The sequence below is a fragment of the Plectropomus leopardus genome, chromosome 17 (assembly GCF_008729295.1).
Source record: "Plectropomus leopardus isolate mb chromosome 17, YSFRI_Pleo_2.0, whole genome shotgun sequence".
Taxonomy (NCBI): domain Eukaryota; kingdom Metazoa; phylum Chordata; class Actinopteri; order Perciformes; family Serranidae; genus Plectropomus; species Plectropomus leopardus.
In genome coordinates, this window is record NC_056479.1 from 23335317 (window position 1) to 23439421 (window position 104105).

The window sequence follows — 104105 nt, forward strand, 5'->3', positions numbered from 1 at the left end:
GAGCGTTGAATCATTTATCAAGCACCATTTTTTTTGCCGGCTAACAGTGAGCAGAGGTACTCATCTGAAGCGTTTCGGGGAGAAACAGCGTCTTTAATCATGAGTAAACATCTTAATCATTTACCACACAGGATGTGCGCTTTGGCACGGGGCCATTTGCTGCTTACGGGACGTCATCTGTGACGGGAGTCTATGCAAAAGAAGCACAGTAAATCTCACAGAGATGTTTTCTAATTTCATAAATGTTCCAGATGAACGCAGAGGTACGCGGCGCTATGCTGGAAAAGCCTGAGACAGAAATTATGATCATGTAAAGATTTACACTCATGGACAGATCATGAGGCAATGGGCCCCTGGGGACAGACACCCCACCATCTCCTCTACATAGACTTTCTGTACATTTTTATTGCTGTTTTTTGTGTGCATTTTTGTAGTTGTCAGCATCTTGTTGTGGCTTTGTGAATCTTTGAGGTATTTTTGGTCATTTTGTGTCTCTTTGTAGTCACTCTGCATGTCTTTGTTGTAGTTTTGTGGCTCTTTAAAGGTCAATTTGTGTCTCTTTTGATCATTTTGTGTGTCTTTGTAGCTCCATTACATCTTTTTGTAGTCTTTTTGTCAGTCTTTGAAGTCATTTTGTATCTCTTCAAGGTATATTTTTGTCTTTTTTTCACTTTGTAGTTGTTTCGTGTCTTTTTGAGTCAATTTGGTGTCTTTTGGCTGTTTTGTATTTCTTTGTAGTCGTTATGTCTCATTGTAGCTCCTTTAGATGCCTTAATTGTCATTTTGGGTATCTTTAAAGGTTAATGTGCATCTCTTTGAGGTATATTTGTGTCTTTTTAGGTTCTTTTGTTTCTCCTCAAAGATGTTTTGTATCTCTTTGTCATTGTTAAAGGAGTTTTTTTTTAAAAATTAGTCCATTATTGAGAGAGACTGCTAAAGCAGACAAACTTGTACACACACTGCATTCTACTCTACTATTGTAGGAACATTACGGTTGCTGGCATGGAAAGAGCCAGTACTTTAAAGCTAAGGATCTATCTGTCCAACATAAAGAAATAGAGGACAGGCCACCGCCAGTCCTCTCATTCAGTGTTTGCCAGCAAATGTGAAAGCCAAAACACATGGCATTTTGCCTTGCTGTATTTGTTTTTCTAGGCATTTGCACAATTTTTGAGCTTCCTCTTGGATGCGTGCTGCTTACTGTCTGGCACCTGATTGCCACCTTTGTAAAGTCCCGACCTCAACTGTACACTGCTACTGGCTACGGCCACACACACAAATACTGTATGTCCCAAGTGTAGCAAGAAGAAGATAAGAAAATACAGTCAGTGAGCAGATTCTCTGCAAATAAATACATCACCTCACACCTCTAGTTGCCCATAAATGATGACTGAGAGGGATTACTTTTGAGTCTATACATTGTTTTTCAGGAAAATCCTGTATAGTATACTTCATCGACTACTCCCTCACCTTTCAAGTTTCAGGGACAAACTACAAGTTTTAATGCTTGAACAGCAGTTTCTTAACTCAGTCTCTCTCTGATCTGATTCAGAGCTCTCAGCTCTCTCACCTCCTGCATCAATCCATAGTTCACTGAATAACTCATAAGAACATGCAGCATGCTGGCTGTAAAACTGCACGACACCTTTGATCTCTCCAAAAAATTTTACATCAAGGTCCTAACAACATTGATCCAAGATAACATGTTTTTCTACGATCCCCTTTTGAGACCTCATGCCTTTTACTGTATATCCTTGGTATGGCGTTTGTAGAGGATCACTTTGAAGTTGCCCGGAGAAGCCCTAATAAAAACCGTCATATACACATGGCGCTTTTTCCTTTTCTGCCTTCTCTCTCACACTTGAGTCTCTCCAGACTTTTCTAAAAACCAGCCCCCGGCTTCTAATCCCTCTGCCTTGATTCTTATTCCTACTTTTCAATTATTTGTCTTCTCATCTATGTCCTCTTCCCCTCTTTTTCTCTGCAAAAAGCCCTTTTCCACATCTCTCCTCATCCGCCCACACCGTCTCAATCACTTCTATTACAGCTTGACAGTCCACTCAGACAACAGGGTCACAGGGAGGATGGACTGTCTATAAGGATGAGGATGTCTCTCTCTCTCATCCCTCTCCCTTCACTCTCTCAGCCTCCCTTATTTGTCAGGACTGAAGGTATGCAGTCACTGAGCCTCTCAGATCTACCTAAAATCTGCACCACAGACAGCCAGCCCCTCTCTTCTGTCAAAACCTGCCACACATGACTGTGGAGGATTGGTTCTTATATGTCTAGTGTGCTACACTCTCAGCTCTATAGATTCGGTAATGGAGTGGCCTTTGCAATTGTACAGAGGCTGACAGTGAGACAGCTGTGACAGATGCAGTCTGGGTGTCTGTTGCTGGAGCTGCCAGCTGGCAGTGGGAACCACGAATGAGGATGGCTCAGTAACAGAGAATGAATGTGGAGTAGCCTCTTGACTTTTCATTGTGCTCCACACTGCCACTCAGGACATGCATTATTGAGGAAATACATACAGATAGGTCTACTGTGAAATGTGTCCATTCACTGTAAGAGGGTGGAATATCATGCAGAATGAGGGACTGCCTGGAGGCCATAACTCTGTCAGGAGGAGGCTGGAGATGGAACAAATGTCAAGCTGAAGACGTGTGAAAAAGGATTTCCCAGGACTCTTAACTTTGAGTCTCCTCTGACTTCAGGACAAAATTGAATTTAAGTGGAATGACCACAAAATATTCACACAAAAAGGCACTACCACCTGCTTTCTAGCCAAACTGTGCTACTGCTGCAATTTAAAGGAGTTGGATGGATGGATGGATGGATGGATGGATGCACAGAAAGACAGATAGATAGAGGAAGAGCGAGAGTTACGACACTTGTTTAAAAGCACCCAGTGTACCGACACTGACACAGCACCTCTCTTTATCTTCTTACAACAACCTAGCCGGCCACAAACGTTATTTGACATTGATATTTTGTTGATTTTAGGTTTTGACATCTGGCAACCAGAGAATTTGCCATTGCAGCTGCTGCTGAGTGTGAGCAAATTTTGAGAAAAGGGGCCCACAATCATCACATATATTGGCACATTTTGCAATGACTACTACAAAACCCCTTAAACCTCCCATAAAGACATTATAAAGTGCACTACCACTGCCCCCAAAAACCCTGCTAAGTAGCTATCGTATTACAGCTGGATACCCAATCAGCCAGCTACTTGTAACTTTCATACACACAATGTTAAGCGCAAATGTGGCAATGAGACGGGGCCTCTTTGGGCTTCTTTGCCTGGGGCCCCATGTGAATACTTTGGATGACAACACGTTGCCGTATCAGATGCCGAGGGGCGAATCCAAGAGTCTGTTTGTGATAACAGGTTGACTAAAACATAAAATTGCCTGTCACACAGTTAAACAATGAGCTGAAACTTTCTATGACGCTCTGTAAAGCCGAGGAAAGCTTCTGCATGTTTATGACTACAAGCGCCCCCTCTCACATTATCACTTTGTTTTGTCATTTGATCTAGTTTTATAATGAAAATATAGATAATAATAGTGTAACTTAGGAGGAAAAACCTCCATAGTATTTAAATAATGATGCCTCTTGCTGCAGAGTTTGCATTAATGATGTGATTTCTAGCAAACTTTACATGAAACAGCTCTTAACAGCATCCATGGGAGTTGCTGCAGATCAAATTCTAATGAGTACATTGTGTATCAGGTGTGTGTGTATAGTGGTTCTTCTCAGAGGGTGTGAAGCTGAAAAATCAACACGGACCTTTGCGATTCGATTTATTTGCTCTGTTTGCACTGCCCCCTCACACCTACCTGTGATGCCTGTGGTTCATTTGAAATGAAGCAGACTTCGCTGTGGTAGACAGCAGAGCCTTATCATACAGCAGCAGAGCTCTCTGTAAGTGCTGAGCGGTAACTGTTACCTCAGGTGCTACATACACATCCAGTCCTGCAAAAAACAGGCACTAAGACCTCCGGCAAGTTTCCATATCACTTATTCATGTTGTTAAGTGCAATCGAAATGTAACTTTGATCACAGTCAAACATGCTGAATGCAAAATGCACAAAAGAAGTGAAACAAATTAAATTTTCAAACCAGCCAATTAATCTGCATAATGAGCGAGAATCCAATTAGAAGAAAGTGTTTTCAGGGAACAAAGTGATATGAAAACAAGAGTAATCAGTTGTCTTTAACAGCTGTTGAACTTTACGTTCTAGTTTTCATTCATATGATGAAGGAGGAGGAGAGAAAAAGAAATTAAAGTGGCAGAAAGATAGATGATCATTTTTTTCCCATAATTTTTGAGCTATCATCTGAATCTGACTGAACAGCTTTTAGGGCTGGGCAGTTTAAGTAATTTCTATATTTGAGCACTCTCATTAAATCATTATAGACCACTTGGGTACATGTAAAGAAAACGTATTTAGGAACAGGAACGAAAACTGGCATACAATGGAAACCCGTGCAATTTGAAATTTAATTATTGAACAACCAAAAAACAGCTTCAGTGTGCAAAGGCGTTTACTCTAACGGCCTGAAGTCTAAACGAGTGCTCGTGTAGGCCTACGCAGGTCCTCATGCCCATCTTTAACAGCCTTTTTATCAACCTGCTGGAACTCCATCATTATAACTAATAAAACTACAACACATATTTGTAATATCCATCCTGGATACACATCTGTAACCCGGTGCACAATAGTTTACATAAAATGGTCTCAAATTGAGTAATATTTCCTCCACTCTACAGTTCTTTGGTCATAACAGGCGCACTCCATTAAATGTCAGTTTTTCAGGCACCTGTTATTACGGAGAAAGCATCTGCATACAGTGTGCACACACACAAAGAGCAGGGCACAGAGTCATTGTGTGTGATGCATTTATCTTTGGGGGAGGCAGCAGCGGTCTCCGCTCTGTCACCCATACTAAAGAGCCGAAGAGACGTGAGCGAGCGCGAGAGAGAATTGATTAGAAAGGAGTATCAAATACACGGCACTTGTGTAAAAGGAAGGTAATTGGTCACAAAGAAGGTTTCAGCGTCTAAAAAAAAAAATAAAAAAAAAAAAATAATGAAATGATATTCATCTCGAGGAGATGAGATGAGGATTGAGTTTTGAAGAGAGTGAAAGAAGAGCCTGGAGGAAAATGAGAAACGCTAGAAGAAAAAACTAGAAGGAGCACAGAGGGCACTAGTGAGGAGCTGAGTGTGAGGCAGGCGGGATGAAGACGCCCGCTGTGTGTGGAAAAAAGTGATTAATCCTGGTCTATGTGACCTCTCGCTTAAAAAAAAGGCCTGCCATGCCATGAATCATAGTGTGTCATGTCTAATTCACTATTGGAGAAAAGCTTTCACGGTGTTGTGAAAGCTTTTCTGCTGCAGCACTGAAACGGTCATCACATGCCTAGTACAAGGTCAAAACATTATTTGTATCAGAGTCCATTCATGTGTGTGATTGTGACAAAGCCCTTGTTGTGTATTTGTGGAAATAGTTATTCTGTTTGTGTTAAAGAATAATTCTTCTCTGTTACACTCTGCAGCTGGTTTTCTATATTTCTATAAACTAGCGTTATGCTAACAGAAGTTATTGCTGAGATCTGTAAATTTGGGAGAATATCTACAACAGTCTTTTAACTGATACAAAAAAATTAATGTATTTTCTTAAGGAGGTAAAAGCTAAAAAGAGAGCATGTGTGGTGCTGCACTTTACTGTGTTTGCACGCAACAACTGCAAATATGTGAGTTGCTCTAATCTCTGAGGGATGTTCACAACCAACTCTTTTAAATAATTCTACAGATTATTCAGATTCTGTTATAGTTAAGAAAAAGATCATGTTTTGGCTTCAAAACAACCACTTTAACTGCTGGAATAATTATTATATTAATAACTGCTGGAAATGCAGCGACAAAAGCAACTGGTGTTGGTTATTGCTCTAGAGCAATGGTCTGCAAACTGGCAACCACCATATCGACCGCACCCTCAACCTCTTCATGACAGAGTCAGCTCATGTAATTACAGTTGTGTCACTTTAGAAACATTGATATGAAATAAACAAATGTAGTGTATCAGTGGTTTGCAGAAACATAAGATGCGAACATTCTTCTGGCAACTGGGCTGTATTCTTCCCATGACTCTCTCAAATTATTTCTGTAATACTGTTTTTCAGACAGAAGAGATTTTCCACAGGAAGAGCAATAAAAGGCTTCCACAATGAACTTCTCTTCTGCCTCGCTTCACCGTGTTACCTGAAATAGTTGCCGCTGAGCTTTCTGGCACTCAGTCTCTGTCTGTGGATGAAATCAACAGGTAGGACAAAAAACCTGCCATAGGAGCGCATTTTATCTGCATGATGTAAGACCATCATTGTGAGGTTTCTGCAGCATTTAGGTTCCTCACTGGTGCATTTCTTTCTTGCAAGGAAATTAATGAAAGTGGTGATAAACCGCAACAGAGGTAAGCTTTTTTTCTCAGTGAAAAAAGAGAAATACCTAACTGTGGATACAGAATTGTGGGTTTAACTCTGAAAAAACCCAGCACCTTTTCAGAAAACGCTGAAGTGGTATATTTATATTCTTTTTTCTTTACGTCTCAGAGGTTTTTGTTTAACACCTGAATTCACACCATGAAAGCCGTGAAAGATTCAAAGCCTCCCTGACTACTGCTACCACACACACACATATATCCTTTCTCCTTTGGTGTTTGAGCGAAAGTTCAATATTAGTTCAGAGATTATGAATTGGAGAGGAGAAATGGTATTGTGAAATGGTCCATACTATCAGTCAAAGAGACACCATCATTAAATGAAAACCGGCAAATTCCAACTCCGTCTTGTGAGGATGTCTCATTAAAATCCTCTTATCTTAGTGGAGGGTTTCGGCTTCAGTGGAGCAGCAGAGGCACGATAATGACTTTAGTTACGTTGCATTGTTTCTGTGTGTATTATAATGTCCATCTGTAAAGGTGATTTAAAATTCAACTTCATACACAAACAAAACCAAAAGCAGGGGGAGAAATGGATTACAATAGTAACATGCCTGAAAAGCTCCAGTCATAAAATGTAACCGTATACCTTTAGGAAAATAAAATTACACAGATTAGAAGACTAAAGTGATGTAGGTTAGGTTCAGGGTTGGAAATTAACTTTTTTGTCGACTTGCTACTGTGGCCAGTCAATTCCAAAATCTACCAGCCACTAAATAGATTACCATTGTTTTTTGGCTGCTGAGTGCAGCAAATCTAGGAGCCACTTTTACCAGCATTACCATATTTTATCAGCATTTGGCTGCTGGCTGGTGCTAATTTCCAACCCTGGTTAGCTTTGGGAAAGAAAAGTCATGCAGGTTAGATTTAGGAAAGTAAAATTACGTAGGTTAGCTTTATAAAAGTAAAGTTACGTAGGTTAGCTTTAGGAAAACATGTTTTAGGAAAAACATGGTGACAAAATACCTTAACTCGAAGTTCACTAGCTTTTTGCAGGACATGAACACTGGTCTCCTGGGGAAAGACAAGAAAGATAAGATATTAAGTGTAATTTGCACAGAAATTCATCTTGCATCCACATGCTATAAATGATAAACAGAATGACATAAAAACAGAACAAATAAAAAACATCTGTATGGTTGCCCTCCAGCATTTGTTTGACTAATCCACCACCCCAACCTGCCACCATTGACTTTCTATCTTTGCACAACTCCCTCTTTACTTAGGTCAGCGCTCAGGTCACGTGATTGCAGCCTTCTCTACTTCGTGGGTTATAAGCAAGCATTATTTTTTGCACAAACATATATATGGAGCAGTGTGCTTTCACTATGTGGTGCACAATGACTGATGGGGGCCATGCTGAGGTTTGAAATGAGTCCTATTGTACTCTATGGTACTAAATCTATAGGCCTTTTTCCAGCAGTCTTTAGTCATTAGACCCTGCTGCATTTTCTTGTAAGCCTCAGGTGATGTTCTCTTTTTTTTTTTTTTTTACCAGCCTAGGTTCACATATTTCCAAGTCTACCTTTATACAGAACTCTCATTCTCATTCATGCATTGACACAGTTTTTGGTTGCTGTGATCATCCCTCTTCGTCAAACTAGCCGTGAGGAGATTTCTTTCTACTGTAAGAGATGGGGAACAAAATCCACAGTCCTACTCTGTGCAGAAATATATTCTAAATGTCGGCTAAGGCTGATATGAGGCTTCAGCAGTCTTACTGTGATAAATCAAACAGGTATCTTGCAAAAGTAGTAATTTTTTAGTACAGAATTTCCTCTTTGTGTTACAGTCCCTGTGCAGCAGCTCAGCCAGAAAACGCTGTCTGGGGAAACATTTAGGAGGAAACGCTGTACTGAAAAGACTAAAATTGGAAGATGTCCTTCTCATTTATCTAACTTAGACTGCTAATGCCTCGTATGAGCTGCAGCTCAAGTTCAGAATTAATTTGCGCAGGATTAGGATTCTGTTCCTGATCACTTACAGCAGAATTATATTAAGAATGGATCTCTCCATATCCAGCGCAGGCAAGAGGAACAATAACAGTAACCAAAAACTGTTCCAAATTTACATATGGACATACGAGTATTATTTCAAGGTATGCATGACAGATATGTGAAGCTATACTTTAAACACTGTTCCCCTGTCTCTCTGCCAAACATAATACAGAAACTCAGACATGAGTGATGAACCAAAATAATATCTGTGTGTTAACAAACATAAGTCCCCGTACTGTAATCTTTTCCTATAGATGACAGCTATATGCACTATTTTTCAAGCCATTTCAGATAACAGAACACCTAAAACATTATACATAATTTGAGAAAAACATGATAGTTGCTAATTGGAAAAAAATCATCATATAGAGCCAACATCCTTTGTATAGGGTCCCGTTTACACCTGTTTTTAACATGTACCTTGGGTGACCCGATCACAGGGACAGCGCTTAATACAAGTGTAAAAAACCCACAAAGACACACTATAATCTGATCACTCAAACCGCATTTGACCACTTATCTTTTGTACATTATTGCATTCTGACTACATCATCAATGCAGGATGTGGTGGTTGTTTTGTTGACAGAGTGCTAATGCTAACTTACCCCTGTTATGACGAGTTGGATGAAGTGTTGCATGATCGTCCATTGTTTGACATCATTGAAGATGTGTTGAATTATGCTGCCGGTGATAAAGGGATCCCATGACTATGGAAAACCCAGAATAGTTAGGAATTACACAATCTCATTTTCCAGACCTGGAAAAGTCATGGAGTTAGTGAAAATCACTTAAAGTTGTGGAAAAGTCAGGGAATATTATTGTGTCTAATGAAATTAATTGTTTCAGTAATCTTCTGTGGATGCAAACAGTTTGCAAACAATGGGCTGTAGAAAAGTCATATTTGTGCAAAATCAGGTAATGTTACTGTACCTTGTCAGTTGACATGGTTCTTTGGCCTCTCATGTCTTTGCCAGCTCCACATCCCTCAGACTGTCTACAAATGCACGTTATCTCTGAGGGGGAGGAGTAACAGCACTATGTGTTTTACGACAGTGGTGTTGCACTCAGAGACTTTCGGTGGATGCCAACGCACACAGAACCGAATTGCTACATTATGTGGTTTTGTATCGTAGATTGTATATAAAGATGGACAATATTAAAGTTCCCTCAAAGTGAAGCCTCAACATCTAGATTGCCCCCTGGTGTCTGTCTGCAGTATAGGTTATAAAGCCCGCCCCTCAATGTTAGTAAATGGAACATAGACCAAACTAAAGACCTCCAGTTCACGCCAAATTAAATTTTTCCCAAAGATGGTCTCTGTCACTGAAGTTAGCTCTCATTGCTTGGGATTGGTTGGACGGTTGTTTTGGTGGGACCTCCTCCACCTTTGCTACTGTGCAGTCACCAGCGCAAGATGGCAACGCCCGTATCTCGGATATTTCAGCATCAAGTGGGGGGCACCTTGTCCATCTTCATATACAGTCTATGCTTTAAACCCATGCCATGAAAATCTGGGCAGCTTTAATTGCAAATCAAGGATCCTCGAGAATGATTAGTAAATGTGGTCCTCGGTAGTCTGAGTTAATTATCATTATGCCAAAAGGAGAACTTTTGGGGAAAAGCATAGTAGTGTTTAAAAACCTGAAGGATTTGTGGCTTTTGAGAAAACATTTGGTGCTGCAGGCTCAGAAACCATCCCTCGCTTCGCCTCTGGTAATGCTGCAGCTCATCTCTGTACACAAGGTCCATGTCTGCCTCCGTAAATCTCAGGACTGGTTCTGCTGTTAAAGAAAGTATGTTAGAAAAGACAACACAACATAGTTTTCTAAGGGTTGGAGAAAAACAGCACTGAGGAGTAATGTCATATGAACAATTATTTGCTTCACTTTGAGCAATGGCCAAGCCAAAAATATCCAAAACATTGGTGCAGGAATCTGCATACTTGATGAACACAAACACTTTTGTCACCTTGTATCCGAAGACTGCTTTATAAACAAATGAGTCTGCGCCCGCAGCCCTGTTAGCACATAAATCACGATCTGAAAGAAGTAATTAGGATATTTCCCCAAATGTTGCTTTGTGAAATTGACCATAAAAGATTAATGATGTCTTATAATTTACAAAGAATCTTCTAATTTAAAAGAAAATGAATTATAATAATTTCCACCCATATCCTATTATAAATTATGGCAACAACTTTTCCCCCTGTATTTTATTAAACAACACTTATGTACAAATATATTCATTACAGGACATGTAAAATAGTACATCTTAACATGGTGTAAATGGCTTTGGGTGCATCTAGTACAAATATCGAAACTCCACTATGATACTGTAGATTTTCACACAACACTGAGTAAACACACTTGTGAATTTCAAGCATTTGCAATAATTTTTTTTTTTTAATCAAAGCTTCCCTTTTGATTGCTCATGATTTTACTTCACTAATCTAACTGATCCATCAAATGACACAGTTCATCATGACTGTTGTAAAGACTGTGGTCCTAATGCAGCCATGTAAACCTTTTAAATAAGGCTTCAGACCCACCAGATTCAAAGTACAATCATGCAGTTCCCTGAGAGGTAATACCGTCTTACAATTTTGGCAGCCAGTTCCTGGTCAGAGGTAAAGGAGTAAAGTTTGTTTATTACAGTATTTCTCCTTTTTTTAAGAGATCTCAGGATCTCACCAAGAGTTAGAAAAGAGTCTCCATCCATAGATCCTCCTCTGGTCATAGGCAGTCTCTGCACAGTGCCACCTGGCCGTTACGAAAGTCCCTGCAGGGGCAAAGGCGCTGGTATTTGGCACTGGAGCCGGCGCAGCTGAACAGCAGCGGGTCCTGCTGCAGGCTGCATTCAGCATGCTCCACTGAGAAGGCAGGGAAGAGGTGGTTCATCTCAGACTCCAGTCCGTCACACTGGAAGTCCAGACTGGGAACAAAGACAGAGGAGAAGAAAGAGGGCACAAATTAGCCTTTTTTTCTCAAGCTGAAAGGGCATTTCAATCAGGAGAGATGGGTGAATGAAAAAAGATGATCGTTTAATACAGATTACAGGTGTGCAGATTAACTGATGATATGTAATGATTAAGAAAGAAAGACATTTAGACTCTAGAGGGAGATTTAATAATCGAGGGCCGTCTGCCCTGAGCAGCAGAGAGATAAATCCCCCCGTGGAGTCCAGACACTGGTGGTGATCATGGCTGACGACTCTGCTGAGGATGATGAATCTGGGTGATGATGGAGAGGTGGAGGGCGCACAACAGCAGCACGAACGTACTATAGGCAGAAAAAGAATAACATTTAAAATATGCTAACAATGAAGGTGTGTTGCCGTGCCACCGGATAAACATAATCAGCAAACAGAACAGCTGATATCCCATTTAACAGCCCCAGACAATGACAGCAGCAAATGATAAGTGAGCGTGCATGCAAGGGGAGACTGGCAGATGGTATGAGAAATAAATTACTTTACAGTCTTCCTGATTTAACTTTCACGAGAGCTTCATTAATTATCATTCCACAAATACAACACAGTAATATATTTTATATTAATCTTAGCAGCGGTGCCAGGAGGTGTTAATGATTATTCCAAACATACACAGTGACACGGTGAGCTAAAGTCTTCTTCAGTTCTTTGTGCTGCAGCATCATTTTGAAACTCAAAATGCAGATGAGGCATTGTTTTGATGAGCTCTTTGAGACACATTGTTTCCTATTCAAAAAGGTCCTGACAAGGCGTTATACATTTCACAGAGTCATCAGTAGTGTGGATGATGTATTGGGCGCAAACATTTCATTTTGTATTCAAAGAGGGTTAATGTACTGCATACTGCAATCATGGATAGAAAGCTGACATCCAGCGATCTGTGACACGTTTTTCACGTCATTGAAAACAATTATTGTTAAAAATATGAAAAACAGCAAGTGTTTTATCTGCACATTTAACTAATTTTTCCTCTAAAGCTGTGGTTGTTATAATTCAGTGTTATTTTTGTGTCAGCTAGAGCAAATGAAAAGATTTTGGGTCAAACTGCACCATCATTTAACAAATCATCCCAGTGAGGAAACATCTTACGCGTTGAAGGCCTCCTTAATGTTGATGAAACGGTACAAGGCAGGTTCGCAGATGAGTCCTGCACTCTGGCATGCCTTCACACATGACTGGCCCTCCAGCGAAGCCAACAGCCGGAGCGCGCTGAGCGGTGGCCAGGATGTGTAGGAGCTGGCGTTGGCGGCCCAGGTTAGGAAGCTGGAGTTAGGCAGGAGGATGAAAGGACTGGGAGGGCTGCTGAGCCAAGACGAGTTTACTGGAGGAAATGGAGCTTCAGGGGAACAAAAGTCCTGCAGGTGCAAAGATAAAGTGACCCAGATCAGTAATATGTTCAGCAATATATTGCAAACACTTTGACCTGTCAGGTGGAATAAACTCGACACCACTACAGAGCAGTGACAAATTATACATTCAGCTCTGCAACACATACATCCGGACAGCTGATAGAGGATATAATAAAAGAACTGTTAGGATACAAAGGTGCTTATCAGAGCTGACAAGTCCTCGTCAATCTTCCAGGAAATGATATGAATGCAGTTATGCCACCCTATAACAAATGAGGTTTGGAGGCAGAATTAGGCTGTGGCAAGAGCCCTGATTAGATTCCCCCTCCAGCTGGGCCTATTCATAAGACCCAGGTAATAACATTTCTCTGACATGTCCCACTGGCCTCCAGACCCGTTTATTAAACAGGCTCAGAGTGCTCGCAGGCAATAACAAGGCTTCCAATCTCTCCATCTCTGCTGCACTTCCACTCCTAAACACGGACATCTCTGACTGACACACAGCCACACACAGCTCATCATGAATGTAAGGAGGTATGTAAAGGGGCGAGGTTAAGAGACAGAGATGGATAGCAGGGGTTTATGGATATGTTACAATTTATAATTACATATCTTTTATTCACTGAGTTTCTTTCCATCTGTGCATGTATTTGTATGTGGGGCTTGTGAGAAATTTCCTAGGATTCTTATTTTTGTAATCATGTAATCCATTTTTGAAGAGGTTCTTCCAAAACAAAATTATTATTATTATTAATAAATAAAGTCAAAATTACAATAAAATGACTATAAAGAGACACAATTCAGCTACAAGGAGACATGAACAACCACAAGGAGACACACAATAACTACAAAAATGGACAAAACAACCATGAAGAGACAGAGACACAAAACAACCACAAGAGACACAAAATGACTACAAGAATGGGCAAAACAGTCTTTAAGAGACACAAAATGAATACAAAGGGACACAAAACAATCACAATGACATGCAAAACAACCACAAGAAGATACAAAATTACCAAATAAAGACACAAAATGACCTTAATAAGACACAAAATTACCTCAAAGGGACTTAAATGACTAAAAAAAGAAACCAAACACCCATAAGGAGACACAAAATGATTACAAAGAGACACCAAACCACAAAAAGTCGGCTAACAGCAAGTCTTTTTGTCTTGCTTCTATGTAGGAGAGGTGATGGGGCCTTTTGCATATATGTGTCCACGGTCCCACTGTCTCATAATCTGCTCACGAAACAAACCTGGGTCTGATTTTTGTAGATTTCAGAATGTCTACAGGTGTTACACCCTTAAATTTAACTCTTTTGAAGATGATTTCAAGAATATTTTTAAATTTATGACAGATAAAAGATAAAAAGATAATATTGGTTCAGGGGTAGGTTTTAAGATTTGTAACATCGCAAATGTGAAATTTTATGCAGAAGAATTTTACTCAGTTTGACGAAAATAAATTAAAAGATGGATACATGAAATTATATCAAATCTAAGACTTTTTAATTACTTTTTTTTTTACTCCACAGCTCAACTGTTGCGATCTGGACGAGCAAAACATGCATAACCACACATGTCACAGGGACATTCAGCCTTGTCATGTACTGTACATATTATGTGCTTAATTAGGCAAGAACATGTAGGCGAGTCATTAACTAAACTGTCTGTTTTATTTATACATGAGACCTTGTTACGTCCTTATGTAACCACTTGCTGTAGTTGTGCACAATTTTTCTTATCTTATTTGCAGCTCATTTTATTGGTGTTTTTAGAGTAAATGATACAGTTGAATGGGGAGAGGTATTTTAATTACAAGTTTTCAGAGGACATTGAGAAATAAAATAGAAGAAAACAGGCATAAGAACAAACAAAACCAATCATTATGCAGGTGAATTATCGTGCGCACATGAGCAATACTTTATTTTATTGGCAATACGTTCAAGTGTAGACGTGCACAATTTTTCAGTGGAATGGATGACTATAATGGATGTTTTGGACAGTTCAGGAACCCTGAACCTAAAGCAGCTAAATGGAATTCAGCCATCATTAATCTTATGATTCACACCTGTACTTTTCCTGCTGTGACATGTCAAAATGACTTTGGTAAAATAGGCCGATACTAATGAACATCCATTTCATAAATCAAGCTTTTATATCGGCTATTAGCATTTATCCCATTTCACTGGAGCCACCATTTATTGTTGGTCTGTCGTATACTGGACAGTGGTGACAACTTGAGAAGGTTTCATGTTCATCCATTCAGGTATCTCAGATCTATGTTGTCGATAAATCTCCTGCTGCGAGGGACAGCTGGTCATTCTTATTCTGGACCACCACATGCCGATCGATGAACCCACAATCTATTTTAAAGCTGGAGTACGCGGCTTAATTCTGGCTTCATTGGGCAAATTTCCCATTATAAGCTTTGGGCATATTTTAATTCATTTAGACAACTAGAAAACTAGACATCTGCACCTCTTCGCTCTGTTTTAATGTTTTAAAAAACTTATCTTGTGACAGGAAACTTTGGCCAATCACAAGTCATTTTAAGGAGAAGGTATTCTTATTGGCTGTTCTGCAAACGCAGATGCCCGCCTCCTCCATGTTATTAAATGGGACATAGGCCAAACTAAAAAGTACACGCCAAATTTTTCCCAGAGATGGTTTCTGTACTTTAAGGTAGTTTTTTTTCCACACAGATGTTTGTTCAAGTGATTGTTTTTCTGATAAGTTCAGTTTTAATTCTACAAAAAGGGGATTTTCAGAAATTATTGATAGCGGTGTATGCCAAGGTTAAATTCCCTTCAAAAACACTGGAAAATGGCAATGAGAAAATTGCAAGAAATTGGTAAAAGGTGACAAGAAAACAACCAAGAAACAAACCATGAACAACAACAAGAAAATAAATGCATAGAAATTGTCAGAGACAAATGTTAGAAAATATTTAAAAAATATATTTTTTAAATGTCCAGAAACTATATTTATGATTATCAGAATTCAAATATTCAAACTATGTTACCAAATGTATGTTTTTTCTTTTTTTTTAGCACTTTTTAAAAAGTAATTTACTTGTTTGTATTTGACTTTACTGTTCTTGATCATTTTTAGGTAGTGTTCTAGTAATTTTCTACTAGTTTCTTCTCAATTTTAAACCTTTTTCTTGGCAAACTCCTCCTCGCAATCTTACCATGTTTTCAAAGAAATCAAGGCAATTTGCTCAGGTTTAAAAGGGTTAATAACCACTATACTCTGCTTGGTTACCATCTACAAAGAAAACACACATCTTGGTCTGTTTCCTCTCTAAATGTGTGCGTGTGTGTGTGTGTGTGTGTGTGTGTGTGTGTGTGTGTGAGACCTCCGCCAGCATTAAATGAGAATCTGCCTTCACACAATCACACAGTGTTTACAGGAGAAGAGACTGAGCTGCCATAAGAGTACATTGTGTAAGGGTCAGAGTGGAGCTCTGCCAGCGGCTGGAGGTGAGAGTCGAAGTTATTGTGGGAGAAAACAAGAACGATAGAGGTTCAGCCAGACGGTAGAAAAACAAGTGTAAGAGCTGTGAGTGGCTCGGGAAGTTTGGAAACGGTGGAAGAGGAGGCTGAGAAAAGTGGAAGAAAAGAGAGGGAGGAGAGTCTGATTGGGAGTCTGACAATGTACAAGCCAGGCGGGCAGTCACAGTTTCAGTCAGTCACGGCACGCTGAGTGTGTGTGAGTGTGTGTGTGTGTGTGTGTGTGTGTGTGTGTGTGTGTTTGACAGCCTGGGAAGAGATGGTGTCAGCAGAGGCTAACACATTTCTTTAACCTGCCACTGCTAGAAACTATACAAACCATCACAACATGACGGATGTATCAGGGGGCAACAACATCCATTAACAGACAGTAAAGAAATGTGTGTGTATGCGTATAAATGGGCGTGTTTTGGGGCGTTTTGCTTTGGTTGTACTCCTCTCTAAGTACTCACTGTGGATTTCAGTAAAACGCACAATAACATCATGTCTTGATTACTGATGAATCCCCATTTTGATGTGTGTAAAAGGTTAGATAACAAGTCCATTTTTATGTATGAGCGTTGCTTTTCTCTTCCATCAATGTCCTCCAGGACCATCATTGAAGAAAAATTAATCACCGTGTTAGTCTATTAAGCTTGCAGCTGCAGCCTGCAAAGAATTTAATAGCTGACCAAGGCAGTGCAGCCGAGTAATAAATATTGTGGCTAAGCAACAAAGAAATCCCAGAAAAGGAACTTAGATGGGAAATAATAAAGGAATAACTTCAATTTATTAGTTGGGTTTAATGGTCATTTGTGAGCTTTAAAGAGAAGAAACCTTGAGCAGACTTTAAAAATCCAACTACTATTTTAGTTATTAAAGGGGCAGTTCACCCCAAATAAAAAACACATGACCCAGTTATTCAAAATAATTGGCAGACCTTGTTGTGAGCAGTTTCATGTTGGAACTATTTTCCCTCTACCCAACTACACCCACCAACCGTATCACTGCATAAAAGGAAACATGCGTCCACTCATGGACGAGAGGCTTGCTAGTGAGTTTTTCAAACTTAATTTTTTGCCGCTTTGTGCTCCACATGCCAAGTGCCATCCAGTTCCATTATATTGGAGAGAAGGCAGGCATCCCTATGGCCGATATCTCCAACACTCTGCAACTCACACTAAAACAAGATAGACTGATAAACAGCACGACAGGTAAGAGGTAAAAATGCATTTCTGATTTTGGTTTGAACTGCCCCTTTGAGCTAGTAACAGTCATTTACCCGTTTGACATTTCTTAAAACCAGAAGCTGGTAATAAATGCTTTCATCACCACACATTTGACCAAAAAATGCAACCGTCCAAGTAAACAGCAGGACAAAAGATTAAAACAATTGCAGAGGCTGAATACTGACTGGTTTAGATGGTGGGTAACTGCTCCAAGAGATGGACACGCGATAAACGACTAAAAACACTTCCTAAACAGTTGGCAAAGTGAGACGGCTTCTTTTTTTTGTTTACTAATTTTCAGGTTATACTCTTGTACTTTTTCCTAATGTCTGGCTAATTTTGAGATAATTTTCTTTCATAGCTCACTACCTTGCAAAACCATGTTTTGGAAAGAAATCAAGCAAATTTGCTCAGGTTTAGAGGGCTCATCTACACTCTTTGTATCAATGGTTACAATGTTATTTCATAACATTATGTATTAATCAAGCTGTATTAGATTCTGTAACAAATTACTGCTGGTCTTTCATCAACACAGGCTACTTTAGGTCATCGCGTCCTGCAAGAGCTACGGTAGTTGATCTTGTTTCTATTTATATGTTGTATTCACACCACAAAACTGTTACCGACCTAATCTGCTGGGAGGCAACATGTGCACCCACAAATAACTCCTGTCACATCATTATGACCTCACCCAGCATGCCCACCTGGTTCTGTATGTAGGCGTGAACTCTCTCAAGCATCCCCTCGCAGGTGTACTCATAGGGCAGGAACGGCTCCACCTGCAAACACAGATGTGCACACAGATGAAAAAACAACGGGGGAGTGTGTGTGCGTGCGTGTGTGTGTGTGTGTGTCCGCAGAAACCAAGCCATTGTAATTACAGGAAGCGAGCATCTGATGGTTAATCAAAGCTGACATATTCATTAGCGTAATTGTGAGAGGCTTATATCATGCCACAAGCCACACATGAAAATCAATGACCTCATGCATCACAGGTGACAGCTCTGAAAATTGATTTCATTATTTTTAGTGACGACTACATCAATATGTCAAACAATGGATTACAGTGACAGCGGACCACAGGTCAGCCAGCACCGAGAAGGGTTAAGGTTTTTGTACGTTCTGGGTCCTTTGGGTGCTGTTATCAGTGTCGCTGTTAAGGCCTGTCACTCAGTGTCTGACTCTCTGATTGCTGGAAAGTGACTCAAATTTACTCAGAGGACACGGATCAATAGCTTATTCTCTTCTTTTTTTAGTGTTTCAAGCTAACAGTGTTGATGCAGAAATTGCTACAGTTTGATGTCTTTGGAGATAAAGTTTATATTGCTGTAATTAGTGCATTTTTAAACCTATTGTATTTTTGATGATTTCAATAATTATGGGATATATCGGGACACATTGTCAGAGCAGAATGTAAATGTGCAGTGAAGATCTCCCACGGTAGCTAAAGTAAGATCTCAATGTTTACCATCAGCCCACTAAAGCACTCAGGCTTTTAAATTGATAAATGGTTCCTTTTAGTGTTGTGTTCCTTTTAGCACTCTCGTATTACTTTATTTCATCTGAGTTTAATGAAATGTATCTGGCACTTCATCAGATATTCTGCAATGCAATTTGCCTTTTGGGCATCTTTATATAATAGAATCTGAACGAGAGAGAGAGAGAGAGAGAAAAAAGCCTCATAGAGGGTGATTTGAATTCAGAAGCGGAAAACATTTTTTAAAATGACTGTGCAATTTATATGCCCTAAACTGATTGCATTGCTTGGCCACAAAATATGTGAGCAACAGTCATTATTTCATGCCATCATCGATGACGATAACATCAAACGTCCTCTGCGTCCCTGAGGTGAGTTATGCCGGCAGCAGCCGTGTCCTGGAACAGGCACACAAACGCAGCTGGTGGGAAAGATCGGGCAGGTGTCGCAGACATTTTAGTGCTTCTTTATCAGCTGCCTATTTCCTCATTTCCATCATGCACTGTTGCCATGGTGCCATTAAAATGCGAGGCAACAGTGTGTCAGACAGGCAGGCAGCTCCTGAGTTCACTGAAGGAAGAAACTATCCGACATCAACAACATGAGCAGCAGCACTGCAAACAAACCTTATCCAAAATTGTGTGGAGTAACCACATCGTGGGATAAGCTCTAAATATGCGTACGTAAACTAGGATGCATTCTCATTAAAAACTGCATTGCATAAACTGGACCTCTATTATCCAGATACAGAATAAAATACAGGAGCAGTTTGACATTTTTTGGGAAATTTGCTTGCTTGGTGTCTTACAAAGAGTTAAATTAGGAAATGATGCCTCTTTCATATTTGTACGGTCAGTATGAAGCTACGCCAGTAGATGGTTAGCTTAGCTTAGCATAAAAACTGCAAGCAAAGGGAAACAGCTAACCCTAAACCTATCTGGACAATGCACAGACGAGCAGTATGTAAGAATGTCCAAATCAGCTGGAAAAGACACGAAACAGACTGCCAGCTCCCTAGTATAAACTTTGTGTAATGTTTGAGGCCATGTGTGAATAGAGCAGGCAAATGCAAAGAAAATTCACAGTGGGCATGTTGATGACATTTCTATCATGCAACCAAAGTACAAAACTGGAAGAATCAGGCTGCCAGGAAGTGCGATCGAGATTGAAAAGCTACACCTTTTGGGGAGCTAACATGTTGTCCATCTTTATATGCTCTTATGTTTTAACCACGATAACAAATGACAGATGGTATGGATTTTGTTTTTAACTGCGCCTGAATTAAATTCAGATGTGCGTATTCAGCATGCTCATCACGATCACTGAAAATAAAGCTGCACTTACTTTAATTTAATCTTTTAACTGTGAACTGAAACTTGCCCATTAAGCCTCTGTGATTAGTATGGGTTTTCCTTTCCCAAAGAATCTCTTTTTAAGTATTTACCAGCGCCACAACTGGTACTTCATTTTGCCTCTATCAGCAGGAAACACAAGGTCTATTTAACGCATCTGGCAGGTAGAGGCACACATGCATCTTGGCACTGCAAGAGGTTTGGCTGTGGCTCGGTGTTGCTCTGGTGACAGATTGAGCACAGCGTGATTGATTAATATGATCTGCCGCGGACAATGCTTTCTGCTTGTGGGGCTGGCCTCTGGAAGGCTGCCATGTAGACCCAGGTGTGGGCACAGTTTACCTACTGAGCCGCTCAATATCTCAAGCAATTAGCAGCGCGGAGAGCGGAGAGGGAGCCAGCTAAGCATTTTGCTGTAATGCAGGACGCTGTGATTAAGAGCTCTATTAAAGGCTGAGGGCTTCAGAAGTGGGTCAAAGCAGACGATAAAGCGTGCAGGAGCAAACTCTTATCATCATCATCATCATTATGCAGCAGCGTAAAGCGCAATGTGAAAGACTATAATATTAGAAGACCATTATTTTGTTGAATGAGTAGTGCTGAGTTTGGATGGCAAACACCATTAAATCAACATACATTGATCCTCATAATCTCGCGGATGGTCGCATCAAACTCTTCAGAGTTATTATAGTCGATGGTGATGACATGCGGCCTGCCGATATACTGCTCTGCATACGGATGCTGAGAGGACACCTGAGGGAGGAAGAGATGAGATATATTTACCATCACAATGCACAACAATTGAAGTCTGTGCACTCAGTGCATATTTATTTGCTGTTATATCATCACAAGTGCGCCCACCTTCCTGGAAGTTGGCTTCCCTCTGAAGAAGTCATGATTGAGTGAGCTGTGAGGGGGATTAAACTTTGGTTGCAGGAAGATGCAGCCATTGGCTATGGCCTCCAAAGGAGCGGGACCTTCGTACGGGAAGCCAAATCCAATGAACAGCTTGACAGGAAAATAAAAAGGAGGAGGAGAGCACGAGTCATTACTCTGAACTGCTCATATCCAGGTCAACAGTTGTATAAGACTTAAAGGTCCAGTGTGAAACTGCCTCATTCAGTATTTTTATTGGTCAAAATCATCCAGTTTTGGAGAGGTGGAGAACTCTGCGGATAATTCGGCTCACAGTAAAAACCTCCTGAATGTCTGGATCAGAACAAAGGTGAGCACACGTTAGCAGGTGCTAGTCTAGCAGCCCGTCTCCAACATGGCAAACAGCATAATAGAAACTTTGACTTGTAACGTGGAATTGTTTTTTTCTGTGTTTTCACTGGTTTAAATCACTGGATTCATTTATTTTGGGGGAGAAGAGACCCCTGCAGATAATTCGGCTCCTGGTATAAAAAATGAACAATTAACACTCAAGGATTTTTTTTACCGGGAGAAGTTTCAGATGGTTCAATCTACAATCCACACTGCTAGATGCAACTAAATCCACATAAATTTTACACACGTCTTTACCCTACAAATAAATAAATAAATGAAAAAAAACACTTTGTGTATGAAAATATCTGAGCATTTTGTAAAATCACGAAAGGCTCAGTGATGTTCCCACCTTGGCCTTTCTGAGGAGCTGCTGCAGCTCCTGCTGAGGCAGCAGACCGTGGTTCTTGACAAAGGCGGGCACCTCTGGAGGACGCTGCGTCTCATAGTACACTGTCCCGTGGATCTCCATGTGGCGATGCAGGATAGCCAGGAACTTCTCCTTTCCCTTTGAGACATACAGGTGCAAAATTAGTTAAAGGGAACTTCAGTATTTTTCAACCTGGACCCTATTCCACAATGTTTTGGTGTCAAAGTGACTAATGGGTACAATTTTTGAAAAGGGTCTTGTACTGAGTGAGAGTGCCTGCAGCTGCAGCAGCGAAAAATACTGCAATGAAATCCCGATGGGCAACTGTGCACTGTCAATTTACGTACACTACAAGTGTTTGTTGTGTTGACTACAGACAGTGTAGCTGGCTGCGTGAGCAGCATGCATCAATTGCAAAACCTTTTTGATTTCCACAGTTATAGTTTTTAGTCACTTGGACACAAAAACATGGAAAAATAGGGTCATGGTTGAAAAATACAGACGTTTCCCTTTAAAGCATATCATATTCCTATTGATTAGTTATATCCAGTGAATACTAACTTTATGTACAGCACAAATTGCCGTAGAGTTCCTGTTGACATATCCAGTAATAACTGACCTGCAGTTTTTCAGCACATTATTTATTATCTTTGTGGAGATGTAAGTTGTCTTTTGTTGCTTTGAAAACTCACATATAGTGCGGCTCTCGATATCAGCTGACAAATGTTGCCAATACTAATTTAATCAAACATGAGCCATCTCTGAAGCAGCATTTGCCATTTGATTCAGTTCAAAGTTAAAGTCTGTTTTTTATGAAGTGATTGCCTTAACATGAAGCCAGCTGTCTCAAGACAGAATATCTGATTCCAGCTACGCTTTTATTTGCTGTTTCTTGTTTAAATAAACTTATTTCACACACTGCAGTTTCCCCTGCAGCACCATGACCAGTTGGATTAACTAAATAGACTCATCAGTATTACACACCACCACTCTTAAAAGGGCACAGGAGAAAAGTCCAAAGGTGTTTGGGAGGGGACGAGTATCACTCCAGCCTAAAGTAAAGTATTGGTTAATGGAAATGAGGCAGATCTAATGAGCTGAGTCTGCTCTTGTTAACACTAACATCCTCATCTTATCTGCTAACTATCCAGTACCTGTGAAGTTATGAAGAACTTCAATCAATGTATATCCTCTGTGTTGCTCTGTGGAGACAATTTGCTTGAATCACTTTACTGACGTGAAACTGAATTAGTTTATCTCTGAAAGTGTTTCTGGGGGAAGGTAATGAATTATTCACTCATGCGATGTCTTCAAGGCATAAATCATTTTTCATCTTGGGCCATGTTAATGTCTTCGAGCAACACACAGATGAAATCACAACTTTCTTCTACTTGAAGAAATATTCCTCCTAAAATCATTTGGATTGACATTCTTGGATTGATGTGGGATACAGTGAAATACAACTGGGGACCTATTTTGCTTTCCTGTGTTATATATGTATATAATCTCCTCTTTTTCCAACGTTTTTCCAGCTTTGACTACAAGATGGTGTCTCCAGGCATGCTACTGTAAATATTTACATTAAGTAGCCTTAGCCCGTTCTCACTCCAATTCCCAAATTCTGACGCTTTGTCAGATCTCGACGTCAGACCCCGACGCAAAGAAGCCCCTTATGTGACAGTGTGACATGCACAGGGCTCGTTACTTTTATAGACAGCAGGCAACAACCCAACTCGTCAAATACTGCCACTTTGTCAGTGGATGTCAGCATCAGACACGAATGCGCCAACGCACCTTTCAACTTGGAATGATGCCAAGTGGCCGGCAGCAGTTCGTAACACAGTCAGCTGCAGGAAAGTTGTGTTGGGAGGGCGGGAGTGGTGTTGGATGAGTCAAACAATCTCTGGACCCTAACCCGGGAGCCCGCCGTGTACTTCCTGTGTGCATTTTAGGCTGAACCATGATGTCTGTTTCTAGACCTAACCACGCGCGTTTGTTACCTAAACTGAGGAAAGTGAGGAAGTGTTTAACCTAACTTGTAAGTTTATTTTGAAAAAGTGTAAAAACAGTGTAAGTGTATTTAGAAAACACAATGCATGTAACAATCTTAAATTGACACACCCTCCGGGAACATGTAAAACAGATCCAGGAGTAGACCTACTGCATCGTATTGACAGTGCATGCACTCACATACTGGCGTCTGCCCAGCCCCACCGGTCACCTGTGTCCATCCTACAATCTCCCCTCCCCCTTCTGTACCAGCTCCACAGGTGGATGTTTTATTTACAAATTATACTGGAAATGGCTGATTCATATGAATAATAGTACTATAACTAAGTCATTCGCCGTTTTTGGGACGGGTGTTTAACGAGACAAGCACTAAAATGTGGCATTTTAGACAGAGACTGAATACAATTGTCCCAGCACAGACAGTATGAGGAAAATAAAGTTTTGTTTTGTTTTTTTTAACATTGATGCATGTAGATATGATGTAGAAGCAACCTTAAGTATGAATCTGAACATGAGCAAAATAGGTCATTTTTAAATATATTTTAAATTTTAACATGCTCCTTTTTGCACTGTTACAAAGGAAGTTTATATTCTATTAACAGACCTTCTACATATTTTAAGTCAACGGAAACGTCTGTTATTTTTTAATCTGATTTCCGAATGTTCAAAGGTTCAGCTCTGACATATGAAATCATGCCAACACAACTGAAATGGAAGATACAGGACTTTTTTTTTTTGGTATTCGTAGAATCGATAATGCCAACGAAAAGCAGGTGTACTTACTTGAAGCTGTGTGAATCCCATCAATGATGCATCATGGGAGGATGGATACAGAACAATGCAGTGTGAGAACAGAAGTACGAAGTGGGGGGAAGTGGAGCAGAGAAAGGCAGGTGTATAGAGAAAAAGAGAGAATATGACATGAAGGATTAGTCATTTTTTCTCTCATAGGACCGTACAGATCCCAAATCTCTCATGTGAACCTCAAAACCTCAAAAGGAGGAGGAAGAGACTCTCAACGAGAGGGGATTCATTGTCTGGAGAGACCGCAGCACTACCGGCTTTTACGCTGCAATCTGTCAGATGCACAAATGTTACATCGCAGCTCAAGTTGTTCTCAGAAACAGGGAATGTAATGTCAGTGTAGGAACAAAGCTGCAGTCAGTGAAGTGAACCAAACCTTGTGGGAGGCTGCAGCACACTTCAAAGTTACAGTCGGAACGAGAACCCTCGCCAGCAGCTCGAAGGGAGAATTTACTCTAAACAAAAACAATTGTTCATCTACCATCACACTTCAGGCCAGATTCCTGGAGGAGTAACGTGTTTGGAGAAAATGTAACATCTAGTGGGTGTTTCACAGTACACGTTAAGGAGGTTTGATAAGTACGTGATACTTAAAATTTCTCCAAACTTTACATTTTTCCTGATTTAATTTGATTCATAAAAAGTCCTGAATGCAACATTTATAACATTAAATCTGTGTGTTTGAGTCACTTGTCATGTGTAGGGGTGTAATGACTCTCCTACATCGAGGGTTTTCTCTGTGGGCCTCCCCTCAGACATAACCGGGACCACTGTGGAGCTTTGGAGGCGTATAAAGAATTATAATGATACCATATGAGCTAGCCTCAGTTCTATTTTTAGCCTGTATTTGTTTACATTTTAGCAAATTGAGAGATTTAAAAGTATGCTGAATCACATCCCATTGCTACAAGAAAATGTTGTTATTGTATGTTTCACCATGGATGCATTGCATCTGTGTATCTTCGCATCATACATATATTTCCAAAGTGACGTAATTCAGTTTACATCTTTGTTAAGCTGACTTTGTCATCAGGAGGTGGAGGGGATAGTGTGACCCCTAGACTAGAAACCTTCCAAGCTGCAGAAAACTGAGACCAACAAATGACAAAACAGGTGTTTTTTTTAGAGAGTCATTAGTGAATTTTAAGCAGGTTCTTAGCCACCACATGTGGCTGTTTTTTAGTGACCCGTCACTGTAGTTCCACTGGGGATAATGGTATAAAAAGCTAATGTTTTTATGGAGACATTGCTGTGTTTTCAGTCAGCATAGTGCCACAAAAAGCGCTTGTTTTTACTGAAAAATTGCAGCGTTTTCTGCTGTAATAGTTACATGATAAACCTTATTTTTGGTTTTCTAACCAACCCATCACTACATTTCCTGCTGGACTAATGCCACGAATAGCAGTTGTTGTTTACCGTGACATTACTGCATTTCCTTCAGGGAAAGTGCCATGAAAAACATTTTTCTGAAATATTACAACAATTTCTGCCTAGATAGAGCCAAGAATAGCAGTAGTTTTTTCACTAAGACATTGCTACGCTTCTTGCTGAGATAGTACCATGACAAGTGCATTGCTGCATTTCCAGCCAGGATAGCGCCAGAAAAAGAGACATTTCTGCATCTCCTGCCCCAGTAGTGCCAAGAATAGCGCTTGTTTTTATGGAGACATGTCTGCATTTTCTGTCAGGATAGTACAATGAATAGTGTTTGTTTTTTTATTGAGACATTGCTGCATTTCCTCATGGGACAGTGCGTCCAAACACACTTGTTTCAACATATATGCTGCATAATAATTACATAAATGTTGCAAGTTGTCCATGGTTTGCAGATACACAAAATGACAACGTTAATTGTGGCGATTGGGTTGCGAATTAGCTATTAGTAATGTCTTTTTTTAATGTAAGGATCGATATGCAAAAACCTGGACGACTTTGATCCTAAAAGAAAAATGTAAAAATGTTATTGCTGAGCATTTTCTGAATGCACAATAATTTCTCAATGGAGGCTTATATGTGATGGACGATGAATAATGGCATCATCTGGAGGTGTAAGTCACACTGTATCTAAAAATACATGTATAATGCGTGCATGTTCAGACTTGGCCTGACATTATGAAATTCACCTCATGTAGTATCTCTGCTTTGTAGGGAATAATACAATATCACACATGCACATGGCATCTTGAAAAAGGAATGGGACACGCTATCTCTTAAAAACCTTTTATGACTCATTTCAGAGGCTCAGCCTGTTCCAGTGAAACATGGTGAGAGGACATCTTCACAAGAGTCATTAGAGTCACTTGAAACCATTTATGAGGTAGTACGAAGCCTCTCATGTGAGTTGTGAAATGTCCTGTTGCTCATTTTTATTTATGATCTGCCTGTTTGCACCCACAGTTACACAAAGTGGTATCAAACAGGATCATGTAGGGTTGATCTATTAAAGCCACATAGAGTAAGTGATATAAGTTCTTAAACTGCAAAAAAGCATTAAAGATCAGAGGTTCTCCGGTTGGAGTCTTAAAAGCTAACCTCTCTGTCTACTTATCTCAGAAATTAACTACAAATGTTTACTGAATTTATTGACAGTTTTTGTAGGGGTAATTGTGTGATACTGACCTTCCACATGCTGGCTTCTTTGCCGTACACAACTGCCATATTGTTAACCTTGTTCCGCTGAATGTTCAGTCGCTCCGTCTCATTCAACTCCTCCGCCACAAAACCCATAAAAGAGTTATCTGGAGTGTGGGCTGTCAAGGACAAACAAAGCAATTGGCAGCACAATGTTACAAGTCCAATTTCATGTCTCAAAAAATGTGATTAAAGTAAAAGGAGATGCTGTGGAGATTCGGACTGCTGTGCACGTAGACAAAACGCAACAAAAATAGAACGTGAGGATTCTGTAAAGCTGGAATTCAAAGTTTTATGACGAGTTATTATTGCATTTATTTGTTTGGCAGTGCTAACGTCATAAGTTAAACAAACAATATTGTGTATTTGCATTCAATTTTTTTTTTATCTATCTATCTATCTAAATCACCTGACTGGTTGACTTTTATTGCATGCCAACAAAAATGTCGAACAATTTCAATTTCGTCACATTTGCTATAATTTTAACCTTCAAAGTGTTTTTGATTGCAGCTTTAATGTGCCACAGCTTACAACTTTCAGGACACAAAACAACACTGAGTGGTTGCTTACACAAAGGAAATCTACAACAGCAGGGAGATGTCAAGTGGGAAGCAGAGAGAAATAGTATTTTAGTCAATTTTCAAACCTTAGATGAAAGCTGACATCTTTCACGGTGTCAGGCTTTGTGATAACTGCAAGTATTTTGGAACTGCTGAATTAATTGGAGACTACACAAACAGTTTTTTCCATCACCAGTTTCACCAAATGTGCTGTTAATGCTTGTGGTTTTCTCTCTCTGTGTGTGTGTGTATGTGTGTGTGTGTGTGTGTGTGTGTGTGTGTGTGCGTGTGTGTGTGTGGCTGGTGGTGCTCGGTTGCAGCAGGTGGCTTTAGGCATCTGTTGGGGCACAGCTGCTCTGAACGGGTTCTCTGACCTGTTTGTGGCCCAAAGCCTTGCCTGTTACGGTCTGAAGACTTTATAAACTCACACAAGCTGCTCGCACTCTCAGTCACATAAACACAGACAAACACAAATCAAACACTTCATGTTTTTGATTTCGTCTGTAAGAGTTTATGCGGAGCATTTCCCATAAGCAGATGTGCTAACTCAGTAAGTAACTGTGTTAGATAAATTATAGTCTCACATAGCCAGACCTTTCTCCACAGCACTGTGTTGAGAGAAAAGTCTGGAATAACCATATTAGCATTCTGCTCTGGGGGAAAAAACTCTTTGAATTGTTTTTGTTTCTCTGAACCAATCACAGTCATCCTAGGTGGCGATAAGCCCAGGATACAGCGATGCTGCCCTCGCAAGATAGTGTCGGGGGAACACACACAGTAGCCCTTTTTACACAGAGATTGTGCTTTATCCCGCAACAAAATCCTTTCTTCATGCTATATTTTTACACAGAACCAAAAAACTGCTTCATCATGCCGCTCCAATGAGTGATTTTAAACAGCGTGCCAGCACTGTGAAAATAAAAGACGCCCAACATAAAATGTCTCAACTTTAGATATCGTTTGACTGGAGATGTTTTAAAAGATGTGGCGAATCAACTCTAACTGACCACGTCAAAAAACAGAGAGAACATTATACTTGAGAGTCCTGTAAGTTTCGGCTTTCCAAGGTGCGTTCACGAGTTGTTTTATTTGTTGTAGGTCTCTTCAACAATTTACCAAAACAATAAAGCAAGCATGCCTTATTCCACAATCAAAATCTTCGTACAAATTGCCATTTTCAGCATGTAGGTTGTTAGCTCGGAGGTTGTTGTTGTTTTAGGGGATATTTAAAATGTTTACATGCAGACAGCAAAAGATCACAGTTCAAATCTGGTGTATCAGAATAGAGAAATGAAAGTCCACATACGGAACATGGTCATGTACTGCTGGCCGTGGAGGTTCCAGTAGCCCCAGTTGGTTCTGTAGCCGTGCAGAGTGGCGTACTCCTCGTGGTTGTAAGCAGGCTCCGTGCCGAAGGTGTCAATCACTCGGATGTGGCACCTGGGACGAAATAAGAAACAGGCTGAGCTAAAATTAGATCAAAGTTGTCTCCTGCTTTCAAATAATACAGTCTCCAGTTGATTGAGTGAAACAAAAAGTGAAAAAAAAGGAAAAATTCTAACCATCTTTGTTTATTCCACCTAATGTAGCACATATATGCAGAGTCTGTCAACAACATGATGGAGAATTCTCATTTTGAGCTGTGAGGATTCATCCCAGAGCTATAACTGTCTTGTTGTGAGAGAGTTTGTAAAGCTGTCAGTGGTGATGGATATCCATGTCCCCTGCCAGTCCCCCCTCACTGAGCGGGGCTTACACGGACCTCAAGGTGAGACGTCTGAGACTTAAATCACAGCCTTGTTTCACAGCCACCACAGGGCCCTCTGCTGGGACAGATCACCACGCAACCTGGACAAATCTCACAGGAACACTATGACCAAAACTATTCCCTGAAATGCATTTTAAGGAGATGTTAAACTCTTTTGCCGTGAGAAATACTCTTTATATTGACTGGAAAATGTTTAAAATTCTCTCTGATAACGTGAAGGCAACTATTTAACAGGGAATAGATTACACCCCTCATCCACACTCAAATCTGTTGTCTTCTCAGATCAAACTCAAACAGAAAAACCAGGGTGGAACAGAGGAGACGTAATCTGCTGGAGAGAAGAAGAAAATTACATTGCGCTTTATCAGCAGTGAATTTTCACTCTGGTACGTCCAAAAAATCAATTGATGTAATCCAATCTGAGATTCATCAATGCCTCGCATCTCTAATCAGTGTCGGGGCGGGAGGGTAAATTAAAGTATCGGCCTTTCTCTCTGTGACAGCTGAGGAGCGGTGGTCGATCAGCTGACCTTGGACTGAGGTCTTCACTCCCGCCCTGGATTATTACCTTCAAAACCTAGCACAATCAGGATGAATCATTGTGAAGAGTTTTTCTTAAAAATAATTATCTTCAACATTTTCATTCAAATAAATGTCTGTTATGTCACTGTCTTTCTATGAAGGAACACAATGGTGACTGACCCTTTGGCCCACTGATATAACTATTGTTCAAGGTTTATGCAGTTACTCGATGCTTTAATTTAATGCTTTTTTTTAATACTTTCTAAATATAACATTTTTCAAGGAAAATTTAAAATGCAAATAATCCTCTTCTAATTCAAGCATTGCAGGTAATATAAAGGTAAGTACTATACATGTTGTCCTGCACAAAAGGTAGGTTTTATGCAGGAATACGGTCAGAGTAAATTCAATTAATGTCCATTTTGCGAAGCATTAAGTAAAAAACATTGTTGGTAAGTTACCAGTACATTCAGTGAGTTACGTGATTAAATTAAAAAATTAAAATAAATGTAATTCTCATTAGTGACAGTTACTGAGAAAAAAATGTATTCCAGTTACTAACCAATATGGTGATTACAAAAAGTTTGGATGAAGAATATAATCATTCTGTTGCTTTGCATTTTTTCACTTTACAAGAATGCCAGGTGTAAAACCAAAATCTGTGACCCATTAGATTCTGTGACACAGTATCCAGTACCCAGTTTCTGAGTAATAAAACAGTCAGGAGCAGCCACAGTGAGCTGTTGAATGAAGGCTGCACACCTCCAAGTTGGCGAGGTAACTAACTCCTTTCTGTGTCCTGCTGCCTGCAGACTCATGCAGAGTAAAGCCAGATCAGAGTTACTCACAGAATGATAGAAAATACCAATTATTGCCCAGCTTCTTTATATCAAAACAACAATTTGTTTTGCTGCTCCTAGAGCTCTGTGGCCTGTAGTGTTAAACCGCATTTTCTGATAACACCAGTCACTACAGGTGTCGCCAAACAGACCGGGACTAAAATCCTTGAGATTGCCACAAATGTACCATTTCATTCTCCTCTCGTGCATTCAGAGTAAAATTAGACAAATAAAAACAGACTACAATACAGCTACGTAATGTAATCTAATAACTGTTTCACACTGCTATAACTTGTTTTATTTTTAGTCCTTTTCTTGTACAGAAAAATATTTTCTTCCCTGAGTTGCATTAAATGTGTTTGTTTTTCCTTGTTTGGATAAAGAATAGAGGATTTGTTTCTACACTGTGACTGCTTCAGTGCTGCCCAGCTGGAACAAAAAAGACCAAAAAAAAAAAAAAAAGGAATTTTACAGCTAGAAAACAGCTTGGCTCTGAACTGTTTGTTTGAGCATTTACAAATACATGGGCTGGTTTTATTTTAGCACATAACCATGCACATGTGTTTAGGGATGCTCATTCATTTTAGGCAGACAGACGACTCCAACTTTCCTACAGTATGTGATGCATTTAAAGAGCAGCGTTTGTGGGGAAGGTGGCAACTTGATTGATCACTGTGTAAAGAGGAGGCTAAATTGGATCCCCCCCTAAAGGGAGATTTTTTGCTGATGCTCAGTGAAGTTACTGGCTCTGTGTACCAGCCTGTTACAGCGGCCAGTCAATAAGCCAATAGTGAAGTATTTCATCAGAAAGGCAATTACTGGTAACAAAAATGGATGCAACAAACAAACAAACACCGCACTTAGAGCTTACTGACACAAAGAAAGAAAGAGAGAGAGCAAAAGACTGACTTGTGCTTCCGCAGTGACAGACCCATGTGCTGCTTCATTTGCTGCAAGCCGTGATAGTCGGTGTAGATGAGGTCGAAGGGCAAAGGTCCTGTCAGAGGGCAGCTTCCTCTTCCTGGAGGGACCCCCAAAAACCTGTAAACAGTTGCGACTTTAGTGCTGAACTGAGCAAAACAGTGTGCATACTGAAAAACCCAAAACAAACATTTCAATCTTGAAGGAGACACGAAGCACACAAAACTAAGGGGGGTTGTTTCCTGAGAAAATATGAAGAATTTTACAGTATTGACAGATAATTCAATCAATCAGACTTTATTTGTATAGCACTTTTCATACAGATGAACTAGAACAGAAAGTGCTTTATACGTATTATCTGAGACACGCAGCATTCCCCATAAAAGAGCTGTAAAACAATACAAATCAGACCATAACAACTGATCAGGTGACTTTTCATGGCTGCGCTGTTCAGTTTCTCCCATTTCTCTGCAGCCTTGACTTTGGTCAGGAGTGACAGGGGAATGAAAGAGCCCAGTTTCGTTGTGAAGCATGCCAGTGTTCTCAGCGAGACGGCTGAGCCATTCAACCAAACAATACAGAATTCAACGCCACCAGTCAGCGATGTCTCACAATGGGGAGTTGCCCCACTTCGACTGCACAACTTGTTCAGTCTCACACCTGAAAACACACATATTATCTGAGACATACAGCATGTTCGTTTAACCACACCTCTTTGACAGAAGCGGAGGGATGGTTGCTTTCAAGCGCTATTTCTGCTGAATCCGCCTTTGTAAGGATGCCATCCCAGCACTTACTGCATAAATATTGGCCTCCAGTGTACCACAATAGTGACTTTTTCATTGTATTTCTTCTCTCTTGCATTGATAGCTTTCTCATCAAAGGTTTTTTTTTTTTTTTTTTTTTTTTTTTTTTTTTAGCAATTTTAGTGGCACAATTATGGATGACAATGTCAATAGTCAGTTGGTCGATACATCACTTTGGTCCAGACTAAAATGTCTAAACTACTATGTGATTGCCACTACATTTAGTGCAGACATTCATGGTCCAGTAATAATGAGCAGATGTTAGCAGGCCAAACCACTAAACTAACACAGTGAACATGGTAAACAGTACACCCATTTCAAGGAGTGCAACGTTCATTGTTTTTCATTAATATAGCAGCACACCACTATTTGTAAAAATAAAGTTATGGTGAAGTAATGGTGTCCTAAACAGAGAATGAATTCATGCTACTACTGTTTGCGTTGTAATCCGAGCTTCTCTGTCCTTTGTTGTGGCAGACGGTCCAGCAACCTGTGTATGTTAGCGCATGTGGGACCCTGTGACCCTTTTTATAAAGAGAACCGAATGCAATGTTAGAGGTGAAAAACTGCTCACTGTTGCAAGAAGCCTGAAAAGTTTGACCTCCATGTGTAAAATCACACAGGTCTTTCGCATTGTGGTTCCCACTATGTGAACTACAGACTTTCGCCGGCCACGCAGCTAACATTCGCTTTAGCTTAACCCTTTGAAACCGGGATAGACATCAGTATTCTTGTGCTGCGTTCGGGCAGAAGAAGTTAGCAAAAGGTGACAATTACCTGAAAATTTGCTTTATAAAAGGAAGAGAGAGAGAGTTTTAAGAAAATAAACCAAAAATAAGTGGGGAAAATATCCATAGAACAACAATTATTATTTTAAATTCATACAGTATTTCAAATAATGCTGTTAATGTTTTTCTTTTTCTTTTAAATTTATTTTCAGTTCATTTCATTGTTTGTTTATATATATATATATATGTGTGTGTGTGTGTGTGTGTATATATATATATGTATGTATGTATGTGTATATATATATATATATATATATATATATATATAATTTTTTTTTTTTTTTACTTCAGGTAATTCCCTTATACGTTTTTGCTAATTTCTTGCAAATTTTGGTGTAAATTCTCTTTAAGTTGTTCCGAAATCAAGCCAGGTTTTTCTCAGGTTTTTAAAGAGTTAATTCTAACTGCATAGGGATAAAATAATTTAATTGTGTTGCTCTTTTAGACTTCAAAAATGTTATGGGACTAAATCCTGATGGTGAAACCAGTCATTTTGCAGAAGTTCTAATGCTCAAAAAAATGTATCCACTGATTTACAGATGCCCTTCAAAAATATAATTCTATGGGAAAAAGTATTTTTTGGGCCCCATGAAGTCTCATGAAGACCCAGAAGGTGGCCGCCACCTTCTGGGTCTTGGTGTGGCCCGCTAGCTGGCTCATCTCTGCCTCTCTGCACTGCGCTCATACAACGGTTAAGCTGGTATCCGAAAAAATTTGACAAAGCCTATTTGATGGTTACAAAACATCACAAATTGACACATATTAGAGTGACGTATTGCCAACATCTACAGAAAATAAATCTGCCGTCATGTTACATAGCATGGAAGGTTATCGGCTGAAGATAAACGTAAAAATTTCATAACACACACACACACAACAAACTTCCATGACTTTTCCAAAACTTTCAAGAATTTTACCACTTCTATTACTTTTTCAGGCCTGGAAAACAAGATTGTGTAATTCCACGACTTCTCTAATTTTGGCTTCTTTAAAATGTGAGGCATTGTATTGTTGGCTTGTTAGCAGAAAGAAGTGTACATACTTTAGTTTGTACACTTTTTGATACAGATTGTGGACACTCAACTAAAGTGGCAGAGAGTATATGTAGTGCACTGTATAATTAATAGGGAGTGATTTGGGGCACAGCCATTGATTACAAGGCTGGTGTGGTAATTAATCTAGTTTTAGTATCTTTTTGATATTATTTTCTATGCAGGGCTCATGTGTGACTGACAGTAATATTCTCGCACAGTTATTATATAATTAATATTTGTGAGATTGCGAGTCAGTGTTGTATTGAAATAATTTGCCCTTGTTACTTACTGCTCCAGGCAGTGAACCAGACGGGCTTGATCAGTCATGATAAAGCATCTGCTGCCTGGAAAAATAAGGCATAAATAAAAACCAGATGAGAGCAGTAACAAAAGAGCCTTATGTTACCAAAAGCAGGAAAGACAGCAGATATAAATTTGTTGTCGGTTATGACAAAGTACAGCGCAGCTTCAGAGCGCACTGCTTTCAGTTGGGATCAAGGTAGCACTTTGTTTGAGAAAAAAATGCAATCAAGTGTGTCTGTTTTCATTACAACAGAAAGTGTTGCTTTGTCAGACTTTAGCAGTTCTAAAGAGCCACGCCACAGAACAAAAACAGTCCAGCTGAACAAGAGTAAGTGGATGTGCAGATCTGTACATATCGGGTACTAAATGCAGTTTACTGGCTGTCAGGAAAATGTGACATGAGGCCGTTTTAAAAACGCTTTTATAAATACAATAATGCAGCTCCGTGGGACTACCACACACACAAAAACATACACTTACACAACTATATTTGTGGGGACATTATATGCAGCAATGAGGAGCAGGGGAGAATTAAGACATCGTACCTATGGACCAAACCTATGGGGGTGCGGGGCTTGCTTTAATCTCCAATATGTGCTGTATTTCAAGCTATTTGCAGAGTTCCTGCAGCTTAGGTAAAGGTAGATTTAAGACTTTTTAGGACTTTTTAAACACCAACTGGAATTTAAGTTTAAGACCAATTTACAAATAACCAAAATTGAAGAAAGGCAATTTATTTTTGCCCGAAAGTTTATTGTAACATAAAACACGACTTTAGTCAGTTAGATCATCAAGTTCATCAAGTTAGATCATCTACATCAAATGTTAAAAACATGACCCTTTTAGAGTGGAAGACAATGAAAATATTATATTATCATAAAAGTATCTATTTGGTTTACCAGCAGGAGTGGAAAATACCTGGCATTTCTGTGCAAATTTGTGTTTCTCAATCGGCATGTAAGATTCCACTGCTTGGATTTCCATTATGACGGCTTTAAATAAAAAAATTTATCAAATAATCTAAAAAATGGTGCCAATTATTTTGAGATTTGGGAAAAACATGATAGTCACCAAGGAAAGAAATCATCTTTTAGAGCCTATGTCCCATTTTGTATCTAATTGTTTTCCAACTGTCTTCATCCTTCTAAAACACAACAAATGTTGAGGATGACTAATTTTCACTTCTTCCACTCCCAGCTGACAAATCTGCTACATTTGAATCAATGCCATACAAATCTGGGCTGCTCTAATTACAAATCAAGGATCCCCAACAAAAGTAAATGTGGTCTTCAATACTCTGATGTGAGTCATGGGCAAACAGAAGAACATGTACTGACTTACTTTAGAGTTCTCTTGAAAACAGAATAATAGAATAAACAACATGGACTTGTAACACACATATGCAGTGGTGGTTCTTGTTGCAGCCACCTAGGTTAAAGCTCTGAATCTCTGCTTGAGAATCGATTGAACCTGATCCTCGGACTTGAATCAGGTCTGGTTCTTGTCAATTTACCAGTGTTGTTTTTTTGTTTTTATTTTTGAATATTTTTTTTTAAAATGACTCTGGCAGTTCTGGTGCATAAATGGCAGGATTTTTAATGGACTGAATTGAGAGGAAAAGAGATAAACAGGAGGGTAGAGCGGACTGCGACTGCGAGAGGGAAAGAGACGGACCAACGGAGCAACATAGTGGAGAACTGGGGGAGAAAGATAGAGCACGAGAGAAAGAGGAGGGCGGGGTGGTGACAGTGTTTGCTTCTGCCTCCCCAGTGGTGCGGGAGATGTGCGTAACATCACCACAGACTACTGTGCACAGGGGAAAGTTGTCTAATTCCGGCACTTCACATGCACACACCCCACCTCCCCACCACCCACTGACACATACCCTTTTAGCCAACTGCCATGAACAAAAACACACACCTTTACACTCTACCTCCATGCAAAATTTCAGCCTCCTAGGGTGAAAACTGTGGCCCCAAAAGTGTTGGGAAATTTTTGAGTACCAAGCAACCAACTTACAGAGACAGACGTCAAACAGACATACTGAGTTATGGAGCTGTTGGTCCAGTCTTCGGTATCAGATCTTAAAGTCAAAAGCCACTTTGCACGTCTGCATGAAATACCACTCAACGGCATCAGCAGAGAACGCAGACGGACAGAACAGTTCACAGCACTGGTATACGTGCGACGGCCCCCTCCGCAGCAGCACGGGTCGCTTAAGACCGCAGCTGGACAGAACCTGTCGCGTCCACATGATACGCCGCTGAATGGCGTCAGGTTGAAACGCTACTTTAACGACGTATAGGGCTGGTGGGAGAGGTGGTGGATGGATCCAACTAACCGCTGCAATTCATGCGGGAGTCTGGTGTTCGCTTTGTGTCTGAATGTTTTTTTTCACACATGATGCAGCACATCATGTACACATGGAAATCCACTGACAAAGTGGCAATATGTGACAGCTGTGGATGAGAGCATGCTGGTTGTTCGCAGCAAAAGACCTAAAAATTTCCCATGCCTTTGACAGAAAAATGTATCAAACGTGAAAAGCCATAGTTTCCAGCTAAATTTCCAGCTACATCTACTGTAGCTTTCTCATGTAATGTTTAACTGATATGAATAGATACCACAACCTATTTACTCGCAACAGAAAACAGAAAACAGACTGATGACAACTGAAAGATTAATATTTCATACTCGGAAAATTTAAACTTTCTGTGAGGGCACTGTCAAGGTTTCTGTTTGAGCATTATAAAGAAAAGCAAACCAATAGCGATGAAAACATCTTTGAAGAGGATAGAGATGATTAAACCTGCATATGAAGCAATGGAGAAAGGACTGTTCACTCACTTTCTGTCGGAAAATGTGAAAGCTTTTAGTGTTGTCAAAACTGCATCCACTTCATGGAAGTTTTTGCAGCGCTAGTCACAGACACATGACCTTATACTCCCCCTTCCTCTCGCTACCTGGGTCAGAAACACATCCTGCACAACCCAGAGTCAACACACACACGCACGCACGCACGCACGCGCACACGCACGCACGCACACACACACACACACACACACACACACACACACACACCTGCCAGACAGGAGCCTATCGATCTTTCTGTGGACAGTTAACATATTCAGTCAGCGCTGCTGCCTTGTGGAAACAGGCCGGTTCCCCTACAGCAGATGGGATAATGAGCAAGAGCGTGTCAGTCGACGGTGCTTTAAGCTGCAGTTTCATCAGTCAAAGGTACACAGCCTGGCAATTCACTGCTGACATAAACAAAAGTGCTCTTCACTTGAGCTGTACTTGTGTGATCTATAGTGTGTGTGTGCAGTGTGCCGCCAGGTGATACAATACAGTCCTGCTGCCAGGTTAGATCATAATACAGGCAACTGTTTTATATAGATTATAGATTAAGACCTTTACAGAACGCAAAAAGGAGATAAGCGAACAGATGATGAGTCAAAAGACAGTGTATAAATATATAAGTATAAAAACATGGACACTATTACATAATGTAAGATCAGGGAAAATAAAAATAAAGATTCAAGTATTTTATGTAATCTCATATCTTACACCTTTCTCTCTCACTTACTTTCTCAAATGTTCTTAAAATGACAATGCAAACATGCTGATGTTAAGCAGAGGGCTGTATCACGAAGCAGGATCAGCGTCTTAAGTGGGCTTTATTGAGTCTAAAGCCAGATTTTTTTTTTGTCTCACAAAAGTGGCTGTTATTTTTTTTTTAATTAAGGCTGACGAGTTTCTGTCTTTGCCCCTGCCTTTTATTAAATCAAATATTAATTAATTTTAGCTTGTTTCGTTTATCTTATCCCTAGCTCTGTAATTCAGTTTTTAATAGCATTTAAATATCCTTCTATTATATGTTTCTTTTGCACTATGTCTCTTAGGTCAAGCACTTTGAAAAAAGCGCTATATAAATAAACTTACCTTGCCTATATCGCATTTCAAACTTATGCCTTCTGGCAGCGTAAAAAACTTATGCCGGTGCCTTTTTGGGTTGGTGTCTGATATTGTCATCACTGACCAAGCTGTGGTGTTTGATGAATCAGGAATAAAAATGTGCAAAGTTGTGGACCAACGGACCAGCATTGCAATCCAAAGACCGCTAGCATGGCTAAAAACACTAAAATTAATGTTCGCACATCAAACTGAAATAACTTCTACACAAACAGTTCATACTCCCATGCTATGATGAGTTATGTGATATATTCAAATATAGGATATATCCCTAAGGCCCACCCTCAAACGCCATGAGCCAATCACAGTTTGTGCAGCTACTCGATCTACTTGGACATCCTGCTCATAGACCTCCATAGGAAAGCATCAGAAATTTAGATTTTCCTGCAGTTTTACTTAAATTTCTGCAGTAATAACTTAAAAAAACGATGTACATGAAGTAATTGCAATCAAGATACAAGATAGTATATATAACCTTGCACATTATGTCAGCAACATCTTGTATAACCTCACTTTGCAGCAACTCTGAAGGTAACGTTACATTATGCTATGGCCAACTTCAGATTCATAACGTGAGCTCATCATGTCATCTGTTCAACTTAGTCTTAGTATTTTTTGTTCTTTGACAACCAAACAATAGTATTAATACACCCAGTACTTGCCAGTACTGGGTGTATATAGCATAAATGAGTGTGTGTGTGTGTGTGTGTGTGTGTGTGTGTGTGTTTAAGTTTAAATTATGGCCTGTATGGCCTCTCATAGTTTAATGCTGACGGGCATTAATGTGAGAGCAGATGTATTACAGTGACTGAGAGCAGAATCGTACGTGACTCCGCTCCTCACAGATCCACTGAAGCCGCTGCTGCTCAGAGGTTTAATTGGATATATGCAAATCCAGACAAACTTTAGGGAAGAGTAAAGGGATTAAAGTGCATTAAGGAGCCAGGAGTGTGGAAATGGGACTACGCACACACACTGTTTAACACACATACACACACACCAATACAGTACAAAATGCACACACAACCAGGCACAAACAACTCTATCCCTCGTTCTGTCTTTATCTCCTTCACATTTGCACACAGACACGAGATTAAAGGATAAGGCTGGCATTATTTTATCTTTTTTATCATTATCAACAAATCCCATGAAAAGACCACAACCAACAATGAATGTGTCGCATTAACAAGTTCTGTCTGTGTAGCCAGAATCTGATACAGCCTCTGTGATTTACAGCTCCTTTGTCATCCAAAAAACTGTTAAAAAGACATAAAAGAGCCATACCAGTGCATAATGGGGATATTGTGCTTTACTGTGATGAACATCGTAAATGAAGTTTATTTCTCTGCGCTGCGTTAACACGTCCATGAGCATGCTCTTTGATGTGTACGACAGACAGCTGCTCCTCAAATATTGTAAATGCAATTACAGAGCAGACTCATAATAAATCACACTGGCTGGTCCATTGTAATAAAGGATTATGTCACTGTGTACAACTTTATGTTTCTAAATGTGTTTTTAACAGGTTTTATATGACGGTGGCGTTGGCACACAGGCAGAAGGTATTTCGGGCTCCGGCTACACAGACAGTAATTCTGAGTAGAATAAATTCATCTTTTATATTTCATCCAATTAGAGAATGAAAGTAATCTCTGCACAAAGCCCAGAGGAAAAGAAATGTTCGTATTGTACTTTTCTGCAAACCACAAATATGTGGAAACAACGGTTCAAAACCATCAATCAACACCGACTTTTGGTGACCTTTTCAGCATTTCTACCAATGTTTGTCCACAGAACTTCGGTGTTTTAAGTGAAACTTTGCAGCATTTTGAACACACCAGACCTGAGTGTTTCTTACATGCATATCATAGCATTTGAGCCACCAAGCCTCTGTGTTTTTGTCATAACATCGTGGTGTTTCCAAGCTGTGTTGAGGCACCGAACCTGTTTCTTACTGAAGTTCAGTTGCATTTCCCAGCTGTGTTTGAACCTCCAAACCCAGGTGTTTTTTTACACATACATCATGACGTTTTCTAGCAGCGTTTGAGCTATGGAACTTGGCTGTATTTCACTGACTCATTCCTGCTTTTTTCAGCGATTTTAATACACAAAACCTTATCTCTTCCTAACCACAAACAAGTGTTTTTTGTGCCCAAACCTAACCACACCTTCACCACAGGGCTGTTAAAAGCATTCAGTTTGCATGTTCTGCCCATGTCAGCATACGCTCTCCGGCTTCTCCCCACAGTCCAAAAACATGCAGGTTAAAACAGTTTGAACGAGAGACTGAATACGAGAGAAGAAACCACTGAAACGTTTTCAGAGACCTCTGTTCCTGCTGCTCTTTGCCTGTTCTCTGGCCTGTCTGTGACGTCACACGGACACACCAAAGCCGACAGACTCGCGTGATGCAGCTGTGAGTTCACTGGTAGTGGGAATGCAGTATTTAGCAGGTTTACCCGTGCTTAAAAAAAACTGTGTGCACACGCTAATTGTGTTGGGAAAGGGGTATGTGTTAGCCCTGTGATAGTCTGGCCACCAGACCAGGGTGGACCCCGCCTCTCACCTAATATCAGCTGGGAGAGGCTCCATCTCCCTCACAGTCCTGAATAGGATAAGCAGTTACAGGTGATAGATGGATGGATGAAAGTTTTAACATATCTGCTACAAGACAATATACAAATGTAATATATATCTGTGGTTTTAAGAAACGTTGATTGGGTTACTATTAAAAAAAAAAAGAATGTGTTTTAATGGCCTGCTCAGACTTTAGAGGGGAGAACAAGTTGTGAAAGCACTGCAAAAGAGAAAGACAGCGAGATGAAGAAAAACGGTGCAAGACTTGCACAAATTTCCTGACAATGCTTGACAACCACCATCGGGCACTATTTCTGTGTTTCACAGCTGGCCATTGGCACCATAGCAACTCCTCAGTTTGGGGGAAAGGGAGAGAGCCAGAGAGACAAAAGAGTGTTAGACAGTCCACAGTCACACCGCATTGCTTCTTAAAGGAAGGGTGCATACGTCCAGCAGTGAGGGGAATTGGCTGTGGCAGATTTCCAGGTGCATATGAGGAGGCTGAGGCTGGAGGCGAGGGGTTTACAGGCAGCTGCAGGGCGGCTGGAGGGAGAGCTCGCAGTGTGAAGGGAATGACATGGGCAGAGAGGAGAGCCGATGTGCCACTGTGTGTGAAAGCCGGCCTGCTAGAGGGAACAGAGGCTGGCATGCTAATCGACCACTTGATACTGCAGGATAACAAGAGGAGCAAAAAACTCAGATGTTGATGCTGTTGTGATCAGATACAGCTGATGTGCCACTTTGATGTTCAGAGTCTGGCTCAGATTTCATGTTGAAACAGCTTTTAAAAACCATCTCGGTGCACAAGCATCCTTCTTACTTTGTGTTGAGCATCTAAAGAGCTACGAGGGCTCATTATTTTCAGCTCTAATTGAAAAAGAAAAACTGGAAATATATGACTTTATCGGGAAAAAATATCAATAATCCAAACATCTGGGTGTTGTCTGATTTCAAACTTGTTCTGTTTTTCTCATTAGGGGGGACTGAGGTGCTAAATCAGCAGCTCATTTGTGTTCTCTGTGCATTTTTCTCTTCAGTTTCTACTCTGGAAGCAGTTTTAGAGCTGTCAACCTCACAAAAGCACTTCATTTTCTTACACTGAGATAAACAGAGTACTTGTACTGCAGAAGTGTAATAATTTTGGGTGTGTAGTGGAATCTGTGGAAAAACTGGTTTAAACCTCGGCGGTCATTAAAAAAAAATCTGTAAAAATCATGAGGTTTCTTTTATCAGTTATTAATGGCTGATGTGGAGGTGTCCGCAAAGACTTACACCATGGTCCCTTACTGAAGAAGTGAAAAGGGAGAATATTCATTTATATTTTGATGCTTTTGCATTTTGCTTTTAAAGTTTTTCTACAAGCCATAGCTTGGGTTCCCTGGTAACACCTAAGGGTTTACCTAATATCTGTCGTCCCATAAGGTTCTTATGCAACTGAAATGTTATTCACTGCTCCAGTAAATAGGACGAACCTCAGATATGACGTAGCGACAACAGATATCTCTAGTCGGCTCAGTTCATAGAGCCCTTTGTCTCAGCTATTTGCCAGTTTTTTTAACAACAGGACGAGCTAGCTATCCAGCCATGCATTGTCCCCAAATCAATATCGAGATTTTCAAAAACAAATGAATTGTTGGCCACAGTCTGAAGTAGTGAGTTGAACAGCGAGCGGGATCTGAAATGACTGCTTAAGTTCAGAGGGGCAGCGTGGTGCCTGCAGCGTGTGCTGTCTCCACCCTGTGGTGTACAGAGGATGAGGAACTGAAGGCCGACACTCAGTGTGATAAATAAATTGTAAACAGAAGCTTTGACTGTGTCCCTTACTCATATTAGATATAGGATGATAATATCTAGGCAGCACATTATTTCAGTCTGTTTCACCTGAACTACTAGGTAGGTTTCCATTATCAGTTTAAACAGACACTGGGCAGCGAATCAGAATTGGGTATTCACCCAGACCATGGAATTATCCAGATTGTTTTGAGTTGCGGAGGGTTGGAGATATCGGCCGTAGAGATGTCTGCATTCTCTCCAATATAATGAAACTAAATGGAGAAAAAAAATAAATCTAAAACTCATCAGCAATGTCTTTTTCCAAAAGTCATGACCCTGTTACTCAAGGTAATCCACAGACCTTGTTGTGAGCAGTTTCATGTAGGAACTATTTTCTTTCCACAGAACTACAAACACCAACCACATCACTGTGCAGAAGCAAGTGTGCATCTACTCATGAATGAGAGGCTCCTGCTCGTGACAGAGTGAAGCGTAGCATTAATGGCATCTTCTTCGGCTAAACTGTAACGTTAACTTGCTCATTGGTGCTCAACAAGTTAGCAGTAGATGCACGCGTCTTTCTGTGATACGTTTTTTTGGTTTTTATTGGCAATTTGAGCGCCACAATTCGAGTGCCATCTTTTTTTATTATATTGGAGAGAAGGCAGACATCTCTATGGCCAATATCTCCAACACCCAGCAACTCCCACTTAAACAATCCAGATTGGTAATACAAGTAAGAGGAAAAAAATGTGGTTTGGGATTTTGTGGTGAACTGTCCCTTTAAGAGTAACATACTTAGAAACAGTGACCATAGTTGTATTTTAGGCTACCTAATGCTCCCATGATCAAAATTAAGGAATCACACACTGTTATCCCAAAACTCTGTCAACTCTGTTCTGAAGACTCTTACGACGTTATTTTTCCAATGGCCTACACTGGCTATTTTTATTAGTGCTGCTTTCGTTTCATCTCAAAGCACGGAAACAAAAGCACATCAATCAGACGGCTGCAGGGTGAGAGAGCATCAGCACTTATGGAAAGGCACAACCTGAGACTGGCAGCATAATAAGGCTCTTTGTAGGAGCTTTGAGTAAAAAGACAGCTTTGATTTCAAGTTTTATACACCTCAGAAGGCCCTGCACATGGCTGTCATTACTTCCACCGCTCAGCCAGCTGCATTACAGACAAAATTGACCCAGAGTTTGAAAGTTGTTGAATAATTTTTTAAGGTTACTGATCACACAATTCAGGCACGTCTGTGTGTTTGCAAGGAGAAACAAGGTGAAATTACCTGGTGACTGTGTTAATGTGCTCTGTCAAGTGAAACCCACTCGACATAATTGGTATATAACCACCATTGTTGTGCACAGCAGCACTCCGATCATGTTAAACCAGAGCCTGAGATACAATAATATGTAAGAACAGTAAAGATAGGTCAGCATGAGTAAGAAAGAGAAGGTAGAGAGTGTGAGAACCATCTCTGGATCAAAACTACTAGATTGCAGTGTGTGCATATATTACTTCTCCACTCTCCTGACAGATATCGCAAAACCTGACAGGCTGCAGCTTCCTCTGCCCTCCATATTCTCACCCTCCCCCTGTTTTCTCACTGCACCCCTTCCCACCCCCACCCCACCCCACCCCCATCCACTGCTCCTCAGGTGTTGTAACGCCATGCTCTGTCGCTGGCTAATTACCCGTGTCGCTCTGGGAGGGGATGAGATTCCCAAGCGGAAGTGACAGCTGTCTTTGCTGCTCTGCGAAAATGCCATAGGGCGGCTAGAGCCCTCCCCTGAGCGTGCGACAAGTGCCGAGTCTGACAGGAGCGATGCCACATCCACCGCTATTAAAGTAAACCCAGGACTGTATTTCTTCTCCTGTTCTTCTACGACTCTACATGATTCTTTCCTGTCTTCATAACTGAACTTCCTTTCAACAAACTTGAGTATTCAAGTCTATTCTGCTACTATTTTTCCATTTGTGAATAATGCTATCAGTTTAAAACAGTACACAGAGGATTAATGAATGAGAAATGATATTACATGAAGTGGTTATACTTTAAAATGTGTAAGTTTCAACCATAGACTGTATGTGAAGATGGACGACGCGTCCCCACTTACCCCTGCTCTGCTTATGTGAAGCTAAAATATCCTGGATATCCTGGCCCATGTCCCATTCACTAACATGGAGGGGCGGGCTTTATGACCTAAAGTCAGCCAGACACCAGGGGGCCATCGAGGTTGAAAAGCTACACTTCGGGGGAACTGTCATGTTGTCCATCTTTATATACAGTCTGTGGTTTCAACATATATTCGATTTTAAAGTGAGATGCACTTACTTTGACCACAAATTGCTGGCTTGCAGACCTTTGTTCAAACAACATATTGTACTTCCACATATTTGTATGGCAGCCACCACAGACAAAAATGCAAATGCAGGCAAACCTCACATGAAACTGTAAATATAGGCAGTGCTGATCTAATATAAACCAAGATTATCTTACTGTATTGCCTATTGCTTGCCTATGATGTCTTCAGTAACATATTTTAGCTTATCATTTTACTATAATTTAAGAATGTTTGTTACCAGCCTGTCACCATAAAGTTGCCACAGGAAAACAGCCAAGTTCACATAACACCGCTCACCAGTGAGAGCATTTATTGGGACACAGTGCATTATGGTAGTTGTAAGTTTTCTACCTCTTGAGCAAAATCACATATCCCAGTCCTTTTTCTATCATAAATCTGCTCAGGTGGCACCAATGTCAAAAGTATGTGTGTCTGTCTGCTGCACAGACAGTCCAGTTTTGTGAAAAGATCATCTTTCCAGCAGTGAAATACTTAAGATAGTTCACTCAAAACCACAATGTCAACTTTGCGGTGAAGAAAAGTCAGGGGGAAATACATCGTCTGGTAACCTTGAATGTCTGCACACAATTTAATGACTTCCATCCAAAAAATGTTGACATATTTCAGTGTGGATACTAACTGACCGTCACTGACATCGAAATAGAGTATAATATTAGAACAAAAGGCAGAGCTGATTCTACGATAAAAAATCTTGCTCTACCAGCAGCGACAGGAGAGTTAGCTCATCATCATTCATCATCATTCATCAAGAAGACATGTTTTACTGCTTTTGGATAAGATCTGAATGATTTACATGGACAGTTAGGCCAATGCATTTTGATTTCATCTGTCTTTTTGAGAAAACACTTGATAAACCCTTTTTGAGAGAAGTACTGCTTAACAGAAGTCAGTGTTGCAAAAGGCTGATGTAAAAGAATTAAATACAGCTATATAATAATTATAATAACATTAACTGAACAATTACAACTACAGTGCTCCCAGTAGTGTGTGAGTAGAGCATCCCCTGAGAACATTTTGCAGTGTGTGGAAAGAGAAAAGACTGGTACGTCTTTGTTCCTCAGTGGAGCATCTGCAGGATCTTGTGGAGAAAAGACTCTGGCTGCATGTGGGGGGGGTGTGAGCATAACTGATTTGTCTGAGCAGTACAGCAAAGGGAAGATGACGCCAGCCAAAGTGACTACTCACTAAAGCCACCAGAGAGCGCGGACGTTGCCAATTAGAGGTAATTATGTAATGCAAACCAACAGCTTGACTCCCACTGAAACTAAGCTCCCGATGTGGCTAATCTGTCTGTCGGCAAAAAACGCTAAACATATCAACAATTCTGTCCACGTTAAGAATCCACAGCAAGCCATTCAGTGATATTAAGCTCCTTTCCGAAGCCGGGGTGGGAAAGTGAAGAGCAGAAAGTGTAAATAGATACAAGCCTGAGGAAATCTGTGGAAGCACAACTCACATAACGATCTGTCAATTTGATAGCATGTGGGAGAGTAAGGGATGGAGAAATGTTGTATTTTCAATTCATTATTAGTCACAGAATGAGGGGGGGTTTAAGGATGTTCAGCATCTGCCATTAGCTGGCCAATTTAAGACAGCCATAAAAAGAGTGGGATGTGTAAACTGGGTTGTGTTTCGTGGGGAGAGGGAATACGGTTTGAGTCTGATAAATCCACTTGGCTTCAATTTTCGGCCCTCCATTATGTTTCCTCTAAGGCTGAACATTTAATTTCCTGATGAATAGAGACCGATATCAGCCCTAATGGAACGGCACTGCACACTTATATGAATGTACATATAACCATAAAATCTCTGCTGTGGCATAAAGACTCACTGCGCGCGCACACACACACACGCACGCGCACGCACGCACGCACACACGCACACACACGCACACACACACACACACACACACACACACACACACACACACACACACAGAGCTATATCCATCTTCTGGACAGCATTAGCCCCAGCCTTGGCCGTTGCGTCTTTGCGAGTCTTCTCTTTTAAAACATTTCTGTTGGTATATTCCCAATGGAGACAGACAGCAGTGATTCAATACACCGTGACACCAATTAGTGGGGTAAATAATGGCAAGGCAAGCAGAAGCATTCCCACTGCGGCATCTTCCCCACCTCACTGATCTCCCTAGCCTGTTCTTATCAAAGCAGCTTTTCTTCACAGCCTGAAATTTAAGATCAAAGGGCAGCTCTAACTCATCAATGCCCTCACCTCCTCTCTACAGCAATGGATACAGTGCTCAATAACAAGCGTGCGCATTACCATCAGCTCCTGTCTGGCTTCACACCACCCACTGGCAGAAAAGAATCGACAGCAAATCTCGTCTTGTACACAGTTATTTTCCTGAGCAGCCAGCGTGAAGCTGGAGAGATCACCCCACCAAGGAAATGTCCAAAGCAGGACTGGACCCGTCTGTGCTCCTCTCACTGCACCTTCACAATCAATAGTATAGTATATTTTTAGATGAAACCATATGTCTGGTATAAGCTCTCGTGTTTGTGATGACGAGCGACAAGCACATTATCGCTCTGTAGTCAGTGAGCTGCAGCAGGAAGATGCACAAACTGTAGAGATGCTGTCAAGCCCCTTAGGCTGAGACGGCACTCTGCAGGAAGGAGAGATAGCTTATCTGTGTGTGGCCAAAGGTGATCGAAAACAGTGTGTGGGCAGCGGCAACGCGATAAAGCTGCTGATCACTTGCAGTAGAATCGACAACGAGGCATTTTCATTCAACAAACAAGAAGCTAAAAAAGGAATAAAACATAAAGCAACAGATGATTCCTGCACTGATGCCCCCAAAGAATCTCACATTAAATTTGGATGAGAGGCACAAAGCTGAGTGCTGTGCACTGACTGCAGCGTTTCTGCCTGCAGCTTGAGAAAATAACAGGATCAGAGAGTCAGATCTACACTTACCCGTGCAGCTCCTTGAGAGAAACCGAGATCTTGAGGTTGTGTCCCAGCACAAAGAGCGCTGTAAGGATGTCAGCCCATTGCACCATCTCACCCAGAGGACCCCCCTTTAGCACTTTGGGACTGAAGACGTCCCCAGACTCCTCCGTCAGAAAACCCACATGAACTAAAATCTGGAATACAAAAAGAAGAAAAGTCAGAGTTTTGTTAATGCAGTGTGTGCATTTTTGTCAAATCATTCCTGCACTGTTATTGTAGAGAACAAGTCATTATTCCCATCTTTTATTTTATTGTTACATGCAGACAATCTGCAGTCCTGCGTGGTGAATAATTGAGACTTTTGAGAGCAGTTTTCACAAATGCTTCAAAAGTATCGCCATATGAATAAATTCAGATATTAGGCTCGGATCGGCAGTGTCAAATTTTTAAGAATAATTGAGCATCTAATCAAAGTGAGAAGCCAGAGTGACAGCACAGGCACACCAACGCAACTCCTAAGAAGTACAATCAGCTGTGCAGAGTTGGAATGAAAATTGACCTGCTGCGGGCTAATTAATATGCCGAACAATACATGAGCGGTCTAATTGCTGATGGGGAAGGATGGAATTTCCAGTCTGTTAAATATGTAATGAAATTAGATTTTTTTAACAGATGATAGCATTTAATTTTTTGTTTCTTTCAATTACTTTTGTCTTGAAAAAATGTTTCAATTTTATTATTCTACTAAACCAAACTTTGTCTCTTCACCTCTTATAGTAAATGCAAACATAATGTCTTTCGACACCTGCTTTGACAGATACACCAGTTGTCACATAGCCTTCAGTCTTAAAACTGGCAAAAAGAGAAGGCAGCTATGTTTTCAAATTTCCCCTGAACTATCCCCAAAGAGTTAGTTTCTGAGTAGGGCTGCAGATCCATGTTGCATGTCATATCAATTAGGCCTGCTTTAAAGAGATGTTGGCTGGTCCAGGACTTATCTGACTTAGTTAAATTGGTTTTCCAATGGGTGTTTTCCAGACTAAAATCTGAGGTAGGCTTAAATTTGGAAAGGCAAAAAACAGAAGCAGACTGTCAGTCAGATTGTGAAATGGTCCACTTGACTGATTGGTGAGACCCAGCTGAGGGCAGAGTTCCTGTATACCAGACAGTTACAGAGGATAGCCAGCTCCATGTCTAATGATGACTCACATCCTGCGCATGGGGAATTTCAGCCTCTACCCTCTGGTCAAAGGGTTACAGTCCCAAGGTGTAAAACAACAACGCCGCAGGAATAGTTTTATTACAGCTGCAATTGTTTATTTGAATAAGTCCTTGCAACATTTGCATATATGTATTTATTTATTTAGTGTCATATTGCAATTTTTGACCTTATCCCATTCTTCTGTTGATAGCAAAGCACAAAGCATCTGAGCACTCTTGTCATGGATGCCTCTTCTTTTTTAATGCAAAACAAATCTACCTATGGGAACCAGAGTTCATACAGCTTTAGGCGAGTTTGATTTTAAGACTTTTCAAGACTTTTTAAATGCCACTTGTAATGAAATTTAGGACCAATTTTACAACAATCAAAATGGACATCAATTGCTTCAGGACAATTTCGCCCAAATGGTTCATGTAACCATGAACCATGACTTTTATGGTGACATTTTGTAAGATGAATTGGGCAGATTACATATAATTAAAATGATAATAATAATAATAATAATAATAATAATAAAATAATATTACCAATATAATAATAATAATAATAATAATAATAATAAAATATATTACCAGTTATTTTGAAATTTTACAATGCAACATCAGGAAAAAACTGGAGAAAAGCATTTCTTAAGACTTTTGAAAGACTTCTTTAAGACATTTTGATACCAATTAAAGCCTTATTTATTGATTAATTAATTCAATGCCATCTATGCCTGTAAGGTACAAATAAAGTAACCTGAACCTGAACCACAAATGGGACAATAATTAGCTGGCTAACCACCCCACAGTTCCTCCACTTTGCTCTCTTCCTGGAGGATTCTCCACCATTGAATTAGGCTTTCACCAAAGAGCATGTAGTGCATCTGTATCTGTATTTGCATAAGTCTATTTTTCACAGTGACCACTTGAATGAAAATATTCTCTAATAGTTAAGGGATTTTTGCCCAATGATGCCGAAATAAAACTGCCTACCCCAGCTTTATTTCTCATTACTAAAATGGCTCAATACCATTTTTTTCCACTTCTGATACTGATACCTATTGAGCGCAAAATTCCATCTCCTACTCTGCTGACACAGTGGATTTCCTCATGTGTGAGCCACAAAGCTGTTTAGCCTGCAGCTCTGCACACATGTATGTCAGATACAAAACTCCCCAACCGGAACAACCAAGCCAAATGTGGTCAGGCAGAAATCACCATTTGGTGAAGGAGGGGAAGGGAATTCATAGAGCAAAGAGTGAGAGACGACTCCTGAAGGTTTAGAGACCAAATAAAATCACATTTAGTCATCCGTTTTTGCAGGTGTTTGACTGACAGCAGCTGGCAGGCTGCAAACAAATCTTGTGTTGAAGTCTGTTTCCCCCTTGAATAGTGTCTAACACCTGTTAAAATTTTCCCCACATCGGCACCAGCAGGGGAACCAGAGGCAAAGTAAACAAACTTTCAATGCAGCTTAAGAGCCATAGGCAGACAGTATGTTGTTAGAGGAGGTAGAGTAAGGACACATCTAAATGAACAAAAAGTGACATTTGCAGCATGTTTACTGTACATGACGTCTGCAGTGCACTTTTCCCCGATGAATGTTTGTTCGTCATCATGGTCAAGCCATTGTGCTTCACAAAGACACACTGATGATTCATAACTCAATCACATGGATACCAAGTGAGGAGTTTTAAAGGGTAAAGTAGGGGATGAATATAGGCTGTTTACTCAAACCCCAAAAGAGCAGAGCACACTAAGAACAGCAGGATGGAAGAGGAAGCAGAAAAAACCAGAAATGTTGGCCAAAGTCGGTCCATAAAACATCACACTTCTCTGTCTGTTTCTGTTTTCTTAACAGTACTCAGTGTTTCAGCGACGGGAGCCAAGCCTGCTGGTTAATGGACAGTAACTGTTACTGTCAAACACATCATTACAATAAACAAAGCCCAAAAAGCAGGCAATTTTGGAAGAGTGAATTGTCATTAACAGAGCAGGCTTTGATTTATCCAACTGAAAAACTGGCCGATGAAAGAAACTGATGAAAAACAATAAGAACACACACACACACACACACAGACAGACAGACAGACACACACAAACACACACAGCTGAATGCCAGGATACTGTCAGCTCGTTTACAAAAAGCAAAACACTACAAATTAATGTCTTTCATTCCTCGTGTTTCATTTAAGCTTTTGGAGAATCGAGCCGCCTCTCAGCTACAGAGGGATTTGTTGTGAGCTGTCCGCATGTTCTAAATGAAACGATTTAGAGACAACAAGATTTACAGCCCCTCAGCCTCTTCATTATGAGAGGCAAACCTATAATGACACAGTGCTTTGTTAGTAATATGACACTCCTTACAGACATGCGTGTGTCACCGATGTCAGAGATGAATGGGGCTTCAGGCAAAAGAAACTTGAAATGTCCCGGGTAAGGTTGTCTTCAAGTTTTTATATTGAATCATTTCACGTGTGTACATTTTCTCCCTGCAGTGCTGTTTGTCAGCAGGTCAGTAAGCGGGACAGTGTCCTGGAGTTTCTCTCTTTGTTTACAGAGACCACATGAGAGAAATAATCAGACAAATAAAATAAAACGCACCCTCTGCGGATGCACCTGTCATACATTCAGGTGTGCAGAGATTCTCTTCAGCTTGTATGCGGTAACAAAATCACCAGACTCACTTGAGAAAAACACCAAACGGCCGAGTTGCTGATGCTTTACCGGCGTATCGATCAGCTGTGAGAATGTTCAAATAAAGTGTAAACTTAAACGGATACTGATTTTTTTAGGTGGCTAAAATAGCCACAACAGTGCGTCGCTTAACCTGCATGCCGGTGATGCTGGACTGTAATTTATTTTTCAGAGGAGACTGGTGGCTGGGATTGTGACTTTACTATTTAAAATAAATATAAAATACTAACTTTCCTGGAGACCAGTAAACTGAACTTGATGTGTAAATTGGGTAGAGTGTCCCTTTAATTGACGATGGAAATACTGTTTATCTCATGAATATGAGTACTGCATATTCTCTGCTTTATACTGCATATACAGTACTTTCCACATATGTTCAACAGATGTGAAGGTCTTTTTATCTTTCAAGTAACTGTATGCTGTCATTTGCTGCTCACCTATTGCATGGATATGAAAATAGTGTTGCTACGAGTTGTGTGTGCCAAGATTTTCCTGTGTTAGTCATATGCTCATCAGTGTAAATGTACCCAGGATGTCAAGCAGCGATAAGGAACCTTATGTTGTAAATGCAGAGCAGATAAAGTAGAGAAAAGCTGCACATATTGTAGGGGGTTTATTTCAGACTATTTCATACTTCTTTTTTGTTTCTGTGGGTCTCAGACAAAGTGAAGTGATTGATTGGCTGAGAGTTTAACACTGGGTTATTTTTACCACTATATTCAGGGCCAAAAAAACTGAGTAGCTCAAAGCAAAGGAAAACTGCTGGCACCCCACTAGCAGCAAGACGAGAACATTTCAGCACCAAACAAATCGTCATGTGTCATCAACACATCAAACAGCCACAAAAAGGCAAAAAATAACTCTGCAATCAAGGGATGAAAGAGTAGCAGTTTGAAACACTGAGTGTGGGAAGTTCTGCACAATATAGTGTTATTTCAAGTAACATAAATCTTAGATTAATTTAGTGTATTTGACAAGAGTTCAAATACAGCAGTAAAAAACAGAATTAGCGCCTTGTGGTTGGATGTCTCCACGAACCAGTCAGGCTGCAGTCAGTTTACATCCATGTCTGTCCAGACTCATACGTATGTTGCCATGACAGACGACAGTGCTTCAAATATTGATGTTGCTGCAAAGAGGCTAAAAATTCTAAAATGTGGATGTGTCACACAATCAGCACATTTTCAACATAGACTCCAAAGATTAGTATCTCCAATTCAGTATCTGACCAAATGTCCCCCTTATGTTCCTGAGATATGACGCTGAATGATGGCCAGTGTTTTTGCAGAACATTACGAGGGCACAGAGAAGTTGACTTTTGTCCTTTTTGATATGAAATGCTGTTACTTCATCATTTTATCCTATTGGACATTTGTATGAAATTTGTCATGATCATTACATTAATTCTTAAGTAAAAACATGTTTTGTGAGGTCACAAAGTTCATTTAAGGCCTTCTTCATACATCTGGTTACGAGAATGAGACAGACCTAAGGTCACACTGACCTTAACCCTTGACAACCAAATTCTATGATTTTACTTGAGTCATCCACTTGGACATTGATAAACTGATTAGATTTTGGCGTTCAAAGGTGGAGGTCACTGTGACCTTAAGTCCGTCTCATGTATGGACGGACAACTGTAAAACATAATGCCACAACGGTCATGGCTGTCGCCGGTGCAGAGGCACAAAAAAGTGGAAGACTTATTTCCCTCTTGGTCCCTATGTTCTATCAAATCTTCACTTTGCAACAAGACGGAGAGAGACATACAACAACCAGAATGGAAAACATTCGACCACAACGTCCCACATCCCAACGCAGCAACCCAACCACAGATATATATGCCAATAAAAACCATCAACAGTGCACATATGTACATTCTCTTTCTTAAGAAAGGTGAATGCATGTGAGAATGTGTTTCAGTGTACAAAACGACCTTATGTTGGGATGCTATCAAGCAGCCTCTGTTTGACCATTTTCTTAAAGGCTTGTGGGTTCTTAATCTCCTTTATTGCGGGAGGCAGTTGGTTCCACTCCATTGCACTGGCACAAATAAAGAAAAGTTTGCCCATCATGATTTTAAACCTAGAAAGGGTAAAGTTAGCCACTCTAGCTCTGGTATTGTGATTGTGGACTTCTTCTAAGTTCTTAAAATAACTGTTGGGGTCTCTGCCACTATGATCCTGTGGACTATATTAACTTGGATATGTCATGCTCTATCCTCAACTGGCTCTGTTTCAAGGCTTTATGAAGACCCATGTTAGTGACAGACATTGATTATTTACAGTATGTTTCCACTGTAACACTTTTTCTGGGTTAATTCCTGACAAGTAATTGTATCTTGTAAAGGGTTTTCCTCCTAAGCCGGGAGGGATTTAATGTCATTTCATCAGACGTCAGCTGGCAGCTATCTTTGACACATCCCTGGAAACATCCCTGTAAATGTCAGTGATGAAAGTGCACTAAAGCCAATCGATTCCTGCAAGCAGTAACTCTGCATCATTATCTACGTATAACTCAACACTCTGCGATTCGCACAGAGAGGAGCTGAAGATAAAAGATGTTAGTCCAACAAACTAACAGCTGTTCTGGTAACGTAGCAGCTTAGCACGTGGGCATTAAAGGACAGTCTGCTTTCTGATGTTTGATCCAAAACATACTGTGCTAAGAGGTTTTTTTTTTCTTCTTTAAAGCCTAAACAGATTGATTCACATCAAATTACGGAGCTGAGAAATATGTTTCCAGAGTTACAGAAAAAAAACAAAATCTGTTGAGACTGAGAAAAGCACTTTTTTTTTACTGGCTCGTCATCTGCAGTCTGTTTGCAACAGCAATGCTTTGAAAAGATGAAACCACAACATAGACTTGTTCTCTCATCCTACACTTTCATCCTCCAGTGTGTGCAGAAGCATATCCGTGTGAGCCTCATATTCACCCTTTTCTGCTCTCTCCAGTGGTTGCGGAGCTTGTCATCCAGCCGTCGAGCAGCGGAGGCCCACTGTGCTGCCATTCTGCGTATGCGTCTCTTCATGAAGCTCAGTGATTCCTTCCCCGTGCCCACCTGCTCCAGCAGAGTCCCAATGTCGGACTGGAAAACAGCCTGGATGACAGGAGCAAAGAATAAATAAATAAATAAAAATCACTGATAAACATCACAAGTGCAAAGAACTTTTGATGTTTTCATAAGTCAGTGTCTCATTTCTTTATTTGGATCTTGTCCAGAAGTTGTACAACAGAAAATACTGAAGAACATTCTGGTATTAACATTTAAAACTCGACCTGAGGGAGAAAAGGTGAGATACTAAAAACCTTTATTACACTGTTCTCTACAAGTGGAACTCTTTTTATTAGAGGAGACAGTACAGAGCACAGAAAGCCTGTCACACAGTGCTGCTAGAAAGTTTATGAACCCTTAAGAATTTTCTCTATTTCTTCATAAAAATGATCTCAAATATAATCAGATCTTCATCTAGGTCATAAAAGTGCATGAAGACTACGCAGGTTTTTTTTTCACTTTTTAAAGAGCAAAGGTATCAAATATTACCTTTGTTGAGAAAAAAATGTGAGAACTATGGATATGGCTGGTTAACTGTTAATCGGTTAACTGCCAGGAATATTTTTGACTGATCAAGCATGTCAGTCTTTTTGCGACTCACATTGCTCATTAAGCAACAACCGACGCCATGAGTTGAGATGCCGTTGCTGTTAAAACATTGTGCCCACCATCGGACTCCCACCAAGTCGCCCCAGTGACTATGTGGCTCAATTCTGAGCCACACAATTTGATCATTTTACAGGTTTTAAAACATCTTGCCAAGGACTAAAACTGAAAATTAGCCAGCTGGCTAACACTGTCACATTTACAGGAATGTTGATTAATGTGTGTTGTCCATATAAATAAAACAAATCAGGGCTGTCAAACAGTTAATTTTTTCAAAGAAGAATTTCAATGTTTAATTTAGATAAATCACATTTTTTAATGCTGAGTTTTTAATTAAATTATTTTGCATTACAAAACAGTTATGAATCCCATATTGACAGGGTAAAGCCATTCTTGCCAGATTGTCTTAACTAGGAAGCAATTTACAGCAAAAAACTGCATTGGACAAGCATAAAGTGGGCATGTCTGCAAAGGAAAGACTCATGAGACTTTGTCCTTGCCATCGGGAGCTGTGACACGTGAAGTAAAGCGGTTGTCTACCAAGTCTTGGCCACCAGTGTATAAATGTGTGAATGGTGCCTTTCTTGTAAAGCACTTTGAGTGGTTGCTAAGACGTTAAATGTGCTGTATAAATGCAGTCCATTTACCATCCTAAAATACACACCGTTTTTGTTCAGTGTTTGTCTGATGGTAGACTAATTTGCCAATGAAAGAAAGGTCTGTGGATACTTGATGTTACCCTTTAGTTTTTGAGAATGCCCTGAGTAGTACACGCCTCACTCAAAAGTGATTTTAGTCGAAGGAGGTTAACAATGGTATTGACTTTCTCCCATCAGTACACTATGTCCCTGATAGTGAGTGGATTGATGAAGGTCAAAATCATTGGAAATGTTTTTTTGACAATTTCTTTGTCAAAGCTCCACCGAAATCTCCTCTGATTGAGGCCTGGCACAAAGAACAGACTTTGATAGTACAGACTCAGGTTTATATTCTTTCAACAGGACTAGTCAGACTCATCCCTGATTGTCATTCCAGTAATTCAAACATCTGACTCCAATGACCCCTTTTAGTCAACTGGTACTCCCAGAGATTCACATACTTTTTACAACAAAAACATAATTTTTGCTAAAAACCTGAAATACTGCCTGGGGTTTGTATGACTCAGCTAACCAGTCACACTGCACTTACATTTTACATCTATGTCTGTGAAAACACTGAATACCTCACACACATCATCTGCCTGGCAGCACAGAAGATCTATACAATCAGCAGATTCTCAAGGTGGACACCCAAGATTAGTTTGACCAATTCAGTATCTGACTACATGTCTACCATTACGTTTGTGTGTTATAGCATTGATTAATGCGTAGAGGTAAATGTCATCACTTCATTATCATATCCTAGTAGAAATTGTGTGTGAAATTTTGTCTTAATTAAGGAATGAATTCTAGTGTTGTGGCAAAAACATGTTAAGGGAGGTCACAGTGACCTTGACCTGTAACCTTTGACCACCAAATTCTAATTGGTTCAACATTACGCCAGAGCGAACGTTTGTGCCAAATTTGTAGAAATACCCTCGAGGTGCTCTTGAGTTATCGCATTCAGGACGATAACTCACGGAGGTACACACGGCCACAGTGAACCTGACCTTTGATAACCAAAATCTAATAGGTTTATCATTAAGTCCAAGTAGACGTCTGTGCCAAATTTGAAGAAATTCACCCATGGAGTTCTTAAGATAATCATGTCCATATACACATACAGACAACCCAAAAACATAATGGTTCCAGCTTTGGCTGTCGATGGTGCAATGGTATTTAAATAAATAAAAAAACATATTTTTTACAATTAATTTTTAAATGGGTCCTATTGATCTAGTTGTTGGACTTGAATAAAACTAGATCATATTTTGGGTGACATTTTTATAGATGTAGAGAAAATGTGAAAGCATTTACAAACTCTCTGGCAACACTGTATCTTGTTATCTGCTGTGCCCTGGGCGAGGTCTCTCACATAGGTTGCCTGAAGGATTTCTTCGATCATCCTCATAAATAGACTACTCTCATTTTACATCTCCTCCTCTGCCCACTATAATCACTGCATCACAGTGCAATACCAGCATGAGAGTATTAATCAATCAAGTACCCGCACTGCACAGAGGAGTTAGAAATATATAGAAGAGAGAACTGGTGCACATAAACACAGACTGCCTGTCTCTCTCAAACACTGTAAAAGAAAGTGCGCCTCTCTTAAAGACAAAAATCAATATGCAAAGGTGTACTGTATTCTCACAATGCAGGTGAATTATTGCTCTCAAGAGCAACTTGTGTGCGGCACAGCAAAATGCAGAATACCCAAGGGAAGCCTTGGGATTAGTCTCAGTGAATACAGGCAGGCAATTAGAGCAGAAGGTAGACTGCAGAATGAATTCACATCAGGGCCCGGCTGCGCATTACTCTGGGGAGGAAGGCGGAGTGGGGATAGGGATGGAGGGGTGGAGGGGAGCAATTGGTGGGATAGACCTTGAGGAGTGGCTGTAAGCACAATGCATCATGTGTTGATGCTGAAAATAAAAACCAAATGATGCAGAAAGGCACACAGCAAATGACAACTGGGAATGACAGGCTGCACCCTGTGAGAGACGGCGCAGAGTATTCAGGTTCTCCCAGGAGCTATTGCTCAAAAATGAAGAGATAAATGCTCTGCCTGAACTTGGGAAATCAGTTAAAGGCACTCAGTGTCAAGCTACCAAATCTACAGTAGCAGTATTTTAACGGCACCTTGATGTACATCATTTGTCATTCTCAATTCTTTCCTCAGTATTCACATTTACGCCAGATTCCCTGTCACTCCTAAATGATTGACACCTTTGTGGGCATGTGAAGAGTGAAGACTACCACCTGTCTGCTCAAATGGCTCTGCAGTCGTCAGCTGGCTCTTTTCACTTGCAGCTGAAATTTTAACACAGAGTTTCATACTTCTTCTCTTCACACTAAACAGATGTGAGACTAACTGGCAGTCTCTTGTGCAGAGAGGAGAACATGCCACCTCGTTGTTTCCCACTTGAGAAGCGGGCTACTGTGACCATGACTGCTTGTGCATTCAGGGAAGTGAAGTCTCTGCAGTTATTATTATACCTCATTGTCAAACGGTAGCCCTGTGCTCTGTAATTTTTTCCCCCTTTGGCTAACTGTGTCAGTGTGGAATTCATATGGAAATGTTGTGTTACCTGTCTCTTGGGTGGAGGCTTTAAGGTCGGTGTAGCAGTCTGGTTCCTCCAGACCAGTGGAGGGCAAAACCACTCCACCTCACTCAGGTAGACGAGGAAGGAGCAATCAGAGCCGTCCACACCATAAAAGGCATAGCAAGGGTCTGAGGTCCAACGAGCACGCATCCACTGAAAGACAAAGACCCAAACTGTTGTCTCTTAAAAATGTATGTATTGTCGAGTATTGTTGTGGAAAAATGATTTAATATGAAAGTGTTGAATGTCACAGCGTGTAATAAAAGAAATTTTATGAATGTATCCATCTGTTCTGTAAGTTTTTAGTTTGTCTTTTTCAATGTACGTGCTGTAACAAAAGCTTCTCAGATCAGATTTATGTTGTCGTTAAATTCAGAAATTCAAGGAATATCAACTGAGGCTCATCAAGTTATTTTTCAATTATTCATTAAAATTAAGATTGAATACAAGTTTTCAAGAATTCTCACTCCAGACATTTGGTCAGTTGCCCTGCAGTTGAAATATGACACTCTAGGTACCCCTCCCACTTTAGTTTTTGATGCTCAGAGGTCAATTTACACTTGAGAGCCACTGACCAAGTGTTGTTATTTGACGAACTGGGGGTTAGACCAGGTTAGTATTCTTAGAGTACTGGTTAGCTATCAGTAAACCATTACATTTGACCAAAGGCTGGTTTAAAATGCTTCCCTTATGCTCTCTCATCATCTTGAACCTGAGTGGGCACTCTGCTGTCACTCATTTACGCTCACATTTTTAACTTTAACTTTAATGTGAGGCTTCTGGTCCTTTTTTGTGAGGTACATGCACAGAAAAAAACGGCCATCTGCTTTAGAAATAAGATTATTCGGGTTAAGTTGACTACATGAACCTCTGATACTTTGTGGTCAAGTACTGCAGATGATTGACAAAGTCTCTGTGGCTTCCCACACACAGGGGGAGTCATCAAAACAGTGTGACAAGGTCATCGTGCTTGGTAAAAATGATAAAAGATGTTAGAGAGGGGGCAGATTTTGTTTGAAACTTCTGGGTCAGCTAATTTTCCAACATACACTGCAAAGAGTTGTCCAGGGGAATGAAGCACACAGGATACTTAAATAGTGAAAAAGGCTGAACCAATATGAAGCTGGATGGCTTTCAAGAGGTGGCAGAGAACTACAGGAACATCCGAAACTATGAAGACATACTAATGCAGGGGCCTGTGCATGCCACATAACCTGGAACAGTCTCAAAACTGTACGTATTAAATGTGTATTCATATGTGTGTGGACCTGACTGGCATATTTATGGAGGCCTACTTCATGCATAAACATGATTGTGATACTATAAATAAACAATGCTGTACCGTGTACATACGTTTTTTTCCATACATTTTGCTGTGTTTATTTGTATGTGTGAAGAAACCACTTACAACTAGATATTGACCAGAGGGTGCACATTTTTCACACATGTGCTAATAGAAAGAAGCACACTTTAGACATGCTGTATTGTTTATGCTTGTTTGCACACACTGCACTTCTCTGCGGTTACTGCTCCTCTTGGCTGTGATTTATAGAATGTAGTATATATTGTCACAATGTATGCAATGTGTTTATAAAAGCATCTTTTGCTTTATTACATTCTATATTTTGTTGTTCTTTGTCACTTATACAACACAGTTCTCCACAAGGAGCCTTTATCCATCCTCGCATCTTATTACACAAAATTTATGTTGCACCAAGGTGAGTCACCAAGAGAGGACAATGGGTTATTCGCTCTCTGTGTGATATTGTTTGGGCTTAAGTGAGATATGAAGACTTACATCCATCTTGCTGGGACAGTCCGGATAACGGGGATCTTTAGGAATCTCACACTGTCCTAATGTTCCATCCCTGACTGGAGAAAAAGAAAAACGCAGGGTATTTATCAAAGCCTGTACACACACACACACGCTCCGACAAAAGACCACACTCATCAGATACGGGCACAAATCAGCAGAAAAGCTGCATTGGTGTTTTTTTTAGGCAGCGCAAAGACACAAAAGTCAAACACAAAGAGGAAGGTGATGAAAAACATGCTGGCAAGTAAACTTAACATAACTGCAGTGCTTTTACATCTTTATTTGATAAAATCAAAGGATCTGTTTTATATTTCTGTTGACCTTCATTTAATTATCTGGGAATACTGTTGATATATCAGATTTAAATGGGCACTTTCATGCTTTTCCATATTTTGTGTTCTATATATTGATAGATGTAGCCAAGGTTTCGGATAATGAAGTAAGTGTATGTAGAAGTAATCGCTGTGAAAAAAACCTCAAGTTTCCTACCAGGAAGGGAGTGGGCTAAAAGATGTTATGGCAGGGCCCTCAACACTTTTGATGAGTGTTACTCAACACTCGCGCGTCATTTTCAATGCATGCTTCAGCAAATAGTTTCAAGTCTTCTCCATGGTAACTAGAGACCCCCTGCGTTTGTTTTTTACAGTCCTGGTCCATTTCGGTGGCATTTAGTGGACAGCTGTTTAAATCACACAAATATGCCACTGTGTATGTGTTTTTAACTGTATAATCATTGATTAATCAGCTACCAGTCTTTCTGAGTGCGTCAGACTCCACTCACTTGCTGTAGTGGGCTGGGAAATAAACCAATGGATATTGATTGTCTTTTGAAAAGCCTGGAATGAAGAGTCTGGTTTTGTTTGCACATTTTTATTTAGTAAGTCATTGGTGCCAATACTAAATTAAAATGGATGGAATAAATCAGTTAAAAGACTGAACTTTGTGCAAAGAAATGTAGAAGCTCTCTAAGGCCGCTCTCACCCTTTAAGGCACGTAATGGTTTAGTCTGCCCCTGCACAAGACTGCTCTACACCAAGTGACTGCTGCTAGAGTACCAACTTACACAGTCACGTCTTTCCCTAAAAAAGGGAAATTCCAAAAAAAAGAAAACAAAAAAGATTGAAAGTAGAGCTAAAGACTGATTTTTAAAATATTTTTGAAAAGTGGAGTGCTATTGGAATATATCACCGTTATCTATTGACAGCTACTGATTGACAGTTATTGATTGCACCATACTCTTGGAGCACAGAACAGGCACAAACGGAGCAGCAGAATGCCAAACGCAGTTAAAATTACACTTCAATGGTCCCAGATCTAAAAGTCTAAAAGTATGCAGCAGCTGCTCCTCTCATCCATCGATCTGATCAGCTCTGACCAGATCGACAGATCAGTTATACACGGCTCACAAACTGCTGCTGAGGGAAAAAAGAACTCATGAGGAGATCCATATTTGCTGCGTTCACAGACACACAAAAAATTTAGAGTGGGAACAGAGAAGGAAAAAACATGATTGTCGTCAGCCACTGCCACACACATTTTCTAATTCTGTGGGAAACACTGAGATCAAGAGCGCCAATGTGAGATGCCCACAGAAAATGCCTAGGTACAGGGCCAAGAATACGGTTCTACACCCCTGATCATGTTTCAAGCCATAAATCAGGCACTATAACTTCTGAAACCAAGAGTCAATACAGGTAGGCTTGGTTGGTATCACAGTATTACGGTATACCAGGGTGTTAAGAAATCCTGCAGGTATGTTTTTCATTACCGTAATAAATCTAGGTGCTCCTCTCTCTATTGAAATAAGTATATGTAGTGCACAGCACACACCACCAGAGCTCAGTCTCTTGGTTGGACAGGCAGCTGAGCTGTAAGAAAATGCAACACCTTGTGATGGAGGGATAAGTTACAGGACTGTAAACAGCCGGCAGCCAGCAACGGCGGGGAAAGGGGGGAATAGCAGCATTTAACTTGGTGACTTAAGTATTTATTTTGACCAAACTGGGGCTGTTCACTGTTGCAACAGTGGACTTACTGACTAGATTACTAGAAAGAGTGGCTGTATGTTGAGTTTGAATGACGTGTGTTTAATGATGAGCTGATGAGGCAATTAAGCTTTGCCAGTGTAAAAAGTTGAGAAAAGTTGAATTCAAAAGGTATACAGTTGTATTTCTCTGTTTAAAAAGTAAAATAGGTAGGATAATGTGACTTTTCTTAAAATTTTGTGCATTTCTATTGTGTATTTATTGTATATTTACACTTATACTGTCATATATTGTATACCCTGGTAAAATTTCAGGAATGTATAAAAGTATGAAATATTACATACCACCCAAGCCTAAATACAGGTGAAATTATGAGTAACAGTATGAGGAAAATAAGTGTTTTATGACCATTTAAGCATGTAAATACAGTATATTCTATTGGAAACATTGAATACAACTATCAACCTGAAAATAAGCATAATAGGTCCTCTTAAAGGTTTAATTTTGCAGTACAACATCCTGTTCCGTACACTTTACGGGTATAAATAGGTAGACTCATCACTTGCCTTGGATCTCTGAAGATTTAACAGGGCTTATATTGATCAGACAGTTCTTTACAGCGCTTCCCCTGGGCATTAAGTATGTTTGTCTTTTCACATTACAGTATATCCTGCCTTTGGGATGAGCAGAGATAAATCAGAAAGTAGAACTGGCTAACAAGCTCACATAAAAGCTCGGCCTTCCCTGCTGAATGGCCAAGTCTCTGTTCCATCCCACTCACTGGATTTACTATAGATAGATCGCATTAGTGTGATTCATAAAAATCATAATCCCCCCTCCTCTTTCTTTCTCCCTTTTCATTCCCATCCCATCTTTCCTGTCTCTTTCTGCTCTTCCTTTTTCTCTCCTCTGCTTCCCTTTCCCTCCTCTCTTCCCCTTGAAGCCTTGCACTAGTGAGCCTAATTAAAGGAGCAGTTGCATCTCATCCGCCAGCATCCTGCCAAGCGTCCAAGAGCACAATCACAGGCAAATAATTGCCAGCCATTCTGTCAGATTATCATGATAACGGCAGACCTCTCACGATGAAAAGTGCTATTGCCTGCCACTGTCAAAACGTAGCCAGGTTTGCATCGGCCTTGTTTAAATGATACCAGACGTTATGACAACAGGCAAATTATCTGATACATTTTAATGAGACAGTGAGGTGAATCGTTTTCAGCTGTAAAGTCCAATGTAGCGGATACAAGAGTGGAATTGAAATGTGAATTAAATTGCGCTGTCTTATTTCTATTCTGCACCCAACAAAGAAATTAAGAGTGAAGGCTAATAAAGAAAGCTGACAGGCCCGGATCCCTTAAACTAAGCGGTAATTCATCATCGGGATTTAAACATCCTGCAGTCGTGCAGTTATGATATGGCAGCAACAATGGGGCACTGTACTGTGCTGCACAGAACACCAAGACACAAACAGTGGCCCGCTTTTTGAGGGGGTAATGTGCTGTGAATAATGTCCATCATGTTCTATATGATCAACCAGCATGTGCATGTTGGACATAAATTGTGCATTCAAGTGTTGGGCTGGATCCAGGCTTGACAGTTGGGCTTAAGTGGGCAGAGGGGGAAAAGTATCTTCAGATTGGATGGATTTGAAATGGACAGGTGGGATTTATCTCAAGGGCTGTGGCTATATTTGGTATTCTCCAGGTGTGTAAGTGGGTAGGTTGCGTGTGTTTTAAATCTTACCTCTGTTGCTGGCCATGCTGCGCTGTAGAATCTGCTCAACCCTCACAGCCATGTCCGACATGTTCTGGGCGATGGCCTGAATCCGCTCCACCAGCCCTATCGGCTGAATCCTGATCACAAGCACACAAAGAGAAAGAGAATAACTTTAAAATTGTTGCAGTGACAACCATCGTCTAATCACTCGAATTCTCTTCAAACTGCAATCAGCTGCCTTCAAAAGAAAGAGGACACTATATTTCTTTTATAGCTCCCTTCCATCCAACGGTATTTGTTGTTTTTCAAGCCTTCACAGTGAGTGTGAAGCAGTGGAAGAAATGCTAATTCTCTGGAACTTCAGGCGTGAAATCGAAAAAGCTCTTAAAACACTGACAGATAATTTATTTGTTAAGATAAAAAAAAAAAAGTACCTCGGCATATTAAAGCAGGTCCCCGGAGGGGAATGAAAACAGAAGACAATTAGGTTGTTAGCAAATGTGTTTCACTGCACTTGACCTCTATGGCCTAAAAGCTGTTGGCAAAACAATCAGGAACCAATATTTACAATGCAGGGGGAGAGATGGGGGACGAAAACGCAAAGAGAAAACAGACAAGGATTTGCAATATGCAGTCTCTGCAGTGTTAAAGTACTGAGAGATTTTATAAACGTGTCTATGGGACACAAAGCAACAGCATATTATCTGAAATGTTGGTTCAGCCCAGGACCTCAGTCTTATAGTTAAAGTTTCATCTCACCCCAGAGCCAAAGTTTATCAAAATATCATCAAGTATATCTGCTCTACAAGGTGCAAAGACCAAAGGAGGAGAGACATTTCAGCAAATGTTCTCTCTCTGTGTAAAAATAAACCTTCAAAGGAGAGAGGGCAAATGTTTTAGCATTTGGTGCAACACTTAAGGAATGCACTGCAACTACCTCCATTAATGGTTAATAGATTTATGCAGTGAATTATTAAATATTCTTGAGAAAGACCTCTGAGAAACAAAATACTTTTCCTACTGGTGTCCGGAAAAAAAAGTTAAAATTCAGGTTGACCCGGATTGTCAGATATCTTTTGTGTAATAACATGACGTTAGTGAAACTCTTTATGAAAGTAGTTGTGCCAAAGCCATTATTTTGATTTCTGATTAATCTGGTCATTTTTATCAAATTTAATGATTAAAGCTACAGTTGGTAACTTTTATGAAAGTAAATTTGTGTTAAATTTGCTTCAACCGTAACTATATTCTAAAAGAAGTACACAAGACTACATAAGTCCCTCCTACTGCCTCTGATGGCAATCACTGGAATCTACTGTGGTAAGGCAACAACAACCAATCAGAGCCGCAGAGTCTCTAAGTCAGCTGTCAATCATGTCAATCACTGCTGGTGTACTGCAGTCAAATTGTCAAGGCAGTGCTGATAAAATATGAATCAAGATTCTGTTACTGCATTGCCTATTTCTCACCTCAAGTGTTTTCATGAAGATATTTCAGTGCACTGTTTAGCTGTTAAATGAGAAGTTGGTTCAGCCATTGGAAAGTGCTTGATCAACTGTATCCAACATGGCGGCTGGGTAACAAACCTTTACAGCAGTTATTTTGTCAGAGAATGGTGGAAAATGCCCAAATAGTTTAAACTAGCTTGTTTTGTCTGACTGACAGTCCAAAACTCTAAACTTTTTAATATACAAATAAAGGAAATCAGAAAGTGTTTGTGCTTGATAAATGATTATCATAATTGTTGATGATGAATTTTACTGTTGACTTATTAAAGAGCAGACGAACCTAATCATTTTCCTATATGGATTCCTTTTATCATGTTTTATTCCATATTATATAGTCATGCAGAGTTGGGGCACTTAGTTAATGATCGCTGTTTAGCGAGGAAGATAATTGTCATCTTATTATCTTCTTGACAGATGCTATTCACACCAGGTGTCTGTGGAAAACAATTCTATTTCCACACGTGCTATAAGTAGCCATTGTGACTAATTACACCCTGGCGTGTATTCCTGTGCGTCCTAGCAACGTTAAAATAATACACTAGAACAAACAGGTCCATTCAGCTATTCTCCTAAAGTTTATGTGCACAGTATGAATTAAGCAGCATTACACATCCAAAAAACTGAAATAATTAGTCATCTAAGGCTAAAACTAATAGACACAGGACTCTTTAAATGTGGATTAATGTACATTTTCCCCTCTAAAATAAATAAATTGCAAATTACTAAATCTGTCAATGTCAAAGTCTTGTGGTTGACATTCATCCACCATGTCACACTGCCTCCGTGGACTTTGTCACACAGCTGACTTTCTGTCAGTGCAGCTGTAGGTTTTTGTTTTTTTTCCTAAATTTACCACATTGAATATCTGAGATTGGCTAGTATTAGCCCTAACCATGACTTCTTTATCCTAACTGCTTCCAACCTTGATGAGTCAATGTGATGAGAATTAGCTTATCACAGCAGGCAAAGGGATCAATAATAACGTGTCATAGTGTGGATATGGTTGTAAATAGCCTAATAGCTGCAGTGGGAATATTCTCACAAGTGTACAAATAGACGTGTTTCTTTATTATAATTTCGATTGTATGTGCTGCAAATGCAGGCTGAACTTCGCAGTAAGTGTTCTGAACGAGGAAACTTTGTAAATACTTTGTTTTACGTTACTGGCAGATCCCATTAAGTCCTCTGCAGTGTAACCCTTTCCTTGACATACATTCATACCCAGCGATTAACACCTTACATACAGCAACCGAAGAGAAAAAAAATCTTAACCTCAAGCTTTTGCACATCAACACATGACCTTAATGGTGCCTATATTATAAAGAACCCACATTTACTGATGAAACTACTGTATCACTATGCTGCTTTACAAACACATTAATGAAATATTTTAATGAGCTCTCTGGTTATGAAGCAGTATTTCTCAAATTTACATTGCTCATTAAAGAGCTTTGAACGTGTAAACTCTGGAAAACTCACAAAATCTAATGGAAGAGTGGTTCTGAGATCAAGCAGTAAAACGCACATTTCATTGAAGCAGCATGTACTTCTGTGTGTGTGCCAAGGGAAAGCAATCTAACCGCTTTTATATGCATAACTTAACATAATCCTAAACCCCAATTTTATTTTTACATGTGGTGCCCAGGAGGCAAGTGGTAGTCAAACCTTCTCGACTTTAGACTAGCAGGTCAGCATAAATTAATTGCCAATTACACAGACACACTGACATACAGCACAGTAAAATACACACACACAGTTATGGTTATTATTCAGTGGCACAGAGGCTTTCACTTTCTGCAGACAGACATTTATGGTCTCACTCAGAACCGTCCCATATTTATACAGCAGGGACTCTGACCCAGGAGGGACTATCAGCTGTCGAGGAGCAAGAGGACAACCTAATTACTTTTTTAACAAAATACCAGGTGGGAAAAGTTTTTCCCGCCTGAAGATCTTGCGCTAATCTCCAGGGTCAACCCCTGACCTTGAGCCATGCAGAGTTTTTTAATCACCTGAGTGAGGTGTAAAAATGAAGCCGAGATGTATCAGCATGAGATGTGTTTTTACCACCAAGTCAGTTTTCAAACTATTTGCCCTTTGTCACTGTAACATTTTCCAGTTTAGTCCCTGAGAGGCCAATTAAATGATTGTTAGAACTCTATGACAGAGTTAATCCACAGGGCATTTTGTAGAGAAAATTAAATTCTGTAAGTGCAATATAAAACAGCGGATAAAAATAAGTGAATGCAGCTTTTTTTGGCCAGAGTACAATAAATATTTTCCCCTAGGCAGGTCAGGTAAGGCGTCTCACCTCCACTGTTACTGTTCATCATTTGCAGTCGGCAGCAGTCCCACAGTGGCCAAACATACTGTTCATTTCAAATATTATTACAATGCCTTTTAATATATTAGGGTGGTTACATTATTGTGCGAGGCTCTATTGAAGTGGAGATATTTCCCCGGCCGTGAGGAAGAGGGAGGTGATGTCCAGGAGCGAAACGAACAGCAAAGGCAGAAAACAGGAGGGAGCTTCCTCTCCTCAAACCCTGAGCAGGTGCAGGCATGAGGAAAAAAGGTCTGTTGCCATAGTAACCACAGAGCACACACACAACTCAGAGTTGGTGGTTTCAACTTGTCCAGCTATACCCTGCTCCTCCACTTTTTTCTGCTCTCTTTATATATATATATATATATATATATAATATATATATATATATATGGCAGTCTCTTTCATTTCTCCAGCTACCCAGGGTGAGGGATGGGGTTTGTTTTAACACATATCAACTCCTTTAACACCAGGTTTCCGAGGCACGAGGCTCTATTCTCAGCATGGATCTGCTCTACTGTGATGCCCCAGGGCTCCATACTTGCCCCTCTTCCTTTCTTTGCACTGTATCTCTCAGGTCTTCTTCAGCCTCCAAGCTTTTATCTTACCATTACTATGCTAATGAAATTCACCTTCAGCACACAGGTTGGAGCTGGAGAACTAGGAAGTAAAGTGCTCTGTGAAACACCTCTAAGTTAACCTTGACTGCCCTGAGCTGCTGCTCTTTCCAGGCCTATCACAGTATTTTTCTGTAACTACTGAAAACACTGCAGTGACCACCTCTAAATCTGGGGGAAAAAGTGCTTCACACCTGTACAAGCCATAGCACTGGTATATTCATTGACTACATACACACTTCTCAGCTTGTACTGCACACTTGAGTAGTGATTGAGAATAGCTGTATCACCAGCAGATCATTTAGACTAACAAAAGCAAAACAAAAAAGCACAAACATTTGTCAACTCATAAATTACCTTAACCGATTAACTCATGATGAGTATTTTTGAATCAATTTACACTAATGCTGTGTTCATGTAATCAGGCAGTTGGGAGACAGCAGACAGACAAAACCTTCTGGACGGCATAGGAAAAAACAAAGTCCAACAAAACAGCAGGTCGGTAAAAAAAAACATGCATGATGACATGTTTGGATGGTGATGCTTTATGTTTACAAAAATGGAAAGAATATTTTTTAATTAAATTATTTTATATTTACTTTTTTCATTAACTCTTCTAGTAATGTCCCTTAACTGCACAGTTTGATAGTGTTTTTCCCTTGGGTGAAGGAGCTATGTTACATTCGGTTGTAAATTACATCACAGAGGACAGCAAAAAGTAAAAATATTTTTAACTTTGAATGGCAATGCCATTTATTATTTATTATTATTTCTTATACTGCCACTGCATAAGTGGAAGTTACACCAAGAAAGGTAACCACTCAAAACATGCAAGACTTTTAAACTGCTTTCACAAGTAAATAATAATAGTATTCAAGTACATCAGCCAAGTGACAACCAGATGTTCAATGCGTTGATGTGACATAAAACAGTATTTAAGTCTTCAATAACACATTTGGAGAAGACCAAACGGTTCAAACTTTATTTTCTAAGCAGTTTATGTGCAATACAACTAAGCAAATTCTGCTGGTGAGGATGATATGAATTGATTGAAAGTTTTTAAACAGCATCTGAATGGACCTTGTGGTGAGATTATTTTTTAAGCTCATGTTTACAGGGTCATTACTAAACTCTGAAGCTCAACAAACAAACTCAAATTCTCAGCATGGAATTTTACTCCATCACCACCTTGAGTGGTGCCCGAGGTACACAGTGACATTAGAGACATAGAAAATTCATCCAAATACACACCACCCCCGCCACGCCATACCTCTAGCATGCCTTTTCTACTTAGTATGCCTGATATGCAGGTTTTGAAAATGTTCCTTAGGCTGAGATGAATTCATTTAATCTTAGCAAAAAAAAAAAAAAGCACCCTTTTCACCAGTCTACCTCATTCCCTTAATGTGCACGTAACGTGCTGCCGTCCTTCCTAACTTTAAAAGCCAAAGGCGATCCCTACCTGTTTATGACAACATTTTGCATTAGCTGAATCTAGTGTAAAACCACAGACTGTGTAAAAAAATGGATGTGGCCAACATGACGTAACCCATTGGTTTGTTGACTCCTGTTTTGCAGCCTTGAGTTCGGCATTTTGGATGTTGCCAACTTGGACTTTTGAAGGCAATTTGGACAAGAGGGTGAGATTAAGAGCTTGGTTGGAACAGTGCATTTACAGTCTAGTGTTATCTGTGATAATGCTAATGCTATCTTTGCTGTTTAAAAACCATTAAAACAAATGTACTTACTGGAAAAACCAAACACAAACAAGAATTTTTCAGCCACCTAAATGTTAAAATTAACTTTCATAAACTGCAGACACACTGAAATAGCGATAGCTACAGTTACGCCTCTGTGAATCTGGGGTAATGGTTTGGTTATGTCACCTAACCAACGTTGCTGTGGTCGCGACTTTTCAACAGACGACACACCTGTCACTTAAAGTGTACATGGGTGAGTTACAAAGATTGATTTGCTCTTGGAGCCAGCCATTCAAGGAAGTACAGTTTTAGGCACATCCACGTTGGCTTCATTTTTCAGCCACTTGTGTAAAACACATTACATAGTTAGCACTAGCCACAAGAAATTCCTAAGAAACCAAGATGCTGTACCTGTCCAGGGCTGAGCTGAGCTCATCCAGCCTGTGGGCGTCCGTGGTATTACCCAGTTTAGACAGAGCATCCATCCTCTTCATAATGACCTCCAACATGTCACTGATTTTCCTCAGCACCCCACGAGATTCTTGACCGCCAAGCACTGAAAAAACACGCACAACACAGGAAGATAGTGTGAGACAAATATTAGTTCAATATCATATCTTTAGAAGTAAATCCTACAGATATGAGAGCGTTAGGATAAAGAGTAAAGGGGAGAAAAGTCATTTTTAACAGAGGAGCAAAATGAAGAGAGTGAGAGATAAATTAGGAAATGAAATAAATAAAATTCCAGGTAAAATGTCTCTCTATAAAAAGTAACATTTTATTAAACCACATTTGACTTTGAGTATTGCAGAAAACAAGGTCACAGAACAAACAAGGAACAAATCAAACCTGTTGTTTTGATTTCAAACACAATATATTTTTCTTCTCTGAAATGATTCAGTTTACCAGCAATCCACCAATGTCGCACAGACAGTCACGGTCAAATTTTAAATCCATTTATTTTATGTTCGTTCTACTTCAGTCTGGTTTCTACTTTCTTTTCTCCATTGTTACTAAAGCAGCAGCTCACCAAGAGCAAGCTTTCCAGCACACGCACACGCACACACATACATACACACACACACACACACACACACACAACACAAGAACAGGCAAATTAGTCTGATAGTATTGGTTTTGTCTTTCTGCTCGGCTCATATTATTAACGTCCTGACAGGTGGGAAACCAGAATGATGCTGTTAGCAACACCTAGTCAATTAATAAGCCTGCAGCTACAGACAATGAGGTCAAAGCAGGACTCAGACTACATCGCTTGTGAGTCAAGATCCTGACCCTGCTCTGTTGTCTTTGATCGCTCGCTCCACGCGCAGCGCAGAGTAATTATTAACACAGCTTAAAGTCACCCAAAGGTTTGTGAAAATGCAGTTCTTATGAACAAAAAGTTTGTTTCTGATGAAGAAAATCCAGAGAATCAGGATGACTAATGCCTCTCCTGGGAGTTGGGAGTGAATTATTTGCGGACTGGACCCCTGAAAAAAATACTAGAAACCAACAACAGCCTTATATTGTTCTCGGAGACTGAGCGAAAATAAAGCCTCACCTCTCAGTGTTCCCTCATCAATTGCATTAGGCTTTAGAAACTGCAATGTGGGCAGACTCACTTCTCCTGTCAGAGTTCATTTATCACTGCCCAAGCCAAAGTCACCTTTCTCTGAAAAGAAATTCTATTATATCACCACTAAATAAAATAAGGACTGAGAGAAAAACCACCCACTTCCACTGGTCTGTGTTGTTGAGGTTTTAAAAAAAGGAAGAGAAGAACTCGGCATCAGAAGCAAGAATTACAGAAATAAATCCAGAGCCCAGATATTCCACTAAATCTCTTCCCTTTATTGCCTGCACATATTTTCCTCTTTGGCTTTGTACTGTTTCAGTCATTTCTAGAATATCTTTGCTCGAACTGGCCTAAAAGACATCTCGCTTTGAATAATTCATCAGATTGACAACAATTTTTCCTTCCACAGAGAGAGAGAGAGAGATAGAGAGAGAGACTAAATGAATACCCATTCAGGTTTGCAACTTTAGAGCGGTAGTTTTAACGATACATTTGAAAATAAGAAATACACAGAATAGAAAAGGAGATGAGATACTACAAGGGATGCAGCATATATATCCGGCCGATAATGGGAAATTTCTATTATGTATTATTTCAACAATAAAATTGTAGCCAATAAATAACGCAGATATATGAAGCCAATTGCTTGCATTTACTCAAAACACCCTGATACAGTTGGTTGAAACCTGGGCATATTGGCTTGATTTTTTTTGGTTTTTAAACAAAAAGAAGTCAGTGAGCAACTTACAGCATTAGCACACAGGAATAACCTGAAAAAACAACTAAAAAATTTGTCAATTATCAGAAAATTAGCACAAAAAAGAATAGTAAAAGACAAACAAAAAATGACCTGAAAACTGCTTAAAAAATAACAATAATACAAAACACAATTTTAAATTATAAACATAATATATATAGTAAATATATATGTATGAGCTGCTCTTCATCCATATTGTCTCACTACATCTTAGCCTTTCTTATTATCAGATGTGCATATAAACTTCAGTTATAAACTTCCTTTAAGCTACAACTATTTTAAATAATCAGTTATTTCATTGGTAACAACTGGTTAGCCTTATTGGCTGGAAAAAAAACATACCATACATAATACCATAAATATTGTACATATACTATACTGTTAAAGTACACACACTTTGCCCATTGTTGTCTACCAACTGTCTCAAACCTTCTTTGCACGTAAATGTAGGTCCAAACCTCAAGCACCAAAATACCAGAGCAATTATTTCACCATTCTTCCGTACATTTAGTTTTGTGGACTCGAGACTGTTTGCTAAGTTCAGAGCCTCCTCTATCAGCTCCAGTGTACTTGGCTGCACTAAATCCAAACAAAGCCGCTGGGCTAAAGTGTGGGAAGAACTCACATTTCTTCACAGTAATGCTCCTGGCACACATTGTGCTCGTAAATCACCATTACCGAGACCGAACACCCTTCCTACGCAGTACATTTTTAGAACTGAGCCTTGTATATGTTTGCAATCAGCAGTATCGGACTGCTTTTTACTCTTGCTTCCTGCTGCCTCTTGGGAAACAGTGGCTGCACAGTCCGGCTCGCTGACAGTGGTGTGGGAGGAGCTGACGGTATTTATGTGCTAATGTAGAGCTTCTTCCTCTCTGTCATTCCTCATCTGCTGGTTAATAAAGGGCCGATTTAGCAGCAGCTAATCTCCTTTAACGACTCAATTTCGGAAGTGCCACAGCACAATCGATATTATGAACAAATTCCAATTAGATCGCCATTTGTACTGTAGTCTGCTGTGTGCAGTGCAAAACACTGGCAAACCAGCTATAAACAACTGACCTCAGAGACTTACTGGCTACATGCACTGCAACACAGAAAAATAGTTTACTTTAACAGCTACTAAAATCTCAGCACTGAGGTCCTGAAAAGGAGGACAAATGTAAATTATGGTAAATATAACCAGAGAATGTGTTTCCTTTGGAACATGCGTGTGGATGCTTAAAGCTGAACGGAATTCAAAACCATGGCTGAAAATGCAGAATTATATTACAAATAGATCTGAACATCTGAAAATTGGCAGAAATGAAATCTGAACTGCTTTAGGAAGAGACAGAGACAGACAGAGGCACAGATCTTTGACCTACAACCGCCACCTTATTGGTCAATGTTTTCATTACAAATTTAAAAAAGTCAAAAAGCCGTTAACTAAAATCATACAACCATCCCTGCACCCGCCCAACCCACACACACCACACAAGATAACACAATAAAAGACAATTTTTTTGTACATTTTGTTTTGTTTGTTTGTCTAAAAAAGTGTAAGTGTAAGATTTTCATTTACTACATTACACAGGACTTGTCCAGCACCCCAAAATGAAACAAATTCTCCCAAGTCCGACACCATTTTGTGAAATGTGAACTTTATCTTTAACTGTGCAGCCACCAAACCCCTGAACATAAGCTCCACATCTGTAGATCCTGTGCCTTTCATTTTATTCCTCCTTGTGAGCCATATACTCATGTTAGCTTGCCCAAACAGAAACTATGAAGAACCAGCCACCCAGCACCACTTCCAACAGCCTTCCCAGAAGGTGCAGAGACTTGAAACCAGTATCCTGACTCAGTCTGGCAGCAGAGACAAAGAGAGAGTCATTTTTCAGTTCAGCCTCTGCTTTCCCTATAAATTTCATTTTGGCCAGCTTTACTGCCTTTTTTTTTTACCAGCTTTTGAGCTTCCTTTTGTTGGTGAATGTCCCATTGGTGGAAAGCTTGCTTTTTCTGATTTACAATATTCTTGAGGGATTTACTGACCCAGGGATTATTATTTGGCTATTTTGTAATTTTCCTCTTGTGGATTATCATTTGCTCACACAAGATACAACATATAACATTCGTCAGCTTGTCGAAATAAGTAAGTGTCTTAAAAATATTCCAGTTGGTAATGTGATAAATGCAATTCAGCTCCTCTGCCCACTTAGCAACCTCTTTGCGGCCTACTTTTTCTTTGTGGAGAGCCAGTTGATAGACAGGAGCTAGACAGACGAAGTCATGGTCAGAAGAGCCCGGTGACATAATTGCAAAAGATTTTGTATGCCCCTTTTATGGTGCCGCAGCATAAGCCCAGCACTTAACCATGTCTTGTTGGACAGGTTACAAACATACATAAAAGTGAGGGGGCTTTTAAAGACTGCAAGAGTTAAAATCACCAAGTATAAAATGTGGGGCATCACGGGAAATGCATAACAGACAGTGCACAAGTTTAACAACGGTGGAGGTTGCATCCGCCATGTTTAATATGAGCACTGCAAATGGATTCCCAGATAATAACCGTCTTACACCAGCGGTTGTTTACATACAGACACACGCACCCTTCCTGTGCTTTGCCGGTCAGCTGTGCGTCACGATTAAGCCGCATAAGCTTAAAAAATTCAACAATAATGAAATCCTGAAATCCTGATCGTTAAGTCAGGACAAAGTCAGTGCGATTACATAAAGGTTCTTGAACTCTGGTGTGCGCTTCATTCACAGGTGAAGCTCATCAATTTTATTCATCAGTGGCTGCCCATTTCTAATGATAACAGAGGGAAGTGGCAAGCGGTGCAGCCTGAGTTTGCGTAGCCTCTGACGCACCCCTCCTCTCCGGCCACACTTCCTCCCTCATACTGCTGCCTGCCGTTCTGTATGGCCACATCTACGTTTAAATCTCTGGCAGAATGCTGTCAGGTAAAATTCCAGCAAAAGAAGAGGAATTGCCACATTGGATTAAAAAATCACCGCTTTATTGGGGGCTGAAATGTGGGATGTTTTGGTGAAAGTTTATCAGAGTCCTAACAGCAGCAACTATGTTCAGAAATTGAGCACATCTTTTATCTGTACTTAGTTAAGGATGTTCAAGAAAAAAAAAAACATCTGTACAACAGATTGGTTAAAATTTATATATGTGTGTGTGTGTGTGTGCCTTAAATTTGCCTTAAGATTCTTTCCTTTTAATGTATTTTTTATTCAACTTAAGTCTCCTGGCATTTTTAATGTTTTTTTTTTATTTATTTTCTGCTGTCATAAGTAATGTAAACAATGGTATTTTTTTTGATAAAGTTTATCAAAAAAAACAACAAAAAAAAAAAAAACAAGTCCAATGGGTGACATCACAGCTGACATCACATCACAGGTGACATCACAGCTGGCATCACATCACAGGTGACATCACATCACAGGTGACATCACTTAGCTGGGAACACTCTGATGTCAGACTTTATGACATCATAGCCTGTCTTTGATAGCTCATTCTATCGTCACATTCCGTGACACATTAGAACGTTTCCCTATATTGGCTGTTAGCTTGAGTGTTCAGGAGTTGAGGTCTTGAAAGGTCAGGTGTGTGCTCTACAGGGAAATTAGTGTTAGACTCAAACGTAGAAACACTTGCCATTTGTCTGCCTTGTTTGCGCAGTCTTTAAAAATCTTTATTAGACGTGTTATCAGAACAAAAAACACCTAATCTAGTCAATTCCTAACATCTGCTGAAATGGATATATTTAGCATGATCAGGCGCGTGCCTCTTTTGGTCGGCAAGACTCTTTACAGAATCCCTAGTTCTGCTCTGAAAAAAAATCTTCCTAAAACAGAGCCATTACAGTATGTTAGCAAGAAACCAGAAACAGCTATAGTATTAAGCTCTGCAGGCAGTGCAAGAGTATCACCTCTCAGTTTAATGCTCCTAGAGGAAGTTAGGCCCCCAGGCAGACGCCCCGTTACTCACAGGTGGGCTTTTGAGCATTAGATACGGTGTACGCAGGTTGCTGCAACAGAATGCTCCCAGAACTTCTGCCCTCGACTATATGCGTCAAGAAACTGAGCGAAGGAGACTAGAGCAGGATAGACAGCGATTATATCGTTGTATAATTAACAGGTGGAATTTGTACAACAAAAGGGGTGTGTTTCCTCCCTTACCCACTAGACCTATGGGCCGTTTAAGCCTAAGATATAAGAGAAGCGCGAAAAATTTTCAAACGCCTGACTCCGAGCCATCACATCCTGTTGGCACAGGAGCAGATGGAAGTTCTACTCCTCAGTCAAAGCTCCCCAAGTCAGTCAACCCAGCAGAACATGAGCCTGATGATTCAACTGCAGGTCTTTGGTCCCGAATGACAGCAAGAACTGCTGGTCTTTGGTCCCGAATGACAGCAAAAATTGCAGGTCTTCGGTCCCGAATGACAGCAAGAATTGCTGGTCTTCAGTCTCGAATGACAGCAAGAATTGTAGGTCTTTGTTCCAGAAGGGTTGACAGATTATTAAGGTGTCTCTTATTATTTTTATTATTATACAAATTATCTCGTCTAATTTACCATCATATGAGATATTAGTGAGCATGACTTAAACTTTATAGCATACAGGGTTTTCTCCGGGTGCTCCGGTTTCTCCGAAATCCAATTAATTAATAAAAAAAAAATTCATTAAATTTAAAAAAGCAATGTAATGTAATTTGTACAGAGGTCGTGTCCTGTTTATTTTTCCCAGTTAGTACATTTTGTTTTGATTCTGACCTTTTGCCCCGGAATGACAAGAGTGGGGTAAAGGAGCGAAGTGAAAGCTGCTGTCAGGAAGGAAAGGTCCAGCAGAGTAGTAGGAATGAGGCAGCAAGGCATCTGGACAGAGGTGAACAAGCTGTGGAGAGGAAGATCTCCTGGGCTCTGGAGATCAGAGCCACACTGCATCACACTCTCGGTCCAGTTTGTCCATGATGTCCTTCCTAGCCCATCCAACCTGCACTGCTGGGGCCTGGTTGAAACATCAGCATGCCCCCTGCACAAGAAGAAGGGAACACTTGAACACAATTTGGGCTGCTGTCTGAAGGCTTTGGGAAAGGGCAGATAACAATGGCGGCATGATCAAGTGCTCAAAACCATCTCTGAGAGCATCTGTAGTGCAATGAACAACTGCCTCCTTTTGAAACCCAGAAGGTAACCATCAGCTTCATCAGAGCAGGGGAGAAGCAAGGAGTAGCATCTAAGGCTGTGTCCCAATCAGGGTCTGCATCCTTCGGAAGACGCTGCCTACGTGGTCTACGGAGGCGACTCCTGTGACGTAATCGGCCTTCGAATGCAGCCTCCGAAGGATGCAGACCCTGAATTGGGACACAGTCTAAGACAGCATTAGGGCTCCTGAACACAGCTCTGCACTGGTAGCTGTCAGTGGACTTGGGTTGGCAACTCAAGTTCTCCAAGCATGTTGCCAAGACCACCCTCAGATCGGACATTTTCCTGATATCAGAGGCACATTTGAGCACATCTTTTAACTGTACTTAGTTAAAGGATGTTCAAGAAAAAAAAAAACATCTGTACAACAGATCGGTTAAAATTGGTTAAAATCCACGGTAAAAACCATGTTGAAAACATATTAAAAGACAAAACAAAACAGAACTAACACACACAACTTCTGTTGCCTGTCATTACAGCAAGGGCAGTGCCGAGGATGGTATACATATTTAAAGAATATGCTATCAGCTCTCGTCTGTATTAGAAACAGTGATAGCATACTGTAGACATGCTCCTGGAGAAACTTTCAAAATGTCTGAGTTTTTCATCTATGGTGAAAGTGTGGAGCATCATCAAGTTTTTTAAGCGTTGTCAGGCTCTTCCTATAGAGCAGATTCCAGAGAGGGCAAGGCTCATCCCAAGACACAATCCGTCTGTCACCGTCAAAAGATATCTATCCATTCCTACTGAGCCTCCTGTCGCTGCCTGAAGAGCAGACCCGTGCTCGTAAGAGTATCTCCAGTAGACAAATTCAGCTGATGTTGCCCCCTCCCCCCCATGCAAAATCGCCAAACTTGAAACTTCAAAACAGCAATTCATATACTAATGGCTTACATTCATAAGTGAAGTTAACAAACAAAGGACCCATTTTTTACTTTTATTTTACAAAGATCTTGACAATTACAAAACTTCAGTTTAATTCTATACCAATAAAATATCCATAAAATCTGTACTGGCTTGTGTTAACTGTAAGATAAGTAATTGAAATTTGAGGAAAACTGTAATGAAGGAGTCAATATCTTGGAATTGTCATTGGACTTTACAATTTGGACTGGCTCAGAAAGGAGACAATTGTTTACATTTGCCAAGTGTGAAATGCTTATGTGTGATGTGATTCTTAAACAGGCTGTACTATTATAAATGTATACATTTATATATATATATATATATATATACATACATACATACATACATGTGTGTGTGTGTGTGTGTGTGTGTGTGTGTGTGTGTGTGTGTGTGTGCGTGTGTGTGCATGCCCGCCTTAAATTTACCTTAAGATTCTTTCTTTTTAATGTATTTTTTATTCAACTTAAGCCTCCTGGCATTTTTATGTTTTTTTTTTTTAATGTATTTCTGCTGTCATAACAAGTAGTATAAACAATGGTAATTGTTTTGATAAAGTTTATCAAAAAAAAAAACAACAACAACCAGTCCAATGGGTGACATCACAGCTGACATCACATCACAGGTGACATCACAGCTGACATCACATCACAGGTGACATCACAGGTGACATCACTTAGCTGGGAACACTCTGATGTCAGACTTTATGACATCATAGCCTGTCTGATAGCTCATTCTATCGTCACATTCCGTGACACATTAGAACGTTTCCCTATATTGGCTGTTAGCTTGAGTGTTCAGGAGTTGAGGTCTTGTAAGGTCAGGTGTGTGCTCTACAGGGAAATTAGTGTTAGACTCAAACGTAGAAACACTTGCCATTTGTCTGCTTGGTTTGCGCAGTCTTTAAAAATCTTTACTTTGGACGTGTTATCAGGACAAAAACACCTAATCTAGTCAATTCTATCATCTGCTGAAATGGATATATTTAGCATGATCAAGCGTGTGTCCCTTTTGGTCAGCAAGACTCTGCACAGAATCCCTGGTTCTGTTCTGAAACATACTCTTTCCAACACAGAGTCATTACAGTGTGTTAGCAAGAAACCAGAAACAGCTATAGTATTAACCTCTGCAGGCAGTACAAGAGTATCACCTCTCAATTCAACGCTCCAAGAGCAGGTTAGGCCCCCAATCAGCCGCCCCATTATTCACAGGTGGGCTTTGGCCATTAGATACGCTTTACGCGGGTTGCTGCAACAGAATGCTCCCAGAAATTCTGTCCTCAACTATGTGCGTCATGAAACTGAGCGAACGAGACTAGAGCAGGATAGACAGCGATTATATCGCTGTTTAATTAACAGGTGGAATTTGGACAACAACACGCTTGTGTTTCCTCCCTTATCCGCTAGATCTATGGGCCATTTTGGCCTGAGGTATAAGAGAGACACAAAAAATTATCAAATACCTGACCCCGAGCCATCACATCCTGTTGGCACAGTAGCAGATGGAAGTTCGACTCCTTACTCAAAGTTCCCTAAGTCAGTCAACCCAGCAGAACATGAGCCTGATGATTCAATTGCAGGTCTTTGGTCCCGAATGACAGCAAGAACTGCTGGTCTTTGGTCCCGAATGACAGCAAGAATTGTAGGTCTTTGTTCCAGAAGGGTTGACAGATTATTAAGGTGTCTCTTATTATTTTTATTATTATTCAAATTATCTCGTCTAACTTACCATCATATGAGATATTAGTGAGCATAACTTAAACTTTTATAGCATACAGGGTTTTCTCCGGGTGCTCCGGTTTCTCCCGAAATCTAATCAATTAATAAAAAAAAAATCATTAAATTTAAAAAAGCAATGTAATGTAATTTGTACAGTGGTCGTGTCCTGTTAATTTTTCCCCAGTTAGTACATTTTGTTTTGATTCTGACCTTTTGCCCCGGAATGACAAGAGTGGGGTAAAGGAGCGAAGTGAAAGCTGCTGTCAGGAAGGAAAGGTCCAGCAGAGTAGTAGGAATGAGGCAGCAAGGCATCTGGACCAGAGGTGAACAAGCTGTGGAGAGGAAGATCTCCTGGGCTCTGGAGGTCAGAGCCACACTGCATCACACTCTCGGTCCAGTTTGTCCATGATGTCCTTCCTAGCCCATCCAACCTGCACTGCTGGGGCCTGGTTGAAACATCAGCATGCCCCCTGCACAAGAAGAAGGGAACACTTGAACACAATTTGGGCTGCTGTCTGAAGGCTTTGGGGAAAGGGCAGATAACAATGGCGGCATGATCAAGTGCTCAAAACCATCTCTGAGAGCATCTGTAGTGCAATGAACAACTGCCTCCTTTTGAAACCCAGAAGGTAACCATCAGCTTCATCAGAGCAGGGGAGAAGCAAGGAGTAGCATCTAAGGCTGTGTCCCAATTCAGGGTCTGCATCCTTCGGAGTACGCTGCCTACGCAGTCTACGGAGGCGACTCCTTCGGGGGCACCTCCAAGGGCTGCATCTTTGGAGGATTTCCCGTTTGCATCACCAGATGTTCCCACCCTTACCCCAGCGTCAGTTGATTCCTGCTGTCAAGGCTCGCCAGTGAGAGAGAGAGGGGGAGAGAGAGAGAGAGAGAGGAGAGAGAAAGAGAGAGAGAGAAAGACAATTATTTTTGAAGATCGCAGGCGCACAAGGAATCTTGGGAAAAGGAAGGCTGCGAAGGATAGTAGTGATGTGTCCTCCAAAAGGAGGGAAAAGAAGGCCGCATTTGTGGGCTGCATAAGAAGGAGCCGTCGAATTGGGACGAAATGGGACAGCCTTAACGCAGCGCTGTGACGTAATCGGCCTTCGAATGCAGCCTCCGAAGGATGCAGGCCCTGAATTGGGACACAGCATCAGGGCTCCTGAGCACAGCTCTGCACTGGTAGCTGACAGTGGACTTGGGTTGGTAACTCAAGTTCTCCAAGCATGTTGCCAAGACCACCCTCAGATTTGACATTTTCCTGATATCAGAGGCAAGATGGTCATGCTGGAGCTAATGGTGACATGGGAAGACCGAATGGGGGGAGCTTTTCATGGAAGAGGAAGACGTACGAGGACCTGGTCAACGAGCTGAGTGCCACCTTGTTCCATTATATTCGAGGGAAGGCAGACATCTCTGCGACCAATATCTCCAACACTCACCAAAACAATTTGGACTGATAAATGGCATAACAGGTCAAAGAAAAAGTCGGTCTTTTTTCCATGAAAATTCATTGTTTAGTCTCCAAATCAGCTGTTTTCACGGACTTTCAGATAATTCTTGCTTTGTCATGGCTGCAGCCTTTTTACCAGTCCAATATGTCTGCAAGGAAATAATTCTCCTGTCTTCTCAGATCCCAACACTCTCTCCCCATTCAGCAGTGTCCCCAACACCTGATCCTCACACTCACACCTGCTCCAAACTTTCTCATCAGCCCAGTAGTAAACAGTATGTACCTGCCCTCTAGCCGTAGTTCTCCACCAGATCGTCAATCATGCCATCCCTGTCACAAGCGGTTTGTGCGACACAACAAGGGAAGGACCAAACTGCAGAGAATCCAGGCAGATAGGCACCGAATCAGAGATTCATTGACAAAGTGAAGGTGCATGTATATTTTCAAGCTCACGGGCAGGCAGGTAAAAGAATCATGAGGCAGGCAGGTGTGAATTGGGGAGGCAGGCCAAACAGGCAAACAAATCCAGAGAGTAAGGCTGGTGAGCAGGTAAGGGACAGGCAAAATGTCAAATGCTGCGTTAGAGACAACCCGTAACTCAAACATTTCCACCCTCTGACAAGAAAAAGCACAACAGAACATCACTTTTACGCCACTTGTAAACTAGGGGCAAATCCATCCAACCTCACTTCATAGAGACGCAGGTATCCAAGGTCACACAACAAAGGCAACACCTCTTGAATCGCACATTGTAAACAGTGAACCATCAGCTAAAAGACAACGTAAATTATATTTGCCTGTATTTAATTAAACTTATTTATACTATCTAGAGCTGCACAATATTGGATTTTCTTTGCCGATATGCAATACGTTGATGTGTAACAACTCATTTGGCCAATTACAATTAATTAATATACCTCTTTATCTGTATGCCTGTGCACCAGTTTGTCTCTGTGTTCATGTATTGTCATTTATTTACTTGTTTATTCTATCTCAGTTTAGAGTCAGTTTAAATTTTGTCATTTATATTCTTCATACCTACTTGTATCATACTTGTATATCTTTCAGATATGTTGTTTTGTTACCTGTGCTGTATTACTCACCTGATGTTTTGTACATGTTCACTTTGTCAATTTAACAAAAAAAAAAGAAATCTGTTTGTCATAGCAGCAGAAATCAGCATGTTGGCCGATTCTGATATTTTATCTTAAAGCCAATATCAGACAATAAAGATAATTAATAAAAGTGCTGATATTATGATACATCCTTTATACTATTATATATTCAAACCTGTTCTGCATGTAAATTAATGTCAAAATACAGTATATCACCAGTGTTTTCAGGTAGCTCGTTATGGTGAAGAATCTCTGAAAGTTATCTTCTCTTCACAAAAGTTATTCAGTAAAATGTTCAAAATGACAACAAAAATAAATTTAAATCATGAGGAAGCATACAACGCATGAACGCAAAAACGGATTGGAGTAGGTAGGGAGAGGATGAAGGGGGTGGTTTAGGAAAGTGCTCTAGTGAATGGCAATGAAACAGTTTAGGGAATTGGGAATGTAGCTGAAGGGAAGGACAGAATGTGAGCATCCCAGCAGCCTTAATGTCTGAGTCTTTTGTCTGAATTCAGCTCTGTCTGCGAATAATGCTTTTAAGTCCTCACCCAGTTTTACTGAGCCACTGCAGCTGAAGCATTTCACATGACTGACAGATTATTATTTTGTTAAACTTCAAAAGTTCCCCAGAGAACATCTGCTTGGATATAAGTGTTACAGGTCCAAGTCAAACAGCGAGAGGCGCCAGTGCTGTTATTGATCATTCCTTTTGTGGTTCATTTCAATATCAAAACTGATGTCACAGATCACTTTAAAGCAACACAACTGACTGAATATCTTGTATTAGTCATCACAGATTCTGTGGTTCAGTATATTTTATTCAAAGCTCAAAACAAAGTCAGAATCAGCAAGTCCTTCAACTGGAGGCTGAGTTTGGTGTTATGATAGTGGCACTCAATTGATTTATAGAGAGTCACAAATGAAGTCATATTTACAAGACAGAGTGGCAGTGCATCTCACCACCTGGCCCTCATGCAGCGTGAGGAATTAGACGCTGCTTGACATTATCTCAGAGGGAGGCTCTGCACACAGTGTCTCACAACACTGGGCTTATTCTACCACCAGCAGCTCCGACATTCAGATGATGTGTTTAATCTCTGCACAAAGTTTGTCTCATCACTTCAACTGCAGGTGCTTAAAATAATGTCATTTATTCTCTTTTAAGATAAAAACCTGAATACCTGCTGAGTATGAGAAACATAGCATGCTGCTTTAATGAGCATTTTTCTTTAAGTGAGGACAATGCAGCAGCGCTTGACTGGCATTCGCACACATAGCCTAGACACACACATACACACACACACACACACACTATACAAAACTGCCAAAAGTACAACAAAATAATGGATGCAGGAAGGAAACAATACCATTGCTGCAACTGCATTGTCTCAAGGGGCCGTTCACCCTCAAATCAAAAATACAGATTTTTTTCTCTTGCCTTTAGAGTTATTAAATCCAAAGACCTTGTTGTTGGAAGTTTCATATACAAAGTATTTTCTTTTGACAGAATAACATCTGCAAACTATATCACCTCACAGAAGGAGAGGTGCATCTACTCATGGATGAGAGGCTCAGGCTCCTAACAGCATGGCATGTAAACATTAGTGGGCTCCTCCTCAGTGGTGCAAAGTGAGCTAGCAGAAGGTACAAGCTTCCTCTTGTGCAGTAATAGAGTTGGTATAGTTCAGTGGGAAGAAGATAATCACTACTAAGGTTGTTTCTAACAACGAATTTCCCTTTTATCTTTAAACTGAGTTTACACTTAAACTAGTTGACTAGACTTAAAGTAAGAAAACACTTTTACTAGAGAGAAGACAGACATCTGTACGGTCGATATCTCCAACACTCGGCAACTCCCACCAAAACAACATACTGTAGTTTATTAAAAAAAAACAACAGGTGAGAGGAAATATATGTATTTTTGACTTTGGGGAGAACTGTCCCTTTAAATCTGCAGAAAACTGAAATGTCCAACTTAACCAGAAAAAATCCCACACTAACATTGGCAAAAAGTGTAGGAGGGGGGTCTACTGTTAGATTAATGGAGACATTTTGGCAGTCAGCAGAATCCCGTCAAATTTATAGCTTTATAATACTTCACAGTACTTTTTTTTTAACAAGCTCAATAAAATGGAAATGCATTGTCTTTACATTTTATAATTTATTCATCAAAAATTGATTATAGCTGAGTGTCATGTTTGATTTATATTAATAAATATATTTCTCTTTCCCACTGGCATAATTCAGAGGCAAATAAATAAATCCTGTCATCCTTGATATGCATGTTGGCTGGCTAGTTTTCTCAGAGAGGGGCCTCAGGGTCAGACCTCTCTGTCTAACCCATCACCAGGATAAATGTATGTATTTACTCCTGCACTGCACTGCACTCACTCTCTCTCACACACACACACACACACACACACACACACACACACACACGTCCTTTCACTACCAAATTCATTACAGAGAAGACTGATTGAGATTGAGTTTCTCTCCTCCTTTTGGCATGGAGGCAAGTGACAGATCGAGGCGCTATTAGAGCAGAAAACCTCTGTCACTTCTCCTCTGTGCAGCTCCAGCCTCTTATTGCACCTGACAGCCTGAAAAAGGGAAAACTACCTGCACCATTTTTTAAAAAAAAACGTGGTTCTCTAGCTTCAATTCAAACGTAAATCAGTCTTTTTCTTTGGTTATCTCTACTGACCGTCCCCATAGTCTGCAGATGTAGACCAATGAGTTTAGTTAGAAGCATGGGGATGTTTTATTAAACTGCACACCAAAAAACTGCAGCCTTGATTCACCACAACTTTACACTCTGGTATTTCATACGAGCACACCTGGCAACTCAGAAGGTGAGCAAAGGCTGACTCAGGCTGCTAATATACCCTTATTAAAAACACACACTCCTCAATTCGCCCAGAACCACACGAGTGTCACAGCACGCAGTCATTTTCCAGGACGGGAGTTTAGTAGTTTTATTCTCTTTTAAGCTCTCACGGCTCAGACTGTGCAGGACCATAAAAATATGATGAGCATTTGCATAAACATATTTCCTGTTTGCACACAGACAATGCTTTCATGAATGCAAAAGAAACAACGAGAATAGAAAATGCAACCTAAACCAAGTCTGGAAGTGAACTTCCTGACCCAGTTTGCATTTCACCCTAAATAATGCCTGCTCAACAGTACAAGCACTCCAGAAGAGGCCGACACCAACCTGCCCAAAAAACCCACTTTGAATGTACCAATGTGTAGGATTTGGGGGGACATATTTGCAGAAATCAAATATAACCTAATAAATATGTTTTCTTTAATGCATAAATAATTACCTAACTCTACTACAGTAGACCAGAACAGACACCAAACACTAGCTCTGGATGGGTAATTTGCATTTTGGTGTTTTCGCATCAGCCAAAGTAGATACCAGCCCCTCCACAATGGGCAGTGTCGGAAAACCACTGATTTTTTAAAATGTGAAACTGCTTAATTCAGTGTTTTTGCCTGTCTAAATCACATCTGGAGATCAAGTTATCAGAGAAAAAAGGTGAGAGCTACAAGACATTGTTGACCGAGTGTGGGTCGATTCAAGTTTAAATACTGAGTAGACTACATGTTAAAGAAAACATGAACAAATTGACAGAAAATGGATTAATGGCAACTATTCTATTAATCCAGTAATAGTTTTAGTTATTCTGTGAGAATTTAATGATTTTCTTTGACATACATGATAATAAACTGAGTAGCTTTTGATTTTTGGACTGATGGTTGGATGAAACCTCTTAAGATGTCACACTTTGAGCGCTGACAAAATACACAGGGCAAATTTCACTATTTTCTGGCATTTGACGAGCCAAACAGAATAGGAGAAACACTGATTTGTAACTTTAATCTGCTTCATTCAGTGTTTTTTACAGATCTAAATCACCAGGTCCGTTTGTTGTAGAGAGGAGGAGACCTCTGTGGATAAATAGGTGTCTGGTAAAAATCTCCTGAACGTCTGAAGGTAAGCACACATAAATTCAGAGAGGGACAAAGAGTCTGTGATGTGCTAAACAGCATGGGTGAAAAACTGATTTGTAACATGGAATTTCTTTTTTCAGTGTTTTTACCAGTTTAAATCACCTGATCCATTTGTTTCAGAGAGGAAGAGACCTGCTGATAATTCTGTTTTACGTAAAAAACTCCTAAACAAAAACCAAAGAAAAAAATCCTCACCACTAGATGCCTCTAAGTCCCCCCTGAATTTGACACACTGGACCTTTAAGAGCACATTGTGTTGTCACTTTCGAAATAAGTCCCTGTGTTACTTTTGTATTGATTACTTTGAAAATAATTGCGTTTCTGTGTGTACTGCGTGTCCACACTTCATGACCACACTCAGATAAAGGTTATAACGTTGCAGCGGCTAATTTAAAGAAATAATCAAAACTCTAGTGCTTAATTTCCCACCGCTATCCCCAGGAGACAATTTAATCAACCGAGGTCTACTCCAACGATTCTGCACACAAGACCAACAGTTTTTTCTCAAGTCAATTCTGCAATAAGCAGCAGTGGTGACAACAAACAAAATACATAAGAAAAATCTATCTAGTCCAAAATGCGTTTATTGTAATGCTAAACAATAAGAGCAAAACCAGCCATGATGTAGCTCAGCCTCAGTCTTAAATGCCGATCAAATGATTCTTTGAATAAAAGATGCTAAATGCCACGAAGCCAAAAACAATAAAGCAATCTGAGCTGCAGACAACATGTTTGCAGTTAAAGCTGGTAACTGGTTATCTTGGTGAAAACAATCATTAAAACCCCTGTTGTCACAATCAAAGAGAAAATCACTGGTCTTTCCAGCAGGTGACAGGAGCAACTGGCAGTCATCTTTTATTCACGCCTCTTTTTTTTTTTTTTTGTCAAACGTAGAGCCAGCCATTCAGCAGCATATTCATTCCAACTCTTCTTAACTACCGTTGAAGTTGCATCTGTAGCAAAGGTCAGTTTGTTTTATTCATAACATCTACACGCGCTGCGGTCGAGCGCCTCTATTTCAGGCAGATTACTTATCCCATTTTTCATTCAAACAAAGTGGTGCAGTTCACAGCTTTGATAGACCCGCAAACGCCACACCCTTACAAAGAGCAATGTCAGAAAAAGACTCATTTTCATGCATCACATAGTGGCGACTGCTGAGCCATGAAATAATTTTTAAAAAAAGTTCTGCCAGGGTATGTGAAAGGATCGGAGTGCACAGGATACTGCACACGATGCTCCTTCCACACCTGACGCTCTGCTACATGACTCAGCGATGGATTAAAACTTTGTGGGTAAAGCAGGTTTACTTTTACATTTAATCCTGTCGAGTTTCAGCCATAAAAATGTAGTTGGAAGTAGTTGCTTTATTATACTTTCCAGAGCAAAAACACATTTGGGAGGAAATATTTATCAAACACAATATCTATAAAGGGGCAAATACTGGTTGAGATTAATGGTGTAGCACCAAATTCTTGGCCCCATGCATGAGCATGTCTCTCTCACCCACCTTTTGAATTATTATTTTTTACAAAGTCAGTTTGCTTTTTTTTCATTTCCTTTTTGTCTGTAGTTTTAGGGACCCCTTGTGCAAGGGTGGGCTAAACCATTTTGCGTCTTTAAAGGCCAGGTAAAGCATAGTCAGTGATTTCTTTCTAAACACATTCTAAATGTTAGAAAATACTTCTTGAAAAACATGTGACTTGAAACTGTGTAGTACTGCATTGTGGAGTTAGACAGCTAAACTGTTTTCACCGTTTCTGTGTCCTGGATTTGTTTTTGGGGTGGGCCTAAAAGCATGCTCAATGACACGCCAGAGCCATGCTCAACTTAAATCCCTCCCCCACTAATGAAGAGCGACACGCCGTGCAGCTACACACTCTCTTCAGCAGCTTAACCAGTTCACAGTAACATACACACACAAACTGAAGAACAAAACTCTTGTTCAGCTGCCAAGAGCAACTAACGTCAGCACAAAGCGCACACTGATTTGAGCTAAAAAGACTGTAAGAAATGTTGGTGACAGATATTCTGCTTGTGTTTGTATCATTGTGGCATTTAACAGACTTGTTCATTCATGTAATTATCAGACTGTAAGAGCTGAGAGGGCTTGCAGTAAACTCCTCGCTCACACACAGGGTGAACAGAACAACACTAATAAAGTAAAACGTTACGACCTCTGATGTTGGTTCTAACCATAACGTAGTTTCAGCTCCCTCAGCAGATAAACCTCCAGTGTTTCAAAGCAGACACTGCTGCTCACTTTGTTACGATTTGTAAACCTAGTTTTAAAGACCTTTTAGATTATAAATACTTTATTTATGATGGTTTTGTTTGTTAGGATAGTCCCTTCTCCATTTTATTTTGTAAATATTGTCTTGTTTTATTGTCTATGGACTCGTCTATGAGTCGCGTCTTGAATTGAATTGTATTGAATTGATATTTCAAATTTGGCTGTATGGTTAATAACACATTTTTCTGTGGTGTGACAGACTCATCACACATTTCTTTTTGCTTTGCCGAACTTTAAGGGGTGAGGGGGGCCTCAGAGAGCTTCCACTATTTTTTTTTTTTACATTTTTAGTTAAAATTATTTGTCAATTTTTAATTCAGAGCCAAAACCAAAGTTTCCATTCCAGCCTTTTTACGGGGCCCCCTCCCATTGGGACCCTGGACAATCAGCCAGGGCCCGGAGGGCGTACTACGATGCCGGTTCAAATTAAGGGGATGGCTTTGGAAAAAGGAGAACAGAAAGATGCAACACTTTGTTTGCCTGCAGCAAAACATATTTTCCCATCACTTAGAGAACTAAAAAAAGAGCTCAGGTAATGGAGCTTGCAGGTAGGAATAAAGAACGCATTAACATCTGAACCATTTAGTCTTGCTCCAACCAGGGTAAAACCTGAAAGCGTCCTAGGCCCATTTCTCCCTTTGTGGCAAAGCTGCAATAAGACCCCTGTGGTAACAGGACACACTGTGAAGGTGGTCTTCAAAGAGCTTATTAGAAAGCTACAGTAGACCTCTGGAGCCTTTAAGATATCTAGGATCAAACGCTTCCCACTTTCATGCCTCTCACTCTGGTAGAAATCCCTTCCCTCTGCCCCCCCCCCACCTCTATTACTTCTCCTCCACATCATTAGCTTCCTGTACTTTCAAAAGGAAGTAATGAAGGAAATGCATGCATTTTAATACTGGATATATGGCTTGGTATCAAAATGCAACTCAGTAGTATTCTGGGCTGTAGAGTGTCAAAGAGTGCAGCACTGTTTTATACACAGAAATCTATAACTCTGCGGAAAATAGAGCATGTTTTTGACAGTGCAGACCTGAAAAGCAGCTATAAGCGTCTTTTTAAGGTGAGATTTTTGACAAATATAATACAAAAACAGGTAAGACAGACTGAGCTGGAAAAACATTAAAACAAAGAGGCAGAGGGAGACGGTAAGGCAGAGAGGGGAGCGAGAAACAGAAGGCAGCAAGACAATAATTACATATTTTTCTTCACACCTTTTGCTCTTCAGGCAATCGTTGCCAGTCACAGACGAGCAATAAACATGGGGGAGTGGGTTCTCTCAGCTCTGCCTGGCCATTTTGTTTACCTTTCAGATGCAAAACACTGTGCATGGTAAAGCGCCTCCACTATCTTTATGAGTTTTTTACATTTTCTCCATGTATGTTCCAGGTGCATGTGCACATGTACACGTGGGTTATATGGTCTTAGTACAATATCACCATATTTCAGGATATTTGTTGCAATATATGCACAAAATATGGAAAAATATCATATTATTAATTTCAAGAACAGGAAATTAATACAAAATAAGTGTTGTAGATTTATATGTCAGCATAAACATAACAGTTTGCCTTAAAATATTTAGCGAAACCTAAATCTCTCATTTACTTAGTTTGTAACAGTACCTCAGAGTGAGATTCAGAATCTGTATAAAATATAAATATTACAACAAATTAATCAACCACAAATTACACATCTAAGCAGTTGACAAAATAAATAAGTATCCTTGACTCTTATAAATAGTACACATATTGCGTGTGTCACGCAGCAATGACCATCAGACCTGGCCGCACACACACAGACCTGTATTTCTTTTGACAGGCTCTTAAGCTATAAAGACTATCAGAAATTCAAATATACATAGTTTTATGACAGGCTTTTAAGAAATTACCTGATGACCCCGATTACTGCATGCACACTGCGAGAGAACAGACACTATGCTGCTGCCAGAGGAGCCGCTGACTGAGTTTACTCTGAGCGTTAAGTCACTCAAGGAGCCTGAAAAGTCCGGAGCTGTTCATAAACCATTCTGGACGCCCAGGCCGAACAAAGTCACTCAGATACTAATAAAAAAAAACATGCTCTACCAAACATTTGATTTTGGCCTTCTATGGTAAAAACTGTGAAGCTAAGGAAGTTGAAATTGACTATTTGCTATTGCCGTTAAACAATGCATTTAATGCTTTCTAATATAAATATATACAATGAAAACATTTCATAAGTATGATTTTTTACTGTCTAACAACAAGTTTTACCAAAGTTGTCCTTTTGTGGTAAAAATTGTGATGTTAAGATAATAAATTTGCATTTAAAAAAAAAAACACACAAAAAAACCCAGATGAATATTCACTGTTGCTAATACCATATATTTAATATTACTCCATCATACTGTATAATTGGTAAAAGAAATCATATTAACATGACTTTTTTCACCATTTCTGAGATGTTTTAAAAGTACTGTGATGATAAATATGCACAGAAATAATATTAGTCATGCTAATATTACTAATTCCATGGTCACAAATTGATATATGTTGGTATACTAGCACATTACAAGCATTATAAAAGTAAATGTTTTGTAATTTGGATATTTTCTTTTTGTTTCACCATTACAATGAACGGGCATCCTAACTGCATGGTAGAGGCCTATATTTAAAAAAAACTATGGAGTATGTTGAAAAAAAATAAAATTACAGCCCTATGGATATAACAGATGCCAAAGAAAAACAGTTCCACAGCTTTTTTTCTTGGGAAGGACTTTCAAGTGAAATTAATTTTTCTTATCATATTGAAAATTAGACCAGTATTACCATGACCAACATGATATGGTACAACCCTAGTCCACAGCACAGGCGGGATGGGTGTGTATTATCAAGTTGCTGCTCCGCTGAACAATTCATCCCTGCTCATTTATTACGCTAACTCTCCGTGCTGCTAATCCTCATTCCCAAACATGTTCACAAACACACGTACACACACACACAGGGTGAGAATTAACATGACTTGAGTCTCCCTGGTTAGCAGCGAGTCAGTGCTTAATGAGCTAGAGGCCGAATGCCTTCCCTTTACTGCAGCCCGTTAGCGGTTAATTAATCAGACAGCTCCCATTTCTTCACCCCCCCACCCACCCCGCCCCCGTATCTCTCTCCTTCACCCCAACCATCTTTGCATACACTATTTCATGAATGGTTGAAAGCCTTGAAATTGTCTCCCATGATGACACCTGCTGCACCTCGCTACAACACCCCTGCATTACTAGAGAATTACATGGATTTACCCCAGCAATGAGCCGATATTTCAATAATAACAGAGTACAATCAGGCAGGGAAGTCGGTCAAAAAATCATTCATCTTGCACAACAAACAACCACAGGGCGACATGCCGTTCACTGATTGGCCCAGAGATGGACTGCATTATTCAGGAGGGGATGAAATGATTACTGTCACCTCATTTGCATTGCTTCTTCCCGTGCCAGCTGGTATCCGTCACACACGATGACACGCAGTGTCAATGTTGTGCCAGGCGGCGATAAAAAGGTGAGAGACGAAAAGTCCAAAAGCTAACTCTGACTCTCCCAAATGGCTAGTGCTGTAGTGGTTTATATGCAGAGGCACAAAGCGCAAACACAGAGGACGTGCTGGGAAAGATAACAACTTCCTCTCAGGGAGGGTGTCTCTGCAATTGTTTGGATTGTTTTTTTTGATGTGGCTTTGATTGGTTTGATCTCTGCAAAGCCAAGGTCAGTGTTGCTGAATACATATGAGTCGCCATTTGGACTTTTTAAGATTAGATTTGTTAAAGGAAGTTACCAATCAGCTTTTTATCAAGGAAAACATGTTATATAACCAGAATACGATCACATGTGCTTTCTGACAGCTGTCGATAACAAACAAATGCAACACTGTTCCATGTTACATTTAACATCCGTAATTACTGCTTTACTGTCTTTTAGACATTTTATATACTATTAATACAGAAAAAACAGGCTAAGTACACCTGTGTGGCACTAACATTATTATAACACAGGACATTTGCCCCCGGTCATGGATGGATTATTGTACGAGCCGAATGGGCACGGTACCAAGGGCTCAAAGTGTCAGGGGCCCCCTGGCCTTCAACTGCAAAATGTCACTCATACTAACACATGCCAACCAGGCAAAGACACAGAATGACCACAAAGAGATGCAAGAAAACTATCTAGAGTCACAAATTTACTAAGAAAGAGTGCAAGTTAATGGTAAATGGACTGTACTTGTACAGTGCTTTTCTAGTTTTCTTGACGACTCAAAGCACTTCCACAATACATTGTCACATTCCTCCATTCACACACACATTCACACACTGGTGGCCGAGGCAACAGTACAAGGTGCCACCTGCTACTCAGTAATCATTCATACGCAGTCACACTCGGATGACGTGGCATTGGGAGCCATTTGGGGTTCAGTATCTTGCCCAAGGATACTTTGACATGTCACCCGGACGAGCCGAGGGTTGAACCGCTGACCTTCCGGTTAGAGGACAACCCGCTCTACCTCTAAATCCCAGATTACCACAAAGAAACACAAAATGACCACAAGAAGACACAAAATGACCACAAGACAAAATGATGAAAAAAAGTCACAAAATGACTGAAGAAGACAGACAAAACCATTGCAAAGTCTGTGCCTTTTGCATGTCTGTGCCCAAGGGCCCATTGTCTAATAGTCTGCGCATGCCCTCAGTAACTGACATGCTGCTCTGTAGCAGTATGAAGCAGTGGAATCTCATGCGAACCATCAAATACATGGCATTCCTGGATTTAAAGCCCATTTTGTGAAGAAAGATTTTTCAGGACAATGCTCGTGTTACCACCCTTATTTGAAATGATTATTTTACAGATATTACAAGCAGCACTGTTGTCAGCGTTCTTAGTGAATGAAGGCATGCTTTGGACCATTTCTTTCTCTCTGCCATGACTCCTTCTTGCTGCAAGTTTCCGCAGCACACAAGCAACAGTTTGACATAATTTTTTTGCAATGTGCAACTGTCAGAAAAACATGCCAACAAAAATAAAAGGAAATTTCGTAAGCTCAATGGCACAAGATTCCCATAGATCGGACAATCTGGATCTGGTTCTCAATACCCATCCCTCATCCTTGCTGCCAGATTAAGTCATTTTTGCAGTATTACAGTTTTGCTTATTTCAGCTTTAAGGGGAATCCCACTGGTCAACAACTTCCTCTACATCATACTTTTAATATATCTGCATGAATGCATACAGCATTAACATAACCAACATGTTAGGATTCACAAAACGATAGCTTAAAACCCATCACAACCTCTAAAACTTTCAGCTGCTAGTACTACGACTAAAAATGAGTTCATGCGGGTCAGAACAAGGTCGTGTGGGCACTGAGCAGAGATGAAAGCAGGAGTAAAGAAAGATGGAGCCTCTCTGGGAGACATGTACCCCCCAACGCATTCATGATGAGCAAAGTGAGCAGGCCTGTCAGCCCCCTGGCAGCAATCAAGGAAGCCCCATGAAGCTCTCAGCATGTCTCCAGCCTGTTCATTACCAGCGCAGGGCACAGCCACCGGAGTCCGAGGCAACCAGAGCAGCACTGACGTGTAACTGCAGGCTTACCTTCGGCTCGCACCGTGAAGGGGGAATCTCCGGGTCGCTTGGCTGAGAACTGGCCCCCGAGAGAGGTCATCAGAAAGCACAGGCTGAAGAAGCCAATCCCCACCACAAAGATCCTGTAGGACATAGACAGAGACGATTGGGGGATTAAATGACAAGAGCATGACAAGGTTAGAGCTCTTGAGAGAAAGAGTACAGAGGACAGAGGAGGGTGAGACAGGAGAGGGAGAAATTATGAAACAGGGCATGTATGACAGAGACTTCACTTCACAACTCTTAAGTCCTCTGTGAGGCTTCGTGGAGCGTGGACAGATTTCTTGTAAAGTTCATATTGTACCAATCAACTCACACAAAGGCGTTGTGTACTCGCTCAACTGTGTCATCTCAAATGAACCATTATATGGATGAGTTTTCACACTGTGCTCAGTGAGCTAACATCCAAAATAAAAAGCATTAAATTACAGGCAAATGGTTGCATTTTGGAGAACACACAGCAAACAAGTCACACAGTCTCTCCAGCTCTGGAAAACAAATGCTTTGGACCGATTAGCTCAAAACAGACCCGTCTGGCATGTTCCACGAGTCAAGCTGAGAAAATATTTTGGAGACAATCCTTTTTTTATAGCGAGGAACTGCAGGACAGATTGTCTCACTTCCATTCTGAGTACCAGGGCTTGCTTTCTTGAATTTTTATAAGGCTGAAATCTAACATCAGAGTGGCTGCAGCCACTCAGCTGGACCCTATGTGCGTGGAGGTGCCATATTATTATCCAATATGTGAGGTAATGGTGAAAAGCTGGGATTTTATGTGCAGGGAAGCATGCACAGTGGGAGAAAACATATGAGACCATCCACTGATCTGTGCAGCCTGTGAGTTACTCATCATAGTAAATCAGGTCTGGAGCCCTGACAGGGAGCATAATGTGGAACACCACTTTATTCACTCAGAAAGCTGTAAAACATCAGGCAACTTTACGCCTCAAAGAGTGACTCCCCATTCTGGCACGGACACCATCACTACAGTGGCTATTCCTAATTTCTTCATGCTAATGAGCCCTCCAGCTTGTTCACAACCTATCTGGTCAAACTGGGGAAGTTTTAATGAGTTTATAGCTGCTTGAGCTGCTTTCACTCCTCTCCAGCTGCTGCTGGTGTTGGAAGTTTTAGCTTTGTAAGCAAATGTTAATTATGGGCACAGCAGGCATCGCGTTGTTCCAATTAATGCCAATGGTGTGAACGTACAATGCTTTGCTCTACAGTAGAGCACAGCCATAAACCCAAAATGCATAAAATGTTTAGCAATTTGCAGCTTTACCTGAATTACTTTCAGTTTCATCATATGTTTGTTTCATTATTTTATGGTGCAGAATACAGAAAAATCGGCCATAACAATGTAAAAAAATAAAAAGAATCCAAAGCAGTCTATTGTTATCATTTATCATGCCACAAGATATAGAAAATGTTTAATAGATCCAACATGTTCTTACCTGAATGGTTTGAAAGTGAGAAGACATCTCCTCACCATAATGGAAAGCTCTCCGCTGGTTACGATCATTTTCCACACACGTAGAAAGCGCCGGGTCTCCTTACCATTGTGCGAGTCTGTGTGACAGCCAGCGTCAAAACCATAACTTTCAAACCAGTATGCTGAGGACTGACGGAGTGCGTGACGAAGCAGGCAACTTCCCAGACCGACAGCTGCCCGTGCTGCTGTGTGTCAACAACTTCAGCGGGAATCCCGCCGGTGCGTCCTGCAGAAGCAGCGGTAGTCCTCCTTCCCGGTTCTACAGAGGAAAAACGCAAAGAAAAAAATGTGTGACTGTTTTTAATCAATTAAATCCATGACACTTTTGGAGATACAGCGGCATCGGGCGCAACACCACATGACTGCTGAGTTCCTCGTATTCTTCTGAGTGGACGGCGCTCTGACTCTCCTCTCATGGTGAGAGTGACTCTATGGCTCGTTTGCTGATAGCGCCATCTAAAGACAGACTACTGGAAAATGAAACAATTGTTTTTGCGGATATTTTTCTCCAAAAGAAAGAGACCGTGGATGAAGAAACAGACGACAGGCCTGATAATGAAAGCGTCTTTGTCTAGTATAAGTAATTAAAATGTATATATATATATATATATATATATATATATATATAAAGTCAAATTATTGCCCAATATTACTTCTTTACATGGCAGATTAATGGCAGTGAACTAATCATCGTGACATACATTGATCTAATATAGTGGCAGACTAGATCACTATCACTATTCATTTATTTATTTTATTGTTTTAGTTGTTCACTTATAGGCAAGACAGGGCAGCTTTTTTGAATAGCACATTTTGTACAACAGCGCAATTTCAAAGTGCTTTCCAGAGCAAAATACAAAACATAATCAATGATGCAGATTTACTTTGAAAGAGTAAAGAGACAAGATGTAAAATGTAAAAATAATTACTTAATATTTTTTAAAAAGTTAAATAAAAAATCACAATTTAAAATAGCAAAAGTGCAAACAAGGGATGCAGAGATAAAAAGATTATTTAAAATTATATAAATCCAGTTTAAAAATAAGTTTGCAGTCATTAGTGGGTGGAGAAAGCAGTGTAAAAAAAAGACATGTATAGCATATATTAACGTATTGTTTCGTCCTTTCCTGTAGTAACTTCATTTTATTCATCTAGTATTCTTTGTTCTATGTTATCTGTAACTTATGTTGCTCCCTGTCTTTGCTAGGACACTTGAAAAAGAGACTTTAATTTCAACATTTCTTTCCGGTTAAATAAAGCATGCACAGTCTTTAAAAATACATTAAGCACCATTTTGATCGTAATATTGTAAAGTAATTGTACCTGTAGGGGTTTCAGGACACATTTCAGCACCGCGGACAGCTCCGGTGCTACAGCAGCTCAACAGCGACCCCCAGCGGCCTGAACACAGAACACACCGACAGCTAGTCTCAAACTCTAAAGGTTTAATAGAGTGTTTTTTTCGGTCAGAAAACGCCTCTTTAATCTTTATTTGTGGCTTTTAAAAGTAGGTCTCACAGATGAAAAGTGGCAGATTTCTTTCAAGATGAAGGTCTCTGTATGGAAAAGGGTTATTATACCAGACTTCATGATCTATTTAAGTATTCTGCCATGAAAAATTTACTGATCAACATGATATAACAACATTGGCTTTGATCAATTTGAACTTAATTTAAAGGGACATTTCATTGCATCAATGAAAAGTTAAGATTACAAAATTTAATAGATATCAGAGTTGCTATTGTGGTTAACTTGTTTAGCAATTTAAAGGAACAGTGAGTAAAATTTAGAGGGATTTGGTGGCTTAAGGAATGAGGATTGCAGATTGCAACTAGCCAAAACTTTTCCAACTTGCTGGCTGCCCAACAGGTTTAGTGTTCATTGTTCAGGTTTTTACCAGGAGCAGAATTATCCAGAGGTCTCTTCCTCTTTAAAACAAATAAACCCAGTGATTTAAAAAGGTAAAACCCAAAATAGCTCAGTTTCATGTTACAAATCAGTGTTTCTCCTTTGTTGCTAGCCCAGCATCTACTACTTTTTTCTGACAACTTAAGGTCCACATGTTCAGGAGGTTTTCACCAGGAGCCAAATTACCCACAAAAGCCTCTTTCTTTAAAACAAACAGACCCAGTGTTTTGAACTGCTAAGAGCAGGGAATAAAGCTGTTCTCGTTTAAAAAGATGCTATTTTTTTTTCCTGAATATCTCATCATGGAGGGGTGTTAACTACAGTGACGAAAATGCGAATGATCCTAACTCGAGCAAGTGTTTGGTTTGTCCGCTCTGGGCTACTGTCGAAACATGGCGTGGCAAAATGGCACACGTATGTAGATATAAAAGGCTCATTCTAAGGTAACAAAAACACAATAATCCATAATTTCAGGTGATAATACACTAAAGAATCATACTTATTATATTATATTCCATTTATTTAATTTAAATCCTGCACATTGGACCTTAAATGAAGTCTGACACAACCACAAACGGACTCTTAGTCCCTTAGTTGTTGCTGTTTTCATTATTTGTCACTTGACCTCAGTATACCCAGTGTACCATTTTAAAGTAATCACGTAAAGAGTGACCATGAACTGACCATAAAAAGTAGTCCAGGGCCACATCCTAAAGGACAGCATCCTCTGTTGCCATGGAAACTGTTTTCACTCTTACTATGTTGGGCCTTGGCTCTATCTGTTGCTGGTATTGCCTCTTGGCTTGCAGCCCAGAGAGACCGGCTCTGCTGACACTACAAGCCAGGGCAGAGATTAAAAATGCACCAGTGGTCAGATCACATTCACTTACTGTAAAATGACAACAGGGCTGGTTTTTATCTGCGGGGCATCCTTACAGGACTGGGTGACAGAAACCTCAGCAGGAGACTCACTGAAAGACAGCAGATTGTGTGTGTGTGATATAAAAACTGACAGACACAAATTCCTTACTTATCCCCCCCACCCCCCATATTTAAAAGCCACCTGCATAAATGAGCAAAACACTCAAAGAGACGAGCAAGTGTTCACTGAATCTGAGATAAGCTCTCAAACCCTTTATATGAGAAGATGAATTATACCACCTGGAGAGAGTTAAACCAAGGACAATATCACCAGCAGCATCCTCTCAGGATACCTCTTATATTTTACTTTTTTATGTCATCTTTTTTTATTTCTATCCTCTATTTTTTTGCCTTCCTCCAGTCCTGAGTAATTCTTCTTGTCTATATCTTATTTTTCTCCTTGTTCTCAGTCGTCTTCTCTTCCTGCTTCATGATGGCCTCTCCACCACTGCATTATCCACAATGTTTGTTATCTTCCTGACCCATACTGCTTCACTGTCTGGGTCTCTATCTTTGTCTCCGCCCGTCTACTTGTCTCTTGAGTATCTCCTTCCACTGCAGTTTCTCTCTCCCTCCCACTGTTTGGTTTGGACTCCCTGTGCTTTACTGAGGATTCGCAGACGCCCAAGGACAAAGAACTCTTAAAAGCGTTCCCTTTATACTAAACACCATATTTGCATTTAACAGGGAAATACACATCTGGGAAAAGCAAGTGAGAAATGTGGGCTGATGTGTTACAAAATAGGAGGAAAATCAAACACACTGAGCATTGTAGATTTGATCAAAGTAGAAATAAACCCCAGTCATATTGAATCACTCGTACATCCGTTGTTTTTACTTTCGTTTGCCTGCCAGGAATTTGGGAGAAAATCAGGGACTGAATCCCAAGCAGGACAGTTCACATCACCTCAGCCCACATAACTTTCTTTTTCTTTGATGAGCTTCACCCAAAGTTGCTGAAAGACAAATGCAAAGTTTTTTCATGAAAAACGAGCATCTTCTTGTCTCCGGTGCCCTTCTTTGAACTCAACTGCCAGAACAGGAAAAAAAGTCTTTCAGTTTGCTTCAGGAAATTAGATATGTCTACAAACGTGTAAACGGCACACAGATGACTACCGCAGGACAAACAGTAAAACAATCATCCTTTATGATAACATTACTCACATTTCATTATTAGGTTAGAGTTAATATTCTGTTGTTTAGTGGTTCCCACTTTATTTTGACAAAACGTTATCCTTACAGCACTTTACAGATGAACTCAAGTACTGTTTATTTCTCACAAACTGTTAATTTTATTGATCTGGATGTTGATTAAGACTGTTGATTATATAAAACTGTATATTGTTTGTTGTGTACATTCATCATACAATGAACTGCGACTCTAATTTGATCTGTTAAAGATCATATTTGTGCCAGCTACTATCACAACAGCAGGAATCTTGATGCTAACCATTTTAGCCATTTTTCCGTTAATGTTACTTTTAGTTAGCTAATCATCTCAATCATGTATCTGTTACTTTTGACTTGCCATTTACCATTACTTTTAGCTAACAATCTCAACCATTTATCCATCACTTTCACCAGTTTCAACCGTTATCCATTATCTTGAGCTAACACTTTCAATTGTTAAACAATTACAATTAGCTCGCCAATAGTTTTTACTTTTAGCTAATTAATTTAAAGTTAAACATTATCTATTACTTTTAACTATTTCAAACATTAATCCATTACTTTTATCTAAAGTTTGTAACTAGCTAAAAAAAAAATAGTGGCCAGCGATAGCAAGTTTTTAGGTGTTACAGGTGACAAAATGGATGGCTTATTTAGTTATATTAAAAAAAATCATTATATCATTTTTTAATTTTTTTTTTAGCTACTAAACAGTCTCAACTTAGCCCCTGGCAAATGTAGAGGTAGCATTTCTCCTGGTGTACAACAATTAGCTAGGTTTACTTTTCTTAGTAAATGTTGCATTTATTAGATCATTGTTCATATAAAATGTTACAGTACTGCTACCTGTTTTTTTTTTAGCAAATATATTGGTAAAAACTCTAGAAACACAGAAATCTGTGGCAAAGTGGTCCAACAATGAGCAGATAATTTCCTTGAATGCTGAGCAAATGACTATACATCCACAAATTACTTCACAGTAAAAGCTGAAATTACAAAATAAATAAATAAATAAACAAACAAACTATGAGTCTATTGCCTGTTAATATGCAATAGGCACTGCCTGTTTTAGCTTTGGCTACTCCTAGTAGCTGTTGAACTGCATCATTCAACATGTTTCAGGTAGAGAAACCAGTTTGTGTCATTCTTTTAAAAATGCAATCAACTGCTGGTCCCACACTGAGCCAGAAGAAAAAAAAATCATTGACTGACTCCAACCTTGCACACTCGAAAGAAAAGATTTTATTAAAATTCTTCATCCCTCTCTCCACCTTGCTGCACTCACCAGCTGCACATGACAAGTTATTTCTCACAGAGGAGCTCTCAGCAGATATGACTGCTCATGGATGGATCACCTGCTTTACGCTGCCATTAATGTCCAACATTACCATTACTGTTAACAGTGAGTGATGGCACAGCCCTTGTGACGCTGTAATGTTGGTGCTGATAATGTATAATGTTCATTTATACAGCTCCATCAAGATTCATATGCATTAAAACCTGAGTGGCAACAGTCTTCCTCCTCTATTTCTCCCACTGCAGAGGCTTTCACACTTTACATAATATTTTAATAAAATATACACTGCCATATTTACATTGATTCATATTTAAAATGTATTCCTCTATCGACACAGTTACACAGAAAGAGTGCACAATGTATGTTTGTGACTGTACCTGCAGTGCAGCACCTCACAAGTAGCTTTCAGAGATTTTTTTCTGTCATCTTCACACCACCCTGCATAAAAAGAGATGCATCTGTCAAGATATGGAACTTACAGGTAGCTAACTTTATGTGTATATAAACAGATCATTGTGTAACAGCTGTGTGAAAGTCAAACTTTACAGAAAAGCTGGATACATTTACTTTTTTTGACGAGATTATCTGGAAAATCCCAGGTTTCAGGGGAGTTTTAGTTTTGCTGGCCAGGTGTCACAGTACCATATTTATCTGACAGCTGTACTTATAAGCTTCTATGCAGACAAATGTCCAGTGTTTAGGATTTAGGGGGATATATTGGAAGAGATGGAATATAACTACAATAAGTTCATTTTCTTTAGTGTTCAATCACCTGAAAATAAGAACTGTGTTTTTGTTATCTTACTTTATAATGAGCTTTTTATACCGCTATATTGCACCGCCATCTTTATACAGTAGCCCAGAATGGACAAATCAAACACTGGCTCTAGATAGGGCCATTGGCATTTTTTGTATTGGCTACCGTAGTTAGCAGCCCCACCGTGACAAGAGTGTTGGAAAAACACAGATTTTCTTATGTGAAACTGCATTATTGAGTGTTTTTGCCTGTTTAAATCATCAGGCTCATTTGTTTTTGGAGAGGAGACCTCTGCGGATAATTTGGCTACGGGTTAAAACATCTGGAGCATCTAGATCTTAAGGTATCAGAGAGAAAAAGTTAAGGCCACATGTATAAGTGTCCAGCTCATCAGCAACTTGCTGAACAGCATAGGAGAAACAATAAACAACAACAATAATAAACTGCTTTATTCAGTGAGTTTACCGGTTTTCGATCATCCAATCCAATTATTTTGGAGAGGAAGAGATCTCTGCAAATTAGGGTTGCAAATCGTAAACACTTTCCTGTAGCAATTATTGGTAAAATTAACTACCAACTAATTGATTAATTATTATTTGAAAAAAAAGTGCTTATGTCAAACAATCCCAAATGAATTTTTCCTTAATCAAAGCTCACAGCAACGTATTAATTACACTTTGACAGCATTGCATTCTATTAATAGATAAACTTTAACTTTTGATAAAATTCTCAACAACAGATTAATCGATCATTGATCAACTGTTTTCAGCCC

At 40.1% G+C, this 104105-nt stretch overlaps 1 protein-coding gene across 1 annotated transcript; it reads right to left on the reverse strand.

Annotated features, from left to right (window-relative positions):
* Positions 1-11097: 11097 nt before the first annotated feature.
* On the reverse strand, positions 11098-64994 carry LOC121956301 (alpha-1,6-mannosylglycoprotein 6-beta-N-acetylglucosaminyltransferase B). The gene is made up of 15 exons (XM_042504442.1): positions 64979-64994; positions 61233-61306; positions 59420-59587; positions 55465-55629; positions 48654-48823; positions 32077-32208; positions 29345-29478; positions 27467-27597; positions 24827-24832; positions 22016-22171; positions 21259-21405; positions 21034-21150; positions 18273-18347; positions 12581-12846; positions 11098-11434 (listed from the first exon to the last, which is right to left on the reverse strand). Exons 1-15 carry the CDS (start codon positions 64992-64994, stop codon positions 11236-11238), a joined length of 1956 nt encoding a protein of 651 aa, XP_042360376.1. The 3' UTR covers positions 11098-11235.
* Positions 64995-104105: the final 39111 nt, after the last annotated feature.

Bases quoted from the DNA above. Each gene is read 5' to 3' on its own strand.
- LOC121956301 (XM_042504442.1), bottom strand. The intron at 27,598-29,344 runs GTATGTGGACTT...TGTCCTTGACAG, and splicing joins GCAGTACATGACCATGTTCC to CCCACACTCCAGATAACTCT. The intron at 21,151-21,258 runs GTGGGCGCACTT...TTCCTCCCTCAG, and splicing joins GGAAGCCAACTTCCAGGAAG to GTGTCCTCTCAGCATCCGTA.